This window comes from Magnolia sinica, chromosome 7, assembly GCF_029962835.1.
Source record: "Magnolia sinica isolate HGM2019 chromosome 7, MsV1, whole genome shotgun sequence".
In the NCBI taxonomy this organism is placed as follows: Eukaryota; Viridiplantae; Streptophyta; class Magnoliopsida; order Magnoliales; family Magnoliaceae; genus Magnolia; species Magnolia sinica.
In genome coordinates this window covers 96,133,310-96,277,488 of record NC_080579.1, presented here as the reverse complement: position 1 = coordinate 96,277,488, position 144,179 = coordinate 96,133,310, and the positions used below count along the sequence as shown (strand labels likewise).

Genomic DNA, 144,179 nt, shown 5'->3' with positions numbered 1-144,179 from the left:
TAGTGAATTGCTTTACAAATTGACGAATGTAGAGGTGTAGATCGAAGAAGAAAATTAAGCTCTGATCTTGTTGAATTATCTTTTAGCGTCTTACGATAATCTCGTGAACATTATGTGTCATAATAGGGAGACTATAGACGTCGAAACTGTCATCTCAACCCTTCATGTGAAGCAATTGAGAGATAAGGATAACCGTGATGGCTCTTCTATTAATGTATTAATCGCTGGGGGGAGGGATTCTTATCGGGAAAATGAAAATTCGCAATCGAGATCCGAGTCAAGGGGTAAAGGCAAGATAAAGTGTTGCAACTATGGCATGACTAGAAACATGAAGAATTATTGTTGAAATCCAAAGTTTATAAGGGAGAGAAATCAATAATACGCCATAAGAGGACAACATAGCGGAATCCAGTGAGGAAGTTGACGATGGTGATGTTCTTACTGCATATAAATCCGAGTATCTTAACAACAGGTGAGTTTTGGATATAGGAGCCTCATATCACATGACTTTTTTGCGAGATTGGTTCACTAGCTACAATGAGCGCGGTGGTGGACAAATGTTTATAAACAATGACATTGCTTATAAGATTGTTGGTGTTAGATCGGTGCACATCAAGATGTTTGATGGTGTAGAGCATATCCTGACGAATGTAAGACATGTTCTTGACTTAAGAAAAAAAATCTAATATCTCTGGGTGCACTCGAGGCACTTGGATGCAAGTTCATTAGTTTTGATCGGATCTTAAAAGTTTTGAAGGGACACTCATTATCATGAAAGCGAAGCAGAGCAGTAATCTATATAAGTTGATCATGAATACTATACTAGGTGAAGCTGGAACATATGTAGAAAAGTCCACATCGACACGTTTGTTGCATGCGCGTCTATGTCACATGAGCGAGCACGACATGAAGTAACTCTCTGATCGTTCCTTGATTCCTTTATTTTAAAGCATTGATTTAAACGTATGTGAGCACCGCATATAGGCTAAATAGTCCAAATTGGAATTGGTCGTGTGCTTATATCTTGTTTAGGCTGGCTTGGGTGCATCCAGGCTAGTTGTGTTGCACTCATACTGGCTTGGGTGCAGTCATGTAACGCTTTGAAAATCGGGGGTCGAGCAGGTACCCAACTCCCAAGTTCCAACGCATCACTTATGCAACAAATATAATGATGATTTGATGTTGTCCATATTAGTGCATAAAACATGAATGAGATTAAGCTAAATCAGCGAATCATATTTCAGGGACAGTTGAATTTACGCAAGCGGAAGACTGTGATAAGGGGATACCATATATATACCATTACAGGTCCCCAAAGTATGAACACATTGTCAGGTTAAATAGTTACAAGTACTGTTTCAAAATACAAAATGTCAAAAGAGTGGTAGTCCTCTACAAGCATGAACCCTGAAGCCCCGTCGATTCAGAACGGGCTACGTAAACCCGCCTGAATACTGCATGTATGAGAATGCCTCCTCATCATCCTCAAAGTGTAGCTTCACCTCGCAGGCTGCGTCATCACCTAAAACTACAACAGGGTCTAGTTGGTGTGTACAACACCGTCCCGTAACGTGGGAGTGAGTGATCAACTCAGTGGAATAATAAACCAAAGATTAACATGTTATCAATTCAGTCAAGCAGTAATGATAAAGCAGCACAATCAAACATCCCTAAATACTCTGATTAATGCAAGAACGATATGAAATAATGATACATGCCCTCGCCTACTCTCCCTTAGCGGCTTCATCTCACGATCACTACATGCAACCCTTTCTCAGTGCTTAACCTGCTACGCCAAACACACACATAATGCGGTGCATGAACATGATTCCCGAGTTTCTTATTAGACCCTTTTCATATAGCAGGATTGGGAAGCTAAGGTAACTCCCTTATATCAATTCCCAAACGATGATCTATTCTAGGGTCATCAGTCCTAGAAAATCTCATACGATGTTACGGTTCTAGGTCAATGCAAAGGGCTCGTCACCTTATCAGTGCAGACCCAGTATATACTCTTATTTCTACGTAAAGGCCCGTCGCCTCTACGCAGTCTTAGAGTACGCTCAAGGTCACTACAAAGGGCTCGTCACCTTATCAGTGTAGGCTGACAGCTCGAATACAGTGTCACATACCACCGTATTCGGCTCACGAGGCTATGTTACTCACTGGACACTACAGGGAGGCTCGTCACCCTAGTGTAGGCCGACAGCTCGACCACGGTGTCCCATACCACCATGCCCGGCTCATGAGTCTTAGCGGATTGAGGTACCACGGTTAAATGAGTTTTCACTGGTGAGTATGGTATCTTAGATTCAAGCAGTAGCGTCCATACATTGGGTCAATCGGGTTACTTGACGAGCTCGACTAGTACGAGCGCACGTAGACTTAATCGACATGGAGTGCATAAGCATTCCGCGTGGCCCAGCCACTATCGTCAAGTGACGCACTACTCAGATTTGTCGAACGCATCTGTCGTGGCTAAAACCGTTCAGCCACTGGTCGTAAATCATTACCGATTGCCTGGACTACTACGTAGCCCCAAACACACTTCAGATCAATAGTATTCAAATGTAATAGCTAAGACAACATGTAACAACACAATTAAATATAGATCTCATATCTGCATCTTAACGAACACATAGAATACATGTTAACATACATGAGAATTTAATTCACAAATCACATAGTAGTAAAATAGACTACATGAAGGACACTGTAACCCTAGATAAGGGGATTGAGAATCCTATCTCAACACCCTCATTAAGCACATTACATTAAGCATTTTCTCACTCAGGCATTTTATCGAACACTTAGACTACACATATTACATACATGTAATAAGTTAGTTAAAACGCACATCGTAGCAAATCCTTCCACATAGGAGTTTCCACACGTACAACCATCATATATCCTCACACATAAATCATGGCAAACGCAAATCATGAATCCATATTCATTCAGTCATTTCAACAAACACTTAGAATGCATTAAAATCAACATAATTTACATCTATGTGTAATATACGGGAAACATCATGTCTAAGCATATGAGATAGCAATCAAGTCAGTCATAAATCATTACTGACATTGAAAGCCTTGAAAACCATAACCTAAACATTTATAGTCCGCACTTTACGCCAGTAAACGCGTATCGAACTCAATTTGTCTACCGAATCTATGTCTACGGCATCACAACAACCTATATCAGGGAATAGGTTAGTTATTTCATCTATTACAATAGTTGAAAACCCTAAAACAGGTTACGGTTAGGATTCCTTACCCAAGTACGGAATCAAAATCGTCCATATAGCAATACAGATAAGGTGGCTAAGTACGTGGAGCAATGGGATCAAATCCCAAGATGAATCTCCAACTCTCTCTCTCTCTCTCTCTCTCTCTCTCTCTCTCTCTCCTTTCCTTTTCCTCTCCTTCTTAGGGTTTAAAATTCGTATGGAATATAAGAGAGAGGGTTTAAGGCCCTTATATAGGCCCAGGTCTGATGGAAATGGCCCCAGGGCCAAGGTATACTTAGGTTATATCTAAAGGGCGTCTGTTTCAGCCCAACGGAGTACTTCTGGTGGCCCCTTTTCCACGTGCGGTTGGACTTAAGCTCCCTGACCATGGATCTAGGTCAGGCTGAGTTTTTGCTCTGATCGAGTTTACAGATCGACAGTGGCGAACCAGTTTCAGTTCAACGGTCACCGTCACTCGATCAGGGCCACAAGTACATTGACATGTATGGGAAATTTTTCCTGATCCGAGGGTGTATTTGGGTCAGATTTTGATGGTTTGAATCCTTATATTTGGCTCGCAAGTGACACGGCTCAATTTACTTAAATTCGAATTTTATTTCTAAAGATATTCACGTTTCTCACACACTTTGTTCCGGGCTCAAGTTGTGCATTTCTAGACACAATTAAGACTTAATTTCTGAGGGGGTTGTCAAGTCCAGTAATGCTAGCTGTATAGTTTTGAGGTTATCGGACTTTCGACGTGCGGTTCAAGTCCGATACGGAGTTTCGGTGTGCTCCCGAGAGCAACCGGGTTTAGGGATGAATTCTAGATCTCAGGGTAATGTAATGTCAATGACTCTGCACGGTTTGGGTCTTGTAGATCATATTTAAAGTGATTAGTGTTAATTTCATAAGTACTCGACTTTAGCACTTACTAATATTAACCTAATTTCTAAAGGTTTCGGTCCTGGGTGATTTCTGTCTGAGGTGGTACTCGGGTCCTTGTACGGATTTTTTCGAGACGTTACAATCTACCCCCCTTAAAGAAAATTTTCATCCTCGAAATTAGTACCTTTTCATACTCCTCAAGAATCTGAGGGTAGTTCTTTCAGACCTCGGCTTCTGTTTCCCAAGTAGCCTCTTCTTCGGTGTGGTGCGTCCACAGCACTTTCACAAGTGGGATAACCTTGCTACGCAACACCTGTTCCTTCCTGTCTAGGATATGCGTCAGTCGCAGTATATATGTAGCATCCTCGCTCAACTGTACCTGCTCCCATCTGATAATGTGGGAAGGATCGAGAACATATTTCTTCAGCATGGATACATGAAATACGCCATGCACGCCTGCGAGTGGTGTGGGCAAAGCATGACCGTATGCTACCGCTCCCACTCGATCAAGTATCTGGAATGGGCCAATGAATTTAGGCGTGAGCTTCCCCTTCTTCCCAAACTGGAGGACTCCCTTCATTGGGAAAACCTTCGAAAATACATGGTCCCCAACCTCGAACTCTAACGGTCGCCGTCTCGTATCGGCATAGCTCTTCTGTCTGCTCTGTGCTGCCAAAAATCGGCGCTTGATAATGTCGACTTTCTCTGAAGTCGCCTGAACTAACTCTGGCCCAATTAGGCTCTTCTCGCCAACCTCTGCCCAGCAATGTGGTGCTCTACACGGACGCCCATACAGTGCCTCATAAGGAGTCATGTCAATACTCGCCTAGAAGTTGTTGTTATAGGCGAACTCTGCATAAGGAAAACAGTCATCCCAACTGTCTTTGAAATCCAGCACACAGGCTCGCAACATATCTTCCAAAATCTGATTCATCCGTTCTGTCTGCCCGTCAGTCTGCGGGTGGAACGTAGTGCTGAATTTCAGTTTCACACCCATTGCTTCCTGGATACGAGTTCAGAGGATAGATGTGAATCGCGTGTCTCGGTCCAACACGATCTCCAACGGAACTCCATGCAGACGCACAATCTCCTTGATGTACAACCTGGCCAACTTGTCTACAGAGTTCGAAACTCTAATAGGGAGGAAATGAGCCAATTTCGTCAACTGGTCCACGATCACCCATATGGAGTCATACCCCTTTCTCGTCTTCGGTAGCCCTGAGATGAAGTCCATAGAGATAAAATCTCACTTCCATTCAGCTATGGGCACGGGCTGAAGAAGTCCAGGAGGTCGGCGATGCTCTGCCTTGACCTACTGATATGTGAGACAACGAGACACGTAATCTGCTATGTGGGCCTTCATGTTGTCCCACCGGTACGATCTTTTCACGTCGCGATACATCTTTGTACTGTCAGGGTGCATTTTCATCCTTGAATTGTGAACAGCCTCGAGAACTTCCTTCCTCAAGTCAAGAAGGTTCGGGATGCATAGGCGACCCTGGTAATGTAAGCCCCCATCCGTACCAACTCTCCATTCGGTGTCCTCATCACTGCTAGCCTGTTCTCTCATCTTCGCTAATAGCTCATCGTCTTTCTGAGTCGCGATGATCCTATCATCAATAAGGGGTCGTACCCGAATATGCGCGATGCCCTCATACGGCTCCTCCACCGTGAGTTTCTGCTCAAAGTCTCGCACAAACTCTACCATGTCCCACTCTACTATCATCAGCGAAGGCGCAAATGTCAATGCCTTCTTGCAGCTCAACACGTCTGCCACAAGGTTGGCCTTACCAGGATGGTAAGAGACTTCGAACTTGAAGTCTTTCAGGGTCTCCATCCATCGTCGCTGCCTCATATTCAAATCCCTCTACGTGAATATGTACCTAAGGCTCTTGTGGTCGCAAAAGAGAGCAAACTCTTCTCCGTAGAATATCTTCAAAGCTTCAATGCAAAGATGACAGCTGCCAACTCTAGGTCGTGTGTAGGGTAGTTCTTCTCGTGTTTTCTCAACTGTCTTGAGCCGTAAGCAATCACCCTGTCCTTCTGCATAAGGACACAACTCAGACCAACGCGAGACGCATCGATGTACATAGTATACTTAACCCCTTACTCTGGCAATACTAGCATAGGGGCGGACGTTAGCTTGTCCTTTAGCTCTTGAAAAGCTGTTTTCGCTTTCTTATTCCAGGCGAATTTCATATCATTCCGTGTCAACTGAGATAGAGGTCTAGCAATCTTGGAGAAGTCCCTAATAAATCTACGGTAGTACCCTGCCAGACTAAGAAAGCTCTTTCACCTCATTAACTGAACCAGGCTGTTCCCAGTCTTGAACCGCGGCTACCTTAGTGAGGTCAACTGCTATCCCTTTTCTTAGACACCACATGTCCCAGGAACTTGACTTCTTCCTTCCAGAAGTCGCACTTCTTGTACTGTGCAAATAATTGGTTCTTCCTGAGCGTATCAAAGACTCCCGCAGGTGCTCCTCGTGATCTTTCCGACTCTTGGAATATATCAGAATGTCATCTATAAACATGATAATGAATCAGAACAGAAACGGCTGAAACACCCTGTTCATCAGGTCCATGAACACGGCCGGTGCGTTCGTAAGGCCAAACAACATGATGAGAAACTCATAATGCCCAAAACTGGTCCTGAAGGTCGTCTTCTGCACGTCTTCATTCCTGACGCGCAACTGGTGATACCCTGATTGTAAATCGATCTTCGTGAAGTATTGCGCCCCCTTCAACTGATCAAACAGATCGTCTATCTTAGGCAAATGATACTTGTTCTTCACCTCACCAGGTTCAAACTGCGATAATCAATACACAATCGCAGCAACCCATCTTTCTTCTTTACAAACAACACGGGTGCTCCCCAAGGAGACACACTCGGCTGTATGAAGCCAGTATCGAACAGATCGTCAATCTGTTTCCTCAGTTCCTCCATCTCACACGGAGGCATGCAATACGTCGGCAACGAAATAGGTGTCGTACCAGGCACAAGGTCGATAGTGAAGTCGATCTCGCACCGAGGAGGTAGTCCAGGTATCTTACTGAACACGTCCTCAAACTCTCGAACCACTAGTGTGTTTTCAAGTATCAGGCCGTCAACATTCTTCAGTAAGGAAGCATAACAAAGAACTTGAAAAGAGCAACTGACCTGCACCACAAATGTAAAGGGCGTGCCCGCAAGCTGTCACTAGTCAGGTCTCGCAGTCAATCTCGGCCCTCACTTCAGTTAGCCAATCCATACCAAGGATGACATTGAAATGGTATATCGTGGTGACAATCAGGTCAATTCATATCGTCCTACTCCCTAGATCTATCAAGCAACCCTCACACATTTTGGTGGCATCAGTAAAAGTCTCTAGTGCTGCGATAACTCGTACTTCAACCATCGGGGTCGTATTCAGCCCTAAGTGCTGGACTGCAGAACATGATATCACGGATATAGTAGATCCTGTATCCACGAACAAAAATATAGGGGTACCTTCGATGTGGACGGTGAGCTCGAAGGCCAAAGGTACGGTAGCTATAGAATCAGGCGCTTTCGCTGTGAGTGCATGGACATGCGCCTGCTGAGATCAGTTGGGTTGAGGAGCCATAGGTTGCTGAGGCAGCCTAGATCGAGGTGTGGGTGGCCAGAACGATGGATGAGTTGGTGCTGACCGTAGGGGTGGTGCTGATATAACTTGGGGATGCTGGCAATTGATCCTTTGAGGTGGTGAGAAGCCGTTATCTCTCATCCTGGTGAAGCAGTTCACCTCCGTGTGGCCAGGCCTCTTGCAGTAGGCACACCACATATCAGGTCACCTCACTGGGGCAAGTGGGGCTATCAGCCTCGGCGGTGAGTCTGCGCGCGGCCTCTTACAAAGGAACGGTCTATTTGGAAGATCAAGTCGCGGCCTGAGAGCCATAGGTGCTCGCATACGGGACTGCCTGTCCCCGTCCTGCTCAGCCCGCATAGACATGCTCACTGACTCAGCATAGCTGGGTATGCTAACGCAGCATATCTTCCAGCGGATCTCGGGTCGCAGGCCCTTAGAAAATCACCGCAACCACATCGGCTCATCCGCCAGAATCAACGGGGCATACCTGCCCAACTCCGTAAATCTGTTCTCATACTCTGCCACTGATATCCCTCCATGTCGGAGGCAAAGGAACTCACTCTCCTTCTCGTGGTGATAGGTGATGAGATTGTATTTCTCATGGAAGCGGATCTCGAAGGCTGCCCACGTCTATATGTGTCCGACCGCAACAGTACGGAGGACGCTGTCCTACCATAAGATGACTTCCTTCTCGAACATGAAGGTGACCAACTCCACCTGCTCAGGCTTTGTGCAGTGTAGCGGCTTTAGCATCTTAGAGATGCGGTCAAGCTAATACTCGACCTCCTCGGGTCTGTGAGTACCCATAAAGGTAGGGGGCCGCAAGTGCTAAAATCGCTCAAAAAGACCGCTAGCACCCACATTCCTAGCAGGGGGCACATGTGACGTAGGTGGAGCCACACCCATGCCCTAGGCAAAAATCTCTGCCATGGTGGTCAAAAACTGTTGTTGCTGTTGTGCCTGCTGCTGCTGCTGATGTACCTGTTGCTGCTGTATCAACAACATTATCTGCTCCAACCTATCAGTAGGGGGAACTGACTGAGGTCCAAATGGCGTTGAAGAGGACGCATGGTTCTGCTCTGGAACCAGTGGTACAACAGGTGTAGGCCCATTGGTAGGGCCAGTGGCCGGCTGAGGATCCGGTATGGTGTTAGAGGGAGACGGGCCCGAACTGGGGTCCGTATGGCTATCGCTTAGGAGAAGTGCCCCGTCAAACGACTCGCCAATAGTGAGACGTGTCGTACTCCGTGCGACCTTAGGTGGCATTCCCTATATACAACATAGGGTGTAACCCAGGTCAGATTCAGCATGCCCATTAACTATATACAACATACAGTTTAAAGAAACTTTATGCATTTCATGTACCAAAATTGTCACAATTGCATGAGATACGACATTACATGAATCATGACAGGAAATGCATATGAGCTATTACTAGCAAAGCTGCAAACATTAAAACAAACTAATAACCACAAACACACTTTCTACCCACAACACTACGAAGCCCATAAACATTGAAACACAGACATCCCTAAACAGCAACAAAATAAACTACAAAGCAACGACATAGATGACTAGACATCCGAGTCTGGCGACAGAGGAGGAGCGCCCTTATCCTGCAGGCAGCACAGGATAGCTTTCAAGGTACAAGTCACATTCTTAAACTTGTGCTTCACGAGGGCCCAGGTATCAATGATCTCCTGTCGCAAGGCAACCTGGCCCTCCTCAAGTCGAACTAAACGGGCTTCCCTAGTAGCCCGATCAGTGTCATGCTCTGTTGCCGTATGAGGGGAGCTCTCATCCGTGTCCTGAGCCTCCACTTCTTCTTCCTATTTTTCCTCTATCTTTTCTCTTCTTTCCTCCTCGCTTCCATACTCCTCACTAGCCGTCTCGTCCTCACTCTCATCGAGTCGGGCTTGCCACTGTCGTGGCCCAATTTTCATCTGATTGAGAGTAGTTTCGTTGATGTAATGGGTCGGCACCGGCATTTTCACCCCGAGTCTATAGCCAAACTCACGTGTAATCTTACATATGAGTCGGCCGAATGGGAGCGAATCAGAAGCTCTAGTGGAGCGTGCGGTAAGAACTATCTGTTGCAGAACATGCGTAGGCATGCAAAACTTCTCTCCCTACCCCACTTGGTATAGGAAATCTACCATCAGATGGGTGCACTCGCTGTGGTTGCTCCACCTGGGGTACACATTGTACGTGAAGATGTGGTGGAGCAGGCGAAAGTTGTCAGTCATATTGGTTGCTAGGAGGTTGTTGTTTGGATTCCAGTGGGCCAGTTGTCTACAAAGGAATCGCGTACGGCGATCCCTTTCATGTGCACTCTTCAAATTCTTCTCGCTTGTATGGGTCTCGCCAAGCGGTATTCTCATGAGTCGGGCTATCAAGCCAGCATCAATTGTGGCCTCCCGATCTCTACCACTGGGATCTTAAACTGCAAAGGCTCCAGCTAGGCTCTCGAATGTGGGCGTAGAAGGCTCGGATTGTGCCCACATTTGCGCGGTACTCACCCTCGAATACAAAACCCCACCCGGCCTCGACCAGGCAATCCATCACCAGATATTACTCAAAGAGCCTCTCATCCACATGAGTTTCAAAAAGGACCCTGCGACCATGAAATCTCCCATAAGACAAATCCGCTAGTAGGGCCCTTTCGAGGGGAGCCTGGGGATCGAGATCCCGCTTTGTCCTTATCTCACGATCGACGCTTGCACTTGTGGTGGCGCCTCTCGGTCTCCTTGCATGAGTAGGGCGACTAGGCCCGGCTTCATCCACAGGAGCCATTTTCTTTCCCATGATAGACAGAATGGTGAAAATTGAGAAAAAGGCCATCACAAGCTCTAATAGAGCCATTGGAGTGGAATGATATGTGGGGAATAGGATAAGTTGTTGAACTTGGAGGTATTTGAGACACAAATGAGAGATTTGTGCACTCAAATCGAAGGAAAAGAGAGATAGGAGAGGTTTTTGATGAAAAATGATGGAGGGGTGTGTGTATTGAAGGAAAATGGGGAAATGGGTGGATGGAGGAGAGATTTGAGAGAGAAATAAGAATTTTTGAAGAAAAAGGAGAGCTTGGAGGGGTATGTTATGAAGAAGGGAAGCATTGGGAGGGGTTTAAACCATCCCAAAGTGCATCAACGGGCCACACAACGCCCTAGAGGCGTCGGCCCGAACCAGCCCGCCCGGCCAGGCCCGCTAGGCGGTGAGGCCTCGTGGAACCGGTGAGGCCCTCGCCGACCTCTGGACAAACCAGCGATGGCTCGCCGGTGGGGCGAGGTCCTCCTGTCCCCTTGTAATGTCTCGAAAAAATCCGTACAAGGAGCCGAGTACCACCTCATACAAAAATCACCCAGGACCAAAACCTTTAGAAATTAGGTTAATATTAGCAAGTGCTAAACTAGAGTGCTTGTGAAATTAGCACTAATCACTTTAAATATGATTTGCAAGACCCAAACCATGCAGTATCAACGACGCTACATTACCCTAAAATCTAGAATCCATCCCTAAACCCGGTTGCTCTCGGGAGCACACTGAAACTCTGTATCGGACCTGGACCGTACGTCGAAAGTCTGATTACCCCGAAACTATACGGATATGACCGCATTACTGGACTTGACAACCTCCTCGAAAATCAAGTCCTAATTGTGTCTAGAAATGCACAACTTGAGCCTGGAGCAAAGTGTGTGAGAAACGTGAAAATATTTAGAAATAAAATTCGAATTTAAGTAATCTGAGTCGTGTCGCTTACGGACCAAATATAAGGATTCAGACCGTCAGAATCTAACCCAAATACACTATCAGATCAGGAGAAATGTCCCACACATGTCGATGTACTTGTGGCCCTGATCGAGTGCCGGTGACCGTTAAACTGAAACTGGTCGGTCACGACTGATCTGTAAATCCGATCGGAACGAAAACTTAGCCTGACCTAGATCCATGGTCAGGGAGCTTAAGTCTGACCGCACGTGAAAAAGGGGCCACCAAAAGTGCTCCGTTGGACCAGAACAGTCCATATTTGGATATAACCTAAGTATACCTTGGCCCTGGGGCCATTTCCATCAATCCTGGGCCTATATAAGTACCTTAAACCCTCTCTCTCTCTCATCCCATACGAATTTGAGAAACCCTAGGGGAGAGAGGAGAGAAAAGAGAAGGGAAAAGAGAAAGTGAGAGTGAGAGTTGGAGATTCTTCCTGGGATTCGATTCCGCTACTCCACGCACTCAACTACCATTCTTGTATCGCTATACAGGCAATTTTGAATCCGTACTTAGGTAAGGAATCCTAACCATAACCTGTTTTAGGGTTTTCAACTATTGTAATAGATGAAATAGCTGACTTATTTCCTGATATAGGTTATTGTGGTGCCGTAGACAAAGACTTAGCTTTAAAACTGAGTTCGTTACGAGTCTACCGGCGAAAGGTGCGGACTATAAACGTATAGGTTATGGTTTTCAAGGCTTTCAATGTTGGTTAATGGTTTATTACTGATGTGGGTGCTATTTCACATGCCAAATGCGATGTCTGTTTCGCTTTACGTATAAATATGAACTATGTTAGGTATATAGTAATCCGTGTGTTTGTAAAAATGATCGTATATGTTTGGAATTTGAAATTGTGTTTGCCATGATTAATTGTCGTGTATATATGCAAGATATATGTGTAACAACTCCTTGATGAAAGGATTTGCCCAAATATATGTTATCCCAACATACGTCGCGTATGTTATAAAGTGTAGTCTAGGTGTTTGTGAAAATGTCTGAATGAGTGGAGGATTTGTATTCATGCTCGCCATGACAATTGTTGTGGGTATATGGTTGTTGTGTAGGCGGCAACCCCTTGGCGAAAGTTTTTGCCCTAAAACACATTATAATCAACATACGTTGTGTATGTTAAAAAAAGGTATAGTCTAAGTGTTCGTAAAGATGTCTGAATGAGCAAGTACTTGGCATCAGGTACTTTATTTGGGTGTTGAGATAAGATTCTCAACTACCTTGACTATGTATATGATTTCCTCCATGCAATTTATATTATATTGTCTGTTTTACTTATCAAATGCGCATGTGTGAATTCCTGTGTATGTTGTACTTCATAACATGCTCAAATGGTTGTAGGATTGGAATTATATGTTTATTACTGCTTTGACTATTTCATACGAATACTTGTTATAATCGAATGTGTTTAGGACTGCGATATAATCCAGGCAATCGGTAACAGGCCCTGATTTGGTGGCTGAGGTTGTTTTCACCCCATAGGACGTGTTCGATGAATCCGAGCCGTACTTCAGTTGTCGATAGTGGTTAGGCCACATGGAGTGCTCGTGCACTTCATGTCGATCAATTCGATGTGCGCTCGTGCCAGTTGAGCTCGTCAAGTAACCCGATTAACCCGTTGTATGTTCACCATGTATGAATGTTACTGCTTGAATCTAAGGTACCAAACTCACCAGTGAAAATTCCTTTAACCTTTGTACCTCGATCTGCTAAAACTCCTGAGTCGGGCATGGTGGTATGGGACACCGTGGTCGAGCTGTCGGCTTACGCTGGGGTGACGAGCCTCCCCGTAGTGTCCAGTGAGCAACACAATCTCGTGAGCTGAATACGGTGGTATGGGACACTGTATTCGAGTTGTCGGCCTACACTGATAAGGTGACGAGCCCTTTGTAGTAACCTCGAGCATACTCTAAGACTGCGTAGAGGCGACGAGCCCTTACTTGGTAACAAGAGGCCTGCACTGATAAGGTGATGAGCCCTTTGCAATGACCTAGAACCGTATCTTCGTATGAGATTTACTAGGACTGACGACCCTAGAATGGATCATCGTTTGAAAATTGATACAAGGGAGGTACCTTAGCTTCTCAATCCTACTGTATGAAAAGGACTAATAAGAACTTGGTAATCACGCTCATGCACCACATTGCATGTGCCGTTTGGCGATGTGTAGAGAGCACGAGGAAGTGACTGACATGCGCGACCGTTAGATGAAGATCGCTGAGGGAATGCAGGCAAGGGCATTCATCATTTATTCATACCATCCTGCATTAATCAGAGTACTTAGGGATGTTCGATTGTATTGCTTTATCATTACTGCTTGACTGAATTAATAACTTATTGTTCCACTGAGTTAATCACTCACTCCCACGTTACGGGACAGTGTCTTGAACACCAACCAAACCCTGTTGTAGGTTTAGATGATGGCGTAGCCTGTGAGGCGGAGCCAGACTTTGAGGATGATGAGGAGGCATTCTCATAAATGCAGTATTCAGGCGGGTTCTCGTATACCGTTCTGAATCGACGGGACTTCAGGGTTATACTTGTAGTAGACTATTACATTTTTGACATTTTGTATTTTGAAACAATACATGTAATTATTGACCTGGCAATGCATACATACTTTGAGGACCTAAACTAGTTTATCAAGTTATACATATTTGTTTTAGTCTTCCGCTTACGTATTACAACTATCCTTGGATTTTGTTTTGTTGATTTCGCTTAATTTTATTCATATTTTATGCATTAATACAGACAACATTTAATCATCATTAAATATGTTGCATAAGTGATGCGCTGAAACTCGGGAGTTGGACTTTTACTCGACCTCCGATTTTTAGGATATTACAAGTTGGTATCAGAGCATGATTTGGATTAAACCAGACCTGGGTTATGGTCACATGACGTACGCTGACGCATTTAGACCTAGGTGGGTGTGAGATAAATGTAGAAACAAGCTTCCAGTTTCGCAAATTGGTGAAATTTACAAAAAATGATTGTTGAGATCAGGTCTGTACACATCCGTGATCGCTTGAGTTGACCCCAGATCACCACTTTTAGACCGTCAATTGACGGGTTTAGACCATGATTTACCCAATCCTAGCCTTCAACAATCGAGAAAATACGAGGTTACATCAGAAATTTCTTAAAATGACCTAAAACGACTCAAAACGGAGTTAGGGGCCAAATGAACATTACCGGAGGACCTCGCTCCACTTGCGAGGCATCGCCGGACTGTCCAGAGACCGGCGAGGACCTCTCCGGTTCCTCGAGGCCTCGCCGGCTGACGGGCCTGGCCGGGCGGGCCGGTTCGGGCCGACGCCCCTAGGGTGCTGTGTGGCCCATTGATACATGTTGGGTTAATTTTAAACCCTCCTAACACACCTTCCCTTCATAACCTACCCCTCCAAGCTTTCCTTTTCCTTCAAAAACTTTTGTATCACTCTCAAATCTCTCCTCCATCCACCCATTTCATCATTTTCCTTCAACACACATACCCATCCACCCTTTACATCGAAACCCACCTTCCATCTTCTTATTTTTCCCATTCGTTGAGCTTATAAATCCTCCTTGTAGCTCAACATTCCAAAGCCTAACAATCCCTCTCCTATTTTCTTCATTCCTTCTCATTTTGAACACACAAATACCATTGTGTGCTTCAACAAGCAGTGGGAACCCATTCAACCATCCCATTTCCCTAATTCCTTCTTTTTCCCATGGCCTTATTCGAGCTTGTGACGGCCATCTTCTCGATTTTCACGCTTCTTTCTCTCATGGGGAAGAAGAGGACTCCTACGGATGAGGCCGGGCCTAGTCGCCCTACTCGTGCAAGGAGGCTTAAAGGCGCCGCTACTAGTGCTAATGTCGATCGGGAGATACGGACCCAGTGGGAGCTTGATCCCCAGGCTCCCCTTGAAAGAATCCTCCTGATGGATATGTCTCATGGGAGATTTCAAGGTAGTAGGGTCCTCTTTGAAGCTCATGTGGATGAGAAACTCTTTGGGCAATATCTGATGATGACCCGCCTGGTTGAGGCCGGGTGGGGTCCTGTGTTTGAGGGTGAGTACCGCGCAAATGTGGGCACGGTCTGAGCCTTCTACGCCCACATTCGAGAGGCTACGTTGGAGCCCTTGCAGTTCAAGATCCCCATTGGTAGAGATCGAGTGGCCACAATTGATGCTGGGTTGATAGCTCGGCTTATGAAGATGCCGCTTGGCGAAGTGCATGCAAGCGAGAAAATTTTGAAGAGTGCACATGAAAGGGATCGCTACACGCGATTCCTTCGTGGACAACTGGCTCACTGGAATCCGAACAACAGTCTCCTAGCAACTAATATGATTGATGACTTCCGCCTACTCCACCACATCTTCACGTACAACGTGTACCCTAGGTGGAGCAACCGTAGAGAGTGCACCCGTCTGATGGTAGATTTCCTGTACCAATTGGGGTAGGGAGAGAAGTTGTGCGTGCTTACGCACGTTCTGTGACAGATAGTTCTTACCGCATGCTCCACTAGAGCGTCTGATTCACTTCCATTTGGTCAACTCATATGCAAGATTGCACGTGAGTTTGGCTATAGACTTGGGGCGAAAGTGCCGGTGTCGACCCGTTACATCAACGAAACTACTCTCAACCAGATGGAAATTGAGCCACGACAGGGACAAGCCCGCCTCGATGAAAGTGAGGACGAGACGGCTAGTGATGAGTATAAAAGCGAGGGGGAAAGCAGAGAGAAGATAGAAGAAGAACATGAGGAAGAAGTGGAGGCTCAGGACCCAGATGAGAGCTCCCCTCCAACGGCAGCGGGGCATGACCCTGATCGGGTTGCTAGGGAAGCCCGTTTAGTTTGACTTGAGGAGGGCCAGGCTGCCCTGCGATAGGAGATCATTAATACCCGGGCCCTTGTGAACCACAAGTTTAAGAAGGTGACCCGCACCTTGAAAGCGATCCTATGTTGCCTGCAGGATAAGGGTACCCCTCCTCCGTCGCCAGACTTGGATGTCTAATCATCCATGCCATTGTCCAGTAGTTTATTTTGTTGCTGTCTTAGGATGTTTGTGATTTAATGTTTAAGAACTTAGTAGTATCGTAGGTAAATAGTGTGGTTGTGTTTGTTAGTTGTCTTAATGTTTGCAGCTTTATTTGCAATAGCTCATATGCTTTTCCTGTCATGATCCATGTAATGTCATATTTTATGTATTGTGACAATTTTAGTAAATGAAATGCATGAAGTTTCTTTAAACTGTGTGTAAATGTTGTGTGGTTGAGGTTGCGAGCATGCTGAATCTGACCTGGGTTGCACCCTATGTTGTATATAGGGAATACCACCTAAGGCCACACGGAGTACGGCACGCCTCACTCTTGGCGATTCGTTTGACGGGGCACCTCCCCTAAGTGATAGCCATACGGACCCCAGTTCGGGCCCGTCTCCCACTGACACTATACCGGACTCTCAGCCGGCCACTGGCCCTACCAATGGGCCTACACCTGTTGTGTCACCGGTTCCAGAGCAGAACCGTGCGTCCTCCTCGATGTCATCCGTGCCTCAGTCGGCTCTCCCTACTGATAGGTTGGAGCAGATGATGTTGTTGATGCAACAGTAGCAGGTACAACAACAGCAGCAGTAGGTACAACAGCAGCAGGCACAGCAGCAGCAACAGTTTTTGGCCACCATGGCTGAAATTTTCACCCAGAACATGGGTGTGGCTTCGCCTGCTCCATTTACACCCCCTGCTGGAAATGCAGGTGCCAGTGGCCACTTTGAGCGATTTCAGCGCTTATGGCCCCCTACCTTTGCGGGTACTCACAGACCTAAGGAGGCCGAGTATTGGCTTGACCGCATCTCGAAGATGCTAAAGCCGCTGCACTCACAGAGCTCGAGCAGGTGGAGTTGGTCACCTTCATGTTCGAGAAGGAGGCTAGCTTATGGTGGGATAGTGTCCTCCGTACTATTGCGGTTGGACATGTATGGACATGGGCAGATTTTGAGACCCGCTTCCACGAGAAATACTATCCGATCACCTATCGCCACGAGAAGGAGAGTGAGTTCCTTCGCCTCCGACAGAGATGGATGACAGTGGCTGAGTATGAGAACAGGTTCACGGTGTTGGGCAGATACGCCCCATTGATTCTGACCGATGAGCCGATGCGTATGCGGCATTTTTCTGAGGGCTTGCGACCAGATATTCGCTCGAAGATGTGCTGCGCTAGCATACCTAGCTATTCTGAGCTAGTGAGCATGTTCATGAGGGCTGAGCAGGACGGGGATAGGCAGTCCCTTATGCGAGCACCAATGGCCCCTAGACCGCGACCAGAAATTCCAAGCAGACCATTCCTCGAGAAGAGGCCGCGGGCAGAATCAACGGGGCGTACCCCTGTAAGGCGACCTGATGTATGGTGTGCCTACTGCAAGAGGCCAGGCCACACGAAGGTGACTTGCTTCACCAGGATGAGGGATAGCGGCTTCTCACCGCCCCAAAGGATCAACCTCCAGCTTCCCCACATTATATCACCATCATCTCTGCGCTCGGCACCAACTCATCCATCCTTCCGGCCACCCGTACCTCGATCTAGGCCGCCCCAGCGACTTATGGCTCCTCAGCCCAACCGGTCTCAGCAGGCGCGTGTCCATGCACTTACAGCGGAGGCGCCTGATTCTACATCTACCGTACCTTTGGCCTTCGTGCTCATTGCCCACATTAAAGGTACCCCTATATTTCTATTGGTGGATACAGGATCCACTATATCCGTGATATCATGTTCTACAGTCCAGCGCTTAGGGCTGAAGACGACTCCGATGGTTGGGGTGCGAGTTATCGCAGCACCAGGGACTTTTACAGATGCCACAAAAATGTGTGAGGGTTGCTTGATAGATCTAGGGAGCAAGACGATATGTATTGACTTGATTGTCACCACGATATACCATTTTGGATTGGCTGACTGAAGTGAGGGCCGAGATTGACTGCGAGACCCGATTGGTGACAGCTCACAGGCTTGAGGGCACGCCCTTAACGTTCCCCATGCAGGTCAGTTGCCCTTTTCAAGTCCTTTGTTATGCTTCCTTACTGAAGAATGTTGACGCCCGGTACTTGAAGACACACTAGTGGTTCGAGAGTTTGAGAACGTGTTCAATAAAATACTTGGACTACCTCCTCAGCGCGAGATCGACTTCACGATCGACCTTGTGCCTGGTGCGACACTTATTTCATTACCGACCTATCGCATGGCTCCGTGTGATATGGAGGAGCTGAGAAAACAGATCGACAATCTGTTAGATGTTAACTTTATACGGCCGAGTATGTCTCCTTGGGGAGCACTTGTGTTGTTTGTGAAGAAGAAGGACGGTTCACTGCGATTGTGTATTGATTATCGCAGGTTAAACCAAGTGACAGTGAAGAACAAGTATCCCTTGCCCAAGATAGATGATCTGATTGATCAGTTGAAAGGGACGCAATATTTTTTGAAGATCGATCTACAGTCAAGGTATCATCAGTTGCGCGTCAGGAATGAGGACGTGCAGAAGACGACTTTCAGGACCAGTTTTGGGCACTACAAGTTTCTCGTAATGTCGTTCGGCCTTACGAACGCTCCGGCTGTGTTCATGGACTTGATGAACAGGGTGTCGTTCCTTTACCGATTCATTATTGTGTTTATTGATGACATCCTGATATACTCCAAGAGTCAGGAAGAGCACGAGGAACACCTGTGAGTAGTCTTGGATACTCTGAGGAAGAACCAGTTATTTGCATAGTACAAGAAGTACGACTTCTGAAAAGAATAAGTCAAGTTCCTAGGACATGTGGTGTCCAAGGAAGGGATAGCTGTGGACCTTGCTAATGTAGCCGCAGTTCAGGACTGGGAGCAGCCCGGTTCGGTTACCGAGGTGAGGAGTTTTCTTGCTCTGGCAGGTTACTATCGACGATTCATTCAAAATTTCTCAAAGATAGCCAGACCTTTGTCTCAGTTGACACGGAAAGATCTGAAGTTCACCTAAAATGAAAAGGCAGAAGCAGCTTTTCAGGAGCTGAAGGACAGGTTGACGTCCGCCCCTGTGCTAGTATTACCAGAGCAAGGGGTCAAGTATGTTATATATACAGACGCGTCTCGTGTCGGTTTGGGTTGTGTCCTTATGCAGAAGGACAGGGTGATTGCATATGCCTCGAGACAGTTGAGGAAACACGAGGAGAATTACCCGACGCACGACCTGGAGTTAGCAGCCGTCATCTTCGCACTGAAGCTCTGGAGACATTACCTCTACGGAGAGGAGTTTGAGCTCTTTTGAGACCACAAGAGCCTCAGATACATATTCACTCAGTGGGACCTGAATATGAGGCAGCGACGATGGATGGAAACCTTGAAGGACTTCAAGTTCAAGGTCTCTTACCATCCCGGTAAGGTCAACCTTGTGGCAGATGCACTAAGCCGCAAGAAGGCATTAGCATTTGCAGCTCCGTTGAAGGTAGCAGAGTAGGACATAATAGAATTCGTGTGAGACTTTAAGTAGAAACTCATAGTGGAGGAGCCGTATGAGGGTATCGCACATATTCGAGTACAATCCCTCATTGATGGCAGGAGTATCGTAGCTCAGGCAGGCGATGAGCTATTGGCGAAGATGAGAGAGCGGGCTAGCAGCGACGAGGACGCCGAATGGAGTGTTGGTACGGATGGAGGCTTACGTTACCGTGGCCGCCTATGCATCCCGAACCTCCTTGACTTGAGGAAAGAAGTTCTTGAGGCTGCTCACGATTCTCAGATGGCTATGCATCCAAGCAGTACGAAGATGTATCATGACATTAAGAGGTCGTACTGGTGGGACAATATGAAGGCTCACATAGCAGATTACGTGTCCCGTTGTCTCACGTGCCAACAGGTCAAGGCAGAGCATCGCCGACCTCCTGGTTTGCTTCAGCCTATGCCCATAGCTGAATGGAAGTGGGACTTCATCTCTATGGATTTTATCTCAGGGCTGCTGAAGACGAAGAAGGGTTATGACTCCATTTGGGTGATCATGGACCGGTTGACGAAATCGGCTCATTTCCTCCCTATAAGAGTTTTGAACTCTGCAGACGAGTTAGCTAGGTTGTACATCAAGGAGATTGTACGTCTGCATGGAGTTCCCTTGGAGATCATGTCTAACCGAGACACACGATTCACATCCATTTTCTGGACGCGCATCCAGGAAGCGATGGGTGTGAAGTTGAAGTTCAGTACCGCGTTCCACCCACAGACTGATGGGCAGACGGAAAGGGTGAATCAGATTCTGGAAGATATGTTGCGGGCTTGTGTGTTAGATTTCAAGGACAGTTGGGATGACTGTCTTCCTTATGTAGAGTTCGCCTATAACAATAGCTTTCAGGCAAGTATTGGCATGGCTCCTTACGAGGCACTGTATGGGCGTCCGTGTAGGGCACCGCATTGCTGGGCAGAGGTTGGCGAAAAGAGCTTGATTGACCCGGAGTTAGTTCATGCGACTTCAGAGAAAGTCAACATTATCAGGCGCCGACTTCTGACAGCACAGAGCAGACAGAAGAGCTACGCCGATACGAGGCAGCGACCACTAGAGTTCGAGGTCAGAGACCATGTGTTCCTCAGAATTTTTCCTATGAAAGGAGTTCTTCGGTTTGGCAAGAAGGGGAAGCTTACGCCTCGATTCATTGGCCCATTCCAGATACTTAATTGAGTGGGGGCGGTAGCGTACCGCCTTGATTTGCCGACACTACTTGCGGGCGTGCATAACGTATTTCATTTATCTATGCTGAAGAAATACGTTCCCGATCCTTCCCACATTATCAAATGGGAGCAGGTACAGTTGAGCGAGGATGCTACATATATACTGCGACCGACGGGTATCCTAGACAGGAAGGAGCAGGTGTTCGCAGCAAAGTTATCCCACTTGTGAAAGTGCTGTGAACGCACCACACGGAGGAGGATGCTACTTGGGAAACAGAAGCCGAGGTTCGAAAGAACTACCCTCAGATTCTCAAGGAGTACGAAAAGGTACTAATTTCGAGGATGAAATTTTTCTTTAAGGGAGTAGATTGTAACGTCTCAGAAAAATCCATACAAGGACCTGAGTACCACCTCAGACAGAAATCACCTAGGACCAAAACCTTTAGAAATTAGGTTAATATTAGCAAGTGCTAAACTAGAGTACTTGTAAAATTAGCACTAATCACTTTAAATATGATCTGCAAGACCCAAACCGTGCAGTATCATCGACGCTACATTACCTTGAAATCTAGAATCCATCCCTAAACCCGGTTGCTCTCGGGAGCACATCGAAACTCCGTATCGGACCTAAATAGCACGTCGAAAGTCCGATTACCCTGAAACTATACGGATATGACTGCATTACTGGACTTGACAACCCCCTCAGAAATCAAGTCATAATTGTGTCTAGAAATGCACAACTTGAGCCTAGAGGTAAGTGTGTGAGAAACGTGAAAATATTTAGAAATAAAATCCGAATTTAAGTAATCTGAGTTGTATCGCTTACGGGCCAAATATAAAGATTCAGACCGTCAGAATCTAACCCAAATGCACCCATCGGATCAGGAGAAATGTCTCACACATGTCGGTATACTTGTGGCCCTGATCGAGTGCCGGTGACCGTTAAACTGAAACTGGTCCGCCACGGCTGATCTGTAAATCCGATCGGAACGAAAACTCAGCCTGAACTAGATCCATGGTCAGAGAGCTTAAGTCTGACCGCACGTGAAAAAGGGGCCACCAGAAGTGCTCCGTTGGATAGGAATAGTCCGTATTTGGATATAACCTAAGTATACCCTGGCCCTGGGGCAATTTTCATCAATCCTGGGCCTATATAAGGACCTTAAACCCTCTCTCTCTCACCCCATACGAATTTGAGAAACCCTAGGGGAGAGAGGAGAGAAAAGAGAAGGGAAAAGAGAGAAAGTGAGAGTAAGAGTTGGAGATTCTTCCTGGGATTCGATCCTGCTACTCCACGCACTCAACTGTCATTCCTGTATCGCTATACAGGCGATTCCGACTCTGTACTTAGGTAAGGAATCCTAACCATAACCTGTTTTAGGGTTTCCAACCATTGTAATAGATGAAATAGCTGACATATTCCCTGATATAGGTTATTGTGGTATCGTAGACAGACTTAGCTTTAAAATTGAGTTCATTACGAGTCTACCGGCGAAAGGTGTGAACTATAAACATATAGGTTATGGTTTTCAAGGCTTTCAATGTCGGTTAATGGTTTATTACTGATGTGGGTATTATTTCACATGCCAAATGCGATGTCTGTTTCGCTTTACGTATATATATGAACTATGTTGGGTATATTGTAATCCGTGTGTTTGTAGAAATGATCGTATATGTTTGGAATTTGAAATTATGTTTGCCATGATTAATTGTCGTGTATATATGTAAGATATATATGTAACAACTCCTTGATGAAAGGATTTGTCCAAATACATGTTATCCCAACATACGTCACGTATGTTATAAAGTGTAGCCTAGGTGTTTGTGAAAATGTCTGAATGAGTGGAGGATTTGTATTCGTGCTCGCCATGATAATTGTTGTGGGTATATGGTTGTTGTGTAAGTAGCAACCCCTTGGCGAAAGTTTTTTCCCTAATACACATTATAATCAACATATGTTGTGTATGTTAAAAAAATGTATAGTCTAAGTGTTCGTAAAGATGTCTGAATGAGCAAGTACTTGGCATCAGGTACTTTATTTGGGTGTTGAGATAAGATTCTCAACTACCTTGACTATGTGTATGATTTCCTCCATACAATTTATATTATATTGTCTGTTTTACTTATCAAATGCGCATGTGTGAATTCCTGTGTATGTTGTACTTCATAACATGCTCAAATGGTTATAGGATTGGAATTATATGTTTATTACTGCTTTGACTATTTCATACGAATACTTGTTATAATCGAATGTGTTTGGGATTGCGATATAGTCCAGGCAATCAGTAACAGGCCCTGATTTGGTGGCTGAGGTTGTTTTCGCCCCACAGGACGTGTTCGATGAATCCGAGCCATACTTCAGTTGTCGACAGTGGTTAGGCCACACGAAGTACTCGTGCACTTCATGTCAATCAATTCGATGTGCGCTCGTGCCAGTCGAGCTCGTCAAGTAACCCAATTGACCCAATGTATGTTCACCATGTATGGACGCTACTACTTGAATCTAAGGTACCAAACTCACCAGTGAAAATCCCTTTAACCTTGGTACCTCGATCCGCTAAGACTCATGAGCCGGGCATGGTGGTATGGGACACCGTGGTCAAGCTGTCAGCCTACGCTGGGGTGACAAGCCTCCCTATAGTGATCAGTGAGCACCGACAGCCTCCGTAGAACCTCATTCTCGGCTCCCGGCACCCATTTACCAGGTTCCGATCCTGGGATACTACAATGAGGATTTATAATCATCAGTCTGATTCATAATGAGCATAACCAAAAGCATAACCCACGAACAATAACCACAAGAACACCATTACAAAATCCACTATGATTAAAAACTTTTTGATACAGTGTGTATGAAAGGGAAATACAATATGACGAAAGCAACAAAACTCTAGAAGCTCGTCTGCACGCTCCTGCTGCTACTATGCTACGGCTGCGTCCTAGCGTCACCTGCACACATCGATCGTGCATAAGCTTATAGAAAGCTTAGAGAGTGGTGTAAGTGTGTACGCAATATAAGCCTGCTCAAAATGCAAGGTCAGAGTAAGGTGGAATCATGGTGATGAGTACATGAATGCAATCAGCCGTACCAAGGCTATGCAGTGCAAGATATGAATGCTCTCGGCCATAACATGGCCATGCATGCGTGATGCAACTCAAGCATGCCAATCCTCATCATATATCAGTACAGTTCTCATTCTGGATAATCACCGGGGTTTAGTACACTCCAAGAGGCACTGCCGCTCTCTAAGCCGCACAGTCCAAGTGAGCGTAAGAAACCTCACTATCCGCCTGGCCAATAGTTTGTTAATACTTATCCGGCATGTCGATAGCGGACCCATTCACGAGTTGGTCAAACTCAGCCTAGTATTGCCCCCTACCCTCGGGCGAGTAAGGCCACACCCCTTTCCAACCGACCACGACACAGTGGGAGACGCGGCCTCCTGGTATTCGGCCCTCGTGCGCTCATATATCCACTCGGTCTCGACGTTGGAATCATCCTTTGGTACCATCGGGTTTAGGAATTTTCACCCAGGGACATCTATGGTGCCCGTATGCTAGAACCAAATATTTTCGGTATCCAATCCAGCCACCCACGATGTGTCTATGAAGGCTTTGGCCCTGATGTCGCTAGGGCATACAATAATCATAATCACACAAATGTAAGTGCATGAATCACCCTACCAAACTGCAACAATCCTGCGCGCGCCATGCGCTTATGTAGGGCAACTTCGCCTATCAGGGAGCCCATAAACAATCCGCCCGAAGGCATATGCTATGATCGGTCATTCATCATATCAAACATACATATGATGCGTATGATCATGAATCATGAATTTATACTAAACATGTCATGTGGTGATGGGCTCTGATCAAAACGAAGATGGGCCTAGATGGCCTATATGTTACGGGTATGGGCATATTAATGGGCCTTAGGAAGAGTGACAATGCGGACATTTAACCAACATTGTACTTGCAATGTGGACGTCAAACCATCATTGCCCCCAAGGCACGATCTGCCATGATTCACACATTGCAATGGGCTTTATATAGATCTTGTTGGGCCTCGACTCAAGGGCCCAAATACATCAAATGGACCTCAAACCATGGACTCATATATCTCAAGTGGGCCTTAGTGGGCGGCCATAAATACATTAAGATGGGCCTAATCACATGGTCTTAAAAAAATTTCCAAATGATTGGACGGGTTGGATGAAACACATGCATCATGGTGGGGCCCACACTAATGGAGGATGTGGTTTACAATACATATATAAGTGGGTCCCATGTGGGGCCTACCATAATGTTTATTTTCCATCCAACCCATTGATAAGGTCACTCAAACCTGGGGCCCACAGTAATGTTTATTTGCTACACAACCTGGGCCCACTGTAATATTTATTTTCCATCCAACCCTTTGATAAGGTCACTCAGACCTGGGCCCACAGTAATGTTTATTTGCCACACAATCTGTTCAAAGGGGTCACATGGACCAGGGTAGGGCCTACAGTAATGTTCATGCCATCCAAACTATTCATAAAATCACGTGGACCAGGGTAGGGCCCATTGTAATATTTATTTGTCATTCATCCTGTTTATAAGGTCACGTGGACCTGGGGTAGGGCCCACTGGACTGGGGCCCACTGGAATGTTTATTTTCCACCCAAACTGTTTATAAGGTCACACGGTCAGGGGGAGGGCCCACCGTAATATTTATTTATATATATATATATATTTATTATTATTATTATTATTTTTATCACGTGGACAGGGAGTCCACCCTGATGTGGTTCACAATCCAGCCCACCCATTATGTGTGTCCCACTTGGCTGAGGGTTCAGACCAAGTTTCAGCGGCATCTAAATTTCAGGTAGGCCCCACCAAGTGATTTTATATGTTTTGGCATGTCTTCACATGATTTTAAATGGTGTGGCCCACCTTAGTGCCGTATACAGTTGATTTTTGAGGGTGGCCCTCGGCCCTAAGGGACCCACCAAATGGACGGTGTGGATCATAGACATACATCATGGTGGGGCCCACGACTGGGCGTTCTGACAGCAGCAGTGTAAGCTGCTGCACCTTATTATTATTATTTTTTTAATTTTATTTTCCTGTGGTTTTTCACATGTGGGGCACACATCAGACGAATCTGCTCCAACCATTGGATCATACGACTCAAGACCGACCAAAAGAGTTTAATATGCGGCCTGTTTTTGGCGAGAAAAAGGATTCAGGTGGTTTTCAACGGTAAACACCACTATTTCCTATGGTATGGCCCGCTCGAGAATCTGATTGGTCCCAAAATTTGGCTCAACGCCTAAAACGATCTAAGGAGAAGGATGGACGGCTTGGATTGTATACTTACATCAAGGTGGGGCCTACATGAGCGGCCCACCCTAAAAGCAACTTTTCCTTTTTTATTGGTAGCTTGAAGTACACACCCTACCAGTGCACATACTCCACGCTAACCTCGCCTGGACGCTGGACGGCATGGATAAATATGCATCATGGTGGGTCCCACATGCACATGGCCCACTTACATATATATATATATATATATATACATATATATATACATATAATATATATCTTATATTATATATATACAATACATATTATATTATATATATTATATATATTATATAAAATATAATATATAGAAAGAATGATGTATTGGATCCATCTAAACAGTGGATGGTGTGGATCATCACCCGCAATAGGGTGGGCCACACCGTCTGATATAGATGGACGGGGTAGATATAACACATATTGGTGGGATCCATACCATCACAAAGAAAGAGAGAGAGAGAAAAAAAAATATACGGTGAGATAGAGGGACCCTGCCACTATGGGCCCCTCTTGATTAAATCACATACATCAAAATGGGTCCCACCAACAAGTGGGCCCTAAAATTGAAAATAACGGTAAATCACCCACCTTCCTAGCCTCTTTCTTGGTCACTTAGCCTCCTTAGCTCCAATGCTCAACGTTTAACGGTGGATGATGGAACTTTGATGGTGGGGATGAGAGATGAGAGGGTGGGCCACACTTGGCTTTGGGGAAGAGTTGGAGAGGCTTGGACGTGTGAGGCTTTGAGTTGCTTGGGAGATTTGAAAAATGAGAGAGAGTGTGAGATGATGGGAGTGATATGGATAGGTGAGGTGTGATGGGTGATGGGTTTGGTTGAAATCTTGTAAAAGATGTATGGTTGTGGTTGAAATTTGGAAAAAGAGGAATGGTGAGGTGGAGAGAGAGTGGACTTTTGAAAAAAGTAGGGATGGGTTGTTGTACTTGGGGTAAGGCTTGTACTTGACATTAATTGATGAGACATATCGTAGAGATTTCCTTGATAATCGCAACGCGCGGCGTTTCTTCGGAATGAACGCAGGTCCACATCTCCTGACCTGAGTATCGGTTCAGTGCGCAAGTCGCGGTGTTGGAACTGTGGCGACGGTGCGGTCGCTATGATACAAGTTCCAGTTCAAGCCGACTTCGGTATGCGAGACCTGGCTTAGGATCGCGCGCAAACATCGGATACGGTGCGAAGGTTGCCGAAATTAGACTGGAAGGACCGCGAAAGCCAACGAAATGGTACGGACTAGGACACGGGTCTTACATACGCTAGGGTGACGAGCCTCCCCGTAGTGTCTAGTGAGCAACATAGTCTCATGAGTCAAATACGGTGGTATGTGACACTGTATTCGAGCTATCGGCCTACACTGATAAGGTGACGAGCCCTTTGTAGTAACCTCGAGTGTACTCTAAGACTGAGTAGAGGCGACGAGCCCTTACTTAGCAACAAGAGTACACTAGGCCTGCACTGATAAGGTGACGAGCCCTTTGCAGTGACCTAGAACCGTATCTTCGTATGAGATTTACTAGGACTGACGACCCTAGAATGGATCATCGTTTGGGAATTGATACAAAGGAGGTACCTTAGCTTTTCAATCCTGCTGTATGAAAAGGACTAATAAGATCTTGGTAATCACGGTCATGCACCACATTACATGTGCCGTTTGGCGATGTATAGAGAGCACGAGGAAGTGACTGACATGCGCGACCGTTAGATGAAGATCGCTGAGAGAGTCCAGGCGAGGGCATGCATCATTTATTCATACCATCCTACATTAATCAGAGTACTTAGAGATGTTCGATTGTATTGTTTTATCATTACTGCTTGACTGAATTGATAACATGTTAACCTTTGCTTTATTGTTCCACTGAGTCGATCACTCACTCCCACGTTACGGGACGGTGTTTTAAACACCAACCAGACCCTGTTGTAGGTTCAGATAATGACGTGGCCTACGAAGCGGAGCTGGACTTTGAGGATGATGAGGAGGCATTCTCATACATGCAGTATTCAGGCGGGTTCTCGTACACCGTTCTGAATCGACGGGGCTTCAGGGTTATACTTGTAGTGGACCATTACATTTTTAACATTTTGTATTTTAAAACAATACATGCAATTATTGACCTGATAATACATACATACTTTAGGGATCTAAACTAGTTTATCAAGTTATACATATTTGTTTTAGTCTTCCGCTTGCGTATTACAACTATCCCTGGATTATGTTTTGCTGATTTGGCTTAATCTTATTCATGTTTTATGCACTAATACAGACAACATTTAATCATCATTAAATATGTTGCATAAGTGATGCGTTGGAACTCGGGAGTTGGACTTTTACTCGACTCCCGATTTTCAGGGCGTTACACCCCTGGACCCTAAAAATGTGTGGGTCTCATCCTGGGTCCCCTTGGATGTGTCCCATTTGGCCCCCGACTCCCTCTTGAGTCATTTCGGGTTATTTCGAGTACTTTTTGATGTACATTCGCATTTATCGTTTGTTGAAGACTGGGATGGGATAAATCGTGGTCTAAACCCGTCGACTGACGGTCTAGGAGTGATCCGGGATCATTTCACGTGATCATGAATGTGTACGGGCCCGATCTCGATGGTCGATTTCGATGAATTTCGCCAGTTGGCGAAACTGGGAATCTTATGCTTGTTTCTACATTTTCTCGCACCCTCCTAGGTCAAAGTACGTCAGTGTGCATCGTGTGACCATAATCCAGGTCCAGTTTAATCCAAATCATGCTCTGATACCAACTTGTAAGCCCTGAAAATCGAGAGTTGAGCAGGTACCCAACTCCCGAGTTCCAACGCATCACTTATGCAACAAATATAATGATGATTTGATGTTGTCCATGTGCATAAAACATGAATGAGATTAAGCTAAATCAGCGAATCATACTCCAGGGACAGTTGAATTTACGCAAGCGGAAGACTGTGATAAGGGGATATCATATATATACCATTACAGGTCCCCAAAGTATGAACTCATTGCCAAGTTAAATAGTTATAAGTACTGTTTCAAAATACAAAATGTCAAAAGAGTGATAGTCCTCTACAAGCATGAACCCTGAAGCCCCGTCGATTCAGAACGGGCTACGTAAACCCACCTGAATAATACATGTATGAGAATGCCTCCTCATCATCCTCAAAGTCTAGCTCCGCCTCGCAGGCTGCGTCATCACCTGAAACTACAATAGGGTCTAGTTGGTGTGTACAACACCATCCTATAACGTGGGAGTGAGTGATCAACTCAGTGGAACAATAAAGCAAACGTTAACATGTTATCAATTTAGTCAAGTAGTAATGATAAAGAAGCACAATCAAATATCCCTAAATACTCTGATTAATGCAAGAATGATATGAAATAATGATGCATGCCCTCGCTTACTCTCCCTCGACGACTTCATCTCACGATTGCGGCATGCAACCCTTCCTCGGTGCTTGACCTGCTACGCCAAACGCACACGTAATGCGATGCATGAACATGATTACTGAGTTTCTTATTAGACCCTTTTCAAACAGCAGGATTGGGAAGCTAAGGTACCTCCCTTATATCAATTCTCAAACGATGATCCATTCTAGGGTCGTCAGTCCTAGAAAATCTCATACGATGTTACAGTTCCAGGTCACTGCAAAGGGCTCATCACCTTATCAGTGCAGGCCTAGTATGTACTCTTGTTGCTACGTAAAGGCTCGTCGCCTCTACGCGGTCTTAGAGTACGCTCGAGGTCACTATAAATGGCTCGTTACCTTATCAGTGTAGGTCGACAGCTCGAATACAGTGTCTCATACCACCGTATTCAGTTCACGAAGCTGTGTAGCTCACTGGACACTACGGGGAGGCTCGTCACCCCAATGTAGGCCGACAGCTCGACCACGGTATCCCATACCACCATGCCTGGCTTATGAGTCTTGGCGAATCGAGGTACCACGGTTAAAGGGGTTTTCACTGGTGAGTTTGGTACCTCGGATTCAAGCAGTAGCGTTCATACATAGTGAACATACATTGGGTCAATCGGGTTACTTGATGAGCTCAACTAGTACGAGCGCACTTAAAATTAATCGACATGGAGTGCATAAACATTCCGCGTGGCCCAGCCACTGTTGTCAAGTGACGCACGACTCGGATTCGTCGAACGCATCTGTCGTAAATCATTACCGATTGTCTGGACTACTACATAGCCCCAAACACACTCCAGATCAATAACATTTAAATGTAATAGCCAAGACAACATGCAACAACACAATTAAATATAGATCCCATATTCGCATCTCAACGAACACATAAAATACATGTTAACATACATGAGTATTTAATTCACAAATCACATAGTAGTAAAATAAACTACATGAAGGAAAATGTACCCCTAGATAAGGGGATTAAGAATCCTAACTCAACACCCTCATTAAGCACATTACATTAAGCATTTTCTCACTCAGCCATTTTATCAAACACTTAGACTACACATATTACGTACATGTAATAAGTTAGTTAAAACGCACATCGTAGCAAATCCTTCCACATAGGAGTTGCCACATGTACAACCATCATATATCCTCACACATAAATCATGGCAAGCACAAATTATGAATCCATATTCATTCAGTTATTTCAACAAACACTTAGAATGCATTAAAATCAACATAGTTTATATCTATATGTAATATACGGGAAACATCGTGTCTAAGCATATGAGATAGCAATTAAGTCAGTCATAAATCATTATTGACATTGAAAGCCTTGAAAACCATAACCTAAACGTTTATAGTCCGCACCTTATGCCGGTAAACCCGTATCGAACTCGGTTTGTATACCAAGTCTGTGTCTACGGCACCACAACAGCCTATATTAGGGAATAAGTTAGCTATTTCATCTATTACAATAGTTGAAAACTCTAAAACAGGTTAGGGTTAGGATTCCTTACCCAAGTATGAAATCGGAATCGCTCGTATAGCGATACAGATAGGGTGGCTAAGTACGTGGAGCAACGGGATCAAATCCCAGGATGAATATCCAACTCTCTCTCTCTCTCTTTCTCTCTCTTTCCTTTCCTTTTCCTTTTCCTCTCCTTCTTAGGGTTTAAAATTCGTATGAAATATAAGAGAGAGGGTTAAAAGCCCTTATATAGGCTCAGGTCTGATGGAAATGGCCTCAGGGCCAAGGTATACTTAGGTTATATCCAAAGGGCGTCTGTTTCAGCCCAACGGAGCACTTCTGGTGGCCCCTTTTCCAAGTGCGGTCGGACTTAAGCTTCCTGACCATGGATCTAGGTCAGGCTGAGTTTTCGCTCTGATCGGGTTTACAGATCGACCGTGGCGGACCAGTTTCAGTTCAATGGTCACCATCACTCGATCAGGTCCACAATTACATTGCCATGTATGGGAAAATTTTCCTGATCCGAGGGTATATTTGGGTCAGATTCTGACGGTCTGAATCCTTATATTTGGCCCGCAAGTGACACGGCTCAATTTACTTAAATTCAAATTTTATTTCTAAAGATATTCACATTTCTCACACACTTTGCTCCGGGCTTAAGTTGTGCATTTCTAGACACAATTAAGACTTGATTTTCGAGGGGGTTGTCAAGTCTAGTAATGCGGTCATAGCTGTATAGTTTTGCAGTTATCGGACTTTCGACGTGCGGTCTAGGTCCGATACGGAGTTTCGATGTGCTCCTGAGAGTAACCAGGTTTAGGGATAGATTCTATATCTTAGGGTAATGTAGCGTCAATGACTCTGCACGGTTTAGGTCTTGCAGATCATATTTTAAAGTGATTAGTGTTAATTTCATAAGCACTCGAGTTTAACACTTGCTGATATTAACCTAATTTCTAAAGGTTTCGGTCCTGGGTGATTTCTGTCTGAGGTGGTACTCGGGTCCTTGTACGGATTTTTCCGAGACGTTACAAGTCATGCTGGCTGTGGTGCATCTAGGCTGGCTCGAGTGCACCTCGAGTAGCTCGGACTGAGCCATTTCTAAAACCTAAACCCTAAACTCCAACCATAGGCCCCAAACCCTAAACATAATCTCTAAATCATAAGCCTAAACCTATAACTTAAAGCCTAAACCTAAACCCCATTTCCTAAACCTAAAACCTAAACCATAAACGTAAACCCTAAACCCTAAACCCAAACCCTAATCCCTAAACCTTAAATCCTAAACTTAATCCCTAAACCACTAAACCAAAATTTAAACTCTTATTCTCTTAACCCCTTATTACGAGCTTATTATTGTTGTGCATTAGACAATTAGCCTAATGTGGTTTTTTTTTTTTTTGCCCATTTGAGGATTTCTATATAACTAGGCATGGATATAGTATTTTTTGTGGTATAGAAATCACTCATATTGTCCCATTTTGGACATCTCAATGTCAGCTAGATAGTATAATTTTTTTTTTATAACCTATTTAAATGCTCATGCTTGTTCTACGCTCAATCTCTCCATTTCTCACTAAATATATTTCTTCCTTTTTTATTTCTCATATTAAATATCTTCACATTATTTAGATATATTGACATCTGAATAAAATAAAAGATCAACTTATCTGGAGAGACACGAGGAGATGTTGTCGGAATTTCGGCGTGAACTTTTAAATGATAATATGAAAGTATTACAATCTATCTAACTTCGGATGGATGACTAATTTAGAGTTTAGCATATACTTTTAAGACATTACAGTACTAGTCTAATTTAGTATCTTTCAATTAGTTAATGACTAGTGAGGAAATTCCCAATACCTTCGATAGATCAATTTGTCGATAATCTTGGATGAATGATTAAGTTTGTAAGGTGAAGAGGTGCTCATTGAGATCACTACCTCACAGAGTTCAGTAAAAGAGAAACAAGATCGGTAACTTGGGAATATATTAAAAAAGTAATTATAAAGAACGACATGACGAAGATACAATGCAATTACTACAAAGCTCAATATGCTAAATAAGTAGATGGGTCGACATAACTTTGACGAAACACCTATTGAAGTGTCATAAAAAAGCGAGAAGCCGTATTTCAGGCCAACTGATACTTTCATTTACCCAAACTGTTGTGGATCTGTCGCAAGGTACCTTGTCCACGTGTAAGTATAATAGGGACCATGCAAATGAGATGATGACCATATTTAATATTACAAATGAAAAACCATTTCATATGATAGAGAGTTCATCTTTTGTAGAATTAGCTAGATGCCTTAATATCATATACGAGAAGGTTTCCCATATAACTATAAAAATAGTATGCATGAAGATGTATGCAAGCGAGAAGGTCAGGTTGAAAGAAAAATCGGCACTGGTGTTTCGAATAAGCCTGAATCAGATTTATGGACGACATCCAATCAACGAAAGTGGTATATGTCACTAAATGCCCACTACGTTGATACCGAATGGAGGCTCTGTAAAAGAGTTATAAACTCACGTTATTTTATACCTCCTCACATTAGTTTGATGATTTTAGACTGCATTTACAAATGTCTTGTGGAGTGCAGCATTGAGAATAAAATCTCTTCAATAACTTAAAACAATGCCTCTGCAAATGATAGTGTGATAAGATTTTATGGAACCAGTTTAAGGCCACCAGTGACTTGTATTTCGGTGAAAAAATATTTCATGTTAGGTGTTCTGCCCATATCTTAAACTTGATTGTAAAAGACAGGCTTAAAATAATCGAGTCAACAATCAAGAACATAAGAGAGAGTATGAAGTACATACGGGTGTCACATTCACGATTAAATATATAAAATAAGATCGTTAAATGGTTAAATTGGTCATGTCAAAGAAAAATAAAGTTGGATGTCATTACACGTTGGAATTCAACTTATGAAATGTTAGATTCAACGATAGCTTTCAGAGATAAACTCTCTCGTAATATGAAGCGCGATAATGCGTATCAGTGGTTGCGTTCTAATGATGATTAGATAAGAGTTGAAATAGTTTACACGTTTCTTTCAATTTCATGACACAACAAATATCTTTTCAGGAAGCAAGTATCTAATAACAAATATATTTATGCCAGGACTTTTAAGAGTATATGATGTTCTGCACATAAGCTGTAATGGACCAGACTTTCTATAAATAATGACTATGGGTATGCAGTTAAAGTTTGATAAATATTAGTCTGAGTGCAGTTTAGTAATGGTTGTTGCAGTTGCTTTTGTTCCTCGATACAAGATGTTCATGGTTAGGTTCATTTTTAAAAAGTTACATGGTGAGAAGAATGCCACTAAGGTCAATAAGATTCGTGATGCGGTCATAGATCTGTATAATTTGTATATAAAAACTTTGGAAGCCATAAAAGACAATATCGCATATCGGACTCCTCAGTGTGGGTTCTAATTGTAGTGTTGCTACATAAAAAAATACACTCAACGATTTCATATCTTTCATAGTACAAGTTGAGATCTAAACACAGATAACCCAAACAAAACTTGAATTTTATCCCAATGGGTCGCTTGTAAAGTACAAAAAGGCGAAGAAATTTGTGTCTTAAACTGGTGGGAGTCGAAATTTCATGAATCACAGTACCCCGTGCTCTTGTCAACGGCATGAGACATTGTCAATTTCAATTTCAACTATGACATCAGAATCTGTTTTTAGAAACAGGAGTAAGGTCGTGGACAAGTATCGAAACTCACTTACACTGGAATCAGTTGAAGCACTTATCTAAATATAGGATTGGCTGCATCCGATCCGAGAAAAAGTTAATTCTGTTAATGAGGAGTTCGAGGAATATGAGAATGAGATGCAAAACGAGACAATACATGCAACAATTGCATGAAGTAGGACGAGACAATGCCTTATATTTTCTAATATTTGCTTACAATGATTTATTAATTATTATTTATTGACTTGAATTGTAATATTTGATAGGTGGATGAATATTTTATATATTTATCAAGCTTATGTATTTTAATATATATATTTTTAATATTTATCCTCTTTTAGTGTATACTTTTAAATGACTTAATGTTCCTTAAATCTCATATGTTTGGCTATATTTGTTTATCTTCATTCCTTAATTGTTATCTTAACCTAACCAAATATTATTTATTTTAAAATTCACACTTATAAATATGTCATCGAAAGATGATACATCGATAGATATTTTGAAATATAGACTTAAAGTCCACTTCCATGACGGGAAGATAAAGTTGCAATGCAGCTTGTAAACAAAACAAATGGATTAAAATTATATTTAACTTGTCGGGGAGGATATGCTGCCCTATGTAGCAAAGATCCTCCAAAAGTTTGAGATTTATTTTAAACCATTCCCGACTCAAATACAAAAGCTTCCACCCTTTCACCTACAACCAATATAACAAGTCATTGAAGATACAAAAGTAGGCATATTATAAATAAATAATGGTCAAGGAGAGAGAGCCCACACACTTAATAAAGAAAAAAAAGATAAACTATTAAGAGAACAAGAAGAACAATATTATAAAGAAGTCGTAAAATAAAGTTTGGAACTGACATCCATGACTATAAAGCATCAACTCCTTCTAAGACAACATGATGCCAAAGAAGGTATGAGTATGAAACACAAGCCTGACGATAAATCATCAAAGTTTCTTAAAAGTCTCGCTACATTATATGAGCGGTTGGGAAAAATCGTACAAATTGGATCATAAAAAGAGGTTGAAAAAACTTATTAAATCTATGAACATGGATGATGAAAAAGCATCTCCACCATCTGAATCAGGAAGAGGTAAACAATCATCCTATCATCCTCTAGACATTTCCAGCTTGGACTCAACCCAATGTTCTTCTGTAGTTCAAGGTGTAAAAAGAGAAGAAAATGATGATTTTGGTGACGAAGGTAAAGTAGGGGGTTATTATTATGAATAAGGTTACTCGGGTTATACATCATAAAGGCATTCATTACACAAATAATATTGAATAATGAATGATTTATTAGTTTGTATGTGGAATTCCATTTTAGATTTTAAATATAATTTTAAGTTTTAACAATATTTATTTAATTTCTTTATTTTTATTTTTGTTGCAAATTACTTTTAACAATGTTTATTCTGAACAACTCAACTCAAGTACACATTAAATTATGATACAAACATGAAAAAAAAGTCAACTTGACCTCACTCCGTCCTTATGACTAGGTTGGACTCTGTCCGAGTTAGTCCAAGCTAGACCTGAAATTGGACTGGTGGCATGCCAGACTCACTACCAACTTGTGTCGAGTTCGGTAAGGTCAATTTCAAAACTGGGTTGCCCTAAGTCGGTCCGATTTGATGCCCAACCCTACTTGCATTGTATGAAAAACGGGCAGACCCCGTTGGAGCAGCGGTTGGTCCGGTAATTTTGGACCGCCCACTCAACGGCAAGTCGTACGGTCCGGTTTTTAGAACACGTCACAGAAATAGGATCTGTTCTCGCCGGAAGCGGATTGGCTGGTGTACCATGCTCGTGTGTTGACGTCACCAAGTTATGTGGGTCCCATAATGAGCTATGGGTTATATCCAAACCGTCCGTCCACTTGGTGAGCTCGTCGTAAGGTTTAATGCAAAAAATAAGACAGATCCAAAAGTCAAGTGGACCACACTGTAAAAAGAAGTAGGGGATTGAACGCTTGCCCTTGAAACCCTTTTATGTCACAGAGAAATTTTGGATTAACATGATATATATTTTTTTCTCTCCATCCAGGTATTGTAATCCTATGAGCAGATTGGATGGATAGTAAACGTTACCGTGGGCCCTATGAATGCTTTAACGGTGAGAATATTAGTGATGTGGTCCAATTGAGTCTTTTAAATTACTCGATTTTCGAAGAAATATTTAGAATGATCTTTCCAAATGGATGAACGGTGTAGATATGATAAATACATCATTTATGGGCCCATGTAACTTTGATCTCATTCGAACCTTTGGTACAACTCGGAGCGGGAGGAAATCGGATTGCGTACTGAGTTACTCAGTACGCTTTTATCGTATTGAGTAAACTCAGTTGGGCCTACTGTTAATGTACGTGGTTTATCCACACCGTCTATCCATTTTTAATGCTAATTTTAGGGGTTGATCCCAAAATTGAAGTAAATCCAAATGTCAAGTGGACCATTACAAAGGAAACAGTGTGGAATAATGATTTCCACCGTTGAAACCTTCATAGGGTCCAAAGTAATTTTTATTTGTCATCCAACCTGTTCATAAGATCACAAAGACATGTATGAAGAGAAACCACAGACATCGGCTTGATCCAAAACTTCTTTGGCCTCCAAAAAATTTTCAATGGTAGAGGTTCAATCAAACTGTTTCCTGTAGTGTGGTCCACATAAAATTTTAATTTGCTTTATTTTTGAGATTAAGATTTAAAATTATCTGTTAACATGGATTAACGGAGCGGAGAAAATAAATAAGTAACAGTGGATCCCACACAGTTTACTCAGTACGCTAAGGGCCCGTTTGGCCGGTCGGATTGGAAGGTATTGGAGGGTATTGGAAGGGATTGGAAGTTAAATCCCAGGATTGGCCAAGCGTGCCAAACAGAGTCGGTGATCTGATCCCAATCCCATGGGTCTTGAGACAATCCACTTACGACAGCATCATTACCTTTAAATCCCATCCAATCCACCTTAATCCATACAAATTTGTCTGAGACGCGTTTGGTTCGAGGGATTCAACGGGATGAGAAGGTTTAATCCCGGGATTGGCCGGGCGTGCCAAATAGACTAGATATAGCAATCCACGGCAGTAGCAATTAAGGATAAATGCCGACTCTTCCTAGAAGAAAGCTTCCATTCAATCCTTTCAATCACAAGGTAAATGCCTAACCGGCTTTCATATGCACAAGGGTAGCTTGAGGTACGAAGACGGAAAAGATCCCACCCCACACCTAAACAAGTCTACAAATTGGCCTACCTTCTCCCCCAACATATGCAACTAAGCATTTTGCATTTCAAATCATTCACCTTTACACCCGACACTACTTCAAAATATGAAAGGATTAGGGTGGATTGGATGGGATTTAAATGTAATGATGGTGTTGACAGCGGATTGTCTTGAGATACATGGGATTGGGATCAGATCACCGACTCTGTTTGGCACGCCAGGCCAATCCCGGGATTTGACTTCCAATCCCTTCCAGTCCGACCGGCCAAACGGGCCCTAAGGGTACTGAGTTACTCAGTACGCAATCCGCTTCCGAGCTGGAGGAGTGTCAGCGATCGTGCTTGTACGACACGTACCCACAGCAGCTACATTGGTGGTGTGTGATACACCAGCCAATCCGCTTCCGTTCTCGCACACCCTCCCTCCCTCTCTTTCTCTCATAGCCTACAAGCTCCTCCATTTCCAGCGACTTTCTTCTGTTAAATCTATTCCCCTCATCTTTACGCAGCTAACGCCCATCAGGTACGTACGCATGCCTCTTCCCTCTCTCCCTCCCGTCCTCCCTCTCTCTCTCTCTATCTATCTGTCTATCTATCTATCCCATTACAAATACCAATCCCTGCGGTCACTCGTCTCCCCATGTAAATAAAACACTCATTCTCTTTCCAAAGCCCTAAAATATTGCCAACCATATAAAAATCACCGGATCTCTTCAACAGATCTGAAATCACGTTGTATCTGCAGAAAATAAACAGATCATCACAAGTAAAGATTCCGTGCAAACAGATCATAGTATCTTTTACTTGATTTGAATTGCTTACCCTTTTCTCAAGAAGAATTTAGCCTGATCTGACCTTTTTTTTTTTTTATTCCCTCATTTCTTTTCTTTTATTAATTAATTTCCCCACATCTTCCGAGATTTGCATCTTATGTTTTGCTTGTTAATGTGACTGGTTGACAGGGAGCAAGTAGCTTATGTGAGGAGAGGGATCTCGCAATCCGATGGCTGGGGCAGCAGGAGGTTTTGTTTCTCGCTCCTTCGAGTCCATGCTCAAGGAGTGCTCTGGAAAGAAGTACGGGGCACTTCAGAAAGCTATTCAGACCTATTTAGGTGAGACCCTGATCCTCCCTCCCACTTGCCAAAACTTTCTCCTTCCTTCCTCATCATCTGCAACAGCACTGACAACTGAATTACACTGATTTAAGGTCACTTCTGCAAGGACTGCTATCATCCGTAATTCTGTGATTGTTTATTGTTTGTTACTTGCAAAGGTGCCTGTTGCATGCCCCTCCAATTATACAATGATGTTCAATCAGATAGGCTTCTTCCTTTAGTTGCTTACGTTTGCTTCTCTTGATGGATTGAGGAGGTCAAGAAAATGAAGGGGGTCATTTGGTAGCCTAAGCTCAACCCGATGCCAGATACACATTATAATAGCACGGCACCATTTTTTCAGCAACATCCAACAACATTTCATAACACAAAAGAAGAAGAAGAAGAAAAGAAAGACAACAAAAAAAAAAAAAACAAAACAAAGAAAAACTCCTTATCTCTTGTCGATAACGTGTGAAGCTTCCATCATGTTACCATCTTTTGCTAACACATCCACCGCTGAATTTTCTTCACGATGGACATGGGAAAATTCACCTCATTGATAGCACATAGTGCTTCCTTGATGAGGCTAGCTATCTTCCAGTGGCAATGCCCCAGGTATTGCTGGAATCACCTCCGACGATGATTGGACTAAAGTATTGCTGACAACCAGTTTAACTCCCTGAAGAAAAGAACCTGCTATGGCATAGTTAGAGCTTAGAATTGCGAACACTCCGAGGCCCATAAAAATCTAGCATAATAGTTTCCTGATGATTTCTAATGATTGCACTGGTGCTTGCTGACCTGCATTTCCTAAGGAACTACCTCTGAAGTTCAGCTTGTAACATCCTTCACGAAGACTGCATCATCTCTCTTTAACTTTGTTAACCTCCTAACCTCAATATAATACCTCTGCCCAATTTTGTCTGATAAGATGATGAGTGATTTCTTTCATCATATAATTCACGCTGCCCTAATCTATTATCAGCCCCCTAATCTTTTTTTTTTTTGGAAAGATGACAAAATTTTATTAGAAAAACAAAGGAAAAAGAAACAAATACAAAGGAGGACACCGAGAAGGCGGCCCTAAGCTACCAAAGGAAAGCCATATTACAATCCTTCAAGTTTGGAACACAAGAGGCCCATTTGATAACCATCTTCCTACCTTAGGGATATGCTTTCTACTAGCTTACTCAAATCGTTGAAACACCTTGCGTTCCTATCTTCCCAAATCGCCCACCATATAGCAAGTAACGCTGTTCTCCATAGCCTGGTTCTAACTTTCCCTAGGCCTACCCTTGTCCAAGAGGTTACAAGATGGCCTACTGAATCAAGTGCGACCCACATCACCTGGAAGCGACCTAAAATCTCAACCCAGATTGCCCTTAAGAAAGGACAATGCACAAAAAGATCGTCCACAGTCTCCTCATCCCACATGCATATAATGCAAATATTTGGGATCACCATAGCTCTCTTCCGAAGGTTGTCAATGGTTAGAACTTTCTTTCTCCCCACTAGCCACCTGTAAGCCGCTATTTTTGGAGGCGACATTAAAGTGCCAAACAAGCCTTGAGCTTGCCGCCTCATTGTGATGTCCTACTCCTTTGGTGAGGTAGTAAAAAGAGTTAACCAAGAAGATGCCCGATTTATCAGCCATCCACACCATCTTATCTGACTCGTAGGGGATCAGGGCGTAGAGATAAATACGCTCAAGAAGGGCTGCAAACTCACTCACCATGTCGTCTCACAAGAAGCATCTGCAAGGAGGTTCCCAAACGGCCGCTCCCCCAATTCTAGAGTAGTTGTATGCTACCTTGACAACATGATTTGGGGTCAATTGATAAATAGCAGGGAAGTCGTCTTTCAAATAGGAATAACCCACCTAAACATCTTCCTAGAATCAAACCTTTTCACCATTGCCAACCAAGAGGCCCACGCCTTCCAAGAAAGCTGACTTAATAGATTGAACCCCTTTCCAAAGAGCCTAGGTTCAATATATGGTCGACCCTCTAGTCCACTAATCCCCGCTAGAGGAGCCGTATTTGCTTTTAACCACCCTCTTCCAAAGAGCCCCCTCTTCTTCTCCAAATCTCCAAGGCCACTTACCAAGTAACGCTATATTCATGGGCCTTGAGGTCTTTTATCTCTACGCTACCCTCGTATGTTTTGTAAACTTCATCCCAACTCACTAAATGAATCTTCTTTTTCTCTTCCGCAACTTACTACGAGAAGTCGCGCCTCAACTTTTCAAGTCTTGAGAGCATTGGGGCCGGACAAGAGGGGAATATTTGATAGGACCGCTTTGATAAGAGTGATGCGACCGCCTAGTGAAAGATATTGGGTTTTCCACGTTGCAAGACACCTCTCGAATCTTTCCACCACCTTATCTGAAAGGGCTTTGGCCAACTTGCCCACACAAAAGGGCAATCCCACGAATGTGGCTGGAAGAGAAACAATGCTTATCCTACATGATTTTCCTCTAAAATCCCAACTATAAGCAACAAACAGTGGCCTGGGTTGTAATATTCCATAGAATCTGACCAGCTGTGCCAACTGCAGCATTCCGCTGGCCAGAAAATAGGCATTTCATGGATTCTGGAATTACCCACTCAATGCCAAAAACTCTCAAAACTGGAGGACATTCCAAGCAAAATTGTAGTGAAGGAGACTATAACTCTTCCACACATAGCATATATGACATCTATAAAGATTCTATCAATAGCTGCCATCCAATAAAATGCGTGCGCTTTGAGGGGAACTGTTGAGACTCGAGAACCAAAATTTGGAGTAGCCAAAGCATCTGTGGATTCTGTTAATGCATGGTAGAAAATAGCCCATGGAAAAGATCCGTTTAGAATCCAATTCTCACATCCTTTTTTTTTTTTTTTTTGATGAGGACAGGGTGTCCCCACCCCGTTTAAGGTGAGACTATTCCCTGTGGATGCACACAATCACCCACCAACAACATGCATCGGGTAATCCACTTGCCTCGGGTAATCCATGGGTAATTCCCACATCCTTTTGTCTTCTATTGATAGTGGAATGCATGCTCCTTCCGGCTGTGCGAGCATGCATGTCAGCAAAGTGATCTCTTCCTTCCATAGATTGTGCCTGAAAACAGGCCCAGATATGATTTCCCCTACATTTTGTTGGAAAAACATTTGGGATCACCACTCCTTTTTTGACAGCAATGGCATATAGAGTGTCGAATTTCCTGCACAAAGGCATGTCACCGCCTCCACCAATCTTCCCAAAATTGAATCTTGTCACCAGATCCCATTCTATATGGTGTTTTTCGAGATAATTCAACTCTCCAAATGGCACATTTCAATATTTGGTTCTTGCTGTTTTTGTCTCACCCATTCTTCGATACCCCTTATTTGGCAGATAGGATGCTTTTCAGCAAAGATCCATCTCTTGATCCAAGTCTCCACCAATACTATCACCACTGGTTTAACAGCATATGATTCATCTATCTAACTGATCTTATGCCCAGGCTCCCTTTTTATTGGTTGACATACATTTTTCTAAGCCACTAGATGGTATTTGTTGCACTTGTCTCTGTCCTTCCAAATAACTTCTCTTGAATAGGTCCAAGCTTCTCTGCATATTTTGATGGATACTTGAATAGACATAACATGTATAGTGGTATGTCTTGTTTCTTTGCATACTATATGTGGGCAATTTTTGTCTCATTATTATCTGTTCCCATTTTACCCATATCAAGCCTTCCATTGCTACTATAGTGAGAAGTTTGTTTGAGCGAATTTCTGATGATTATGAACAAAAATGGAGACAGTGGGTCACCTTGATGGATTCCACGACTGTTTTTTGAAGAACCCCTTCATGAGTGTCACCTATTTGGAAGGATCATGCAACTAGGAGTCCATGGGCTCTCTAATCAAAGATTAGGACATTAAATAGTATATCTGGCCAGATTAGACCCATCCGAGGGTTTTGATCTATGATTTGTCCATCCAACCATCTAGATTGAATATTTGCACCACTTTCACGGTCCAAATTTATTTGGTGGAATATTAATGTTCATAATGTGCATCATGGGCCATATAAGTAGTGATCAAGTTAGGTGTAAGTTGGAGTTCGTTGAACCAGTTTTCCATTAGTATTTTCACTACTTTTTTTTGTTGTTCCATATTTGGATATCAAAGGATGTTGGAATGAGATGAAATCGGTCCATTTGGAACGCTATTGAGTCACCTCTCAAACAAGCTTAAGATCATGCAATTCCTATACAATTTGAGTGAGTTAGGCGAATTTATAGAAACTTATATGTTTGTGTCTATGGCGAGGCCCTTAGTATGATGCTTTGGAAATGCAAGGAGAAGATGCTCTTTAGAGGGTTTAAGGGTGCAGGTGGTGGGGGTCAAATCAGTCATCTTTAGTATGAGGATGATACGTTGCTCTTCTGCAAGGCGGAGGCGGAGTTGGGTGGACAATCTCAGGAAAATTTTAGGTTATTTCGAAACGGCTTCGGGGTTGAAGATCAATGTGGCTAAATTTGAAATGTTGGTAGTGCACATTGAGGCAGATGATCTTATATGTTTCGCAAGTACTTTTGGATGCAAGTCCGGGACTTTTACGTCAACATAGATAGGGCTACCTCTTTGTATCAGAAAACCGGCCAAGCACCTTTGGGACAGGGTTATTGAGATGATGTAATGGAAATTGGCTTCTTGGAAGTGTTGTTATCTCTCTTTGGAAGGGCATTTGACTCTCATTAAGGCGGCGTTATGCCTATGTATTTCATGTGTTTGTTCAAATGCCCTTCTTTGGTGTTGAATAGTCTCGAAAAGTAAAGAAGAGACTTTCTATGGAAAGGTGCTGGTGACATAAGGAAATTTAATTTCTTTGAGTGGGATGAGGCATGCAAGCTGATTTTATTTTTTTATTTTTTTATTATTATTTTAAAAAAATTATTATTAGTATTATTATTATTATTTTGGTTTATTATTATTATTATTATTATTTAAAAAAAATTATTATTGGTATCATTATTATTATTTGGGGGGGGGGGGTTGCTTAAGCTTTTTTCAGTTATGAATACGATTCTTTTGGGTAAATGGATTGGAGATCTAGTTCAGAAGAGGGCAAGTTGTGGAGGGAGCTAATTGCTCTCGAGTATAGCACGTAGAGGGGGGTTCGTTTGTGAGGAATTCTTCTCTGTACAGAGTTTCTGGAGTTTGGAAAGCAGTAGCGACCATTGGGCATCTAGTTCGCATGGGTATTTCCTTTATGCTTAGCAACAGGTATCATATTCGATTCTGGGTGGATGTGTGGTGCGGAGACCGATTGTATTAGGATCTATTTCCCAGAGGTGTCCGCCTGGCTCCTGATCACTTTGTTCTTGCGGCAGCTTGTTTCTCTTTTGATGGGGAGACAGTAGTGTGGTCTCCTCCCTGCCAGAGGAATCTAATGGATGATGAGATAGTTGAGGTCGCTGGGCTGTTGGACTTTCTAAAGAATGCCAAGCCTCTTCTTCAAGAAGAAGGTTAGATGTTCTGGTCGAGGCATTGTCCTAGAAAGTTCTCCATCGGTTCTTTATGTAGTATCATCTTTTGAGTCGTCTCGCGATCCTGGCACATCTCACCCGTTTCATCATTGGTTCTATGGAGCTCCTCAGGTGGTGGTTTTTGTTGGCTTGTAAGTTAAAAGAGAATCCTAATAGTTGACCATCTGTAAATAAGATCACTACTCCTCTCCAATATTTGTTTGATGTTTATGGAGAATGAGGAGTCGATTGTTCACCTCTTCATTTATTGCCCGCTTGTTGCTATAGTATAGGATCATTTCCTTTGCCTATTTCACACCATCTGGCTGATGCTAGAGTCATTTGAGGATTTGCTTTGGGCTTGGCAGGGGGGAGGAGTCTGCAAAGCCGGTAAAGCTACGTGCAGATTGTTAATTATGGCTGCCCTTCAGGTTATTTGGGGCTCTATAAATAGGCGCTATTTTCAGAACGAGTGCTAGGGTGTGAATGAGGTCATTAGCAAAGTCAAAGGCCTTATTTCGGATTGGGCTTTGTATGTTAAGGCAGCTTCGGCTGGTTCTCTTTTTGCGTCTTCTTGATTTTGCTTTTGGGCTGTATTAAAAAAAGATAACCGGACTGCAAAAACCGACGAAGAGTATGCCCACAAGAATATTGGAATGGAGAGGGATAAACAACTTTATTGAAATTGAAACTTCTTTATTTCTTATAATTTATAAAGACCTAGATAAACCTCATAAAACTCAAAAAATGCAGTGCCTCTACTTCCTAAACAACCTTCCTTTATAGACCCTAAAAGACACCTTAAAATCCTTGTCAATCTTTAATTAAGATTTTTCAACTATTAGATTGATTTTTTTTTTTTTTTTCATGAAAGGTGATTCGAACAAATGAATGTAAAAGAAAAAAGGGTAGCTAAACAGTGTGCATTCAGGGAATATAGCAATAAAGGTAAATTCAACTATTTGATTGATTTAATCAATTTAATCTATCTAATATAGCAATAAATCTACCTACAAAGATTTGGCGAAATTGTAATGGCCTAAAAATAGTAAAGGTAAATCCAAAGATTCATACCCAAAATCTTTAGGGAAACTTCAAAATCAACAATAATACCTTCAAAATCAGCATTCCTAGCTTCCAAAAATAGTAAATGGTATTCTCTGAAATTTAGCCACCAAAACTAGTAGCCAATAGCCAAAAATCCAGCACATGATTGGGCCTACATTTATAGAAAGTGCATATGGTTGTAATGGAATTTAGTGATATTTTGGTCATTTTTAATATTTCATTTAAATAGATGGTTAGGGTTAGAAGCGATGGAAGGTTAGGTAATGCGGGGGCATTTTCACACTAGGCTCGAGTGGGGTGGCCTGTGGGATGCAGGGGCACACTCGGGGTGGGTGGCCCATGTAACCCATGGATTTGAGACCCGTGTGAGGTGGAACCCATGGATTCGGGGCCTGGACTATGAGATAAAGGGATTGATTCACCATGCTCTATTAGTTCGAGCTTTTAGAGCAAGTGGTTAATTGTCCTGCATCATTAAGATGATAGAAATTTTTCTTTTGCTTTAAGCAAGGGTGCACAAACACTAGTAGATATGGGACGTGGAAAGAGGAAGTGGTTTGCAGGATGTGAGAGAGAGAGGGGAGGAGGGCAATTGTAAAACATGGGTCTTTTTGGTGGAGAGCTTCGCTTAGCACATTGTTTCATCTTGTAAATTTAATGACTATCAGACGAGGGTTAAACATGAATTTGTTTACAATCCAAACTCAATGAAAAAAATTTGAAATGCTTAGGAGCTTTGGTAGATGTGATTTTTAGCTAGCTCAATTCAAAGGGCCACGGTTTGAATGCTCCAATTCTCTTCCAATTTTATGTTCTCCACTGTACTGTTGTACATTGTACTATAGTTTGTTGTAGAGGATGCTGGTCCTTTACTAGTAAAGGTCCTACAATGGACTATCAATTGCGAGCTATTAAAAAACAGTTACATGACGGCTGTAATGGCCATATGAAAAAAAGATCTGAAACAGCGCTGTAATGTCTGTAACGGTCCATTATGGGGCCAAAATATATTTATTTATTTTTATTTTATTTTTAAAGGAAAGTCCTGTATCATAACTGTAATAGTGGTGGGCATTATGGCTACCATTACTGTTATGGAATACCTTGGTCAATCGTGTGAGGCCACCCTTGATGACCCATCCCAATCAAGTTATTTTGATCGAATGGATCCTAACCATCGTTCAAGAAATGGTTCTTTCTTATGAATGTTTACCAAACTTGTTTAATTGAGAATCAATTTTGCATAAGGAATTCTCAATAAACAATTCGAAAGAATTATTTACCAGGAATCATTTTTTCTGGAATCATTTTTTCTGTGGTAGAACTCGTGATGGATGAGAAAATGAAGTGGCAGTGGTTGTAGATTGTTCTATTTGCTTTGGATTCCTGTGTGAAGGAAAGAAATCAATTACAAAGAGGTATGCATTGAAATCAGCTCCAAGAATTTTGGGCCCAAGCAAAAACGTAATTCATGGATGAAAGAGAGAAAATTCTATCTGCACATTTATAACAACCACACCCAGCATGCAGGCACAAGTATTGAAAATGTGGTTGAGGTCATAATTAAATCAGGGGTAGATTCCTAAATAAGTTGGCTTTGGTTGCATATAATCTTGTATCATCAAACTCAGTGTGTCACCGTGTCATGTATCTCGAAAACTTGAAATTGCTTTGGACATTTCTTCTATCGTAAAGATTTTTGACATTTCTGTATGGTAAAGATTTGTCTGGCATTGCTTCACAAGGATTCTCCTACTTTTTGATACATATTTTCCCAATTTCAATTTTAGCTGTTCATCGAGATGTGATTCAGCATTTCTGTTGCCCCTTTTGCCTGCAGATAATTCAAAAGAGACCAATCAGCAATCGGTTCCAAGTGAGAAAAATGAAGCAGCAACTGCGGCTGGAGATGATAGGTTTTTTCCAAATATGATTTTTCATAATCATGTACTTGTTATTAATTACTTTGTGGTTCTCAAGGGTTTCTCGCTACAAGCTTCTGAAATAATGCTTTATAAGTTGTAATATTTTGGAAAATATAATGGGAGTTTTCTTATGGTTTCTTGTTTTGAGTTGCATTCCTTAGAATTCCTTTTTGCTCATCCCTGGGCTTTCTGTACTTAAATTTGTCATTCAGGTTTTTTATTCATTAATCATTAGTGATGTCTTCATTAATCATATTTTATACCGCTGATTCTGTAAGGACTGAAGTTATTTGTGAAATATCTTTTCTGCTCCTTTCAATTGACAATGACTTCCTGAAGCCGTTTTCTTTGTTGTTTACATCCAAAAAGCATCAACAATGACGGGGCTGAAGCAGTCAAAGACGGAGCCACTTCAGATGGTTCACACCCTGTTGCCACTACTACAGATGGAGCAAACAGTATGGATAAATCAGTAGGCATGACTGGATCCCTCGCAGCAGCCTTAGCAAGTGCGGGGAACACCGTAGAAGGGTCTGAGGCAGAGGTGGTTTTACAGCCTCTCCGACTTGCCTTCGAGACAAAGAATTTAAAGCTTGTAGAGCCTGCTCTTGACTGTCTCCATGTATGTGTTCTCTTCCATTTGATTAAAAACTCATTGTAGGAAAAAAAAAACACTCATCTCTCCTGTTCATGTTACACAAATTCCTAATAACAAACTTTAAGTGATTGATGTGAATGTAGATTGGGGTGCTCAATCGCATTTGTATTACACTCAATCTGTTTGCTTTTTAAATAAAAATAAGCAAAAGGACCGACTCATGATGGCAGTAATTGGTCTGTATTAACCTATTCTGAAACAAATGCTATGAAACAGAAACTCATTGCATATGACCATTTAGAAGGCGATCCTGGTCTTGATGGTGGCAAAAGTGCTCCGCTATTTACTGACATTCTCAACATGGTCTGTGGCTGCGTTGATAATTCATCATCGGACAGGTATGTTCTAGTTCTTTTGGTCATTATTCTCACATATAACTAGCTTGTATATCCTTGTAATTTTGGGGATTACACATGTGGAATATGCAGTACTATTTTGCAAGTGCTGAAGGTGCTTCTTACTGCTGTAGCATCGACAAAGTTCAGGGGTAAGTTGGACTGATCTATGGAAACAAATGCAGTGTACTATATGCTCCTTGTTTATTTTCTTGGTCAACTAAGCTTGCTACTGCTAAACCTTTGCTGAGGAATTCCCAGTAGTTAACAGAACTAACTTGCATTTGTTTTCTGCTGTATATAACAGTTCACTATAAGCTGTACAATATAAAGGAGTGATATGGTCAGAAATTTCTGACCATCAGTAGCAGCATCTTGTCCTCTGTATGGAGGCCCATGGAACCATATTATTTCTCAGAAGTCAGAACCTTAAATCATGCTTCTCATGTACCCACATTTACTTTTCCATCCAAAAATGTACACGCGCATGCACATGTACACACATAGAGTTCATTAATGAAACTACCTATTAGTTCAATTTGGTCTGGACCTTTTTTGGTCAGTTCTCAGTTAATGATCAGAACCCTATAATTTTCACTTAAATTATTAGGAAGTTAAGCACGTTGTAGACAGGCTCTGAAGAATTCTTTCCATATGACATATCAAATTTGTACTGCACCTGGACACAAGTACAGCTAATAAGTTTTGAACCTCTTGGTTTTAAAAAAAGGAGATAAAAATACCAAATATTTTCACTCCATAGCCAGCGCAAGAGCAAGGGTCAACAAAATTAGCAGTATATTGGTAGATGGTGTGCAGCAAGAAGAGCAAGATTTAATTTCAAAAGAAGTTGTGCATCACTTCAGTAATCTATTCAAAGGGGAAACATGGAAAAGGCCTTCACTGGACCATCTGCACTTTGAATCTTTGTCTGCGGTAGAAGCAATTGCTTTAGAATCCCCTTTTTCCATGATCGAAGTGAAAGGAGCGGTGGAGGAGTTAGGAGGGGACAAGGCGCCGGGCCCAGACGGATTCCCAATCGTTTTCTTTCAAACCTTTTGGGAGTTGTTAAAAGAGGACCTTATGTCCTTTGTGAATGAATTTCATGACAGAGGTCGGATCTCAAAAGATATAGGGGCTTCTTTCATAGCTCTCATCCCAAAAATTCCGGGGCCAAACTTGTTAAAAGACTTCCAGCCGCTCAGTTTACTCGGGGGCCCATACAAAATTCTAGCCAAAATCCTAGCCTCTCGTTTAAAAGGAGTGATGAGCGTGCTCATTTCTGACAACCAAAGCGCCTTTATCCTGGGGCGTTAGATTGTGGATAGTGCTCTAATAGCTCTGGAATGTTTGGACTCAACCCATAAATCCAATGCCAAAGACATTATTTGCAAGTTGGACATTGAAAAGGCGTACGATCATGTTGATTGGGGTTTTCTTTAATATATGCTTAGGCGTATGGGCTTTCCTGATAAGTGGCACAAATGGATAGTGAATGTGTGAGCTCGGCGGTTTTTTCGGTCCTTATTAACAGTTCCCCAAATGGTTTTTCAGAAGTTCCAGAGGCCTTCGTCAAGGAGATCCCCTCTCCCCTTTTCTCTTCCTCATTGTTGGGGAAGCCCTCTCCAGGATGTTAAGCAAGGGGCAGCTAGAAGGAATATTCAGTGGGTTGAGAGTGGAAGGAATGACTACCCAGATATCGCATGTTCAGTTCGCGGATGATACTCTTTTATTCTGTGAAGGCGATCAAACCAAAGTGAGCAATTTGAGGACTATCATTAGGTGTTTCGAAGCAGTTTCAGGTTTAAAAATTAATATGGCCAAATCTAAGTTATTTGGAGTGAACATGAAAGAGGAAGAAATAACACTCTACGCGGATTTTCTTCGATGTGCGGCAGGTCGGATCCCTTCCTTTTTCGTCGGGCTCCCATTGTGCATTGGTTCTCCTCCAAAGTCCTTATGGGAGAAGGTAATTAATAGATTTGGGACTTACCTCTCTAGATGGAAATGTAGATACCTTTCTTTGGGTGGCCGCTTGACACTCATAAAGGTAGCATTGACAAACCTCCCCCTCTATTTCATGTCCCTATTTAGATGCCCGTAGTCGGTATTGGAGACTCTAGATAGGCTAAGAAGGGATTTTCTGTGGCATGGCAAGGAAGAAAAGAAAAAATTCCATTTGGTTAATTGGAATGAGGTTTGTAATCATATTGATCAGGGAGGAACAAGTATTAAAGACCTGAGAATCATGAACAGGGCCCTTTTAGGCAAGTGGACGTGGCGGCTCGGCAATGAAAGTGACTCCCTTTGGAGCAAAATCATTAAAAGCAAGTATGGCCACTCGGGGGGGATGGTGGCCTAAGGCCTCTTCTATCTACAAAGCTTCAGCCGTTTGGAAAGGTATTCTAGCTATGAAAGAGGAAGCCTTAAAAGATATTCGTTTTGCGATTGGTAATGGTAGTCGAACTCGTTTTTGGGAAGACATTTGGGTAGGAGAGGTAGCCCTTAGAGAGGCTTTTCCGCATATATATAACATCGCCTACAAGGACTCCACAGTCGAGGAATGCTACTCAGTCATAGGGGGAGAAGTGGTTTGGAATCCAAAGTGCAGGCGGTACCTTCGAGATTGGGAGATTAATGAATTCGTAGCTCTCCTTAATTGTATTCAAAACAGCAATCTGGACCCCACCAGCTTTGACAGTCTTTTCTGGAAGGCAGAAAAATCTGGTTTGTTTTCAGTAAAATCTTTCTACAGCATTCTCTCAAAGAAGCCACAAGCAGAGATTGATGAAGCCTTCCCCCACGTTTGGAAATCACACGCCCCACCAAAGATAGCAGCTTTGGGATGGTTGGTGGGGAAATACAGGGTGCTTACTGTGGACAACTTGAGAAAAAGGGGAATGTGTATCACAAACATCTGTTTATGCTGTATGGCAGACACTGAAATGGTAAACCATCTATTCATTCACTGCCCTTTTATATATCAGATTTGGTCTCATTTCCTAGGTCGATTTCATATTTCCTGGGTCTTCCCAGATTCAGCCCGTAGCCTTCTTCAAGCTTGGAACGGTGCAAGGTGTGGTAAGCAGAGATCTAAAATCTTGAAAATCGCTATTCTGGCAGTTTGGTGGGCCGTTTGGGAAGAAAGGAATGGAAGATGTTTTAACGGTATATCCAATTTGGTTGCTTGTATTGTGCAAAAGGCAATCTATCTCATAGCGGAATGGACTTCCTTCGTGGATAAGTTTCAGAATTGTAGTCTTTTCTTTTTGGGGTCCTAGCTTTTCCGCTACCTCAGCGGTCAAGCGGATCTGTTTCGAGTCTGTATGTTTTTTCCTTTTTCTAATAAAATTAAAGTTGCCTTTAAAAAAAAAAAAGAAGTTTTGAACCTCTCGACCGTTGTGTGTAAGATTAATATGAACTCAACTGGTATAAGCTCATCATGCTCATTGAGCTTCATGACATGCTTGTTTCTGGTCAATTTTGATCGATAGAAATAATAGTATCTAACTGAATAATTGTCTGTATGGATGAAAGGATAATATTCATGGCTGCTGATAATGATGATGCCCGTTGTCATAGTCTGCCAGGTGGTGGTACTGGTTGCCGCCATATTTGTGGCAGTACCAGTCATGGTTCTTATTTTACCCCATCTTACCAGTTTTAAGTACACTGAAATCATGGTGCATCCACCCGATGATTCTATAACCATGGTTGTTATTGCCATCAGTATCAACGTTGTTGTCATCTTCTTCATTGTTTCCGGTCTTGCAACTGCAGTTAATCTTTTTCTTCATCCCCAAGTTACAATATGTGAAAACAACCCCACCCTTTCTTTAGCTACACATTAGGTTCTTTGGAAGAGGGTGCTTATCCCTACATCCATCGGCTGATGGCAAGGGCCTCCTACAATTTGTTGTCCCTCAATTGCCTATGGGTATCTAAATTTTACTGTTCTTTTTAACTCTCGTTAGCTTGTTTGCCTGAGCATGTACAGAAACAGTGAACAGCATACCGTGTTTTTCAGTTTTGAGCACTACTCTTGTGACACTAGTTTCTAATGCAGTACATGGCGAACCATTGCTTGGAGTGATTAGGATATGCTACAACATTGCACTTAACAGGTATCCGATTCTTTTCTTTCAAAGGGTTGTTGCCCGCATACATGGATTTACTGAATTGGAACTTCTGATTTTATATTTTGGCTGTTATAGCAAGAGCCCTGTAAATCAGGCAACATCAAAGGCAATGTTGACCCAAATGATCAGCATCATATTTAGACGAATGGAGTCTGACCAGGTATGGCATCCGAAGTGTTTGATTTGTGACCGGTTATTTTTCTCTGTGACTGGCTTTGAAAGATGGTAGAGACCCTACTTAGGCAATTTCACTTTTTTTTGTGAACCTCAATAATGTCTCACAGGTCATTCAGACTTCTGTTCCATCTTCTTGTAGCCCTGCACAAATGGATATCCCTTCAGGGGAACACTTAAACTCAAAAGATGGTGAAATTTCATTGGATGACTCAGAAGAGAAGAAAATTACACTAGGAGATGCACTGTCCATGAACCGGGGGAAGGATACATCTCTTGCATCTGTTGAGGAACTCCAGAATCTGGCAGGAGGTGCAGATATCAAGGTGCTTTTATTTTCAAATTGTGTTCAAATACATCCAGGGACAGCATTTGCTATTTTGCTCTTTTTTTCCCGTCTTTTTTAGTTGCCAGTTTTCCTGGCATGGGATGTTCGAGCCATTCAGTGTCAGTTCTATAATATTATGATTTATTTATTTATTATTTTTTTTTTTCAGGGCTTAGAAGCTGTTCTTGACAAGGCCGTGCATCTCGAGGATGGAAAGAAGATATCAAGGTGTGGAGAGATTCTAAATTCGTACTTGATTACTTCTAAGCTTTTGTGAATAGCCTGGGTGAATTTTTGTTGGTGCTTGATGGATACTTGGAGCTATAAAAATCTCTTTGCAGAGGGCTTGATCTTGAGAGCATGAGTATAGGTCAACGTGATGCTTTGCTGCTATTCCGCACCCTCTGCAAGGTTTGGTTTTCTACAGTAATTTCATTGTATTTTATTTCAAGTACTATTTTTGGAGCTTCAATAATTGTGTAAATGCATAATATTTTCAGATGGGTATGAAGGAAGAAAACGATGAGGTTACCACCAAGACGAGACTTTTATCTCTTGAACTTTTACAGGTTAATCCTTTGGCTTCTTATGTGTTTTGTAGGATTATATGGTTCTGGTTGATATACAACAGATCTTCTAAAAGCCTAGCAAAGGATGGGAGGCTCAGAGGCTGATGTGCAAAAGGCTCAACCAAATATAGCCTTCATTTACAACATGTTGTCTCCATAATATTCGAGGGCTTGTTGCTTCATTCTTTTTGAGTGCTATACATGTCCTGATGTATTTGCATTTGCAGGGTTTGTTGGAAGGTGTGAGCCACTCCTTTACCAAGAACTTCCATTTTATTGATTCAGTGAAAGCCTATCTTTCTTATGCTTTGTTGCGGGCATCAGTATCTTCATCGCCAGCTGTTTTTCAGGTTGTTATTCTAAGCCTTTTCTGACAATGCCTTTTTGTCTCCATATGGAGGTTGCTTTTCGACATGGCTGCCTAATTTACTCTTCGTCAGCATTTTGAGTCCACGTAACTGCTATTCATGAGTTCTTTTTCTTTCCTTTTGACAGTATGCAACTGGAATCTTTACAGTTCTTTTACTGCGATTTAGGGAGTGTCTTAAGGTACATGGACTTTGGTTTGGACTTCTCTCTGTACAGAATATTTAAACATTGCGGACCTGCATTTGCTTCTTAATGCTTTATTTGCAGGGTGAAATTGGAGTCTTCTTCCCCTTGATAATTTTACGATCCTTGGATAGCTCCGATAGTCCCCTTAACCAAAGAACAAGCGTTCTCCGGTAATACATTCTTTTCTGATGAATGGGACTGGAATTTGTTTTCTCTGTTGTATGCATGTGAAATTGGTTCAAGTCCCTACTTTTTTAATTAACACAGTGGGTGTGCTATTTAGCTGGGTATGATTTCATGTAAGATCACTTCTCCATGGTCTATCTTCCCACACAATGTTCTGATTGGTTTTCCTGGCAGGATGCTTGAGAAAGTGTGCAAGGACCCCCAAATGCTTGTGGACATATTTGTTAACTATGATTGTGATCTTGAGGCACCAAACCTGTTTGAACGCATGGTATAACTGATCAGATTGTTGGAAATGAATTGTGTATATATGTTGCTGTTAAGAGACTCGAGCATTCCTCTCAACTCATGTACTTATTGTTTGCTGGCCTAAAACAAAGGTTAATGCTCTCTCAAGGATCGCACAAGGGACTTTAAGTGCAGATCCAAACTCAGCTGCTTTCTCCCAAACTACATCCATTAAAGGTTCATCTCTTCAGGTAATTCACTCAGCCCTCCTTGATGTCCAACAGCTGGTACTTGGATTCTGTCTTATTTGCTGTCTCTGGCTTGGGTATTTCAGTTTGTTTTCTGATTCCATTTCTGTTCATGTGCTTTCAGTGTCTTGTTAGTGTGTTAAAATCACTGGCTGATTGGGAGAAATCTTGGAGAGAATCTGAAAAGCAGAGTAGCAGCAGTCAGTCCCTGGAGGTGGAAGTTTCAGAAAGGGAATCTATTGCCTTCGATGAGTCTAAAGGCAAGCAGGACATGCCTAGTCAGTTTGAGAAGGCTAAGGCTCACAAGTCTACAATGGAAGCTGCCATATCTGAGGTTAGCGATGTAGGATTTCAGGGTGCATTTTTTTGCTATCCATTGGTCCTTGCTCCCTTTGCCCCTTTTGCGTCTTCTTTTGCCTTCCAATGATGATGTCACTTATCAGGAAAAACGGTTTTTTTTTTATAATTATTATAAATTATTTATTATCATTATTATAATAAAAATTTAAAAAAACTTCTTTTGCCCTTTCAACGATGTTGGTAATTAACAGGAAAAAAGTGGAGGGGCGGGGGCTTTTTGATGTCCCTTTTTTATCATCTCTTCCCTTTTCAATGACGCTGTTAATTATCAGGAAAAAAAATGTGGATGGAGGGAGAGCGAGGGAGGTGGGGCGAAGGCAGGGCTAATTGAAGCTTGGATTAGTAGGCCTTTTAGATCTCGAGGTAAAATGCTATGGAGGATGCTTACTCATGCAATTTTATGGGGAATATGGAAGGAAAGGAACACAAGAATCTTTCAAGAAAGGGTTTCATCCTTGGCAAAGATGATAACAAACATTAAGTTGATGCTAGCAAATTTTGGGAAAGTGTCAATAGAATGACTATCGGCAACCGTCCATTGAGTTATATCATCGGTAGCTACCTCCATTGGGCTTTTGGAAATTGCAACCTTGGAAGTTCAGCCATATCTGGGGTTTTAACAGATGGGCATGTGCAATCAAACTTACATTCTTTTGGAAATTGCAACCTTGGAAGTTCAGGCATATCTGGGGTTTTAACAGATGGATATGTGCAATCAAACTCACATTCTTTGGGCCAGCAGGTTTCAGGCATTTAAACAGAGGAGAATTATGGCGATTAAGACTGAAGTGGATTATTATTTTATTATTATTATTATTATTTTATAATAGGGTAGGCACTCGAATAATTGAAGTGGACTCTTTCATCTTCAAGTGCTTGGGCTGCGGGAAATCTCCTCGGAAATTTGGCATTCATCTTAAACAAGGTAAAGATGTGATTAAAGTATGTGGTTACTAAGTTTAATCACATCCATAGAATGGCTAGTTGTAGTGTTGATTCAGTTGCAAGAGAAGGGATCCTCAAGGGTTGTCTTTGTAGAGGGAACTCTTATCCATTACCTTCATGGATTTGCGGATGAGGGAGGGAGGGATTGTTTGTGAGGATTTTTTGATTTCTCAAAAAAATAAAAATAAAAATAAAAAATAGAAATCTTTATGACGATTTTTTGACTAATAAAAAAATCATGCCTATCCAATCATTAGGTGGACCAAGCTTGGAGGGTTCGGGCCAGTGCTTCAGTGGTAGATCGAGTGTGTTTCAACGTTGATATCTTGGGTTTAAAGCCTATGCTACCTTTTAAAAAAAAGGAAAAAAATCAAGTGGACCAAACCATCGAAAAAAAATGTAAAATTGCCTAAAAACCTTCAAAATCATGTTGCCAGGCTCCACCTGATGATTGGAGTAGCTTGATTTGTTGGGCGTTCCATTTCATGGTAAAGTAGACTTGTTGGGTGGGTTAGATGCTATACACATTCCAGATGGGCCCACCACTTGATTTGGAAGTTTTTTTTAGTGTTCTTACATTTGTGTTCCTTGGTGTGGCCCACCCTATGATTAGATTGAGCGAGGTGCACATTGTGTCTCTATTGAAACATTCTCCATGGGTGCATGCACGCAGTTGTGTGCGCGTCTATGGAATGGAAATGTCCTGCAATTTTTTGGTGACACCTGACATTTCTAATCATTGATCCTGGCCGTTCATTCATTGGTATCACTGAATGCAAGCCATGGTTAAAAAGTCATGCTGAATTGGTGGGGACGTCACGCGCACACGCGCAGTCACGCCACCCCCCGTACGCACGTACGCCAGAAGGAGGGCCCCACCGTCGATCTGAATCGTTGACGATGTCCAGGGAGGGCCTCCAGCCTAGAAGATGAAGTTTTGATTCAAAAGAGTGGGTCCGTTAGTCAAGAAAAGCCCATTATGAGATCTCATGATCGTGGCCCACTAGTCAGATTGATTTCATATTTTAGGTTTTGCTTATGAAAGGTCTATCCAGTGCAAGCATACTTCCTACACTGAAAAGAAGTTTTAAGGATGGGATCATGGCAGCACAAGCAAGATAACATGAAAATCCAAATTCAATTAAGAGCCTACCTGATAAGATTCGCAAGGAGAACCTGCTCTCCCCACAAGAGAAACTTTAACTTGACACCATCATTATCAACAAGTTGTAAAGCCTAATTGGGTGCGAAGCCCTCCTTCCATCGAAGGGTTAACTACTGTGGTGCGAAGTCACATCTATCCCGATTCACCGCCATCCATCGCCATCTCTACTACCCATCTTCTACCATCCCTTCTTCTCATCTCACCCCATCATCTACACTTCGAATCAATCATTTATTGCAGTAATTCTCCTCGCCACAGCAGAATTTCAGAATTTGCCCCTATAGGAGGGCTGAAACTTCGGTGGAGCACCACGCACAAACTGTACATCGGATCGAGCTGAGATTTGGGGGTTTTGGAGTCTATCCCTAATCGACCAGGGCCAAGGTGGCCTTTTTCTGAATAGTGGGCCCCACACAGGTGCGGCCGAGATCACACGCATGTGCGCCTGGGCCATTGTTATTGTCCGCGCGTGTGGTACTTCTCTGGTTCGTCTCTCTCCTCTCTTTCACTCCCCTTTCACCCAAAATCCCTAAACCTAACCCTAAATTACTCAAATCTCCAATTTTATGCCCCTTTTTCTTACCCTAAGGTTCCTTGATTTGAAATTGGTGAATCCCTTAGATTAGGGACTGATTACTATGCATGTGTGAATGATTATTTCTTATCTTTGAGTATTGTTTAGTTCATAATTTTTATTGATCCAGCCCCATCATGTGTAGGCCTGGACCCGCATAGATTCCCCTTAATTGAATGTTTGGACTTTTATGTGGGATATGGAATTTGTGTAATTGTTTCTAAATTAATGTGATCTTAAGCCTGAAATCTCGCATATCATATTTAATTTTCATGTCCTGCATCAAATTTGGTATCAAAACCTCGGGTTCTTGTAGGGGAATTCATTACATGTTTAGGGTTTGGTTGTTTATGTCCATTACGCATCAATTCTCATCATATATGGCTGTTTAGAGGTCCATAAACCCTAACATAAGCTGCTGAAATTTTTTGTTATCCCCTTATTTGAATTATTTTAGAAATTAACTTAGTTTTCTATTTCTAGGTTTAGAAACTTTCTTTTTCTGTTTTTTAGAAATTAATTTTTTAGAAACTTTCTTAATCCGTTTTTAGAAACTAATTTCCTTTCCTTTTTCTTTTTTAGAAACTAGTTTACTTTCCTTTTTCTTTTTTAGAAACTAACTTAATTTCTATTTTTAGAAACTTTCCTTTTTCTTTTTCTTTAGAAACTAGGTTGTTTTTTTTAAAGAGACTTTTTAATTTGTTTTTTTTTTTTAAGCTTTCCTAATTTGTTTCTTTAGAAACTTTCCTAATTTGTTTTTAGAAACTTTCCTTTTTCGTTTTTAGAAACTAGGTTACTTTTCTTTAGAAACTTTCCTAATTTGTTTTTTTTTAAAAAGAAACTTTCCTAATTTGTGTTTTTTTATAGAAACTTTCCTAATTTGTTTTTTTTTTAAAAAGAAACTTTCCTAATTTGTTTTTTTATAGAAGCTTTCCTAATTTGTTTTTCTTAGAAACTTTCCTTTTTCGTTTTTAGAAACTAGGTTGTTTCTTTTAAATTTTTTTTTTTTAAAAATCTTATATTTTGACAACTATATTGCTGAATTTTGGTTGACACCCTACACTAAACATGAAACAATTGCAAGAGTCACTAAACAAGCTGTCCCAAAAGTTGGAGTTTATAATTAAGCACTTGGAAATAGACCAATACTTAGAACAATTTGATGTGCGCATTACCCTACTAAAGACCATCGCCAGGACAAACCCCACCATTAGGGTAGATGTCCCATCTCAGGCAGGTGGCCTGGTGGATAGACCAATGAATGAAGTTGGTGAAGAAATCAATTATGGGTGTGCACCCGTGCACCCACCCCATGAGAGATATTAAGACCACTATTTTGAGGGGTACGACATGTGCGACCTTGTGGTTGGAGAGAGTGCACCAGATGTTAGTGTAGAGTTACCCACTGAGGCCATTCCGATAATGGATGAGTTACGTAATGTCTTTCCTGATGATCTACCGGATGAGTCTCCCCCTAGGAGGAATTAGAGCACATCAGAACATGGGACACCGTAATACCTACAGCCGAGTTTGCGTTTAATAGTTCTGTCGATAGGTCCACAGGTCTCAGTCCTTATGAAGTCGTTATTGTTTATAAACCTGGGAAACGTATTGATCTTGTCCCTATGTCACTGTCCCATAGGTGTTCAGAGCCTGCGGAGTCTTTTGCGCATCACATTCATTCATGACATCAAGAAATTAGGCAGAAGATCACTACTAGTAATGAACATTACAAATTTTCTGCAAACCAATATAAACGTTTCAAAGAATTCAATATTGGGGACTCTGTGATAGTCCGCATCTGGCCCAAACGATACCCTCCGGGGGCCGTTCGTAAGTTACACGCGCGTAGCGCTGGACCTTTCAAAATTATAAAACGGAACGGTCTCAATGTGTATGAGTTAGATCTTCCACCTTTTATGGGAATTAGTTCCACATTCAACGTGGATGATCTAGTTACTTTTCAGGGGACCACTAATACTTTGTCCGACCTTTCGCCTACCCGTCCTCATTCCCTATATTTATCCCTTGAACCATGCCCCTTCCCGACCCATTTTTCCAGCCTCTACCTCCCATACCCACTCTTCCTAACCTTTCTTCCCAGCCTCTGCCTCGCATATCTATCCTTTCCGACTCATTTTCCCAGCCTCTGTCTCATAACTACCTGTCCCAACCCATTTTCTTAGCCTCTACCTCTCATATCTATCCTTTCCGACTCATTTTCCCAGCCTCTGTCTCATAACTACCTGTCCCAACCCATTTTCTTAGCCTCTACCTCCCATACTTACCCGTCTCTAACTACCCATACCGACCCATTTTCTCAGCCTCTACGTCTCATACCTACCCTTTCCAACCCATTTTTCCAGCCTCTACCTCCCATACCTACCCGTCCCGACCCATCTTCCCAGCCTCTCCCTCCCATACCTATCCTTCTCGACCCATTTTCCCATCCTCTACCTCCCATACCTAACCTTCACACACCTAAAAAGGAAATAGAGAATATCCTGGATCATCAGATTGTTTCAATGTCGGACGGCGGGTTTCAGAAGAAAACATAACTTGATATTTTTAGCTACATTGGCAATTTACTAATGGTTTTTATTGATATTTAATCTATTCAATGTGTTAGGTACACACCCCATACTTATTGATGGAGACATCCCGTGCACGCCGTCCACATGTGCACGCACACCACCCCCTACGCTCGTACACCAGAAGAAAAAGGGCCCCACCGTCGATCTGGATCAATGGCGACGTCCAGGGAGGGCATCCTAGCTAGAAGACGAAGTTTTGATTCAAAAGAGTGGGCCTGTTGGTCAAAAAAAGCCCATCATGGGATCTCATGATCGTGGCCCACTAGTCAAATTGATTTCATATTTTAGGTTTTGCTTATTAATGTTATTTAAAACATCATGGGCGCTTTAAATTTCTTTGATTAATTTTTATTTTGGTTTACTTCATTGCCAAGTAATAGGTTGCGCACATGGCGCGAGTTTTGGGGTATAGGGTTTTCTTATAAATAGGCACCTCCTGTAGATTTTTTTTTAAATTATTTTGAAGATTAATAAAAATTCTGCATTTTCCTATTCTCTAAGTTGTGAAGCCTAATTAGGTGCGAAGCCCTCCCTTCATCGAAGGGTTAACTACCATGGTGTGAAGCCACATCTATCCCGATTCACCTCCATTCATTGCCATCTCTACTACTCATCTTTTACCATCCCTTCTTCTCATCTCACCCCATCATCTACACTTCGAATCAATCATCTATTGCAGCAATTCTCCTCCCCACAGCAGAATTTCAGAATCTGGCTCTATAAGAGGGCTGAAACTTCGGTGGAGCACCATGTACAAACCGTACATCGGATCAAGCTGAGATTTGAGGGTTTTGGAGTCCATCTCTGGTTGACCAGGGCCAAGGTGACTTTTTTCTTAATAGTGGGCCCCACACACGTGCGGCCAAGATCACACACATGTGCGTCTGGGCCATTGTTGTTGTTCATGCGTGCGGTACTTCTCTGGTTCGTCTCTTTCCTCCCGTTCACTCCGCTTTCACCCAAAATCCCTAAACCTAACCCTAAATGACTCAAATCTCCAATTTTATGCCCCTTTTCTTACCCTAAGGTTCTTTGATTTGAAATTGGTGAATCCCTTGGATTAGGGACTGATTACTATGCATGTGTGGATGATTATTTCTTATCTTTGAGTATCGTTTGGTTCATAATTTTTATTGATCCAGCCCTATCATGTGTAGGTCTAGACCCGCATAGATTCCCCTTAATTGAATGTTTGGACTTTCATGTGGGATATGGAATTTGTGTAATTGTTTCTGAATCTTAAGCCTGAAATCTCTCATATCATATTTAATTTTCATGTACTGCATCATGAATGGATGATCATAATCATCTAATCAATGGCATGAAAAATGGGTGGTCAATATTAAACATGGATACAAAATAGTTCCAATCATCATGTTGAAGTGGGTAGTCAATATTGAAAAGAAAAACAAAATTGGTCCAATCACTATGTTGAAACATCCATGTAATAGGTCCCACATGGTTAAGGTTTGTTTTATTTTATTGTTTTAATTTAATTATATTCTATTGTTATTGTTATATGTACAATAGATATGGTCAATGATATCACAAATACTAGGGAATGTGTTTTTTTTTTTTTGGTTGAAATGTAATGGAATTTATAAGGAAAGCCACAAGGCCAACAAGGACAAAAGCAAATTGAAGCAAAAAATATAGACTGCCACATTGGGCACCCACTCCATGTTACATAATTTAGCCTAACTAATAACCCCCAAAATAGAGCCGCTTCTATTATGAAAAATCAGTTATTCCACTCGCCCCACATAATCCAAAGAACGGTCAGTGAAGCGACCCTCCACCTAGACCTTCCATTCCTCCCAACACTGCCAATGTTCCAAGACTAGAACAACCCCTTGATAAAGCTCGTCATCAACTAGGGGACATTAAAAGAAGCTAGAATACTAGACTAGACACCCCTAGCAAAGGGGCAATGTATGAACATATGTTCTACCATCTCCTCATCTTTAAAGCAAAGAAGACATGTTCAGAAGCACCATAACCCTCCTGCAAAGCCATCAATGGTAAAGACCCTATTCCTGCCTACACATGTAGAACCAGATAGGACCAATGTGGCGATAGCTGATACAATTCTCAGACTGGGAAATGAGAACATAGGAGGACGGCACCGAGAACTCAATGAATTTTTCACACATGGAGAAGGCTAGGACCCTTGCTGGCCTGAAAGGAGCCGCACCATTTCTTCGGTCTCTGCATACGACGGGTGACGCCTATGAAGGACCCACACACCCCATCCCCCGATATCGATAAACACCAAGTGACGGAGACATTGACAACAAAATAGAGCCTGGCTAGACTAGGGAATTCCGAATGAACTGAGGACTTCCCATTTCATTTGTCTTCCCATAATTTGATTCAAGCTCCATCCCCAACGACGAATCCCACACCCTCGAACGCTCTACTTGCTAACAGATCAATTGCCTAGCAAAGGTTCAATGCATGGTGTCGAGACAAATCCTTGGTTCACCAACCCATGGTGGAGGGGCCATATTTACTAACAACGATGATTCTCCATAGGCTATTTTTCTCCACCAAAATTCTCCAAACCCACTTCCCTAGTAAGGTCGAGCTCACATTGTCCAAGTGATCATAAGCCTTTCTATATCAATATTGCAAATGATTCCTTACCTGTCAATCCGGTGGCACGAGTTGGGACATTCGTGAGCGATAACAGCACTATCGAGGATTTGTCTATTAGAGATGAACACACTCTAGAAAGGAGAAGTAACCTTAGGAATCACGTCTTCAATCTTTGCCTTAGAATCTTAGGAATGATTTCATAACGACAACCAATGAGGTTGATGGGCCTAAAATCTTTCAGACGCTCAACACCTTTGAGTTTGGAATGAGGGCTATGAAGGAACTTCCCATCTTAGGCGGACGATGGTCTATCTTGATCAACTCCCAGAAAATATGGAAGAAGGCTAAGGGAAACCCATTAACCCTCAGAGTTTTATCCCTACCAAGAGCCATGACCGCAACTTTGATTTCCTCCTGATTTGTCTTTTCAAGATAATCAACCTCCTCAAAAGAGATTCTATTGGAGAATAGATTATCAAGACTCGATCATATCCGATTCTCTCCCGAAAGTAGGTTCAAGTAGAACTTGACGATGGTTTCACAAATTAGGCTTTCATCGATAATTCTCTTACCGTCCACTGGGAGTGAGGAGATGCAATTAGCCTAAGCTCTAACACTAGTAGTCCCGCGGAAGAACTTCGTATTCTTGTCTTCTTAAGCTAGGTGGCCTGAGAGTGTTGATGCTATTGTAGGTATTTCCGAAAAAAAATAAAAAAATACCCAATTATTGTAAACTTGTGTTGTTGGTTTGATTTTCCAAGGGCAATACCTTTGTCCCATATCGGATAGGAAATGGGAGAAAAATGTGTTTATAAAGTATTATCCTCATAAGGCTCTTGTATGACTATGCACAAGCCCGTATGGGCGCGCAGGGGGGTGCAATCGGTGGGATTCCTGGCTTGGAAACCTTTAACCGGATTTGCGTATACTCATTTGGGGGGGGGGGGGGGGGGGGTGTCCTTTGTTAAGAGTCTTAATTGGCAAGGTTTTGCTAAAATTTACAATAAATTTTTTTTTTTTTTTAATCACAATTGTTAAATGTGGCCCAGTCAAAATCGGGAGCCTCTGCACCAGTCAAAATCGTCCAAGGGGTACAAACTATCTCAAAGAGAGTGATGTCGTCCGCACCTCGTCCCAACGACATATTATTTTGCTTATTAACAGTAGATCAACGATTAGGTGTGGGGTTCTAATTCGATTGTCGTTCATTTATTTTCTGCTTTTGTTTACTGGAATTCGGCAATAGACGCCACTTGATCTCCTCTTTTAGCCTGATGTTGTACTTGGCAGAGAGCTTATCCGTGATAGCTTTTTCAACTTCCGACAGTGCGTTACGTTCCTCTTTGACGTCTAATGCTTAGATCTCATGTAGAATAAGGTTCATCTCTTGCTCCTGTTGCCCAAACACTTCTTTTTCCACACCTTGAGCTTGACTTTCATCAACTTTAGCTTCTAGAAGAGCTTGAAATCAACATGGCCTTCAATCGCAAAAGATGACCTCCAGCCTGGAACCAAGTCCTGTAAACCCTCCACTTTGAGCCAAGCCAACTCGAATCGAAAGGGAATATTACACTGCGTAAGGGAAACATTTTGAAAATGGAGTTTTCCAGTGGAACTTCAGGAGATGTTGAAAGACAAAAAAAGGCAGAGGATCTTGCTAGGCTATTGGCGTGTCTTCACAATATTTATCTTTCCCTTGGTTCCTTGGACAATATTGTTTGGAATGCTTTTCCCCTTGAGGAATATTTTCAGTCAAATCCTTTACTTGAAGATCCGGGATTTGAAGGAAGCAGGAACTGGTGGATTATTTCATGCATTTTGGTTTTATGGCACCTCTCCTAAGGTGGCATCCTTCTCTTGGTTGGTGGGAAGGAAGCGTATCCTTTCCATAGACAACCTGCAGAAGAGAGCAATGGTTCTCCCCAGTATATGTTTTCTTTGCATGGATGATGTTGAGTCAATCAATCACATATTTATCCATTGCCCCTTTGTTTGGCAAGTGTGGTCTCATCTCCTCAACATCTTTGGTATAGTTTGGGTGATGCTCTTCTCTGTTGACCAACTATTTCAGATGCAGCATGCTGTTCAACTAGCCAAAAACAGCCGGGTACTTTGGTGGTTGTGTTTGCTAGCAGTCCTTTGGAACATATGGGGGAACGTAACATACGATGCTTCTGCAACAATTGGGGGCCTTGGGAAAAAACTCTATGATAAGCAAAGAGGGATGTTCTAGATTGGGCAGCTGGATCATGCCTAGTAGATATTAATGTGGCACAATCTGTTTTGGGGATGTAATAGTGGCTCTGTTTTGTAATTTCAAACAGCTTTTTAATAAATAAAATGCTTTACCCTTCAAAAAAAAAAGAAAAAAAGACACATGAATACACAACTTGGACTCAAAATCTTACAAAAAAAACTATAATTGGTTTCCATTGTATGTGGGGCCCAAACTATACGTTGTCGGACAAAAATATTTGATTAATAAATATGATTTTAATGAACTAATCTTTAAGGAATAATGCAATAATTCAGCACATATAATGAACTAATCTAAAACACAATTCGGACTCAAAATCTTACAAAAAACAAAGTGTAATAGGTTTCCATTGTATGTGGGCCTAAACTATATGTTGTCGGACAAAAATATTTGATAATAAATATGATTTTAATGAACTAATCTTTCAGGAATAATGCAATAATTTAGCACATATAAAGAACTAATCTAAAACTTGGCAAGAAACCTCTCCAAAATTTTTCAAAAAAATTGGTTTTTTGCTCCTTTTTTTTTCCCCTGGAAATTCACAGGTATTAATGCTAGTAACATTGATATTATCAATAATATCAGTGATATCATCGCATGTATCAACAATACAGTGTATTTATTTCAAAAGGTTGTTGTTAGATACCATCACAAGATAGCAGCGATATTATTAGTAATATTGGCAATAACTGGTAAACTATGTTGTTACCCTCAATATTTGTATCGCTGAGGCGCGATACAGATTATATCGCTTGATATGTTGATTATTGACGATATTTTGAACACTGCACCTTTTTCTAATGCGGGTTCATTTTCACATAGGGCTCGAGTGGGGTTGCCTGTGGGATGCAAGGGCACGCTCAGGGTGGGCGGCCCGTGTGAGGCGGGTGGCTCGTGAAAGGCAGGCCCCACCTGTGTAATTCAGGTGACTCGTGTGAGGCGGTAACCATGTGATTTGGGGCCCACGAGGGGGGTTCAGTCGAGGTCCTAACCCATGAGATGTGGGGCCTGTGCTATGAGATAAAGGAATTGGTTTGTCATGCTCTAACAATTCGAGCTTGTAGAGCAAGTGGTTAATTGTCCTGCATCAAGTTGGTCTCAGAGCGGGAGGTCCCGTGTTCGAGACTCCTCACCAGGGGTGATTAATGCGGGGGCATTTTCACACCGAGCTCAAGTGGGGTTGCCTATGGGATGTAGGGGCACACTCGGGGTGGGCGGCCCGTGTGAGGCGGGTGGCTCGTGTGAGGCGGGCCCCACCCGTGTGAGGTGGGTGGCTCGTGTGAGGCGGTACCCATGTGATTTGGGGCCCACGAGCCGCGTTCGGCCGAGGTCCTAACCCATGAGATGTGGGGCCTGGGCTATGAGATAAAGGGATTGATTCGCCAAAGCTCTAACAGTTTGAGCTTTTAGAGCAAGTGGTTACTTGTCCTGCATCATTTTCCTTATGATTCCAAAGAAAAATGGACGGTTGTTACAAAATGGCCCACATTCAAAAGGTTATGGAACACCAAATCGGCATGATTTTTCTCGCCTTGCTTGGCCTCCAATGGTACGAATGGATGGATAGTCCAGATCGATGATTGGATTTGCCACGTGCTACTAAAAACAATTGTGGACATCAGCATTCACCTACATACACATGTTATATGCTTCTATTTATTTTTAGTAATCAAATAGTAATTCTTTGGGAATATTCTGACACTTTGTTTTATGTTTATATTTTAAATATCGAGGGGTTTATATGGTTTCATTTTTTGTGCAGTTCAACAGGAAGCCAGGAAAGGGTATAGAGTACTTGATATCAAATAAGTTAGTTGAAAACACCCCTGCTTCAGTGGCCCAGTTCCTGGGGAATACTCCTAGTTTGGATAAGGTGGGAGTTTCCTATTATAATTCTATTTTTTATATTGAAAGACAGACTTGCGTAACTCCCCCCCTCCCTATTTTGCAGGCTATGATTGGTGACTACTTGGGTCAACATGAGGAGTTTCCTCTTGCCATCATGCATGCTTATGTTGATTCCATGAAGTTTTCAGGATTGAAGTTTGATGCTGCCATTCGTGAATTCCTGAAAGGCTTTCGGCTCCCAGGAGAAGCACAAAAGATAGACCGGATCATGGAAAAGTTTGCCGAGCGGTATAATGCATTTTAAATATTAAGGGCGTCATATTTCTTTTGTGAACACTTCAATTGCATTCGATCTTGATCATCTTGCTAATCATTTATCCATGTATCTATGTTTGGCAATTTTTTATTTTGCAAGCTAGCATTTTCTGTTAGTATGTGGCAATTGAGTCTTGACTGTGGTGAATTTCTTGCAGCTATTGTGCTAACAACCCAGGACTTTTCAAGAATGCAGATACCGCATATGTTCTTGCATATGCAGTTATCATGTTGAATACTGATGCACACAATCCGATGGTGTGGCCTAAAATGTCGAAGTCTGATTTCATACGCATGAACACTGTGAGTGACGCAGAGGAATGTGCTCCGAAGGAGCTCCTGGAGGAGATTTATGATTCTATTGTTAAGGAAGAGATAAAGATGAAGAATGATTTAGCCACTGCAGGTAAAAGCAGCAGACAGAGGGTAGAAACTGAAGAAGGGGGTCGTCTTGTCAGTATTCTTAATTTGGCCCTTCCAAGAAGAAAGTCAGCTATTGATACAAAGAAAGAGAGTGAAGATATTGTTAAGCAGACTCAGGCCTTTTTTAGAAGTCAAGGGGGCAAGAGGGGTGTATTTTATACAGCTAGGCAGATTGAGCTTGTGAGGCCTATGCTTGAAGCTGTTGGATGGCCATTACTTGCAGCATTCTCTGTTACCATGGAGGAAGGTGATAATAAACCAAGGATTCTTCTTTGTATGGAGGGATTTAGATCTGGTATACATATTACACGTGTTCTAGGAATGGACACCATGCGTTATGCCTTTTTGACATCTTTAGTTCGGTCAGTATTTCACTTTCTATCAGATTCTTTAATGCTGCAATTCCAATTAATTGTTTGATTTGTTACATGACAGATAGGAATAATATATTCTTTACCATAACAATACTTTTTGAAATTTAAATGCAGGTTTACATTTTTGCATGCTCCAAAGGAGATGCGCAGTAAAAATGTAGAGGCACTGAGAACTCTGCTTATTCTATGTGATTCAGAGACAGACTCCCTACAAGATACTTGGAATGCCGTCTTAGAATGCGTGTCTAGGCTAGAATACATCACCTCTACACCAGCTATTGCTGCAACAGTGATGCATGGATCAAATCAAATATCGAGGGATTCTGTTCTTCAATCTCTCAGGGAGTTGTCTGGAAAACCAGCTGAACAAGTATTTGTAAACAGTGTGAAATTGCCTAGTGATTCAGTTGTGGAGTTCTTCACAGCTCTCTGCGGTGTATCTGCTGAAGAACTGAAGCAAACACCTGCACGTGTTTTCAGCTTGCAGAAACTGGTTGAGATCAGTTACTACAATATGGCTCGAATCCGTATGGTAACTCAATATACTTTCATTCTCGATACAACGTAAACAAATACTTGCAGTCTGTACTCATATGCACGTAGCATTAGATGGTGCATTCATGCAAGTGCACGGATGCATATGCTGGCATCAAATATGTCTAGGTATGTGGAAATGCACACGCAGTAGGAATTACTCCCTATATTTGTCGATGTTCTCTGTTGGTAAGTACTTGCATGTGCAGGCCCACACGTGCACATAGACATGTCAAAGTCCCTGTGCATATGTGAAAATTGTTTGTATTCACATTGACAACCATCCTATTACTAGCCAAGACATATGATAAAAGAATTACTCTTTTTGTTGCATAGTTTGTTAAGCAGTCATCTGCAAAATTGAGTCAGTAGACATGCATTTGACAGGACTGGAGTAATACATGGATGCTGATACTAATCATCTTGGTTTATTTGTTCTCATAATATTTGTATGGTTTCAACTTTCAGGTCTGGGCCAGAATATGGTCTGTCTTGTCCAACCATTTTATTTCTGCTGGGAGTCACCATGATGAAAAAATTGCTATGTATGCCATTGACTCGTTAAGGCAACTAGGTATGAAGTATCTGGAGCGTGCTGAGCTCACCAACTTCACTTTCCAGAATGACATTTTGAAACCATTTGTTATTCTTATGCGGAATAGTCGAAGTGAATCTATACGAGGCCTAATTGTTGACTGCATCGTTCAGGTATGTGTAGGTTGGCTGACTTTCCTCATGACTACAAGTGCAACTCATTATGCCAGTTGGCTGAAAATCCCTCTATTCAAATATATCAATTATGACTATTAGAATATGTTTTTTTTTTTTTCAGATGATAAAATCAAAGGTTGGAAGCATAAAATCGGGCTGGCGAAGTGTGTTTATGATCTTTACGGCAGCTGCTGATGATGAATTGGAATCAATTGTTGAAAGTGCATTTGAAAATGTAGAACAAGGTAGGAACCCACCCTTCTTTTCCCTTGTATAGTTATTGATGGGAATCATGTATAAATCTTTTTGCAATTTCCTTACTGCACTTAAAAATTACAATCTTTACTGTTTAAGTTTCCAATATTGTTCACTGGAGCTAATTCAAGATGTATTGCAGTTATCTTGGAGCACTTTGATCAGGTTGTTGGAGACTGTTTTATGGATTGTGTCAACTGTCTTATTGGTTTCGCCAATAATAAAAGCTCTCCCCGGATAAGTTTGAAAGCTATTGCCCTCCTGCGTATATGTGAAGATCGTCTTGCAGAGGTTTGCCATTATAACTTTTTTCCCATGGTTAACTTTTATTCACATCGATTGTGTAAGGAATACCATATACAAAGCAATTCAGTCCTGTAGTTTCTTTCTTTCTTGTTTCTCTTTTCTCGTTTTTCTTTTTTATTAATGGTGGAATTTTATTAAGGGATTGAAACCAAACCCCTCACTTGAGCTTTCTAGACCAACCACCTTATTTTTTTGGTTCCAAACCACTCCTTGTGTTTTAGTGATCGTTCCTCATGTTGGAGAAAATGGCAGCAAGACATTAATTTATTTTTTTCCAAATTCCAGCTCTACCCCTCTTCATGAGCCAATTTATTTGATAATTAACCATTTTAAAAGTGATGGTGACTTGTCAACCATGCACATGGGATCTATACATCAATCTTTATTTTTTATTTTATTATTATTATTATTATTATTTTTTTATAGAAGTAACGATTTTATTAAAAACCAGGCTGAAGCAGCCAGAAAAGATTACAACTAATTACAAACCCAACAAAGCAACAAGAACAGGGGTGTCAATATGACTGAATCCTAAAGCACGCTCTACCACCAAAGCCTTCGCCCTGCGAATAACCCAATCTTCTGAATTCATCTTTTTGTTTTGAAGCATCACTTATTTCTTTCCCCCTAGATGGCCCAAAGAGGTGCCATAACTGCCAATCGCCAAACCACTTTACCATCTTTACTGAGCCCGCCTCACTGTCAAGATGCCAAGAAAGATGAGAAGGGAAATGGAGTAGCCCAACTCACATTGATAGAGAAGAGAAAAGCACCCCATCTCTTCCTCGAATATGGGCAGTGGAGGACTAAATGGTCCACTTACTCAGCTTCATGTATGCATAATAGGCAAATATTTGGCAGCACCGTACCTCTTTTTTTGCAAATTATCTATGGTGAGAATCGTATTTCTATTCACCAACCAAACAAAGACAACCACCTTCATCGGAGCACCATATCTCCAAAAACTGAAATTGTGGCAAGAGGAATCCAAGGGTGAGGAGATCAGCCTGTAGAAGGATCGAACTGAGAAACTTTACAGACTGGGCCCTCTCCTGACCACCAAGTCTGTCTCGCGATCATCTAGCTTAATACCTTTCAATCTATCTAGAAGGGCAACGGATGACTCTACCTCCTCATCTATTAATCCTCTATGGCAGGGAGGCGCCCTCCTCTCCACATCTAGATAAACAGCTAGCCACCAAGGGATTGTTGTCTGTAGCAAAAAACGTTAGGTTTGGAAAGGTTTCCTTGAACAGGATGTCCTTGATCCATAAATCCTCCCAAAAACAAATACTAGTGCCATTCCTCACTTGAAATGAGATAGCTTCTTTGAATTTCGAAGCCATTGGGATGATTGCTTTCCATATACCTTACAATTTGTAACGTGAAAAATCCTTGATCCACCATCCCTCTAGACCGTACTGTATTTGCTAGCCAAAGCCTGTCTTCAAAGTCTGTTTTCTTACGTGTCGAAGCACCACAACCACTTACAAAGCACTGTTCATGTACTCTAGGATTTGCAACCCACCTCCCCCTTCCAACCACGACTTGCATGCGTCATCCCAAATAAGTTAATGTAGGGGCATTTTCACACTGAGCTCGAGTGGGGTAGCCCGTGGGATGCAGGGACACACTCGGGGTGGGTGACCCATGTGATTTGGGGCCCACGGGGAAGGTCTTGTGTTCGAGACTCCTCACCGGGGGTGATTAATGCAGGGACATTTCACACCGGGCACGAGTGGGGTAGCCCGTGGGATGCGGGGGGCGGCCCATATGTTTTCGGGCCCACGAGCCCACGAGGGGGGTTCGGCCGAGGTCCTAACCCATGAGACGTGAGGCCTGAGCTATGAGATAAAGGGATTAATTCGCCATACTCTAACAGTTCGAGCTTTTAAGAGCAAGTGGTTAATCGTCCTGCATCATAAGTAGGTGAAACTTTTTCCCAGATTCTTTCCCGCACCAAAGAAAGTCGTGTCTTGACTTTTCAAGCTTAGCCAACACTGACTTAAATAATGACATAAAATATAAAGGCATAATAGAGAAGGCCGATTTGATCAAGGTTAAATGACCTCCCAAGGACGGATGGTGGCTCTTCCAAGTAGATAGTTTCTTCTCTATTCGTTCAATCACTGGGCCCCAAAGGTGTTTTGGCGGTTTCCCAATGCACAAAGGCAGCGCAAGGTACAAAGCAGGTAAAGAACCAACTCCACATCCAAAAAGATCTGCGTGCTGGTGCACCTCTTCTTCCGATAAATGAACACCAAGCATTTCACATTTCGAGGTATTAACCTTTAAGCCCAAGACGATTTCAAAACATTTAATGATTTCCGTCGAGTTATCGACCATATCTTCCTTGACCTCAATCTAGATTGTTAAATGATTAAATTGTGTATAGAGCATGACTCAAAAATCACGCCAGGAATATGCTGATGTGGTGTCTTGATAGGAAGGGTCTCTTTTTTGTCTCGTCCCTTTATTCGAGTGTGGGAAAAAAGTCGGCGTGTGTGGTTGATGCTATGATAGGAAGGGTGTGGAAGTACAAAGTTCCTCCGAAGATCTCGGTGTTTGGGTGGCTAGTTGGCAGAAAGAAAGTCCTAACGGTGGACAACCTTAGGAAGAGAGGAATGATTCTCCCCAATATCCATCTCTGTTGCATGGCTAATGAAGAAATGGTTGACCATCTTTTCATACATTGCTTGTTCTTTCAGAAGGTTTGGTCAGCCTTATTGTCTTCCTTTCAGATGATGTGGTCTTCTCCGGGTTCCTCGAATCAGATGCTGGCGGCCTGGCACGGTGTGGCTTTGGGTAAGGAAATTACTGTGGTTTGGAGAATGTCTCTTCTCGCTGTTTGGTGGGCTATCTGGGAGGAAAGGAACAAGGGATGTTTCCGTGATATCTCGAATCCAGTGGAGGTTGTGGTTAGAAGGGTTCATCATCTTATTTACGAGTGGGCTTCTAACGTTGTAAATCTTTCCCCTTGTAATTTTTCCTCTTTTTGCTAAGGTGTGAGGCCGGCTATCTCAGCAGGCCCTCTCCTTTGTCTTTTGTTTTCTGTTCTCTTTTGCTCGTTTGAGCCTTATGAATACTGCAGTTATCTCTCAAAAAAAATAAAAATAAAATCACACCAGGAATATGATAGTAACTTTTTATTTTCCCGTAGGAGTTTATTGACCACTCACTATTTTACTTTTAACAATAAACTTGACGTACATGAAATGAATGGTGAAGATTGCTATAGTTAAAGAGATATGTTCCATTCATAGCTGTATGAGTGCAACACATGAGAAGGACGAGTCATAGATCACCACAAGTCATGATGTGGTTGCCTTATTGCAAACTCACCGACTAAAGACAATCGTCTTCCTCTTATTTTTTTGAATGCTGGTGTGACTTCCATAGGCAAATGGTGGAATGACATTCGCTGACGTAGACGAAATGACTTCATTTGGATGAGATCCACAGTCCACACAGTGCATCAGCTGTGTCATCATGTGTTTGGACCGGGGCCCAAAAATTAAGTTCATTCAACACTCAGCTGGGCTACACCATAGCAAAAGATGAAATGGGGAGTCCATTAAAATCATCCAAATTGTGTGGGTGTGTATATGCCATCCAATCCGCTCATCTGATGCACCACACAAAGATGAATAGATTTACTGAAAATCATGACATTCCAAACTCATGTGAGCTACACAGAATTTTGAGGTATTATGCATGATTTTATGCCGTTGCCTGTGGAATGGCCCACCTAAGTCTCGGATTGGACTGGTTTTTAGGTCCGTGGTGACAATGTGGTGATGCACTTGATGGACGGGTGGATCTGATGCAAGTTTGTCTCATGTAGTGCTCAGTTAGCGCAAGTCAGGCCCTCCACCTGCCTATGCAAGTCAGGCAAGTGCAATCCTTTTATCAGCCCAAACTCATATGTTAGTTCTGCACTTAGGAAATGGTGATGACTCATCCTTACATATGGCACTGATGTATGTACAATTATCCAAACCATCAAAATTGTGGGCTCATCTGTGGATGGAACACACCTCTACAATTAAATTGATCAGCAAGTCCTAGCCACCTAATTAATGGCTGTCAAATGGATGGTTAAAAGTTACATAATGAGTGGTCCAATTAGAAGGGAAAAATTAGATGGTTCATACTAACATAGTTTAGTGATTGGATGGTCTGGATTGCTTTCCAATTATGCCATCTGTATGTTTGAAGAGTCACCACTATTTTCTAAATGGTGCAAAACTAACTGATAAGTCTAGCCATCTTCTAAGGTGTATGCAAGTGTTTGTAAAGTCCATTGTGAGCGCACTCAAGAGCCCATATGCCAAACTAGAACATCCAAGCCACTCACCCAGTGGGACTCATCGTGACCATGCATAGGAGTAAAAATCAAGTTGGTCACTCATCTCCTAAGCCATGCAAGTACATTGGTGTGTTTGTCAATTCCTTTTAACTGCTCATTTCTTTTCTGCATATGTTGGCCACTAATTGCAAATATTAGCTCAATTTTCTGCCCATGAGAACCATATTGTGTGGTCTACCTGATGAGCGGCTTGGATCTTGCATTTTGATATATGGAGGTGTGGTTGCATGAGAAGGAGATGAAGAGATGACAAGGGAGTCAAAAGGGTATATTGGGAATAATAGAAAATTAATTGGTGCCAGTTTTTTGGCTTCACTTGCAGCGACTAGTAAGGATGGATTTCGTGAGTAGTTTTATTTTATTTTATTTTATTTTAAATCTTAAAAAGAAAAAAACTAGTTTCTTTCTTTTTTTATCCCCCAATTGAATCTCTGAAGTAGGGGGTTTGCTGCAATACAAATATAAAGATGGGGGGGGGGGGTGGGTGTAGTATTTGTCATTTTCCCTTTCATTTATTAAAAAAAGAAAACAGAGAAAAAAAATACAAAATCAACACAAATAATAAAGATTTATTGCTCATGGTGGCAATGACTTAATGGGTGCAACAATGCACACCCTATAATATGGTTGAATGGCTATGCTGCATGCCACCTCAAGCCCAACCTCAGCACGCTGCACGCCACCACTAGAGATTTGAAGATCTGCCTCCCAAGACCAGAACCACATTCCAACTTGAAAGGAATTGGTTCCTTTGGAAACCTCCTAACCAGATGTCCGAAATGCTCCATTCCACAATCGACTGAAATATTTTGCTGAACACGTCTCCTGCTGAACTTTTTTTTTTTTTGTTTAAATCTTTTGATGAAGAAACAAAATTTTATCCAAACATGGGAGCAAAAACAATGCAATCCATCCAGGCAATTGATAAGAGTCCTCAATACAAAGATTAGGCCTTTGGACTCCTTTTTTTGGAAGAGCATCAGTAATGCTATTGGTTTTCTCTATGAACTTGAATGAAGGTTGTAGATGAGAATCAATAGCCTATTCTAATGTCATTTGTGAGGCTAAGGCCTTCCCCGAGGTCCATGCGAGTGCCAAAGAGTAGTCACCTTCCACACTAGGCAGAACCTGAAATCGGTATGCAAATAATTCTATTCTAACTTTAATTACCATGGATTCAGCTCTGTTAGAATTGGCGCTTCCACAAAGCCCGGGAAATAAAGGACAATCGTTCCACCATCATCTCTGGCTCTCATACCTGATTTCGTGGGAGTTGTAATTTCATCTCCGCCTGTTTCAATCCTTATATCCTTCATGAGTTTTTGGGACCCATGGTTGACTTGTTTTGCTAGTTGGCTGGAATTTGGTGGTCTGAGATAGGATATGCCAGTATCAGTCAATTCTTATATGTGCACCCAGAAAGTGTGTTCAAACAGAAAATGAATTGGTGATCCGTGCTTCTTCTTCTTCTTCTTCTTCTTCTTCTTTTTTTCCCGTGAGTGCTAGAACTATTTTTTAACATTTGGGATATAGATAAATTTAGAAGTAATTTGTCCCAGAGTCGTGTAAGATGATAACGTTGTCAGGGAATTGTATGGTACAATCAGTTCTCAAAGACGTTGCCTGCAAGTTGTCTTCCATTGATTGCAAATTGCATGTTTAGAAAATGACATGGAGTCTTTTCTGACCAACAACTTCTTTTACCTTGTTAAAACTTACAGCAATTGTTCCATTAAATGCACTTAAATTTATGAATTAGCCATATCATCTGCCTTACCAGTAAGCTGAACACAGCAAGATTGTCCAAAATCTTGTTGAACACTTCAGAACCAAAGAACATTGGTCCCTTGATTGTCGAGGGAGAGGAACTGATGGCACGGGGTCTTCCATTTTGTATGCAAGATTCTTGATACATAAATAAATCATTCTGAACAGTGTTTTAAAAATGATCATTAATGTTTAAGATCTCACAATTTGGATCAAATCCCACATAAGACGATTCAAGGCAACGTGATTCCTACATGACAATAGTTATACATAAATTGTATACTTTCTTAAAAAAGCAATGGCTTGGAGGTTCCACAATTGCTAGGATATTTAGATTTAGCATAGAGATTAAGGTACTAAACAGTTAATTTTTTTATTTTTATTTTTTTAAGTACTAAACAGTTATATGTTAAGATTGGCTCCCTTCCAATGTCTAATTTCACTGGATGCTCTTTATGGTTTGTCACTACATCGAACTTGCGTGGAGTGCTATAGATGAGCTAAAATTTTAACTTGATGTCTATTGTTTGGACATGGTTGATTTAGCCATATTCTGTTTTCCATATTTTAATTTTACTTTGTTAATATCCAATCTCCCAGTCTATTATATATCGTTGTTGAAGTGCCCGAAGTTAGTTTTGGAAAGACTGGATAAACTCAGGCGGGACTTTCTGTGGAGCAGAGGGGGTGATGGTCATAAGTTTCACTTGTTGAAATGGGATGAGGTATGTAAACCAAGGGATTAGGGGGGAGTGGGATATAGGAAATTGGAGGAGATGAATATAGCTTCATTAGGAAAATGGGTTTGGAGATTTGGGGTAGAGGTGGGTTCCCAATGGCGAGAGGTTTTAGTTAGAAAATATGGGCTGGAAGAAAGGGGGTGGTGGATTAAGTCGTCATCGTTATACAGGGTATCTCATATATGGAAATTTGGCGCAACTGGCTGATGGGAAGGATCCACCCAAACGTAGGCACCTTTAATCTTAAACCCAAGAACACAAACAAATAGAAGAGAACAACTCAAAGAGATTTGTCTCCATTTTCAAATGTCTTCATATTTCTCATCTCAGGCCCTTATATAGGCTTTTGAGACGTACATACGTGGAAAAACATAATGTCATTGACAACCAATGATTTATCACAAATATGGAAAAGAGATTAAAGAGATAAGAATGCATTAAAAATGTTTGACTACTAGATTATTCTTAGCTAGCTGATTGATTTCTCTAACTACCTAAATAGGAGGCTTGGGCCTCCTTATTGACGGGCCAACTATTGGGCTTGGATTTAATGGGCCTGGGCCTGACCCATGGATTGTGGCCCAGATCAACCTGCATCAAAATTGGTGGCCTTAGTAAAACATGAAGTATGAGAAGGGGTGGGTTTGTTATTGGGGAATGGGAAGAATATTTGATTTTGGGAGGACCAATGGGTGGGAAATCATAGGCTAATTGAGCTTTTTCCATAATTGGCGGGGATCTCTGTCGAGGAGGGGTTGAGGGTAGCTAGTTGCTTTTTAGTAGTTGGAGAGGAGGTAGTATGGGCACAGCCATGTGGGCAGAATTTGGGCAGTGAAGAGGTGGTAGAGCTCATTCATCTATTGTGGTTGTTATCAAAGATATCTTCAGTTTCTTCTAAACTGGATTCTACGAAATGGCTTAAGGATAAGTCTAGCGTATTCTTAGTAAAATAGTTCTATAAGTCTCTAACGGGGGTCGTTTCTAGGGATGGGGTTTGTTCGACTCAGTTCATTGGGCGATATGGTGCCCCACTAAAGGTGACAGCTTTTGCGTGGCTTGTTGGGAGGAAGAATGTGCTTACAATAGGTAATCTCTGAAAATGAAGCCCTATCTTTCCGAATGTTTGTCTAATGTGTATGCAAGCCGAGGAATTAGTGGTTCTATTCCTTCATTGTGCTTTTGCAAGATTGTTGGGGCATGTTTGACAATTGTGCGTGTTAGCAGACATTTGGGTTTTATGGTTGGAAAGAAATGACCATTGCTCCAGGAATGACAATAGACAGGTTTCTCAGGTCTTCGGTAAAGCTAAATCGCTTGTTATAGAATGGACTTTTTATTTAAAGATTGTAGGCTTGTAGCTTCTTTTCCAGCATCTTGGGGGGGGATCCATAGCCCAATAGGGTTTGTATAGTTGTTTACTATGAGCTTTGGCTTTTGTTTATAATATTATCATTGTTTCCCAAAAAAAAAAAAAAAAAATCTAAAAATTTGGTTGAGTCCAGATTTTGTAATGTAATATGATTTTCAGAAGAATTCCAAGGTTTTGAACATTGAAATGGAAAATCTGGAAATTAAGAACTATGATACTTGTACGGTTGTACTTAATCATCACCACACAACACCTTCCAGAAAAACACAACAGCGGAAAGATTGCAAGTTCTAACATGTCTAGGAATGTACTAGAGTCAGAGAAAATGGGTAATTTGGTGAGAAATGTTATTTATAAACTACAAAATCTAAGTGACGATGATTATTTGAGAATGCTCACGAGTATTGGCCAACACCGTAAAGTGTGCCCATACCGATGCAACCGACGCTAGCGAGATTGATGTTGCAACCGACGCTTCGCGATCGTGATCGCGATGGGGCCGGGAGTCAAGAAGCAGACGACTGGACACAGGTGAGAAGGAAAATATTGTATCGAAAATCAAACAATTCCAAATATGATTCCCTTCCAACACTTTTCGTGAAAGGATACCCGTCTGGATGGGTACCCCTGAATCTGGAAAGAGTTCTCGGGAGGGTTGGGGCTGTTATGGATGTGATTATACCAAGATTCAAAAGCAATGGCCATTACAGGGGCTTCGCACTCATCAGGATGAGTTCTGAAGAAGAACTTTCAAGAGCTATTGCAATGTTACATGGCCAAAGTTTCGGGGGGGACAAGATATGGGCCAGAGAGAAATCGAAAGAGATCGATCCCGGAATCCCGTCCTCATTGCAAGACTGGCACTGCCGATCCCTCCAAAGCTTTTTTTCATTCTACTACTTACCGAGACGTACTGGTAAGTTCTCTCCGTGCCAATCGCCAACCAGGGCATACACCTTCTCCAAGCGACGTGGGGGTAGGTAAGAAGACCTATTTTCCCGAAGAAGGTTTTCACACCACCCCCCCCACATTCCATCCGTATCAATTTCGATGACATTTTCAAGGCTAAGGACGCGCTGAAGGATTCTGTGGTGGTCCTTGCTCGTGAGGACGCCACCATCTCTCAAATCTACGATTGGATTGATGAATGTACATCCATTTGTGCCAGATCGATTAGCTTGCGCCCCATTGGTTACAACGAAATCTGGGTCAAAGCCGATCCGGGAGTTGAGCTGGATGCACTGATTGTTGTGGGAGCAATCCACTGGGAAGGTCCCGTTACAGACATTATATCTTGGGATCAGTTTTCTGCCTTCAATGATGAGGACAAATGTGTCCTCATTTGGGGGGTTCCACTCGAATTATGGAACGAAGAATTTTTTCGTGCAGCTGCCTCCTGCCTAGGTTCCTTCGTGAAGTTGGATATGAAAACAAGGCGAGGGGTGGAGATGGGTGTCATAAGAGTACGAGTCAGCAGAAGAAAGGGATCGCCCCTTCCATCATCTATTGCTGTCCTGGTGGACGATAGATCGATCGATCTCCCGATCCAAAGGGAAGGATTCAATTCCCCACTGCCTCGTTGGGGTGACTTATGGCGGAGCAAATTGCAGCCGCCTCCGCTGACTTTGAGTGTCGACCATGGTAGGGAAGACGATGTTACCCACCCTCCATGCTCACGCGGAGCACCAAAAGATTGTTGCGCGGTAGGTGGAAATCTTAATTGCGCTGCCTCATTGTCGCCTGATCACTCGCCACGTGCCTCATCGCCGCCTGACTGCTCGCCACATGTCAATAAGTCTTTCGCGCCAGGTCCTCGAGTCCCTCTCCCCCTCATTTCGCCCGCATCGAGATCTAAACGTGGCGATAAGTCCGCGATGGCCTCACCTTGTCTCACACGCCAGGCCAGTTCTCCTCCCGCGAGAGTGTCACGTGGCGTGACTGATGTCCTCGCCCGATATCCCGAAGCTTCTCCGTATAAGAAGATGTCGACACATCCCCCTTGCCTTGCGCTGGAGATCTCACGTGCCGACACCCCCGTGAATGCCTCCCTTCTTTGCTTCGGTCCTGAGCCTATCCTTTCAGCAGGTCTTGACTCTAGCTCGGTGGGTGTCTCGGGGATCAGATCTCGTTTGGATAATGAGGCTCCTGCTTCGGATCTCGATCCATGTTGATCCTGATCCTATCCATTTGGATCTCAACCGCTCACCTGGCATTGGCCGTAAATATCGCAATTCTCGGGCTCCTTTTATATCTTCGCACGTTCGAGTTTCCATTGCTGAGTTCGACTCGAGCCTCAATACCGCCTGCAAGGAAGACATGAATATACACTTGCAGCTGATTCCCTTCGACATTCCTTCTGAAGACCCGCTCCGGGATGAAGATACGTCCTCCTACTCACATCTTCCATCATCCCCTGATTCTTCCAAGTCTGACATTTTGTCTCAATCCCTCGAGGATTCTGAGTGCAATCTCCTTTCTCTTTTTCAAGAGGCCCCTGCTGAAGTGGTTATCATTGCGGAACCCCTTCAGATCCGAGATGGCAATTCTGAAGCTAGATTGATTGAGGAAGAATTAAGGGTATCTCTGTGTAAGAAAATCCAGAGGAAGAAATGGATCCGTGATGCTATGGGTCATATTGGGAGACTATTCGGTCTCTCTTTCGACGATTGTCCAGAGGATTTCCTCGCTCTTTTCCAATGCGTAGAGAACAGCGGCAGACCGTTGGACCCTAACAGAACTCCCCTCAAGCGGTCCCCAAGGAGAGGAAGATATAGGAACCTGAAGTGAAAAGTTTTTCCTTCACCAGATGCAGCTTAGCTTACGAACGAAGCTGGAGCCAAGGGTATTCGGGGAAGTGTTGTTTCCCCATGAAGATTATATCCTGGAATGTTTGGGGGATGGGGTCTAAGCAAAAAAGAAGTCTCATTAAGAATTGTTGTACCAGATACAATCCCCACATTATTTGTCTATAGGAAACCAAAGTGCATTCGTTCGATGATCGCCTTATGAGCTCGCTTTGGAAGGCCTCAGGTGTTCAATGGGTGGCAAAAGAAGCTTCGGGTTCCTCCGGGGGTATTCTTATCGCCTGGAAGTCAGCTTCCTATTCTCTTCGGAATAGTTCTGTGGGCAACTTCTCTATTATGGCTACCCTGAGAAGTAATGCTCTTGCTTCGGATATTCTCATTTGACAGGTTATGGGCCGACCAACAACGATTTATGTGATGAATTCTGGAAAGAGATATCAGTGGTTTGTCAGAGTTTTCGCGGGCCAATGTGTTTTGCTGGAGATTTCAATTCCATCCAGTTCTCAGGAGAAAAATCTACGGGGAGCAATTTGAAACCTCATATGATGGCTTTCTCCAAATGGATCGACAGTAACTATCTCATCGATCTCCCTTTATCTGGTTCTCGTTTCACCTGAACGGATGGGCGCCTTCAGCCAATTTTGTCCAGGTTGGATCGTTTCATTGTCTCCTCGGAATGGCTTGCCCTCCTCTCTTCCTCCTCTCAGTCCATCCTTCCTAGGACTACTTCTGACCATTGGCCCATTCTCTTGTCTGCTGAGGAGGTAGACTGGGGCCCCAAGCCTTTTCGTTTTGATATGTCTTGGCTTCATGGTGCAGGTTTTAAATCTATGGTGTCTAATTGGTGGAAGGATTCCCAATCCCATGGATTTGCGGGCCACGTCCTTTGCTCCAAGGTAAAGAGCCTGAAACAAAAACCGCAATAGTGGTCAAAGGAGGAATGTCGAAGACTGAAAGGGGAGACAAATTCCATTCTATTAGAAATTCAGAAGATCAACGCTCTCGCCGAATCTTCCTCAATGTCCAAAGAGACTTTGGCAAAACGAATTCAGCTCATTCACTCCCTCTCAGAAAAAATCCTTCAAGACGAAATCTCGTGGAAGCAAAAATCCTAGGCTAAATGGCTAAAGGAAGGAGATAGGAACACCAGGTATTTTCACTGCCTAGCCAGCATGCATGCGAAGGCCAATCGCATAAGCAGCATTACCATTAACGGAAATCGGATCGAAGACAAAGAGGCGATCAGCAGCGAGGCAATATCCTATTTCCAAAGGCTTCTTCGAAATGAAGGATGGACCAGGCCCCGGTTGGACAATCTTTCATTCCATCGTATCAGCGATGAAGCTGCTGCTTCTCTCGAGCTGCATTTCTCCCTGGACAAAGTTAAGAAGGCAGTGATGGCTCAACAGGGAGACAAGGCTCCCGGCCCAGATGGATTTCCAATTCTCTTCTTTCAAGTATTTTGGGATCTGCTTCAGGATGAGGTGATGGCTTTCTTCAACGAATTCTATGACAGAGGAAGACTTTCCAAAAATATTGGGGCGACTTTCATATCGTTGATCCCCAAGTTCCCGGGAGCTTCTGAGTTTAAGGAATTCAGACCCATTAGTCTTATTGGCAGCCTGTATAAGATCTTGGCTAATGTTCTTACTAACAGGCTTTAGTTAGTAATCGGCTCTAATATCAATCCCAATCAATGTGCTTTCATTTCGGGGAGACAGATCATCGACGGAGCCCTCATTGCAAATGAATGTCTCGATACAGGCCATCGATCGAAGAAGAAATTTATCTTTTGCAATTTGGACATGGAGAAGGCCTACGATCACATCGATTGGGACTTTCTCTTGTATCTGATGAGGCGTATGGGGTTTGGGGAGAAACGGAGGACATGGATTCGGGAATGCATAAGTTCTGCTCACTTCTCAATTCTTTTGAATGGATCACCGAAAGGATTCTTCAAAAGCTCTCGTGGCCTAAGACAAGGCGATCCTCTATCTCCCCTGCTTTTTCTCATTATCGGCGAGGCTTTATCAGCGATGATCCAGAAGGGACAAATGGAAGGCATCCTCCGTGGAATCCCTATGAAAGGAATGCCCGATCCAATCTCTCATGTGCAATTTGCGGACAATATTCTTATCTTTTCGGAGGCAAAGCATGAAACTGTTGCTAATTTGCAAACTGCTATCTGGTGCTTTGAAGCAGTTGCAGGGCTGAAGGTGAATATGGTCAAGTCCAGAATATACGGAATCAACTTGGATAGCCAGGAGGTTAGGGAGCTCGCTGATTTAATGGGGTGTAGCTCCGCATCTCTCCCATCTTCTTTCCTTGGTCTTCCTTTAAGTGTTGGTGTGCCCAAATCCCATCACTGGGATAAGGTTATTCAGAGATTCCATAACCATCTATCTGGGTGGAAAAGCCGGTATCTTTCCATTGGTGGTCGCCTCACTCTGATAAATGCAATGCTATCTAATCTCCCCACTTATTTCATGTCACTGTTCCGCTGCCCCGCTAAAGTTCTCAAGGTTATCGATTCCCTCAAACGTAACTTTCTATGGCAGGGTAACGATGATAAAAAGAAATTCAACCTCATGTAGTGGTCACAGGTCTGCAAGAACATTAAAGATGGAGGAGCTAGCATAAAAGATTTAAAAGCGATGAATCAAGCCCTTTCAGGGAAAGGGATTTGGCATTTAGGTACCGAGAAAGATTGCCTGTGGAACAAGATTATCAAAGGTAAATATGGGACTTCAGAAGGGGGGTGGTGGATCGGCAAATCATCCTTGTACAGGGCTTCTGCTTTATGGAAAGGAATATCGCGCATGCATAGCGAGATGTTCAAAAGAATTGGGTTCGAAGTGGGCAAGGGAGACTGCATCAGATTCTGGATGGATACCTGGGTAGGCAATATTCCTCTGAAAGACAAATTTCCCAACATTTATCGGTTGGCGAGTAACAAAAATAGTTCCATTGAGGAAAACTACTCTACTCAAGCAGGCAAAGTAGTTTGGAATATCCAATGCAGGAGAAATCTCGAACACTGGGAAATTAACGAATTCGTGGATCTAATGGACTGCATCCGTCACGTCCTCCCTTCTCACGCCTGTAAGGACAACATCATCTGGAGAGTAGACAAAACGTCTGTCTTCTCCGTCAGATCTTCCTTCAAGCAGCTATCGGCTTCTATCAATGATCCCCCTACGCAGCATCCTCATTTCATCTGGAAGTATGCCGTCCCCCCTAAACTTCATGTTTTTGGATGGCTGGTTGGAAAGAGTCGAATCCTCACCGTTGATAACCTCAAGAAAAAAGGAATGATCCTCCCTAACATGTGCTTATGCTGCATCTCCGATGAAGAAATTGTGAGCCACCTCATGATCCACTGCTCTTTTGTCAGCTCAATCTGGGTAGCCATTCTTGCTTGCTTCAGATTAAACTGGTGCTTCCTTGGGGATGTGGATACGCTACTCAAGGCCTGGCATGGGGTTCGATTAGGCAAACCTCTTATCTCGTTTATGGCGTATGGCGATTTTGGCAACCTGGTGGGCTGTGTGGATCGAAAGGAACAATCGGTGTTTTCGGAACGAATCCAAGACCCCTCTCCTAGTGTGCTCTTTTGTTAAGTGCTTCATTGCTGAATGGGCCTCCCATATGGATGGGATTAATGTTGATCTAGCGTTTCTTCACGATTCCTAGGATCTGCTATCTCAACAGTTTCCTTGTCTCTGTTTTTTTCCTTCTTTTTCCTCTTAATACAAGTTATCTTTCAAAAAAAAAAATCTTCTATTTCAGTCATGAGAGGAGATTCTTCTATTCCTTGCAGTCCTCCAGCATACTCTTTAGATGGAACCATCTACTCACCACTCGGTTCCACTAACCCAATGCTTACAGCCGTTATAAAATTTGAATTTGTTGCAATGTGCATGGAAATCCCCATACATGGGCATCGAGTGAGTGCTTCACTGCAGTTGTTAGGAAATAGTGTAGGCAGTTTCTATGGTGGATATGCTAGGGGATCAAACCGTGGTGATGGATAGAAAACCTTGGAATAACTCTACAAGGATCTGGTGGAAGTGCCCTCCAAGTGGTTGCAGATCCTCCTCTGATGATCGTAGCAAATGTGGTATAACCGTATAGGTGGGGTTCTTAGAGACACAGACGAGTCCGTCTTATTGTCCTCGTGAGCCATGAGTTGGGGAAATGCTATGGTGGAGAAAGCTCGGACCTTAAGAGAGTCTTGGAGGATTTTCACCTTTAAGTTCTCTGGTCCGGTTATCGGGGTAGGGGACTCCAGTATTGTTTTCTGCTGGGGTTCTTTGCCTCATTTGGATCCCTGGAAACTGAATTTCATTTTCAATGAGATTCACCACATTGCCTCTGAGCTAAACATTTTGTTTGCATGTTGGGTAGAGACATGAATTCTGTCATAGACTTGTGAACTGAAGATGGTGTCAGCTGCGAAGCCCTTTTGTTTTGGGAGTTTGCTCCCTCAGTTTTTGTTTTACGTGTTCTTTTTCTTTTTCTTTTTTGAGAAATAATGAACTTCATTATCCTTCAGAAAAAAGTGAGTACTTTACAGCCACAATGGATCCGTACTATGGGGTATTTGTTGAACTTTACTGCTATAGCAGAATTGCATGTCCGCAAGCTTTTTTACTTGTTTCGTTTCTGAATCTACTGATTGACTTTATCTGTATCCACTGCTGAATCAATTTTCTAAAAGTTGTTCTCTTGTTTTTGTTCCTTTTCAGGGCCTCATACCAGGTGGTGCTCTAAAACCTGTTGATGCAGGAACAAATTTTGATGTTACCGAGCATTATTGGTTTCCAATGCTTGCGGGCTTGTCGGATCTAACGTCAGATCCCAGATTGGAGGTCAGAAACTGTGCACTTGAGGTGCTATTCGATTTATTGAATGAGAGAGGTCACAAATTCTCATCAGCATTTTGGGAGAGCATTTTTCATCGTGTTCTTTTTCCTATTTTTGATCATGTAAGACATGCTGGTAAGGAAGGATTTGTTTCTTCTGGTGATGAGTGGCTTCGGGAAACAAGCATTCATTCACTTCAGTTGCTGTGCAACCTTTTCAACACTTTCTATAAGGTATCCATGCACTTTAGGTCGATTTGCTCAACTATGTCCTTTAAAAGACTGTTTTCTCACATATGAAATTGGACAAGCTTTAATCTCGATCTTCGTTTTTCTTCTGTCTACTAATGTGTCCTGTAGGATGGATTTGTAAATCTGTGGAGTTCATATGAAAACTAAAATATTCTTCGCATTCAAAATTTTTGTCCATGGAGTGGACCGCTGAACTTATTCATTTTGTTCAGGATTTCATTTCTTTCTTATTTGCAGGAGGTCTCATTTATGCTGCCTCCACTACTTGGGTTGCTGTTGGACTGTGCCAAGAAGACAGACCAATCTGTGGTCTCAATTTCTCTGGGTGCTTTGGTACATCTCATAGAAGTTGGAGGCCACCAATTCAGTGACAGTGACTGGGATACTCTACTGAAAAGCATACGGTATTTGCTTCTAATTCTAAATCCTTGGTCCATACTTTATTGTTGTTGTTGTTGTTTTTTTTTTTTTTTTTTTCTCAATGACTACATTTATTGAAAGCAAAAGAGAAGAACATGAGGACAAGGGAAAGGATGCCACATACAGACTCCTCAATTAGATTATATGCCAACTCTTCTATTTCAAAGCTTTCCATTTTACTCTTTTCTTTTGTTTGATGATGATTTCAGGGATGCGTCATACACAACTCAACCCCTTGAGCTACTCAATTCTTTGGGTTTTGATAATGCAAAGAGCCACGTAGTGCTAAACAAACATTCAGCTGTCAACAGTGGTGACAGCCCTTCCATGAAGTCTGGTGACAGTGGGAGGTTGGACAACCGTCGAGTTGACTATGAGAATGGAAAATCCTCTGATCGGGCATCCGTAAGTATTGAGAGTGAAAGCACTGGAAAAAATATCAGCGCGTCAATCTTGCAGGTTGATGATCAAGAGGCTGGGTCCCAAACAAACCTAGAAGAATCTGAAGGTTTGCTGATACTGGCATGACTCTTTTTTTTTTTTTTTATGGAAGATACCAATTATGTACTTTCTGCAACCATTATAAACGCTAAAGAGTGGACTCACTACTAAAATATAAAGCTAATTTCTTTCTTTGTAGGTTTGTCATCACCATCTGGAAGAGCTCAGACGTCTCCTGGTGCTGAAAGCTTACAGCGAAGTCAAACATTTGGTCAAAGGATTATGGGCAATATGATGGACAACCTCTTGCTAAGAAATTTCACTTCTAAATCTAGGAGCCGCCCAGTAGATGCTCTGGTACCATCTTCCCCAACAAAGGTATTGTAACAATTGATAGCCTCTTATTTCTTGGCATGCCAACATTACCTTAAGATCATTATCTTTCTCTTCCATCGAACTGAAAAGCTGTAGGTTATGCAGAACTGTGCGTCCATTTTTCCTGCCCTGCAATATTGTTAGCGATCAGCTATTGTTGTAAATTTTAAGTTCCTTAATAGATTGGATGATACCATGTAAATGCAAAAGAACAAAGAATGAAGTGGAAAGAGAGAACGAGGGAAAAGTATGTGGAAAACTTTATTAATAAAATCAAGGGACATAAATGCCTTTAAACAGTTAAGAACAACTAAACACCAGCATACACCACCTGTATGGTCACACAAACACATGCAGATGTACACACAAACATGAATGTGTGCTACACTGCAACCCCACTAGTAGATTACAGGTTCCCTTAGAATTCGTGAGGTGAATTTCTCATCATTGACTGGAGTTCTGGAAAAAGACGTCTGCATAATCTTATTGTATAAAAAAAACTGAAATAAACATTATCTGCTTATCCTTTCAAAAAAAAAAAAAAAAACGGAAATTAGGAGGTTTCAATAAATCTCAAATCAATTATGGTTCTCTTAATTTTGACTGGCTCCTAAGATTGGGCCCAAAGTTCCATCTTAATGATTTTGTAATCATATGTTACCTCAGTTCATTTCCTTCCTTTTCTTTTCTTTTTTCCTTGTTCATGTTCTTTTTCTTTCTTTTTTTCGGGATTGGTAGCTCAAGTTCCTGAATTCATCACACTCAGTGTTGTCATGTGTGACCGCATATGCGCATATCCATATGCGATCATGGCATATGCAATCATGGCACATATGCGAAAATATGCGATCGCATATGCGATGTATGCGATCGCATATGGGCCATGGCGCATTGATTTATTTTTATTTTTTTGCAAAAAAAACAACAATTTGCCTATAAAAAGGCTTCCAAATCTCCTCCATTTGCAATATTCTCACTCCAAAACTCTCTTACTCTATTTTTCTCTTACATTTCTTAATTACAAGTAGTCTCTCTCTCTCTCTCTCTCTCTCTTGCATTTCCTACTTCCAAGTGATCTTAATCTCTCTCTCCTACATTCCCTCTCTTGGAAGTTGGAAGATCAAGATTCAAGCACTTTCAAGTTTCAAGGAAGATAGCTTGTTGATTTTCTACAATAATAAATAAATAGCTTGTTGATTTTGTTGTTACTTCTTGTTAACTATGTTGTTAAATGTCGATGAATAGATGTTTAATTGATTTGATCTCTCTCAAATGTTTTTTAAATATGTAAAATTAGTTATCTATTAACTTAGAAAAGTACTCCTTAGTTTCTTATATTTTTTACATTTTTCCCTATTATATATACATATATATTTTAATTTTTCAAAAAAAAAAAGTGATCGCATACGCGATTGTGTGATCACATATGCGCATAGGCATATGCGATCGCACATGATCGCATATGCAATTCCACAACATTGATCACACTCTTTTATCATTTTTACAAAGCTATACTGAGACAGGTCTGAACATCACATGACATCGTATCCAACTTGAATTTGGAAGGATTTAATCGATTTCTTTCTTGGCTTGCTTAAGAAACTCTCAAGGGTCTTACCCTATCAACCAATTCTGGCATGGTCAATCATTTCAGGTTAGGACTTGATCTGCATAAGGTTTGATGATGCCATCTTTAGAAACAAGCGGACACCCACAAGTGCTGTTTCCATATGAAACACTTGGATATTATTTTGTTCTGGTTCTGAGTTGAATAGTCATGCTCTCAGTCCAAAAGTCTGATCTCCAAAATTGTTGATTCCATCCCTCACTATTGCTCAGTCTATCCTGGTTTATAAAATTGAGTATAAGTTTTTTATTGCTTGTCATTGAAGCTGTTCCTGGCTTCAGCTATTTGATGTTGATTGTTTCACCTTTGAATGTCTTTGTAGATTCCTGATGCCGTCCAGCCTGATCCCAAGGAGGACGAAGAGAATCCATTATTGGGCACAATTAGGGCCAAATGTATCACCCAACTGTTGCTGCTAGGTGCCATTGATAGTATTCAGGTAAGCCGTAAGCATCCATTTCTTATGTATTTCAAGATTGTTAGACCAATTCTGTTTGTTGTTATCTATTTAAAGATTTCATGTCTGATAGACATCCAACTTGATTATTTATTTTGTAATAAATTTGCAAGGCAGATTGCTCCATAGGCTGTGGTACTTCGTGTGCCATTTAGCTGTTCTTTCTGAATTCTCTTGTTGGTGAAGCTGGAACCTGTTAGTCTTGTAATCTTTTTTGTTTAGAACAACTACTAGTAGAATCAGGTCACTAAAATCTGAGACACTCTCCAATTTCTTTTAGAAAATTGATTTCATTACATCCTTGAAACTTGCAGAAGAAATACTGGAGTAAATTGAAGGCTCCACAGAAGATTGCTATTATGGACATTTTACTTTCTGTTCTAGAGTTTGCTGCTTCATATAATTCTTATTCCAACCTCAGAATGCGTATGCATCATATACCTCCAGAAAGGTAACAGTTCTCTTCCCAAGTTCCCCTTCCACCCAAAATGCCGAGGATTTTAGATGTTCAGCAGCACTAACTCATGGTTCCACAGGCCACCTCTGAATCTTCTTCGTCAGGAAATAGCAGGAACTTCCATTTATTTAGATATCTTACAGAAGACAACTTCCAGATATAGCACTGATAGCAAGGGATCCACAGATATTAATGGTTCCCATTCTGTTGATGCATCTTTTATCAATGATCCAAGCAGTACTGAAATTGCTGGTGCAGAAGAGAAGCTTAAGGGAATGGCAGAAGAGAAATTGATATCTTTCTGTGGGCAGATATTGAAGGAGGCATCTGACCTCCAACCTAGCACTGGCGATGCTGCCAGTGTGGACATTCATCGAGTTTTTGAGCTGCGATCTCCAATTATTGTTAAGGTACAGGATATATCTGGGCCTCTATAACTTGTTGACATTCATTGAGTTTTTGAGCTTTGATCTCCAGCTGTGGTCTCCAATTACTCAGATATGCATTCTGCAACAGGCAACAGCTACATACATTTCAAAATTTGAGCCATGTGCAAATTTTGTTCTTGTTGTTGTATCCATCATCAACTTATTTACTAAAGATTCGAACAGATATTGCATTCTTATGTAACTGAGGTTGCTTTTAGGTTTTTTAACCTTTTAACTTTAACCTTGTGGTTGCTACTAGATACTCATACTCCTTGGTAAGTCTTTGAAAAACTGTGACCTACACCTCAATCAGTAACATCTAAACCCAGTTTGTCAATTCTATAGTCATTTCTGTCATTTAAAAGCCCCTACATAGCCTCAATATCTTCATAGGACTTTATTGTTGGTTTCATAGCTGATGTTTTTCAATGGTTTGAAGAAAATATTCCTGCTTGTATCATGAATATTATCTAAATTGACATGCCCGTGCCAATTTCTTCCTGATGTTGCAAATTCATTGAGAAAATTGTATCCCTTATATCAAAACCTACTTCCCGCCAATTCAAATAAATTGTGTGAGTGTTCTAGTAGGACTGGGTTGAAACTAGAGCTGAAGAGTGCTACCACGCCACTTCTCAGTGTATGAAATATCTTATATCATTTCCATAGTTTCAATGGGATTAGAATAGCTTGTGCATGTTGCCATTGTCTCTGGAGTAAAACTCTGAAAATTGAATCATTAAATTTTAAGGAGGCTGAATTGAATCACATCTCTCTCTACAAAAATTAAGCAAACTTACAAAATTGAGAATTCAAAATTTGAAAAATAAGCTCCCAACTCACCCAACATTCTAGCATACCATGTCACATTTTAGGGATCCACTAAGTGCACCCACCCCTATTGCCATACGCATCCACCCCCTCTACATTTGGTAATGGTACTAGTGTATTGCCAAAAACAGAAAGGAAAAGGTATGAAATTACCAGTAACAACGGGTGTAGATTTAATTTTCCATATTTATGTTATAGTTATATAAATTCTATTTGCAAGGTGTTTAGGAAGGCCATGCTAGATGTTGTGGCTTGGGCTTCTGATGCAGGATAGATGACCTAACCTAGAATGATGCAATGAGATCATAAACGGATTATCTAGAACAATTTAAAGCACAAAATAATGCTATTATATCACAAACTTCAAAAAGTCAAGTATTTAACTATGCTTATGTTCAAGACTAAATCACAATCCTGCAGTTAGATCTTATAAAACATGATTAGATAAGACCTATGGAAGGTAGAACTTCCATCTAGCATAGGGATTGATCTAATTCGAAAGGGAATCTCTTGGTTTTGTTGAAGGGTTTAAGAACTAGAGTTTTAGGATTTGGGGATTTGGGAATTAGGGTTTGGAATTAGGGCTAGGTGGAATTAGGATTTTGAGAACTAGGATTTGAGACTTAGGGTTTTGGGAAATTAGGGTGGGGATGTGGGGTTTTAGAGATTAGGGTTTAGGATTGGAGTTTTGAGAAATCTGGGTTTTGGGTTGGAATCGAGGGTTTTAGGCTTAGGGTTATGGATTTTAAAGAGGAAGGAACAAGGAAGAAAGAGGGAAAAAGAGAGGAGATAGGTTGGTCGTACGGACGGTTGCACAGTCTTGTTTGTACGATCGTACAATCATGTGTGGAGGTCTGCGTGGTGGTACGGTGTAGGGATGGGTTTGGTTAAAGCTTGATGATGATGATGATGGATGAGGGTTGAAGAAAGAAGAATAATGGAGAAAATAAAACAAAGAAATAAGAGAATGGTGTAGGGATGGAGAAGAAGAAATACCTTGAAGAGGAGAGAAAAGTAAAAAAGATAACTAGGGAATCGCTCCCCGTGGTTTCGCACCACCAATCCAATCATAGGATAATTTTTTAATTTTTAATTTTTAATTTTTTGGCTCAATCTCAAAGCAAAACGGGAGAAATCTCTTTCATTCATAACATGCATAATGGCTAGGGTGGCGAGTCCAACCCTTTATAGTCTCAGAAAAGACCTTTTACAAAAAGACACTCTCGTATAAGACTTTCAACATAAAGATACTTAATGAATTAAAAATGTTCCTAACTCCCTGATCTCAACACAATTATAAGCTATACAAAAAATAACAATACACGTAAACAAACTAAACAACTAAACTATTTCGTGGCCCATGAGATGCACGATCAAGATGTTTGATAATGATCCAAGCATCATCATGGTCCACGATCAAAATCCAACGGTCCAATTGTGTCTATCAAGCTCCCATATGCAGCCCACATGCATCTTCCTAGTGTAGGATCCTTAAAGATGCAGGAACATGTACGTGGAGTCTTCAATGTGGCTAGGAATGTGAATTGGGCTAAGTGGGCCCCATGTAATGGTCGTCTAGCCATAAGGAAACTAGCTCAGCCCTCCTTTGGTATAGTGCTCGGATATTCTCATTAGCTTTGGTGCTACAGCCTTCTACTAGTTGCCCTTTAGATTTTTTGTCTAGTCTTGTTTGTTGGATGTTTGTGCTCTGGAAAGCCAATATGATCTTGTTAATTGGAACTTGGTCATTAGTGATCCCTTATGGTGATGGATTAAAGTTTTGTTTTATTTTCTTTGCATTTGGGCAGTTGTGCTTGGATGAAAAGAAAAGGAAAAGGATTAAAGTCATCAGTGATCTATTTTTGTCAGTTGTGTGGAACCTTGGACTTATACATGTTTTTGGGTTAAAATGGATTCTTTCATGGGATCTCTCTAGTAGGCCCTTGGGGAAAGAATCAAGTGGATATAACAGCCATAATGGCTGAGGGAGAGCTTTGATACCACAGCTTTTGAGTACCCTAAATTCTATTACTACTCCATCGGGTTTGGACTACTCAACATTAGTGTATGGTTATCCTGTGTGAAGAGAACCAAAGAGTTGGGATGGCTTGATCTCTGCCATTGGGTGCCTAGTTGCTTCTGCCCTTCACCACTTGGGAGTGCTAATCCCATCCACATTGGATGGATTACAGCAAATTGCCTACCATGAGGTCTGTCATGCTTTGTATGGTTGATTTGATCGTGCACCTGGTCGGACTTATCCTTAGACTTGAGGCTACAGAGGGACTTTGTAGTCTTAGTGTAGTTGACCCACGTGATTGGGTACATGCATTAAGATCCGGTTGAAGCCCGATGTACTCCAACAAGGGACCAACCAATCACATTGTTTGTGGCTAGATCTTGCTTGCTTATTAGACACTCCATCAAGCTATAAATAGTTCTCTAGCATCTCGAAATTTTTTGAAAAGGTTTTACAATCATATTGAACTCTTAAATCTTTTGATTTTACAGAAGTTGATGGAAATGTAATGGTCGGATCTTTTTGTGGTCAAGTGTGTATGCCATTGATAGTGGAAGGATTTGGATCCATTTGGGTGCATGTGATAGATAGTATTATAGACCTTTGATGTTATCGGGTATATACCCAAGTCCATAGGGGTTCGGAGCACCATACTTTTCCTAATTATACTCCTAGGACAACTGTAGTCTCCTATATAAGATGTTGGGAATATGCAAGAGAGTCAAAACGCAAAACAAACACCCCCACCCATCATCCATGCGGTCAACCTTTCAACGGTTCTCAATCTCTACTCTTCTTCGATACTCCTATAATGTGGAAAGAAGAGGACTCTGAGCTTGTTCCTTCATTGGAGAGAGATCAAGAAGATACCTTCATTGGAGAAGGAACGACATTATCTCATGGACAAACAATGGTATGATCTCAATCATCTGTTTTAGATTCTTGTAGAAACTTGATAACATACACATCGGGATAAGATACAAGGGTTAAAATCTGGATTTTACTAGTTTTCCCTTCTGCCTTTTGAAAATCCACCAAAGTTGGTCTTCTGTGTTGTAGCTCTACGAGGTGGCATTTTGGTCTTGTTTCACAATAAATTGCGTTGCTTTTCAAAGAAAAAAAAAAAAAAACTTTCTACCTCAGTTAAGCCAGTAAAGTAGTTGGTATGTTCTCTTTGCTGCTAACTTTTCTTGTCTGAATAGCCACATCTTGTTCGGTATAGCATCATTGACAGTTGTGTTCTGCTCCCATTCCTCTACGCTTCTATGGTTGTAATAGCTGGTTTTGCCTAAAAATGAAAAATAATTATACAGCTGTACTCTTTCAGGTGCTTAAAGGGATGTGCCTTATGAATGGCCAGATATTCAGAAGGCATCTTAGAGAGTTCTATCCATTGATCACGAAACTTGTGTGCTGTGATCAGGTAATCCTTCATAATTCTCCCAGGCACCTACTTTTATTTGCGAGACCAAAATTTCCAATTGTTCTCTACCATAAACTGGATTGAATGTGTGGGTCTTATGTCGTGATCCACTTATTATTTTGCATGGAATATAAAATGACCTGCACTGGATTGTGAGCAAGAACACGAAGCTGAGATATCGAGTGCTACTGTGGAGAAGGGCATCATTAAAGCTAGTCCTGTCTCTGGGTTGGCAATGGAACCGGCAGGTTGATATAAGACCTATGAATGTGATCTGAAACATATAAACTGACTTGTGAAGTCAGAGATCTCATCTAATAACACGGCTGTCCTAGGCGTGTGGACGGGCCCATTCAACACCCACAAGTGAAAACACACCAACTGTTTAAACATGACTTATACCATTGTAATGCCTTTTTGTTTCTTTTCTTTCTTTTTCTTTTTTTTCTTTTTTTTTTTTTTGGCATTTCAGATGGATGTCCGTGGTGCTCTGGGGGATCTCTTCAGCACGCAGCTGACTGCTCTATTGCCTTAGGCGCTATTCTTGCATGCACCATTGTTCAATTTTCTGCAGGAAAGTGGTATTCCTGCATTTGCCCAGATCGACAATTCTTAGCAGATCTAGACCATAGCCATTTTAAATGTGCGGCATGTGAGATGTTTTCCCATTAATTCCTGGTTAGTTTGAGGGGATTTGTTCCACAAGAGAATCTCACGGGAAGATAGTCGTCAAAAAGTGTGCTGATTGGAAATTTGTTGATGTTATGCATGCACCCCTAATATGTTCGTTTGTTATTTTACTGAGTCGAAAGAAATTTCTCAAGAGCATATCAGCAGGATCTTTAATGATGACACCGTTGAAGTAGCGAGTGGTGCACTTTATCACCACTAACTGAGAACAATTAGTGTGAAGGATTTGAACTGCCATTGATTGGTTTCTGATGGTCCTAGCAAATTCACAGAATGAATCTTCAGTTTTGAGCATACCCACCAGCAATATTGTTGCATGCATGCATATGGGCAAGTTCACTAACGCAGCAGTAAACTGGAGTGTATTGTATGGGCTTCATCCCACAAGTTGATGCTACGTTGTCCTAGGTTTTGAAATAAAGCAAGCTGGTGAATGCCATGTAATGAATAGCCTTTCTTCCAATACCATCTCTGTTTTTGTCAAAGTGATACTATCATACAAGATGCCCAGGACGTAAGTTTTCTGTTGGTGCTTTCTGTTTCTACAAGCTTCTTATTTTTTTGAGCAAAGAGCACGTAGAGTGACCATTCCTAAAACATGTAAAGACACAGATTGGGTTGCCAGCAAGTAGTTTCTTGTTCTGTGGAGCAATGCTGAAGGGAAGTGGATTGTGCTCATATTCCTATGATTTTGGTGGCTTGTTTTCCTACTTTCTGCTGCTGCTGCTTCTACTTCTTCTTCTTCTTCTTCTTTTCAACTTTAATCACTCCAATATCTAAACGAAATTCTCTCACAAACCACTACAAGTGGTAATTGAACCAAATGGGCTTCCCTATTTTTCTCCTTTTAGAGTTTGATTTGGGTCGTACATATACCCACCATAATTCAGGCATATCTAAAACACGACCTATTGTATTTTCTATGTTCATCTTGATGACTCGTGGAGAGAGACTAGCTGCTGCATGTGTGTGTGTGTGAGAGAGAGAGAGAGATGCTCACGGCCAACCAGTTGGATGTGTAATATGCTGCCAGATAACATCTATGGTTTCAAGTTTGCATGACATACCTGTTCAAATTGTTCAACCCACCATCATGAACAGCATTTTGTACCGATCAGGTGAGTCACACCTTTATTCATTATATGTGTGGCCCACCTAATAAGTTGATCAGGCTTATTTTTAAACTAGGTGATACTGCTGATGGGACCAACCCATTGAATTGGTGGCATATCGCACAAAAATGACAAATCAGAACTTACATGGACATGAGGACATGAGAATCTTGCTCGTCGTGCCCCCCCCCGGCTCCTGATTGCGTGTGCCTTACTAAATCACCTTGTTTGGCTCATGCTAACCATGTGATCAATGGCCAGGAAAATGAAAATCAAAGTTCAACCGCTGAACATCTATCACAATCAGAGGGTAATCATGGATTTGGATCACCTATCATGTGGGCCGCACTTTTGGTGGCGTGCTCCTTGCAAGAATCACTTTGATAAGATCATCCTAACAATCCCCAGCATAGTCATGAAAGTGAATGACCCAGTGATTGTAGGATAAGCGATATAATCATGAATATGGAAATCCATCATCTGGACTTGCGATCAAATCATCCTGACCAAAAGTGGCAGAGGAAACAAATGGACTATAGATTGATTATAGGTTTTAAAAAAAAAAAAGTGTTTGATCATGTGATGATGACTTGTAATAGTATAAATCTCTAAACCATCAGTCGAAATGATTATTCTAACAATTTGATTGATTTCAACCAAAATGAATGATCCAAACCCAATAGTCTCACAGGCTCGCTCAAGCTTCATTTGTCGATGGTTCTTTCTTGTCCGAGCCAAAATCTTGAGCCTTGTTTCTAGAGGGAGATGTATCCAAGTCGGCTTGAGTTTGGATAGACAAAAACATGGAGTAGAATACCACCATCAGCAATTGAACATGAACAGAAATAAGATGTTGTGTCGGGATAAGGTCTAGTACCCAACATAAGTCAGTGAGAGTAAGATCTTGTGCAGAAACATCTCAGCACTGTGCATCAGACTGAGAATTAGCCTTCCAATCATCCTCTGGGTTCCCAGTTTGAGTGAACTCTTACAAAAAAAATTGTGATTCTCATCACATATAAAAACACTGGAAGGTTGCTCTTGAGAACGAGATCCGTAGCAGTTTCCTGTATCATATCATCATGTGAATCAAGAAATGTAAGGGTTGACTAATAGGTGGTGGTCTTAATGTTGCATCCAAATTCATCACCTTTCCATCAGGGGCATTCATGCATGTGGGCCCTGTTTGAATGTTTTTAGATTGAAAGCAGTCGTGAAAATGAACAGATGTAGAAGACACTCCGAAGGACAGTGACTGAAGTTCCAGATTGGAGAACCAACAATATCTTGAAAGAAATACTAGTGAGTCAGCACAATGTTAAATGGCTAATGGCTATTTTAGGTACAGTATATAACCATTTGGGTTATACCCACACATACATCAACTGGGCCCCACAAGAGCTTGGCTACATGGGAATGACAATGGAATTGACTCCATGCAATCATTCCCCTATAGCATGTGTGTGTGTGGTCCAAATGGAGGATCCAGAACAATGGTTGGTCGTCCCATGCATAGGTCAATTAATTAGATTTGGGGACAGCTAACATTCCCATGGAGTATATAAATATATAACCAATGTAAGCTTGCAGTGGAGCCGAGCGGGTAGCCGTTGGATCTTAATAGACCCTCTTCAAGTTTAGGTACTCAGAGATGAAATGGTAAGGGGCTAGCAAGTGGTAATTTGGCTATTAGAATACCCACGTTCATAATCAGGATCATTTAGCCCGATGGCACATTTTCAACCCGATTCTCGCCTCCATCTATTTCGGTTTGTTGCAATTGATGGACCAGTTGGATTTATAACAAACAACAGTGGACCCCAAAGCACGACTCTACTGTAAGCTATGTAGAGTTGACAGCATGTGAAACCAATATTGACCGACCTAGTAGGGCCATTGAAGGCAAGGAGGCAACCACATAGATGAAAGGTCATACTCGAATCATTGGTGGTACGTATTAAATAGCAAGGGAACAAGATAAATCACATGACTCCCATCCCAAACCCCACGCATCACCTTAGTACAACTATTTGGTATTCATGAGTGGAATTTGCCAACAATTGATTTCTAGAGCATGCAAGTGTAAACAAGGCCGTGCTAGCATGGTTTGTGATTGAGAAGGGGCAAAAAAAAAAAAAAAAACTGATCTCTGGAACCATTCTGGTTTTATAGTTCAAATTAATTTATATTCCACATTTTCTTTCTTGATCCTGAATTATTGTCAACGATTGAAAGGTTGGGATTTTCCCAGGATATCTTTTATTGCCACGGGACATTCACAGCGGTGCCATAATATCAATGGTTTGGAGCACTGAACTTTGGCCCCAGTTGGACGAACTAAAAACCCGAAACTACTGAACAAACTCAGGTATTTCTAAAATATCATTCTATTAAAAAAATCCAGTGTTTTAGGATAGGAAAAATAAAACAAATGATCTTGGATGCAAACACCCACACCCACAATCAACCATGGAAGTCGTCCACTGTCCTATCATTCGCAAAAAAAATGGAACCTAACCTTCAGATGCAAGACCACATCTTCTAACTTCTGTAACCTGCAGCCATTCCAGTTACTCCAGGAAGTGTGCCCCTGCATTTTTTCACTGTTGCACCAAAATGAGAAGGCACAAATAATGCAAGCCCCCAACAAAATTGATCTGGGTACATGTGACTGTCCAACTACTGGTCAATCCAGTCCTTAAACAGCAACATCATATAAAGAGGGACGTTCACAGCAGCAATGACTGTAAGCAAACGAAGCATCCGTATAAGTCGTTGAATCACAATCCTTGCCTTTGATTTATGAACCCGTGGTACTTTTCCAGTGTCATCTGGCTTCACCTCTGTGTTCATATCTACAGCATAAGATGCCTCCAATTCTTGAGCAGCATGCTTCTTTGCCGTCGGACGCACCACAGCATTACCCCTGTGATGAAATAGTAATAATCACAAACTGATGTTGAACTCTGAAGTACCATTGGACACAGAATGCACATACATGCATGACATCATGCCTGTGTTAGCACCATCTAGCATGAATGCTTACAAACAGTGAGAGAGCCTGCATGCATGAAATCACACACATGAAAACACACCTTCCGGTCAGTCCACAGTCACTTGAACTTGCAACTGGGGCCTTCTTTAACTCTTTCTTTACCAGATGTGCCGTTCCCTCTGCATCCCAAATCATCTCATACTCGCAGCTATCATCTTCATCCTTCTCTTTAGATCCAGCCTTGAAGGTGCTTCTTATCGCTCTTCCAATGAACTCCATGACATGATTATAGTGATGCCAACAGCCCAAGCCGCTTGTGGGCCAAAGGAGGAGCAAAAGAAGGGTCACCACAAATAGGGATAGATACCTGATTATTTTGATTCCAGAAGCACAAAACCTGAGTGTCACTAAATGGTGGCAGCCAGTCATGGACTGGGACACATTCATATGTCTGATGGAAAGCAATCACTAGAATTCATAACCACGTTAGTACCATATGTAAATGTGTGTTTGCATTGGAAGGAAACATAGATGAACTGTTACTGCATCTTCTGAATCACTTGTGTTTGAAGATCCCACAGCAGTGGCAGAAAGTAACATGAATGATGGGTACAAGTTTCCCTGTTGCCAACTCAAGGTCCCTACCGTGTGCTGCATTGCATAAAGTGTATGATTAGATTTACTCCCTTGGCAAAAACCAGAATCAGCTGTTATGAGCTTACCTCTGTAACTGGCCCAGCATGTGTTGTGTGGATCACAGTACATTGATCATGATCGTGACCTGACAAGACAAGTATCTGCAGCCAATCCCCAATATAGTAAATTGTACTGATTAATTTAATAAAATGAGCTTCTATTTTCCCCTATTTTTTTCTGCACTGGTGCAAAAAGCATGAACAAGAAGAGATCTTACAGGTCTGATCATGTCCAGTAAATGGCCAGATGTTTCCTCACTGAGATAATTCTGATACCTATATCGGCAAAATATTGGACCATCACACAATGCAAAAGTTTCCAAGGCATAAGTTTGAGAACCATCATCAATGTGATTCTCATAATTGCTTCGCAAACATTTGAGAACCGGCTGCCCAATTGACATTTGACACCAATCCTCCTTTTACCCATGTTTGGGACCAGATGGCATTTCATATCTTATGCATATATGAAGCAAATTTGCATAACAATAAATTGCTAACATTATTATATATCTCCACAGGCATGTGGGTTTGTTCAGGGTCACCGTGTCAGTAACTGTCCGAGTTGTATAGATTTCTAGCAATAATCAAGCATATGGCATTGACTGGGATAGCTACATCTGTACAAACATAAAAGATCTAAAAGCATCGAATATCATTGAATCCACCATTCCGCTCTATCAAGGGTCATACCTTTAGTTAGACCATAGGTCATCAAGTCTTTTCTTACCACCTCCATCCACCATTCCGAGATTCTTGCCTTTCTTGTGTTTCACTTTTCTTATCACCTCCATCCACGTCCTTCTGAATGCAGAGGAATTGGTACAAGTTGAAGGCTCTAAAAGGGCAAGGGGAAGGCCCAAAAGGACGTGGATGGAGGTGGTAAGAAAAGACTCGATGACCTATGGTGGATGGAGGCAAAGGCAACAGGGATGTGGAAAGTGAAACACAAGAAAGGCAAGAAATCTGTCTAACAATGAATGAGATCCTCTGCATTCAGCGCCTCTGGGGTGGAAGTTGCCAGAATCTCGGAATCTTCCTTCCTCATCTCCTTCCGATCTAGAGTCGATGCGGTAGCCTTCGAGCAAAACTCGATTCTCCACGAGTCGATTGGTCTCTGCTCCATGTCCCCCTGGGTGCCTTCTGCAGTCTCCACCAACAAAGGTATCTGGATCCGAATTCAGGGAATCCCCATCCACGCTTGGAGCAGACCAACTATCGAACAGGTAGCAGGGCTTTTTGGATCCATTGTGGACATAGATCCCATTTATCTCTCAGGGGCTTTTTTGATGTTTGCCAGAGTAAAGATCATTCCCTTTCCTGGAGTGGCCTTATCTACTTCACTGGATCTGGAGGTTGAGCAACTATCCTTCCCAATCATCACGTCCATCGAACCAGCATCCCTTCAGCAGGCACGGGCTCATCGCTCAGTCCAACCTTTGGCCCCTGATTATACACAACCTTTGCCTGGCCCCAATGTGCTTAATCCAGCCACTCAGCATAACCAGACGAACAGGGAAGCTCTTCAAGACCATTATAGCCGCAAGGTAACAATGGACAACCAATGCACTTCCCCTGCTCGACAATATGCCTCACCTGATTCCACCAATCAGATTGCACCCCCCAACATTCCATCTGGAGCCGAGGACCAAACCATTCCCATAGACCAACCTCAGGTCTACCCATCCCACAGTCCCAGGCCTCATCACACTCAACCTTCCGCCATTGCCAACCCAGTTGTGAACCATCCAACCTCCCCTCATCAGGCCCTTCCACCCAGCATTGCCAGCCCGGCTATGAACCACTCGACCTCCTCCCTTCAGGCCCTATCCCATATGCCTATCCAAGTCCCTCATCCCGATCAAAACCATAATCCTCCCCGACCTCCCCTATGCTCCGATCCAATAAACACTATCCCCAGACCATGCTCCACTCATATGGATCAGTCCTATCCCCCTGCTACTCATTCCAACCCTCTCAATTCAGACCCATGCCACCTTCCCTCCGATTATTCTCAGCAGGCTCCACAGCTAGGCCCTCTTACCAACACCAACCCTAATCACCTAACATCCCACCAACCTCAACTACAGTTCACTCCAGCTGCTCATCATTCTACACCCCTCCAATCTCAACCAATTCCAACCCCCGCTCAGCAAGCCCTCCAGATAATCCTCACAACCAGCTTCAACCCTCATCACCCTTCGTCACACCAACCTCAACCAAATGTCATTCCAGCTAGTCTAGCTCATCACACTGACAAGGTCTCTGCTCAAATATTTCAAACCATTGACAACTGATTTGTCAGCTGTGAGAGGTGGAATTGGATTGAGGAAGATCCTACCTGCCTAGGTAGGATTTGCTTAACTGATGAGGAAGATACTCTATCCCCCGTCTACTCAGATTCTCAATCTGATAACCCAGGACCTTCAGAGCTACCATCCACTTCGGTAGAAGATCTTCGTTTGTGGGTTGATATCAGGGGTCAACAGGACCCAACCTCCAACATCACCCAACCTCTATCCCCATCATCCATGCCAACATTTCACCTCTGCTCAAAAAGCGCCCGCATCATCAGAAAGTCTTAGTCCAGGAAGGCTCGTAGTCTGGCATTGAGGAATAGGGCCGTGATTGAAGGATGGGTATCCGATGCCTAGCATCCTTTCTTGGAACGTGCGCGGCGTTGGTAACAGACCAACCATCAGGTACCTGAAACGGCTGATAAGAACAAAGAAAATTGATATCCTTCTTTTGCAAGAGCCCATGCTTCACTCATCCAAGAGAAATTTAGTGGCTGCCTCCTTGGGATTTCAACAGACAATAGAGGAAGATTCAGCAGAAGGCAAGATCTGGATCCTGTACAACCCACCTTTCAATGTCCTGCCAGTTTCAGCATCCAAGCAATGTATCACAGTTCTTGCTACCTCCACAGACAACAATTCATCATTCCTGATCTCATCAGTTTATGCTGCATGCAACAGATGTGCAAGAGAATCCCTATGGAAGAGATCCTCTTGATATCCAGATCCAGGCCTGAACCTTGGCTGGGTTGTGGGGATTTCAACACAACTATTAGCCCTGAAGAAAGAATTGGGAGCTCCTCTTCCAACTCAAGGAGTATGGAAGACTTTAAGTTAGCCATCGGCAATGCAGGCCTCCTGGATGCAGGTAATGTGGGCTCAAGATTCACCTGGTGCAATAATAGATCTGGCCTGAGCAGACGTTGGGCCAGGCTGGACAGGATGATGTTCAATTCGGCATGGTTGCAGGTGGCTTCCACCTTATTAAAAAAAAAAAAAAAAAAACTAACTTGTACCAATTTACTTGTAACAAGTTTGGTTCTTGGTCTCTGTTGCACATGACTAAACCATCTAAGTTTACTTTCCCGAGCAAAAACAAAAGATGCCAAACTTCCAGGTATATCCAGCCACAATTTGAAGGATGTGATAAATTGTCTTCATGGGTTATGAACCAGAAAAGCTCTCATTCATTATTAGACAGATTTCTTGCCTTTCTTGTGTTTCACTTTCCATCATCTCTGTTGCCTTTGCTTTTATTCCTGTACTTTATTGTTTTCTTCTTAATTAGTCCTTGTTACATGGAATGTAAATGGATTGAAAAAGATTAAATCGTTGCAATTCCATTGTTTGAGTAGAATAGTATATTTGATAGTTTTTGCAGACATAGCAATTAAGGCAGCCTTTCATGAAGAATCCAATATGGTTATTAAAAAAAATAATAATAATAAAATTAAAAAAATTAAAAAATCCTTGTTTTCTGGATGCTAAGCTCATCAACCTTTAACTAGGATCCAGATAATTATCTTTTTTTTAAAAAAAGAAAAAAAGAAAAAAAGAAAAAAGAAACAAGATCCAGCTAATTATCGATCTGGTTCCATCTTTAATTCCAAATTTTTTATTTACAGACTCCTTTAAGCATCTCCTTTGCCGATTCTTACCCTGAGTCACACAAGGGGATTTCAGAATAGATATTCAAGGGATGACTCGACTCCCTCTGTAACTAGCATCCTGTTCATCTAATAGAAATAAATGGCCAAAGCACACCTTTACTGGACATTGAAAAGTCAATAACCGCTAATAGGTAGGGCTTTGATGTTCCAAAGAGGTCACCATTTCCCTTCAACCTCAGTTCTCACACATTTCTACCTTTTCCTGGTATTCCATGTAAAAGCAAAAAAGAAAACAAAATAAAATTGTGGGACATTCAACAGACATTCAACAGAAAACAATACCAAAACAAATAAACTCTAATTGAACAAGTTCTAGGACATGAGATTTCTTAAACAGGGATTTGAATACAAGAGACTTACGTTATTCCTTGATCAGGATGAGCACGAGAAACCCTCTGGAGGTTAATGAATAAACATATTAGAAACATTTCATTACTGCCAGTAAATACATTTAACTTCAGAATCCATGGTAAAACATTAATTAAAGAATACAAGAATGCTTCTATTACCAAAAAGACCTTCAACCATACAAAAAAGCTACCAAGATCTAAGTTAATCAATTCAATGAAGTTGATCAATTTTTCTAATTAAAGTGGGGTCAATGCTAAATTGGACATGTTAGATGCACTAGATGGAAGGTGGAGATGATGAATGAAGCATTGGATAATCTCACAAAGGTTTTGATGGATAGCCTCACCCTCAAATATGAGAAACTCATTCTCCATAACATTTATATAATCTCGAGAAAACTGTAAAGATTAAAAAAAAAAAAAAAAAATTTCCGAAGGCAAAACTACACAAGTCGCTACAAGCACCCTTTATATGGGGGGTGTTCCACGAACAATAAAGCTACTAACTTGACCAAATAGTAATTGTTAACTAGCTAATCAGGTAACTAATGGCCTGCCCGTTTTATCAGGAGAGCCGGTGCCCACCATCTGCTCGACGAAATGCAGCTCCCATTCCAGCTACTCTCCATACACCTCCAACCCTGCCCACCCCCTCAATCAACCCGCCCAGCCTTCCGGCCGACCCCACACCCTACCATACCAACCATTCTATCCCAGTCTTACCCCCTTCAGCCCCACCAGCTCTACCAACTCTCAAACCCACAAGCCCACATGCTTGTTGCCAAGCCTACCCGAGCATGCATAGCTCCCACGCAGCCAACCCCAATTACCAAACCTCCACCTCCCAAAACCTGGCTACCCTCACCCCACAGATCCCAACAACCTTCCCGGTCATCCCTCCCATCATTAGCAACCTGTGCATTTCCAGCGACCCCTCACACCTAACATTTCCCGCAACAAGCCCCTCCAACCCGTCCCACACAATCTGCAGCCCTACTCCACCCACAGATCCATGTAGTCCAGCTCTTCCTCACTTCCATGGCCAAGATATGGAGGTAGCAGCTCAAATTTTCCAAACAAAAGATAACAGGCTGGAAAACCCAGGTAGATGGAGCTGGCCCGGCGCATCCATCACAGGTAGCTGGGACCCGCTTCCTTCTGTCAGGCCTTCAGACTCAGACGGAGGCTACACATCTTCAGAACATGTTTCAGACTCGCTCTCAGACCCCCCCTGAGGCCCCCTGTTTGCACTACGGAGAGAGAGATGGAGCTTTGGGTGGATTTTAGGGGCCAATCAGATTTGATGCATCATGAATCTGCCCCCTCCCCAGCGGTTATCGAGACAAATCCGAGCAGGATCAGACAGAAGAAAAAAGCTTCGAATAGGAAGAATTCCCGGCTAGCGGGGCTGAGGAAATGGGCCGTTGAGATTGGATGGGAATCCGATGCCTAGCATCCTCTCCTGGAACGTGCGTGGAGTAGGCAATGCTCCATCCCTGAGACATTTGAAATAGCTGGTTCGCATCCACAACATAGCTATTCTTCTCCTCCAAGAGCCTATGGTTGGACCATCCAGGAGAAACCTGATTGCTTCCAGACTGGGCTTCCAGCTTTATTGCTGAAGAGCAGGCGGAAGGGAAGATATGGATACTTTTCAACCCTCCTTATCAGCTCCAAACAGTAGCTTCCTCCAGGCAGTGCATCACGATCCAAGTCACAACTAAGAGTAATGATCAGCCCATTCTTATCTCAGTGGTCTACGCGACCTGCAACAGAGCTGACAGAGTTCACCTGTGGGAAGCCATCACTTCCATGTCCAGAATTGCCAGCGGTCCGTGGTTAGTTTGCAGGGACTCTAACACCACTATCAGTCCAGACGAAAAGATCAGTAGCAACCAATCTGACACCAGAAGCATGGACGACTTCAGATCAGCCATTGGAGATGCAGGGCTGATGGATGCGGGGTTCTCTGGATCTAAGTTTACCTGGTGCAACAATAGAGCGGGGCAAAGTCGGCGATGGGCCAGATTAAATGTTATTCAATACTGATTGGATGCAGGTGTTCCCTCGAAGCAAAGTCCAACACCTAGCTCGGGTATTCTCTGACCACTCCCCCATTTTACTTTCCATTGAAGATCCTAGAGACAGTGGCCCCAGGGCCTTTAGATTTCAAAACATGTGGACGCACCATGAGGACTTTCATAGGCTGGTTAATGATTCCTGGCAGCGAGATGTTCAGGTCACCCCGCTGACCAAGCTGCTTCAAAAAATGAGCAGGCTGAAATCAACCCTGAAATCTTGGAATTTCAAGAGTTTTCGGTAATGTGTTCCGGCAAGTCAAGGCAGCAAAAGATGGCGTGATTGCTGCAGAAGCCAAGCTGCTCCACTCCAGATCCGATGGGGACAGAATCGGCCTTCACCAGGCCCAGGCGGCTCTTAAGAAAGCCCTGCTGCTGGAAGAGATTTTCTGGAAGCAGCGTTCCCGCATTTCCTGGCTGAAAGCAGGAGACCACAACACCAAATTCTTCCATGCATCCATCCTGGAAAAGAGAAGAAGAGCCACCATCAAATCCATTCAATCCCCATCTGGGCCTTCCATTACCTCTGCCAGAGAGATTGGCGAGGCTACGGTCAGCTATTATGCCAACCTGTTTTCGTCCACGGCCACCCAGAGTCCAGCCTCCCTCCTGCAATGTATTCCTACCATGGTTTCAGACCAGATGAATGTCCATCTCCTCAGTCCCCCTTCCATGGAGGAGGTTAAGGCAGCCGTTTTCTCCATCCCCGCTGACAGTGCGCCAGGCCCAGATGGCTTTTCAGGCAGGTTCTTCACCTCCTGCTGGGGCACCATTCAAGGTGACTTACTTGATGCGGCTATCGATCTCTTCAAGGGAGGCATAATCCCGAGAGCATTTCGATGCTCATCCATCTTCCTCATTCCCAAGAAGAAAAACGCAGCGACTTTTGCTGATTATCAACCTATCAGCCTATGCAACTGCATACATAAGATTTTCTCCAAGATAATTGCCTCCAGGCTGTCCCACATCCTCCCGTTCATCATTTCTGAAGAGCAAAGCGCCTTTGTCAAGGACCACTCTATTGTTGAAAGCATTTCCATCGCTTCTGAGATGGCTAGTGACATAGACCGGAGAGCTCATCGGAGCAATATCATCATTAAGCTTGACATGGAGAAGGCCTATGACAGGATGGAATGGCCGTTCATCAACGCTGTCCTTCTCAAATTCGGCTTTCACCCAAATTGGATCCAGTTAGCAGATCAATGCTGGAAAGGGTGCTGGTTCTCCATCCTCATCAATGGGAACTCGTATGGGTTCTTTCAGTCCTCCAAAGGCCTCCGCCAAGGGGATCCCCTATCTCCTGTCATATTCATCATTGCGGCTGAGGTTCTTAGTAGAGGCCTGGAAGAGCTATTTCTTGGCAGGAAATGCCTCCCATTCAATCTTCCTACGAGCTGCCCCATCATCTCCTATCTCTTATTCGCTGATGACACTATTATCTTTTTAAATAGCAGGACCTCCTCGATCCGCTCTCTCCTATCCTTCATCCAGTCATATGAGGAGACATCTGGGCAGAAGGTCAACCCATCCAAAAGCTGCTTCATTCTCCCAAAGAGAGCAGGGCTAGCAAGAGCAAGGCAGATCACAGACATGTCGGGTTTCCAATCGGCGTCGCTCCCCATCCTATATCTTGGCGTCCCTCTCCTCAAAGGGAGGATCCGATATCTCCACCTGCTCCCTCTTATCAAAATGATAGAACATAGGATCGCCGGATAGAAAGGAAAGCTCTTGAACCAAGCAGCCAAGCTAGTCCTCATCAAACATGTTCTTTCTAGTATTCCAATGCACATCCTCTCAGCAGTCAATATCCCGAAGAAAGCCATCCAGCACATTGAAAAACCGGTTGCATCCTTCTTTTGGGGTGCAACGGAAGGCTCCAAGAAGCACCACTGGGTTAGTTGGGCCGAGGCATGCCATCCGGTTATTGAGGGGGGCCTAGGGATCCGTCGTTTAGGTGAAGTTATGCAGGCCTTTCACTGCAAGATGGCTTGGCGCCTCATTCAAGGGAAATCCCTATGGGCCCAATTATTTTCAACTAAATATCTGCATAGGCATCTTTACCCGTGCAGGCTTGGTAGGAACTTCAGTTCGAGTATCTGGAAAGACATCAGAGGCAACCTTTCATTCACCATCCTCAACTCCAGGTGGTTAGTGGGAGAAGGCAACGTCAAGTTTTGGCTCCATAATTGGACGGGGAACAGCCTTCTGATAGGTGCGGCTACCTCCCCCAAAAGCCCCAAGACAAAGATAAGCTTCGATCTGATTTTTAAGACTCTTCTGGCAACTGGGATCTAGCCCAAGTTCAAGACATCCTCCCTGCCGAAGCCATCCATGCCATCCTTCTCAGCAGCGTTTGTAAATCTAGCTGAAGAGACATGCCTAGCTAGAACCTCTCTTCGAATGGGAAATTCACAACCAAATCAACCTAGAACGCAATTCAGGCTGCCAGACCCAATCGGAGATGGGCCCAGTGGGCCTGGAACAAGTTTCTCCCTCCCAAAATGGCAGTCTTCGCCTGAAAGGTGATTCATAATGATGTCCAGGTGGACACCGCAATCCAGCGCATTGGCATCAGTCTAGCCTCCGCCTGCGTCTGTTGCGGGCCCCTGCTAGCGGCCCCTCATCTCCGCCCACCGACGTCCCTCCATCCCACCCTTCAGCCCCCCCGTCCCACATTGTTCTTCCCTGATGCTCAGCAGCTCCCAGCAGGCTTCCAGCTGCCCAACCAGTCCAAGCAGGCCTCCCAGTTCCTCTTCTCCCCCTCCATCAAAACTTGCGGCCCAGGATCATTGTCGGTAACATGCCTCCGCCAGTCCCCCCAGCCCCTGCAACTGCTTCAGCCTCCCTAGTAACATTTCCTCCCACTCCCTAGGTGGAAGACTTAGACTATCTTCTTTGCAACGGCTGGGTTGCCCTTCAGGTTTGGAATCACTTTGCCCGCCTCTTCCAGACCCCTATCATCCCCCACCAAACCATTCAAGCCCGGATAGAGCAGTGGACCGCTATAGCTTCTAGATCCTCCCCTCAGAAAGTCCTCAAAGGATTGGCCCCATTCTTCATAATCTGGGAGATGTGGCTTGGTAGGAATGGAGCCAAATACGAGAACATCCAGTTTGCAGCCGGCCCCATTATCAAAAGAGCCTCCAACTGGTTACTGGAGATTGGAACTCAGCTCCCCTGTTCTAGTAGGTCGACCCGGATGAGGAGAGCTCTCCAAGGCTTCTCCACGGCCCCGCCTCCTCCCCTCTTTCCATCTGTCAACACCAGGATAGTCACATGGACGCAACCAGCCGAGAACTGCAGCAAGTTGAATGTCGACGGTTCGGCTCGAGGAAATCCCGAGGCTGGCGGTGGAGGAGGAATTTGTAGAGATCATGCAGGGAATCTCATCTTCGCCTTCCACAACAGCTATGGTCAGGTTTCTAATATGGTGGCGGAAGCCAGAGCGATGGTAGACGGCATTAAGCTTTGCAAGGGGCTGGGGCTTTCCTCTGTCATAGTCAAAACTGACTCGCGTACTCTCTTCGTAGCTGTCTCTAACCACTCTAGCTCTTGCGGTTGAAAACTCTGGTGCCACCTAGAGACCATTCACCAGCTCTCTCTTCAACTCAACCTCAAATTCAATCACACTTTCAGGGAAGGTAACTCAGTGGCGGATGGTCCCGCCAACATCGCTAGCAGCGGCGCCCCCGACAAGTTCTTCCTCAACCACGAAGAGCTTCCTAGGCCCATTAGAGGTTCCATGGTTTTAGACAAATCGAGGGTAGGTCAAATCAGACAGAGGCGAAGAAAAAAAGGAATTGGCTAATCATTCCCAGCCTGGCTCGGCCTTCGCTGTGCTGGTCGCTTCTGCACCCCCCCCCTCCCCCCCCCCCCCCCTTTCTGCCTCTCCTGCTTTGGCCATGCTGCAGCTGATCTCCTCTTCTGCTAGCTCCAGTCCCCTCTTTTCTTGTCCATCCATTTTGTTTTTTCTCATCATACGATAGGCAGGGCCTATTTTCCTTTTTGCATCCGGGCCTGCCCGAATGCCTGTACACTCTGTTCCATTAATACAAAGGCAAAAAAAAAAAAAGAAGGTAACTAAGTAAAACTCAAGAAATAAAGACCAAAATAACATGATTGTGGACATAGGTCCAGTCATGCATTCCATTGGACTAAACCATATATGGCTTGATTTGGAGAACCATACAACTTGGTCCTAGTGGCCCATAGAGCCTCAAACCATGGGCCCACATGATTTGGTGTATGATCAATCTCCTTGATTTTGGGCTCCACTCTTATTTTTATCTCATACTGTTAAACTGGATGGCCACTTGCATCAATTTTCCCCAGGTTGAAAACATTGAGCTCCAGTTGCATTCCATTGACTAGACCATATGGCTTGTTTTGGAGGATCATACAACTTAGTCCTAGTGACCCATAGAGCTTCGAACCATGGGCCCACATGATTTGGCATTTGATCAATCCCCTTTATTGATTGAAGTTTCTCTCGTACTGTTGGACTGGATGGCCACTTGCATCAATTTCCCCCAGGTTGAAAACATTCAGCTCTAGCGAATGAATTGAAAAGTATCACTTGTAAAAGGTCTGTGTTCAAGTCTTCTTCAGTAATCCAAGTGCAACGCGACAAAGAATGGCGTTTCCACTTCGTTAAGGAGTTCAGGTACACTAACACAAGACATTTTGGAGTTGATCATCAAGAACATCTACAATCTCATCTTCTACATCATTTGGTGCTTGTGGAATCTGCATAACCTGCTCTCCTGCATGCTCATCCTCATGATGCTCAATATAAGCCATAAGATCTTCAATGGTCTAACTTGAGGTGCAAGATCAACTAAGCAAGTACCATCGCCAATCTTCTTGGCAATGGGGTAAGGACCCATTTTTCAAGAATGCAGCCTGTGATACACAGTAAAGAAATTGTTCCAGTTTCAATTTAACCATGTCTTGTCGCCTTCTTTGAGTTCTGCAAATCGTTGGCGTGCATCAGCTTACCCTTGTAAGTCTTATAACTGAAAGCAATTTTTTCTGTAACTTATGAATGGATAACATGCACATGCTGACATGCATATTCTGCGAGAAGCCCTCCGCTTCTACACTTTGTTGAACAACAATCGATAATCAACCAGTTGTCCTGGCATAATCTCATAAGCTGAATCTGATTGGCAGCAACCCATTAGATCTATTTATGGAACTGTTCTAAGCTAATCCTAGATGTGGAAGCATTACATTTCACAGAGATATTGTCACCAACCAAACAATAAAGCAAATTTCTATGTTCTTATATGAATACAAGAGTATTCACTGTTCATTCACCATGGACATCTGGTGGAGCATCTTGAGAATGGCAGGGTTATCCTGGGCCATGCCTAATGATATTGCTGATCTTTTCTGCCTTTCGCACAATGATCATCGTGGAGTGCTAGGGAGGAGGAAGTGGATAATTATCTTTCTTGCAGTCTTTTGGGCTGTGTGGGTGGAGAGACAATCTCTGTTTCATAAATCAATCCTCTTCAGTCTCAGGGGTGCTCTCCAAAGTTCTATCTTTATTTAGGGACTGGGCTCAGTCTTGTCTATGTAGTTTTTTCTTCCTTGGGATGCTGGGCTTTTCTTTTTCTCTCAGACTTGGGGCTGTGATTGTATTTTTGTTTTTTCTAGTTTACTGTTTTTGTGGTTTGTTGTTTGTTGCTCTTCTTTTTCGTAAGAAATTTCTCGTCTTTCAAAAAAAAGAAAAAAAGAATACAAGAGTAGATAAAGATACAAGTTACCCCATACCCAAGGTTGGCTGACTCAGCAATTTTATGCCTCACAGAGTCAAAATGATGCAGACACAGTGGGAGTGAAAAAACTATCTGAATTAGGTGAGTTTTCTTGCGACTCGAAGGCTCATAAGAGTCATTTCCTCTTCTTCTTTTTCTTCTTTCTTCCTTGATTCTTCTACTTAATCTCCTCCTTTCAGTGTGGCTGCTGCTGCCGCGGTTCCCATTCAACCCTAAAACTAAAAGGAGAGAAACTTTGAAACTCCAGTAAGTGTGATAGTTGATATACATGCACTATGAAATTGTACACATGGCACAAAAGAAACTCATAATTAAATTGTCCACACTGAGTTCCAATTTAGATGGACTGGATACAAAAATTTACACCAATTTAATTTCATAGCTTGCTGATAAGTGGATATTTGGTAACAGTTGAATGAAAATTAGATGGTCCGAATTCAAAATACATATGTCCATTAATCCCAGGGTATGATCCTTCAATCAATATGGTTTCGTGATGATGAACTATCTACCGGGGATCTACAGCCTTGTATACAATTTCTGAGTACATGAATGTCAGCCACCAAACTCTCCCTGATGTGTAGACTCCAGTGACAGTTCACCGCCCGCCATTATGAAAATGGTGGTGAGTGGTGACTCATCCTCAACTGTGCACTCATGCATGCCTATCTAAAAACCATCCAAATAGTCGGGTGTATTGTGGATGGAGGAGTGACTCTAGGATAACACTAAACAAGCAATCTTAACCATTGACTTGATGGTTATCAATTAGATGGTTAAATGTAAAACAGTGAGCGGTCCAAATTCCAGGAGCAAAATCAGATGGTTGCCATCCAAGGTGTTCCATATCCGTTACGATACGCCCATAAAGGCCAACACGTATAGATAATGGCCATGGCCGTTATGCAATATGGGGGGCGAAACAGGGCAGTTGGTTTTTTGGGACCATATCGCTCGTTACGGTGGCCGTGAAGGCCGTTACAGGACATAACAACCGTTACCCCCATAACAGTCAAAAAACGACCACTTTTTTTCTATTTAAATCAACTTTTCTCATTCCAAAAACTCTCATAGACCATTTTATAATAGATTTCGACCACTCTTACTATAGTTTTTAAGAATAAAACCATAGATTGAAGTGATTTGAGCAAATAGAAGCTCCGATGGCTTCTTTTTTTTTATTATTAAATGGAAAAATAGTATTTGTGCCTCTTTTTTTTTTTAAATTTCTAGTTCTCATGCTTGATTGTGATGTGTAAACATTAGATACATATAATCATGTACACAAATTCACTAGGCAAGCCAATACAACACTCTCACCAAAGAGTGGACCATTACACTACCGTAAACATGTTCAAAACAAAAAATGAATACATATTTGGAATATTTACAATATTCTGGATTTTCTAAATATTTTTTCATTTTTTTTCCGGTAGAAGAAAATTTTTAACCATTACGGGGGTCATTATGCCCTTGTATCGGCTGTTTCGGCCGATACCCGTAATGGTGGTGACCGTTACGGCCACCATTACTGATACGGAGTACCTTGTTGCTATCATAAGCTCCATGTAATTTTGGGTCATAAGCTACATATGGAGCAGCGATTTTGATGGTTTGGTTTGTAATGCAACTATGTCATGTGTAGGGTGGAAGAGTCACCACCATTTGATGGTGAACTATCATAAGGGAACCCACTCCTGAAAATGGGGGCTTAATTTGCTACTCTTCACAAGGTATGATGGCTGGCACATGAGCACTTATAAATTGTGTATTTGGCACACATTAACTCAAAACACACGATCCAAATTGCGGGTCCCATTGAAGCTAAGCCATTGTTTCAAAATTAGATTCATTAAACTTTTGACCTCTAATTAATGGAGATTTGTTAGCTACATTTGGGTGAGTGTCCATAAATCAGCCAGTTAAAAAATCAGATTGGTGTAAATTTAAATTGTGATCAATCTAACACAACGTCTAGGTTACTTATATACCATGAGTACAACTCCTTCACACTACATATCAAGAACCAGATTCCCAAAGGATCAAAGTGTTTCTCAAAAGAGGCCAATATACTGATATTTCAACATACGGGCCGTTTGGATAGGAGTAAATGGAGGTAAATAGGTGTAATTGGGAGTAAATGAAGGTAAATGGTAATTGAGGTGTGTTTGGAAGGGAGTAAATGCATGTAAATGGAATGAAATGGGAGTAAATGTGCATGTAAATGAAATCCTCTGTACAAGAGAGGATTTGGAAGTAAATGGGGTGAAATGCCTTTTTGAGCTCCCTTGGAGAGTCGCATGTGTAAACAAAGGTGCCGCTACGCACATGTCCGCCACACATGTCATGCTAATGATACTTTGAAATAATCCAATGATCAGCTGCATTACTAAAATCACACCAAAAGAATGATCCAAACCGTCCAAATGATGACCATATAAATAGATGGTTAAAAAAGTTGGCAAGTTGCTTGTTTATGATCCTTACATTTGTGGCTTCCTCGAGGCTCGAAATTTCCTCATTTTTTGCTAAAATATATATTTCAGTGGGCTTATTACAATCATTCTATTAAATATCGCATATGTACACTAAGTTGGGATATTAAAGCTGATTTGGGATATCGCATATATTCCTGCGAATATATCGAAAAATTCAAATGCATTCCAATTCCTCCCATTTACTCCCATCCAAATGGAATATTTGGATTTCAAATGCATTTCGCTTACTCCCATTCAAACACAACTATGTAAGCCATTTACTCCCAATTCATTTACCTCCAATTTCATTTCCCAATTAGCTCTAATTACGAGCTCCCAAACAAGCCCATAGGGTATTTGTAACTAGGCCATCATGAGGACCTGTCATATCAATAGTATGGATGACACCAAACATCATATCAATGGAAATGGATCACTGGACTAGGACTTCTTTCTTTTTTTAGATTGACAATATTATTGATAAAAGGCCGAGGCCATAATTTACAAATATACAAAAACAAAATTTACAACTCTCTTCAACGATCCAGGAAATGAGCAAAGACATTCGTTGCGATCACCCATTCTTTCGTAACATTTAGCCCTCCTATACACCTCTAGAACTTTCCCCTTACGATTTTTGAAACAACGTTCATTCCTTTCTAACCATAAGGCCCAGATTCCCGCTAAGAAGCTTAATCACCAAAAAATTCTCCCCGTTTTCCCTATACCCCCGCCATGCCATGATAAGAAGGCATTGATTGTTCCCCGCATCACCCATGTCACTCCAAATAATTGGATTAAATTACCCCACACTTTTTTTGCGAACGCACAATGAATAAAGAGATGATCCACGGATTCCGCGTCTTGAATACAAAGCAAGCAATCATTCGGGAGGATCATCTTCCTTTTACACAAGTTGTCCAAAGTTAGCACCTTGTTGCTCCCACTAGCCAAGCGAGCACCGCCACCTTCAACAGAGGACCATAACACCACACATATGACGTCAGAGAGAACCCATCACTAACATCATTACCACTTAGCACTCGATAGAAGGATTTCATTGAAAACTTTTTTGATTTATCCTTTAACCATCTTAGCAAGTCGGAGGTTGAAGAAGCCGGAAGCACCTTAGTTAGCAACACAAAGCCCAATAAATTCTTCAACTCCATCTTCCTCCAGGTTCCTTGTGCACGGCAGAGCCCATACTGCTTCCTCTCCGCTCATAGAGAAACAAGAAGCCACTCTCAAGTTTGCCTCCCTAGATACCACCAACCTTGGAAATATTTCACTCAATCTTTACTTCCCTATCCATAGGGCTGTACACAAACCGGGCTAGCCCGATTAGCTTGCTCGATTCGGCTCGAAAAAGCTCGACCCGGCCCGACCCGAAACTGAGTTTAGGTCGGGACGAGCCATTTTCTTCGGCCCGAAACTGAGTTCGGGCCAAGTTCGGATAGGTTCCAGTTCGGCCCGACTCGGCCCGAAACCCGACTCAGCCCGACCAGGCCTATATATATATATATATTCTAAATTCTTACCCAGTTACCCAAACCATTTACAGTAATCCAGGCCGTCCAAATTGTGGGTCCCTTTGTAGATAGAGCAAAGTCCCAAAAATCTATGACAAAAGCCCTTCCCAAAAATCAAGGCCATTCAAGTTACCTGCCAAAGCTCTTCCCATGGAGTAGATGGAGCAGAGTCAAAAAATCAAGGCCGTCCAAATCGTGGGTCCGAAACTGGCCCGAACTCGCCCGATTGCTGACCGGGCCGGGTTCGGGCTGGACATGTTGGCCCAGTGACCGGGCCGGGCCGGGTTCGGGCTGCTTTGGCTGGTGAGCGGGCCAGGCCGGGTTGAGCCCAGTTCGACTCGGTTCGGCCCGATGTACACCCCTACCTATCCATATCCTCCCAAAACCTAATATTTTCCCCATCCACCAAATTAAAGCCTATCCCTTCCCAAGCTTTTTGTTTTAATGACGCCACATATTTCCATATATGAGATGATTAAAACAACGAACGAAGCCTTGGTCCACCACCCCCTTTCATCTACTTTGTATTTTCTACCTATTAATTCTCTCCAATGGTACTCCGCTTCTACCCCAAACCGCCATACCCATTTCCCTAATACTGTTAGATTCGACTCCTCTAACTACCTAAGCCCAACCCCCCCTTGATCCCAAGGTTTGCATGCCTAGTCCCATTTAATGAGATGAATTTTATGTTTTTCTTCTGCACCCTTCCATATAAAATCCCTCCTAAGTTTCTCCACATTTCCGACACCGATTTTGAACATTTAAATAATGATATATAATATAATAAATTGGGAGATTAGACCTCGTCGCTTTGATCAAAGTAATTCTCCCACCCATAGAAAGGTTGTCAAGTCTTCTATTTAGACAATTTCCTCTCGAACCGCTCAATCACTTTCACTTTATCCCATAGATGTTTTGTTGGCCTTCCAATACACAATGGAAGCCCAAGGTAAGAAGAAGGGAAGGAGCCCTCCCTATAGATAAATAATGAAGCAAAACTCCCCAACTCCTCTTTAGTTATACCAACCCCCAATATCTCACTCTTTTACTTAAATTGACTTTCAAGCCCGAGACCTCCTCAAAGCTAAAGATAATCAAACAAAGATTTTTGCACTTTTCGATAATCTGCCTCACAAAATAACAACGTATAATCTACATACTACAAGTAACCTAAAAATCCAACCTATCAACCCAGGATCTTGTCACCAAACCCATATTTGCCCCTCTTTATATCATTTTACTAAAGGCCTCCATGACTACCATAAAAAGATATGGAGAGAGAGGACCTCATTGACGAATTACTCTAGAAGCTGAAAAGAAACCATTCCGTGAGCCATTCACTAGAATAGAAAAATTTTCCAATCTCACACAATTTCGAATCCAGGATCGCCATTTTCCACCACAACCCATTCAATCCAACATGTGATCCAGGAAGGACCAATCCACATGGTCATATGCCTTTTCAATGTCAAGTTCGCATATGACGTCTCTCTCCTCTTCTATTACAAGAATTTATGCATTCATTCGCCACTAGAGAGCTATATACTATTTGTCTTCCTTCCACAAATGCCCCTTGCAAAGCCGAAATAATGTGTCACAATTCTGCAAAATATTACTAGCTCGCGTCATCACATCAACCCGAGTCAACTTTTATTGGCAGACCAAGTCCAGCCCGAGTCCTGAGTTTGCCAACCTTGCTTAGTAGGCAATGGTGGAAGGGTTTGTTTCTGGGAAGATCTGTGGATAGGTGACGTTTCACTGGCTAATACTTTCACAAGACTATATACCATATATGTTCAAAAAATGCTCATCAAAGATGTTTATGAGGTGGTGAATGACAATGTGATCTAGTCAGTGCAATTTTGTAGGAACCTGTGGGACTTCAAAACTGAGATGTTGTTAAACTTGTTAGAATCATTGAACAAGGAGATCCTCTTTCTTTCTTTCTTTCTTTCTTTTTTTTAGCAAGCAATAAAAAGCAATTATATTAAGAGAATCACAGGGGGCAGAAGTCCCAACAAAGGGTTGAACTGCTGACACCTTCAGATGCTAGGGCCACTGCCATCTCATTTGAACCTTGTCCTCTTCCATATGTTGAAGACGAGAAACTGTGGGCACCATCATTGAAGGGATTATTTTTATTTTTTATCAAGGCCCTTCTTGAAAGAATGTGTTCCACATGAGTGGATAGCCCACTTGGGCGAGAGTGTGGGGTTCCTTGGCCCCTCCCTGCATTGGTGCTTTTTGTTGGGCAGCCAAAGGCAACAAAATTCTAGCACTAAATCTCCGAAAGCAAAAAATAAATAAATAAATAAATAAAAGAATTGATCATAAGCAAACATGTGCATTATCTGCTGAAAGCGTGAAATATTCGGTAGACCACCTCTTTATCCACTGTGATGTGGCTCACAAAGTTCTGACAGATTTTTCAATCTATTTAAAGTTGAATGGTTATCCCAAGCACATAGGGGGAATTGATAAATGGGGGAGGTGCGGGTCCTTTCAGACCTAGAGCCACTGAAAGGAGCTTCCTCTAGCAACAATTTAGGAGGTATGGAATGAAAGGAATATAAGAAGCTTTGAAGATTCATTTTCTAGGTTTCCTTGAAAGGTATTTGCTAAGCCCAGTGGCAAAGTCATCTCTTGCACTAGGAGGCTGAATTTGTGTAAGAGGGAGGACCTCATGGGCAATTGGAATTCAGTGATGTAATTTACGGGGTGGCTGTAGTTGAGAGGATGGCTTCCCACCATCACTCCCTCACTCTTTTCAGTTGTATTCCTTTTTCTTGAGTTTAATGATAATCTTTTTTACCTTTAAAAAAATGATCATTGTAAAGACATGGACATTATATTGGATGCGTAGAAATACTAGGAAGGATAGAAGTAAAAATGGGGTTATCGAAGCAATCTGGGAGCAGTCCCAATTAGAGATAAATAATGGAAAGCCAACTGAGGATGTTCGGGAAAAAAAAAAAAAAAAAAACTGAGATGGTTCAGTGATGCTTAAAACACAAAGATGGTTCCTATAACGAGGGGAACTTTGATTAGGGGTGAAGGACCTGAAAGGAGGATGGAAAACCTAAAAGGACTAGAATCTAGGCTGAGAAGGGCTAAAAAGGCTTTTCACTTGCCAAAATAGGGCTTTAGGAATTTTTGCAGAAACGTGGTTCGTAAAGTTGACATAAATAGCTGGGACAAGGCTATGAGGATGACAGTGATGACGATGGCGGATATGATGATGAAAGTAATGGAAGACAATGTAATTTTTATGAAAGAGGAGAGTTAACTGCTACAAAGAAGATATAAACAAGAAGAATACCTGGTTGATAATGGGGGAAGAACGGTATGGACCACAGGGAGTTCCATCAGGCCGATATAGTGGAATATGTGTCAACAAAACCCGTGGACCTGATGTAACATCTAAATGGAAGAGAATAGACTGATGAGAATTGTGTGGGAAACAGTCAACTAGCATATCAATAATGACCAACATCACATACCCATCGATACATTTTTTATGAAATGCCAGGTTGTGGAAGTCAGATCACTCTCTGTAGTTCCTGCAGAGTCCAGACTCAATTCCTTCAATTCATTTGATCAGGCAAAGTACCAAGAAGTACCTCTCAGAAAAAAGAAAAGAAAAGGAAAAAAGCAAAAAAGAAAAAGAGAGAGTGTGAAGTGCAAGGTAGCGCACGTAAAAGCATCCAATCCCATATAAGCATTATTGAAACAAAAGATATGGCTAAGCACCTACAGCCTTATAAAGTTTCAATTCCTTAACGGGGGGCTGCTGCTTTCATATGTTTACAATGAATCCCAGGCATGCTAAATCAGAACATGTTCAACACATGAGACGTGCATTATCGAAAGACTAATTATTTAGGTCCTTGTAGTAATTCTTTAGGTTCTCCCTCTTTTTTTCTGAATGCTGTATTTTTGTGTACATTTGTAGATATTAATATGCTTTTTAAGATTTTTAATTACCAATTATCTTTCTAGAACAAATATAATACCATTCTAACATTCTGATTATTTGCATTCATATTCTAAGGTCACAAAATCAGCATACATGGATGAAAAGAATTATAAAACAGTTTCCATCGTCGAGATATTATGGAGATGTCAAGTATAAAATAAGTCTCTTCCAAGTACAATCACCACTCTATCTCCCTGCACAATTCGGACTGTCTGTACAGGGATCTGACCCTCCATCTACAGGGCTCCACCATGGAAGGGGCATGATCTGAACATTTTATTAACCATGGCCCTAGTAGTCCATCTAGCAGAACATCTCCTCAAATATGGACCGTTGCTCCACTCATATCTATTTTAACTGAATATTTGCAGGTGATCAGGAATATAATCAGGATTATCAAAAGCTGCAAGTTTTGGTCCATGACCCATCCACCATGGTTCGACAAGGAACAGGTGGTCTGGATCAGATGCATGCTTCAATATATATAGAGAGATGAAGCACACGTACTACATGGATAGAAAATGACCATAAAAGAAAACAAAAAAGCCACCAGAAGCCTAAGTAGTTGGTATCATTGTTCCTCACATAAGAAACCAAGTTCCTGATAAGGTTTATCTACAAACCCTACAATAATATAATGAAGAAAATACAATAGAAACTGGGCAAACAACCATGTCCTTGAAAGAATGATTCAGTAGATAAGGTAGTATATATGGCTGATAGGATGTCATGTGGATCACGAACTATGTCCTTATTAAAGGCCAGTTTGGATGCACTCTCAGTTGATTTACAATTATAAATTAAATACAGAGGGTCAAGGGGTTTGGGTTTCAGATTTCTTGTGCATTTGTGGTCCATCTAAATAGTGCATCAGTGTGAATTTGGGGAAATGGAATCGCAATGGCAGGACCCATGTAAAGAATGGTTCAGATCAGATCTCTGTCTATGTCACATTAGCATGTGTAACCTGATGCAAAATGTCCAGTGACCAAAATGGTTTTCTTCCCCAAAGCAGTGGGGTTTTCAGTATTTCTCAGGCATTTTTCCTTAATCCAGCAACACAATCATGACACTAATGTCCTGAGTGTACAGAAGGAGTTGCTGCAAGACGGTTCTAAAATGCCGTGTGAATGGGCCCTTAGAGTGCCTCTTTTCTGGTAGGTAATCTGAGATTGAAGAAATGACCTCAAGATTGTGATATTGGCAAGAATTTTGGAATTTAATTTATGATCGATCCAGACCTTTATTGGTGCTTAGCCGATATTTTCTTGTTTTGATTGTTCAAACTTGTTCAACCTTAAGGTCGTGATATCCATGGTGTATGTTGTTTGCAGATGACATAGTTTTGATTGACAAGACAAGGGAAGGGGAAAACACAAAACTAGATTAATGAAGGGATGCTTTAGAATCTAAAGGATTTAAAATTAGTCAGACCAACACAGAGTATACGGAGTGCAATTTTAGTAAAAATAGGAGCAAAAATGAGGAATTAGAAAAGATTGCCAGCCAAGAAGTTTCCCAAAATGACCACTTTCGATACCTTGGGTCAATAATTCATGACTGGAGAGACTGAGAAGGATGTTACCCATATAATTCAAGCTAAGTGGAAGAAATGGATATGTGCCTCTAGAGTTTTATGTGATCGTCGTGTACCACTTAAACTAAAAGGAAATTTTATAGGAACACTATAAACCAGCCATGCTTTATGGGACAAAATGTTGTGCAGTTAAGATAGTGTAGCTGCAATGAGGATGTTGAGATGTATGAGTGGCTAGACAAGGAAGGATAGAATTAGAAATTAACGCATTCAAGTGAACCTAGTAGTAGTACCAGTAGGTAATAAGATAAGGGAACATAGACTTAGATGATTTGGTCATTTGCAACGGAGAACAAGAACCACACCAGTAAGGAGAAGTGAGTTGGTACAAGTTGAAGGCCTAAGGGCAAGGTGGAGGCCCAAAAGGACGTGGATGGAGGTTGTAAGAAAAGACTTGATGGGTTATGGTCCAACTAAAGTTATGGCCCTTGATAGAGTGAAATGGTGTGACATGATTCATGTAGCCAACCCCAAATTAATCGGGGAGATTTACCACCAAATCCTTCAACCTCATCTATGGATCCTCATCAAATCAAGGAATGGTGTTCCCTTCCTTCCTCTGGGTCTATAAAGCTCCCCCTAAGGTTGCTACATTCGTTTGGCTTCTAGCTCACGGGCACACCTTAATGGCCGACAACCTTCAGCATCGTGGTTTAATCCTTCTGAACATGTGCCTTCTATGCCTTGGCAATGCGGAATCCATCCCCATTTATTCCTTCATTGCCCTTTTGCCTCAAAAGTTTGGTCAGCCATCTCGAAGATTCTGCATCCATTGGGTGATGCCTATCTTGATTCCCAGCCTTTCATAAACATGATCTCTGTCTCGAGAAAGATTCCAAGGCTATTTGGAGTTTGCCAGTTATGACTTCTCTTTGGGCTCTCTAGCAAGAAAGGAACAATCAATGTTTTCGGGATATCTCCACCTCTTCACCTGCGGTGTCAATCAGATTATCCGGGACCTCAAGGAATGGTCGATCGTCTAAACCTCATAGATAAATCCATTATTCCTCTAATTATGGGATAGTGTGGTTGCCTCCCTGGTGTCTTTGGCCTTGAGTTGTATATTTTTTTAGTTTTCTTGTTGGTTTTTGTTTGTTTGCTTTGTTTTGTTGTTCCGTCTTGGAGCATTGCTCCTTTATTATTATATTCATTTTCAATCTTCAAAAAAAGATGATGTTTTTTTTTAAAAAAATAAAAAATTTGAAAAGTAATGATGATGAAACTCCAAACTTGTTTGATTCAGGTCCATCTTCTCTTTGACAAAGAACAATAGCATATAATACTTCCACATTGATAAAAGGAAAAAAAGAATTTGTATGCATCTAGTTGTATGTGAACTGTTAATACGAATCATCACCATCATCATCATGTAATCCTTATCCCAATTAATTGGGGTCGACCAAATGAATCTTGTTCCACCATTCCATTATGTTAAGAACCGTATCCTCAGCTAAACCATAGGTCATCAAGTCTTTTCTTTTCTTTTTTCTTTTTTTCTTTTTTTGAAAGATGACAATTTATTAATGGGGTGGCAAAGCCAAAAGAATACAAAGAAAACATAAAAGAAACGAAAAGAAAAGAAACCCTGAGCAAACAACCCACACCACAACCTGCTCAAACAATAGGCTTCAATTGTATGCGCAGCCATTGCCCATTCCAACACTAAAGATTTTGCTCTTTTTTTTCAAAGGCACCTCTTAGACTGCCACACAAATTCCGAAAGCACCTGTTATTTCGCTTCCCCCCATAGCCCTCAAAGCCTGGGTAGGAGAGATCCACACCTAGAAACCACCCTTACCATGACCACCTATATGCCACTGCCTGAAGAAATCAGCAATCAATCTTGGCATAACCCACAAAACACCGAAGAGCCCGAAAAATCTAACCTAAGCTTCCCTATAGAATGGGCAGTGCATAAAAAGATGATTCATCAACTCCTCATCTTGCCAACACAATGGGCAAGCACTAATGATGACAAGACCCCCTTTCTCAAGCTATTAATCATTAACACCCTATTCCATCACACAAGCCATATGAAGGCCGCCACCTTAGATGGAGCCCCATAGGTCCAAAGGAAGAACGTGTGTGCTTTAGCACCACCACTAGAACCAGCTGGCACAAAGAGGAGGAATTTCACTGAAAAATTCCCCAACTTCACCTCCAACAATCTAACCGAGTCAACTCCTCCCAAAAGAGAAACCCCCGACAATTGATTCAAAAGAGACCAACTCTTAAAGCTCATTCTTGAGAAGATCCCTGCATCATAAAGGAACCCAAACCACTTCACCTTCTTGAGATGAAAAAACAACAACTAACAGAACTATCAGGGCAAGGGGTTTGGGAACATAGGAATCACACCAATCATGCAAGATTCTTTTTTCAGGTAACAGATTCCTCTGTCAACCAGTCTTATCAAGGTACTTTATGGAATGAACAGCAAAATATAATTATAGAGTAACCAAGCAAGCAAACAAGTGGCAGTAACCATATTAAGGAACTGATTAAAAAAAAAGAAATATATTAAATTGGCATCCAAACAGGCCCCAAAATTCATGGAGAGGACTTGATTACGTCACACAGCACTGGCAGCAAACATCACAGGCAAACAAGTATGGGTTGCTTCATTTACCATCAAGGGTTTGGGCATCAACAACAATGAACTCGACCCCTGCAATAGTGAAGCGATAGTTTCTTTCCCCAAATTCCTTTTCATAGCGGCTGATCACCTGTATAACAGAAAGTCCAAATCAATAAACTCGAAACAGTGAACAATATCACAGAACAAAATCCCATAGAAGTTAGGCCAAAACATTTTGCTGAATACTCGTGACATTGAAGACTGGAATAAGATTCAATTAGACCAAAATTCTTCAGATAGAGATGCTAAAGGGGTATCATGAACTCAACAACAAATGCTCCACACAACTATTGACCAGTGATGAAAGGAATCTGTTTAGCGAAATTTTCGGAAATAGCATTCTGCAACGAATAAATAAGAGACTAGCGAGAAACCTCTGCGGAAAGTTGTACGAAAACAAAATTTGGAATTGTCCAGTGAAGCATATTGAAATACCTGTGGATGAAGAGAATGAAAACCTGCATAGCCAATATCATGGTTTCCAGATAGATACTGCACTTTGACGTCTGCAATACTTCCTTGATTCAGATTAAAGATGTGTCTAAAGCGCCTCAAGGATTCCTGCCACCTATTAAAATAATGAACGCAAAGAATTCAAAAACTTACACAGAACTGATACACCAACTTTCGTGAAATTCTAGAAACAAGAAGGGAAAATCAATGATGCATGAATTTCTTTTGATTTTCATGATATTTGTGATGAATATAATGACGATTGTGTTTTTTTGTTAAATATCTTAATTCGGGTATTTCATCTCACACATTACTTAGTTCATGCATCGGTCCTGCATCATACTGGACCCTATCATTTGCATGAATAGCATCACCTCCAGTACCCAAAACGCCAATGGACATCACCATACTTAAACCCACGTGATCTCCAACCCCAAAGAAGACCAGTTCAACCCTTTGTTGAACCGTGCCATCTCCTATGAACTTATTTGTATATAAAACTCTTATAATGTCATAATTTGGATTGAGTGAGATCCACACAGAGTTGTTGATCTCCCTCAGTACCAAGTCTTGCTCCACCAATCCCCCTTTTACTTGGAAGTCATTCTTGCACCTTCGATAGTAGCGTTCCCATCCAGGGATCTCCCATAGTTGTACACAACTTCTGGTGCCACTTTAACAATCGCCTACTCTCCTATTCTGCAATACCCTTGAGACGCCATTTGCTCTCCATTTCCCATGGCTCCGTTAATATTTTCCCCTAGTTTCTCCCCTTGGATGACTTTGTAGAAAGTCTTCTTGCCCTGTTCTTGATTTACCCCACGTACTTACCTCAGCCAGATCCAAAGGTTCCAATGTCCCTCCCTTTCTGTTGACCTTCAGCTTCTGGAACACCTGCTTCCATGTTCTGCTCCAGTATTGAAGCTGTGGATATCCTTCTTCCCGATATCAGAGCTCCGTCCATCTAGCTTGTTGCTTCCTCAGCTTTGCTGGACTCAACTCAGACACACAAAACTTAAACAAGTGTGAGTTCGATTAGAAGGGCTGAAAAGCTCAATAATCGTCGGAGTTCATAGTCCATAATCCACTTGTCTCTTACTCTTTTTTTTGAAAGGTAATCACATATTATTAAGAAAAGCCCAAAGGAACTATACAAAGAGCTCAAACTCAAATGAAAAGGAAAACAACCCCCTACACCAAAACACCCAACAAAACCCGCCCTTCTTGAGACCTCCAAAGCTGACTCACAAACATTCCGAAAGCATCAGCTATTCCATCTCCACTTTTTTGCTCCTCCTCCCAGACCTCCCTCGTGCCACACAAGGAACAAAGCCTCGATGGTCCCTGGAAAAACCCAAGAGACTTTGAAGAGTGCGAAGAAGCCCTCAAGCACTACTCAAGCAAACGGGCAAGGGATGAATAAATGATTGACTGATTCAGCTTCTTGCAATCATAAGCTACAAGCGTTGATAATAATCATTGACCTCTTTCAAAGATTGTCAATTGTGATCACCCTATTCCTTGCCACCAGCCAGGTGAAGGCACAACCTTGGAAGGAGATCCGTAGAGCCACATAAAGGCAGTATGGTGGCACCGCGCTTCCCCCTAGGGGTGAGAGAGCAGGCCATAGAAGGATAGGACAGAGAATTTTTCAGAATTGTCTTTGCACCGCACCTGCTCATCCTTAATACCAATATAGGGACAAATTCCTTGAAGCCAAGATAGACATTGGATGAAGTCGTCCAACTCATCCGTCAAGTTCTTTTTGCATGGTGGAGCCCACACATGGTGTGCCATAAAGGCCGTTACGGGGCCATAAAGGCCGTTACGTAAAGGTAACGGTGGCAACCATTACACATTACATGGTCGTGACCAGTGTTTAAATTATCGGCGATATTATCGAATTATCGCCGATAATTTCGGTATCGCTGGAGTTCCGACACCGAAACTCCCTTTTTCATTTCTCTTCCAAATATCACCGATTTTTCAGCGATTTTATTGATTTTTTGCGAAAAGTCCAGTTGTCAGCGAGAAATCGCAGGATAACCGTAGCGAACAACCCATTTTCAGCGATAAAAAGGACCGATAACATCGAAGCGTTGCGTAAATACGAAAAATATCCCCAAAAAAAGGAAAAAAATGGGGAAACTTGCGGATTTCCGTACCTGTAGAAGAGGAGGGCCAATCGTAGAAGATGATGGGTGAACGGAAATTGCGGTGGGCCAATTGATTGATCAGTGTGCCGCAAGTGCCATCCAATCTCTACTTTCCACTTTTTTTCTTCGAATACTCAAAAATTCCAAACCTAAAGATGATTTCGGTGAAGAATCTGTTGAAGATTAGTGATTCGGAGAGACTTTCTTTCGAAATTTTAGGGTTTCGAAGGTTCTCTTCCGAAACCCTCTTTCGTTTCGAAAATAGCGCGATGGGTTTTTATGGGCGCGGATCGGCTATTGACAAGTTGAGTAGCAAGACTGCTACTGAAGTGACGTCACCAAGTTATGTGGGCCCAACCATGATGTATGTTTTGCATCCACGCCGTCCATCCATCTGGAGAGATCATTTTAGCATACGATCCAGAGAATGAGTTACATCCAAAGCTCCAGTGGACCCCACGACAGAAAACAGTGGGGAGAGTGACACCTCCATTAAAAACATCTAAAGGCCACAAAAGTTTTCGATCAAGCTAATATTTGTGTTTTCCCTTCTTTAATGTTTTTGTTAACTTTTGAACAGGTTAGATTTCGATAAAACATCATGGGGGGCCTTGGGGAGGTTTCAACGGTGTACATCAATCTTCCCGCTGTTTACTTTGGTGGGGTCCACTAAAGCTTTGGATTTGCCTCGTTCTCTGAGTAATGCCTTAAAATAATATCTCCAAATGAATGGACGTTGTGGATACAACACGTACATCATAGTGGGGTCCACAAAACTTGGTGACATGTAGGAGTCTCACTACTCAACCGGTCAGTATCTAATCCGCATCCGGGAAATCAGATTGCGTACTGGTTACTCAGCACGCTCTTACCGTACTGAGTAAACTCTATTAGGCCCACCGTCAATGTATTTGGTCTATCCACGCCGTCCATCCATTTTTCCATCTTATTTTAGGGGTTGAGACCAAAATTTAAGCATACCCAAAGATCAAGTGGACCATACCATTGGAAACAGTTGGAATAATAACATCCACCGTTGAAACATTTCTTGGGCCCACAATGATGTTTATTTCTCATCCAACCTGTTCATAAGATAACACAGACATGGATGAAGAGAAAACACAAATACAAGCTTAATCCAAAACTTCTGTGGCCCCCAAGAAATTTTCAACGGTAGATGTTCAATTCACACTGTTTCCCATTGTGTGTTCCACTTGAGGTTTGGACATACTTCATTTTTAGGCTCAAGCCCAAAAATTATCTATTAAAATGGATGGACGGAGTGGATAAAATACATAAATCACGGTGGACCCCACAGAGTTTACTCAGTATGCTTAGCCTATGAGTTACTCGGTAGCTTCCTTTTAGCCTCGTGTGCGAGTGCCAGCGTTTAGATGTCACCAAGTTCTGTGGACCCCACCACGATGTATGTGTTATATCCACATCATCCATCCAATTAGGGAGATCATTTTAGGTAGTGAACCCAAAAATGAGGCAGATCCAAAGTTAGGGTGGACCACACCGCCAAGGCAGTGGGGACAATGATTCCTACCGTTGAAACCTTCCTAGGCGCTATGGCCCACAGTGGTGTTTATTTGTCATCGAAGTTGTTCATAAGATCACATGGAGATGGATGAAGGTAAAATACAAAAATGACATGGATCCAAAACTTTTGTGGCCCCTAATGATTTTTCAATGGTAGGCATGTTCAATTCACATTGTTTCATGTGGTGTGGTCCATTTGAGCATTAGATATGCTTCATCTTTGGGATTAAGTCTTAAAATTATCTTGTAAAATGGATGGATGGGGCGGATAAAATACATAAATCACAATGAGCCCCACACAGTTGACTTAGTACGATAAGCGTACTGATTTATACAGCACCACATGTCACTTATTTGTATCCATGGATTGATGGGTCGATGTTATGTGGGGCCATCATAATGATAAATATTTTATCAATGTCGTCCATTTATTTTAATAGATAATTTTAAGACATGAGTCCAAAATGAGACAGATCTGCATGACTGCATCTAAGGTGGATCACATTAAGGGAAACAATGGTGATTAAATGTCCACCATTAAAAACTTCATAGGGCCATTGTAATGGGTTTTTTTTTTTTTTTTGTCATCCAACCTCTTGATTAGGTTACATAGATCTTGATGAAGCAAAAACACGGTTTAGATTATATTAGAATTTGCCACATGTACCATTTTCAAATGCTAGGTATCAAGTGTCATACGTAGCCAGAGTATCAAATACCACACTGATTGAATAATCTAATCCATCTTGATTTGACATCTTTGAGTTCATTTTCTTTTACATGTCTTAATTACTGTATGCCAGTTGCATTTGTATTATATAAACTCATTTTGGTTACTATTTGAGTGATATCTTACGAGAACGAATGCCTTTTGGCCCCCATTAAATGGGAACTTCTAATTTAATGCATTCTTTTTGTAATTTTTTTCATTCCTGAATATGTAAATATGTGTATTTAGGCATGTCCTAAAGTTTCACTAAAAAAATCCACCATTTTCTCCATGTTTCCCCCCTTTTCCCTGCATTTCCGGTTAGCGGCGATATTAGCGGCGATAACGATATTATATCTTTATCTCCAGCCAGCGAAACTTGTAACGATACCGACAATTCGAACACTGGTCGTGACAGCCGTAACAACCATTATGGAAAAAAATGACCCGTAATTGCTGGTAACAGCAAGTTACGTCCCCTATAAAGGCCATAACAACCCCGTAATTGTTTGTTATGGGGAATATACAAGTTTTTCATACTTTTTAATCAATATTACGAGGCAAATATAGGTTTTCAAGATTTTTTTTCCAATAGAGAGAGAGAGAGACCGTAATGGCTGTTACGGGACCGTAATGGCTATTACGGGGACCATAACAGCCGTTACGACCCGTATCGTAAAGGTAATGGTAGTAGCCGTTACGGCCACCATTACCGTTACAGACCACCCTTGAGCCCACACGCCGTCCGCACCGGAAGAGAAAAAGCAACGGGCAACAAAGATGTATGCCTACAGGGATAGCCTAGCTATCCAAGGGAACACCACATGAAGCAGGGTCTCTCCTATCCAAACATCATCCCAAAAGCACACTATCTCCCTCTTGTGTTTCCCTTGTTTTTCCTTCTACTGATTTTTACTACATTTTCTATCAAAAAGAAGAAGAAGAAGAAGAAAACCCACACTGATGTGGTTTATTAAGGGTCGATATGCCCTGTATTGTGCTGATTTGGACTGGCCAATACGCCATCTGGTACCAATATTTGGAACCTTATTTCCATCATCATCACAGATTTGTCCCAGTCATTTGGAATCAGCTTTACACATCATGTTTTGCCAATCATTCCTAAGGCCCTATCAAACAAACCTCCATATCCCTCTCACCACCTTTGATCCAAGTCCTACCAGTTCAGTAGTAATGTCCAGCTCAAAACAACTAGGAGTTCTCCAAATCTTGAAGTAAATCAACCTACCTAACCGTTTTTGTTTTTTTTTTTTGAAAGATAACAACAAGCTTCATTAAAAAGCGTTGAGGAAGCGCCAAAGACTACATAAACAAAGAAAGAAAACAAGCAAACAGACAAAGGGAAAACAAAATGGAGGAAAGGTTACAACTGCCCCATCCAACCCTTGCTCATTGCCCACTCAACAGTAGAGAGCAACACATTAGTAGCGACCCACTCCACCCCCTTACATTACGAAAGCATCTATCATTCCACTCACGTCAAATCGACCACGTGCCAGCGTGAAGACTAAGCCTCTACACAACTTGAGACTTTTTATGGAGAGCAACATCATGCCAAGCCATTAGGAGATCTCCCACATCGGAAAGCATGGTCCAAACCATATGAAACTTATTGAGAATAGAGGCCCATATAATGCTGGCAAAGGGGCAATGAATGAAAAGATGGTTCACCATCTTGGCATCGGCTTTGCACATAGGACATGTTTAGGATAACCATGGAACGCTTTTGAAGGTTACGATGACAAGATGGGGTCCAAACAACCAAACCACCTCTAAAATTGTAGCATCTATTAACCATAATTATGCGATCCGGAGCAAGGCTAGCAATACGCACAAAGGTGATGTGAAGAGGCAAATCACCCCTCCACACATCTTCCCAAAACTAAATCCTCTCCCCATTCCCAAAAGAGAGGGTGATACCTTCCTTGACTTTAGCCTTCAAGCTAGAGATGTCTTTCCAAACCACCGACGCTCTGTAGTTAAAAGACTCCCTTGCCCACCATCCCCCCACTAAGCAACCATATTTGCTTTGAACAACTTGTCTCCAAAGAGTATTCCTTTCCTCCCCAAACCGCTGCCACCACTTGCCCAAGAGGGCTTGATTCATCGGGTCCAAGCTACAGATGTTGGCTCGTCAAAGAGTTTACACACCTTGCCTCAATCAAGCAAATGAATTTTTTTTTTTTTCCACCGAGTCACCCAAAGGAAGTTGCACCTAAGCTTCTCAAGATGGCCAATAACTGCTTTCAGACATCTAAAAAGCAACATAAAGTAGACAGGCAGGATGGATAGCACCACCTTAATGAGGGTGATACACCCACCAAGAGACATGCAACGGCCCTTCCAGCCAGCCAAATTCTTCTCAAATCTTTCCACACTTTGTCCCAAAGGTGCTCCACCAGCTATCCAATGCAAAGAGGGAACCCCGAATAGGAAGGTGGGAAAGAGCCCACCTTACACCCAAAGGGAGCCCCCCTTCTAGAACTAATAAATCAAATCTACTCTTCCTAAGCAATTTTCAAAGACTTTTGAAAGACGATCAGTTGATCACATCCACATGAATAAATGCAAAATATAATATTCGATGGTGCATTTTCCATATCTCTTGGACAACTAAATTCATCCATGCAGATGAAGAAAGAAACATAGGGAATGGGAATTTTTGTCATTGTGACACTAGAGTAAAGCAAAAGAAATTTACAATCTGAAAAAAGAAAAAAATCAAAGTCAAACTTAATCAGTGACAAATTATATTTTACATATTTGAATCCTAGAGTCCAGAGCTAAAAAGATGAGAAATTTTGACTAATATGTAGAACTCCGTAATAGAAAGGACACTTCTGCAATAGAGATAGACTGAATATCCAAAATTATCTATAACAGGGAACAAAACCCTTACAAATTCTTTTTAAAGAATTGACTATTGCATAAAGAGTATAGCTAAAAGTAAAATTCAACTTTTTCATGCCTTACTCTTCATCTGACAAGAAAGGCCCCCCATCAAAATGGTCGCCCAAGAAAAGAACCAAATCAGGTTTGAAAGACAATACTGATGCATGGAAGGATCTTCTCATGTACAGATCTGTATAAAACTGTATGGTCTCTAGAGCAAGTGATTTTGGAGTCAATGCAAGGGAAGTCCTGTCCATAAGCTGTTGCAAATGAGAATTAGTTTTAGAATAAAGAGCAGGAATGAAATCAAAACGAGGGGTCTCCAGTGAAATGCAAGGAAATTTCATACAAATAAGTTTAATTGTAGGAAATTGATACTTAAATAGAAAGGCATATGGATTGTTCATGCAGTAAATGGCAACTTCTAGGTTCCATGCCAAAACTTTCCATGATTGTGATATAGAGGTTCAAGCATCCGCTTGTTCTTCGGAATGAAATACTTCCCCCAAGAAGAGTCAATTGGTCGCATTTTCATCCATTGCCCTTTTGTGAGCCGTGTGTGGTCTTCCTTTTCGGTGTCTTTTGGCATCGAACGGGTCATGCCTCGAATGTTTGTGGACTTATCTTGGGCTTGGCATGGCAATCCCATTCCTAAAAGGCAGCAAGCAGCATGGCAGCTTGCTTTACTAGCTATCCTATGGGATATTTGACGGGAATGGAATCGTCGATGTTTCCTCATCAAGCGAGGTCCGTGGGAAGAAGTTATGTGGCAATGTAAGAGATATGCTTTAGATTGGGTATCTGGAAGTAACAATGTTGTCATTGATGAAATCTTAGTTATATTTGGGTTGTAATTTTCGGTTGTTGTTGGGGGCGTTATCCTTGGGATGTATTTTTTGTTGCTTTGATATTTGTCTTAGCAGCTTCTCAATAAAGGTTACCCATTAATCTTCAAAAAAAAAAAAAAAAAAAAGGGAAGAAGAAGAAGAGAGAGAGAGATTTCTCCCAAGCATCACTGAGAAAACAGCATTGTACTCTTTCATGCTCCGCACAAGAATCTTGAAACAAATTTGATGTGAGTTTGCGAAATAGGAGCTCGTGGAGATAGCTAAATAGCAGGTAGCATGTTATTGCAATGGACTGCGATTGGACATCAAGAGAGAGTTGGTGATTGTCAAGTTTAAGAAAGTGTGGATGAAGCGTATCAAATAGCATGGAAAGTGCAGTAGTGGAACAAAAATAAAAAGATAGCTAGGAGTTTCTCGCATACTGACTTGACAAAGTCGAAAGGGGGTGCCTCCACCCCTTGCACTGTTATGCTACATGCAGACAATCAAAGAGCGCATCCTGCCATGATTGCCAATGGTTATACCTACAGGACCACCCTCCAGGTCCTAAGGCAACTCATGAAGCAAGAGGGACATCCAAGAGAGACTGTAGAAGTTACTTTCTTTTACAAATGTGGGTGAAAAAGGGCATCTTGCAGCTGCATGCTCGTTGAAGAACCTTAACATGCTTGAAATGAGAGCCAAGGATGAAGCATCAAAAGAAGGAGCAAAGATGGACGCAAACAAGTTAGGATCTCTTGAATTAGAAGGCCGATAGGTGGAGAATAGCTTTAGTCATTGGTGCAGCTAATCTTGACCGCTGAGAATTACCAACATCTTCAATGCATGGATTACCAAGGAAAAACCATCTCAGTGATTATTGACAGGGGCAGCACTATAAACCTCTTCTCCAAGAGGTTGGTAGAGCAGTTGATGATCAAAATAGAGAAAAAACCGCACCTTACTAGGTTGTTGGGTTAAACGATGAGACTTTGCTAGTGACCCATCCTTGTCTGGTGGACTACTTATGATGGCAACATTACACTGAATCAGTGCAGTGTAATTTTGTCCCAACTAGCACTTGCCACCTCCTAGTTGGTTGTCTGGATGTGATTGACATGTTTGGTATTGTTGGTTCACTAACACCTATAGCCTCATGCATGACAAGAAGAAGATCACCCTCGAACCAATGAAGGATGATTCTCCATGAAACGATAGACAAGATGGAGACCATTGATGTGACAAATGACATTGTAGGCAATGGCAAGAAGACATGGAACCTGCTGGCAGGTGTGATGGACAAAAAGAAGGCAACTACATATTATCCAGGAACGTTGAGCAGAATAGAAGGTGCTTCCGCTGGTAAGAAGAGAAACTGCCAAAGGTGATTTGTGCACAAGGGTGCAAGAGGAAGATGGATTAGCTTACGTTTTCACTCAGCAGGACATGAGCTGAGAAAGATAGAGCCTTAAAACTTTCTTCTTCCCTAAAGATAGATACCAAAGCATGAAAAAAATTTGAGAGCATCCAAGTCATCCACAGTAAAGGGTCAGTTTGCAAGTGCCCAGAAAAAAAGAAGTCAAGAGGACAGCTGGTTGCCACCCAATTCTTAAATGGAATGACCTTAGCACTTAGGTCCAGTCATCAAATTTTTAAATTGAGGCAGAAAATGGGGGAGGAACAGCGGGACAGATTATTTTGGGAACTTAGTTTAAATAGATAAATAAAAACTCGTGTTAGTTCACTCCTCAAGAGAGGATTACAAAAGGTAAAACCGCGCAATATTCGAGCTGCCTGCTTGTGTTCTCTTTCCATCTTTTGCTGGTTATTTTTCTTTCTTTTATAAAGTTGGGGCTACTTACAAATAATAATAATAATTTTTATTTTTTATTTTTTTACGGGCCTTTTGGGTGCCTGTAAGTTCTTTTAAGTTGTAAGTGACTTACTTACAGGTGAAAGTTACTTACAGGTAACCTGTTTGGATGTAAGTTGTAAGTCACTTACAGGTAAGTTACTTTTTCTGTTTGGATAACCTGTAAGTTACTTACAGGTAGAAAGCTGTATATTCACATCGAGCATAGTTTAGATTGGGGAATCATTCTAAAATGTTATAATCATATAAAAAAACATGGGATCAAATATGTTATTTTGTTAAGCCCATCAAGATGAATATTTGAGATAATTATTAAGCTAAACCAATCATCAAGTGGGTTATAAAAGTGGGCCCACGAATTCAAAAAATCTATAATATGGAGTAATAACTTAATTTAAGCATCGAGAATAAACTTAAAAACATTAATAGAAAATCTAATAATTAAATTACTTGCATTCCAACTATGCAATCTGATGTAATTTCCGAGGGCCAACGCATCATCAATCCCACTCTATCATCAAATTTTTTCTCATTCTCCAATGAGGAGTTTGATGCTCAGGATCTAAGAGATTCACCAACACTAATGTAGATCGTTAAATTACTTGCATTCTAACTGTGCAATCTAAGAGATTCACCAACACTGCGAGTACATCACAGGATCACCAACCACAGGCCACAGTGAGACCAACCAAATAAACGATCTACAGGATCACCAACCACAGGCCACAATCCCTGACAGTTTCATGGAATGCTGCATCACATGGTCTGTTCGGATTAGAGGCCCATAACACGTGTGAAAAAATACGCAGGTGCGTATAAGTGACTGTTTGGATGCCAGCGTGCCTTATAGAGTAACGTCAAACCACTCCCGTTTTCAAAGGAGAAAAAAAGGGTAGATGAAACCCTACCGTTTTAGGAGGAGAAGAGACGGAAGGCAGTAACTGCAGCGAGAGATTGCAGAGACGGAGAGAGAGATTTGGTGGGTTGGTGCGTTTCTCCCTCTTCCCCTCTTTTTAAAAATCTGACCGTTGAGCCTGTAAGGGCCTGTTTGGATGCCTGTAAGTTCTTTTAAGTTGTAAGTGACTTACCTGTAAGTGACTTACAGGTGAAAGTTACTTATAGGTAACCTGTTTGGATGTAAGTTGTAAGTCACTTACAGGTAAGTTACTTTTTCTGTTTAGATAACCTGTAAGTTACTTACAGGTAGAAAGCTGTATATTCACATCAAGCATAGCTTAGAGTGGGGAATTGTTCTAAAATGTTATAATCATATTCAAAAACATGGGATCAAATATGTTATTTTGCTAAGCCCATCAAGATGAATATTTGAGATAATTATTAAGCTAAACCAATCATCAAGTGCGCTATAAAAGTGGGCCCACTAATTCAAAAAATCTATAATATGGAGTAATAACTCAATTTAAGCATTGAGAATAAATTTAAAAACATTAAGAGAAAATCTAATAATTAAATTACTTGCATTCCAACTGTGCAATCTGATGTAATTTCCAAGGGCCAGCGCATCATCAATCCCACTCTATCATCAAAGTTTTTCTCATTCTCTAATGAGGAGTTTGATGCTCAGGATCTAAGAGATTCACCAACACTGATGTAGAACGTTAAATTACTTGCATTCTAACTGTGCAATCTAAGAGATTCACCAAAACTGCGAGTACATCACAGGATCACCAACCACAGGCCACAGTGAGACCAACCAGATAAACGATCTACAGGATCACCAAACACAGGCCACAGTCCCTGACGGTTTCATGGGATGCTGCATCACATGGTTTGTTCGGATTAGAGGCCCATGACACGTGTGAAAAAATACGCAGGTGCGTATAAGTGACTGTTTGGATGCCAGCGTGCCTTATAGAGTAACGTCAAATCACTCCCGTTTTCAAAGGAGGAAAAAAGGGTAGATGAAACCCTACCGTTTTAGGAGGAGAAGAGACGGAAGGCAGTAACTGCAGCGAGAGATTGCAGAGACGGAGAGAGATTTGATGGGTTGGTGCGTTTCTCCCTCTTCCCCTCTTTTTAAAAATCTGACCGTTGAGCCTATAAGTGACTAACAGGGAAGTGACTTCCCACCCCCATCCCCCTGCAGTTTTTTGTTAGATTTGCCTGTAAGTGACTTACAGGTTGTAAGTTACTTACAGGTGATTTTTCTCCCCCAAACACCACCTGTAAGTGACTTCCCTGTAAGTCACTTCCCACTTACCCAACTTACAGGCATCCAAACAGGCCCTAAGTGACTTATAGGGAAGTGACTTCCCACCCCCATCCCCCTGCAGTTTTTTGGTAGATTTGCCTGTAAGTGACTTACAGGTTGTAAGATACTTACAGGTGATTTTTCTCTCCCAAACACTACCTGTAAGTAACTTCCCACTTACCCAACTTACAGGCATCCAAACAGGCCCTAAGAAGCAGGGCGGACTGGTCTGTCTACATATCATGGCCGGACTGAAAAGTCCAGTGCTGCAACTCAAGCAGGGATGAAGCATGAATGCTCAACTCAATGATTAGGGATGCATCCAAACAAACGCACTGAAAACATTAACAGAAAAAAGAAGCCGAAAAGGGCCGTGACCTGTGGATCAGCAAGAACAGCAACCTTCCCTCGATTGCCAGGATTTAGTTCGCCACCGCTCGTCTGCACAAGCAAGCAAAGAGATGTCAGTGGCGAATAAATACCCACTGAATCTAAAATAAGAAGAATTGAAATAGACCATCATGGGAGAAAGATCCATAATCGAGTAAGCCATTGCAATGGAAAACAACTAATGTAAATGGAATATGATATAATCAGCAGAAGAAAAAAATGTATAATTTGGATAGAAAAGAAGGGGCATTTGAAACTATAGAGAGAGAGAGAGAGAGAGAGAGAGAGAGAGAGAGAGAGAGAGAGTTGAATTACCGAAGAGGAGGGATTAGGCCAAGAGCATGACCAGAGCGGGATCCAAAAGGCAATCATCTCACCGTAAAGGAGGCTGATGGTCCATACGCAGCAGAGGAAGATGGTCAGCTTCCACAGGCTCTGCATCTTCTCCTTTTTCCCGGTTTCAAAATCGGCGGTCCCTCTTATTCACCACCGTCGACGCAGTGCTTTGACGGTAGATGTATGGATGCGGACAGTCGAAGATACACACAGACGCGCGATGAGCAATGACGGACACTCTCCCGTCTTTTTAGGATGCATCGCTCATTCCGACGCGGATTGGGTATTACCACGGCCGTCCCGGTAGCGGATTAGCTGTTTACCCGGGTAACAGCTAAGTGGGTGTTACCCCTACCGTTTGGGGCCGACCTTGATTAATTTTTTTCATATCCACGCAGCCCATCCATTTTTTTTCAGCGGAAGTTAATCCAAAACCTATTCTTGTCCAAATCTCTGGTGGACCACACCACTGGAAAAAGTGATAAATTACAATTAAAAGCTTTTTTTTTTGCCACTAAAGTTTTTATCAGTCTAATATTTATATTTTACCTTCTCCCAGTTCTGTTTGACCTTATTAACAGATTGAATGATAAATAAACATTACGGATCTGCTTATAGTGGAGCTTGGAAAGTTTTCAATGGTGAGCATTCAATCATCATTCTTGTGGTGTGGTTCACCCGAGATTTGGATGTGTTTGTTTTTTGGAAACGAGTCCTAAAATGGACTGGAAAAATGAATGGACGGAATAGATATACAGCATATCATCAAGGTGGGCCATGTGGTAAGGTTAACGCTCACAATGTTGTTAATTGGGTAAAACCTGCTCCCTGCCAACTGAGAGCCGGGCATTTAGTCGAGTCGGACCGAGTTAGGGCTAACCCACCTCAATTTGATTTTGAAATAGGCCTGACCCGAACTCAGCTCAATTCGACTCGACTCGACTCGGTACCGAGTCCAGGATGCATGTACAGATCTGAATCCAGGTCTGGCTTGGACTAATCAGAATCGAGTCCGACCCGGTAAAATGTACCGAGTCGGCTCGATTTGGTACCGATTCAAATCGAGAGATGAGGGTGGGAGGGAGTGGAGAGGAGAGAGAATAGGACGGTGGTGAATCCGGTGATGGCGGTGGGTGGAAGAGGAGGGTGGGAGGGAGTGGACAGGAGAGAGAGAGAGAGAGAGAGAGAGAGAGAGAGAGGAGGAGGAGTGTGGTGATGGTAGTGGGTGGTTGTCGGGCTTGGAAGAGGAGGATGAGGGAGGAAGAAAGAGTTCGGGATCGGGTCAAGGTGGGGTTGGGTGTGGGGTATAAGGTTAGGGATACTTAAAAACTAGGGTTTTTTATTATATATATACCCAAATTCGAGTCGAGTCGGTTTCAGATCGAGTCGAGTCTGATCAAATCGAATTTCAGGTCGAGTTACTAGATAACTCGTACTCGACTTGGTTTGAGTTCGGATTAGGCGAAGCCTACTCGGTTCGGACCAACTCACCAATTTGATTTGGGTCGAGTTGGGTCCGAACAAGTCGGACGAGTCGAGTCGGTTCATGCCTAGTTCAGTCGCCCATCCAGAGCTAGGCATGTACATAGGCTACAAGGTGTCACCGTGACGTATGGGTTTTATTCATAACGTATATCCATTTTTCATATCATCTAAGTGCATATTTGGATTAGCTCACGTCATAGCAAATACTGAAAATTTCATCCATTTTACCTCAAGAGCCCACCTTGTGTTATATGAGCTATCCATCTGTTGATGTAGGCCCCACGTGTTGATTACCTCTCTTTACCAGATGCATTTAATCAAATCGGTAATAAGTTTTGCAATTTAAATCTTTACTCAAGCACATGCCTTATTTGTTGCGGAAAAATGTTTGCACATGATCAACGCAGATGTGGCTAAATAGAAAATTCTAAAATTAAATCAAAAGTCAAAATGGCCAAACTAAAACAAGAGACAAAATTTAAAGATTTGTGTTTTGACAATATGCTCATTCATAGAGCAGTAATACATGACTTTTTTCCTCACTATAAATAAGAGAAACAGAAATACATGCCCTATGTCTCTCCCATCATTGCAAGAAATCTCACAGTAAGGAATACCCTATAAGACAAATACAATAAATTCAAAATACATCTTTCTAACTATGACCCTCCTTTTATAGACTACATGAGAGTGCATGAGCCAAAGTACCAGGAGAAATAGTATTTGGCGTATTGCATCTATGTACTGATGTAAGTATGAGAAAGATACTTGTGTAATGGGGGTGGGAGACATCTTTTTGTATGAGACGTTATCTACTATGATAACATTCTTCCACTTGAAGACTAGATTCTTTATTAATGCGAAAAACACTTCCCGATAACAGTTGCCCAAACATCACCAAACACTAGGTAACAACAAGTGCAAGAAAAGCCCTGCACCAAACAAACCTCTCATTGCGATAGGCTTCACTAGCATGTCTATTACACTATCGTCGGTGTGAATCTTTTGCAATGAATTTGATCATCTTCTATCATATCACAAAAAAAAAAAAGTAATACTGAATTGATATGCTTGATTCGAGCATGAAATACTGGATTCTTCACCAAGTTTAATGCGTTTTGACTATCATAGCGAATCACCACCACTTTTTACTTAAATTTCAATTATTCTAGCAACATTTACAGCCAAATAGCTTCTTTGCATGCTTATATAGCTAATATATACTATTCTTTTATAATAAATAAGGTCAGTACTGACTACAATATCGACATCCAACAAATTGCACTGTTGGCAAAAGAAAAAACATAAACCATTGTAGATCTTCTTTTTTTAACTTTTTTTACAGCATATGGTGTCCCCGCCCCTTTTGAAGCAATACTATTCCCTACGGATACACACAATCACTCGCAATCACGTGTATTGGGTAATACCGAGGAGGCAAGTCGAACTCACACCTGTATGGAGCAAATTGAAATTGTGTGTATAGTCTATTGCGACACCATATGCTATGCTTAAAAGTTTGGCAGAGCTTAAGGTTACAACTAAGTCCTATAAGGGGGTGAATAGAAACCACTTAAAAAATCATTGATTAATTAAAACAATTTATAAATTCAAACTAATAAGGTAAATAATACCTAGGCTTTCAAGCCAGGTGGCTTCAATCACATGGATTACAAATATATGTAATAATAAACAATTAGTCTATGAGAATATAGTAATATTGCATATGAGATGTACAAATGTAACGCCCTGAAAATCAGGGGTCGAGCAGGTACCCAACTCCCGAGTTCCAACGTATCACTTATGCAACAAATATAATGATAATTTGATGTTGTCCATGTTAGTGCATAAAACATGAATGAGATTAAGCTAAATCAATGAATCATACTCAAGGGACAGTTGAATTCTCACAAGCGGAAGACTGTGATAAGGGGAGACCATATATATATATATATACACCATTGTAAGTCCCCAAAGTATGAACTCATTGTCAGGTTAAATAGTTACAAGTACTGATTCAAAGTACAAAATGTCAAAAGAGTGGTAGTCCTCTACAAGCATAAACCCTGAAGCCCCGATGATTCAGAACGGTCTACGAGAACCCGCCTGAATACTGCATGTATGGGAATGCCTCCTCATCATCCTCAAAGTCCGGCTCCGCCTCGCAGGCTACGCCATCATCTGAACCTACAACAGGGTCTGGTTGATGTGTACAACACCGTCCCGTAACGTGGGAGTGAGTGATCAACTCAGTGGAACAATAAAGCAAAGGTTAACATGTTATCAAACCAATCAAGCAGTAATGATAAAGCAGCACAATCAGACATCCCTAAATACTTTGATTAATGCAAGAATGATATGAAATAATAATGCATGCCCTCGCCTGCGCTCCCTCAGCGACTTCATCTCACGATCGCGCATGAAACACTTCCTCAGTGCTTGACCTGCTACGCCAAACGCACACGTAATGCGGTGCATGAGCGTGATTACCAAGTTCTTATTAGTCCTTTTCATACAGCAGGATTGGGAAGCTAAGGTACCTCCCTTATATCATTTCTCAAACAGTGATCCATTCTAGGGTCGTCAGTCCTAGTAAATCTCATACGATGTTACGGTTCTAGGTCACTGCAAAGGGCTCGTCACCTTATCAATGTAGGCCTAGTATGTACTCTGGTTACTACGTAAAGGTTCGTCGCCTCTACGCGGTCTTAGAGTATGCTCGAGGTCACTACAAAGGGCTCGTCACCTTATCTGTGTAAGCCGACAGCTCGAATACAGTGTCTCATACCACCATATTCGACTCACGAGTTTGGGTTGCTCACTGGTCACTACGAGGAGGCTCGTCACCCCAGCGTAGGCTAACAGCTCGACCACAGTGTCCCATACCACCATGTCCGGCTCATGAGTCTTAGCGGATCGAGGTACCGAGGTTAAAGGGGTTGCCACTGGTGAGTTTGGTACCTTAGATTTAAGTAGTAGCGTCCATACATGATGAACATACATTGGGTCAATCGAGTTACTTGACAAGCTCGACTGGTACGAGTGCACCTCGAATTGATCGACATGAAGTGCACGAGCACTCCGTGTGGCCTAACCACTGTCGACAACCGAAGTACGGCTCGGACTCATCGAACACGTCCTGCGTGGCGAAACAACCTTAACCACCAAAACAGGGCCTGTTACCGATTGCTTGGACTATACTATAGTCTCAAACATATTCAGATATGAGAAATATGTATACATGACAATCATACAGCATTTAACAATCAATGTAAACATAGAAAGCATTTGAATGTATAATGAAACACATATAACATGCCATTCTACATATACGTATTGTACACAAACCATGCTATTTAGATTACAACAACTTGAAGGAATTTATGCATATAACTACGGTAGTTGGGAATCCTATCCCAACAACCCTATTAAGTACAATTCATCTAACTACTTCACATACAGTCATTGTGTCACACACTTATACTACACATATCAACATACACTACATATGTTGATTATAACATATATGTGGACAAATCCTCACAACAAAGAGTTATCATGCACATAACAATTCATGTATTTACATTCCATAGAATGACTGACACAAATCATAAATTCATGTCCATTCAGACATTTCAACAAACACATACACTTTAACATACACGTATTAGACTAGTTATAACATATATCCTGGTAAGCAATTTTACAAAGGAGTTGCCATATACACAACGAGCACATATTTGTGGTTAATAATCATGACAAGCATAGATCTAAATTCCATATTCATTCAATCATATCAACAAACACATGGAATACACTATATTCAACATATTTCATATATATGTGTAAAGCACGGGAAATGTCGTATTTAAGCATGTGATAGCAATCAAGTCAGTCATAAATCATTAACTGACATTGAAAGCCTTGAAAACCATAACCTAAACATTTATAGTCTGCAGCTTACGCCAGCAAACACGTAACAGATTCGTTTTAGACACCTAACCCTTGTCAACGGCGGATTGGCAACCTACAGTATGAAATAGGTTAGCTATTACATTACTTACAATGTTTGAGGTTAGGTTTTCTTACCTAAA

The 144,179-nt window shown here is 42.0% G+C and overlaps 2 protein-coding genes and 1 long non-coding RNA gene across 3 annotated transcripts; 1 reads left to right on the top strand and 2 right to left on the bottom strand.

Annotated features, from left to right (window-relative positions):
* Positions 1-38,758: 38,758 nt before the first annotated feature.
* LOC131251844 (brefeldin A-inhibited guanine nucleotide-exchange protein 5) lies at positions 38,759-96,675 on the top strand. Its single transcript, XM_058252832.1, has 34 exons — positions 38,759-38,896; positions 39,336-39,485; positions 47,885-47,960; positions 48,339-48,591; positions 48,844-48,965; positions 49,056-49,114; positions 53,029-53,086; positions 53,177-53,261; positions 53,386-53,601; positions 53,773-53,831; positions 53,945-54,014; positions 54,104-54,172; positions 54,400-54,522; positions 54,668-54,721; positions 54,809-54,897; positions 55,088-55,184; positions 55,294-55,392; positions 55,514-55,723; positions 67,648-67,758; positions 67,837-68,021; positions 68,207-68,833; positions 68,960-69,377; positions 69,848-70,087; positions 70,212-70,335; positions 70,488-70,636; positions 86,449-86,799; positions 87,055-87,221; positions 87,447-87,745; positions 87,878-88,056; positions 90,003-90,119; positions 90,452-90,588; positions 90,674-91,004; positions 95,201-95,296; positions 95,769-96,675. The coding sequence occupies exons 2-34, from the start codon at positions 39,377-39,379 to the stop codon at positions 95,829-95,831; spliced, it is 5,442 nt and encodes a 1,813-aa protein (XP_058108815.1). The 5' UTR covers positions 38,759-38,896; positions 39,336-39,376; the 3' UTR covers positions 95,832-96,675.
* Positions 96,676-99,467: 2,792 nt separating this feature from the next.
* Positions 99,468-139,009, bottom strand: LOC131251842 (uncharacterized protein C630.12). The gene is made up of 13 exons (XM_058252831.1): positions 138,580-139,009; positions 138,253-138,315; positions 133,044-133,222; positions 125,622-125,754; positions 125,178-125,274; positions 120,476-120,535; positions 120,295-120,395; positions 105,116-105,150; positions 101,007-101,064; positions 100,816-100,890; positions 100,587-100,744; positions 100,194-100,460; positions 99,468-100,024 (listed from the first exon to the last, which is right to left on the bottom strand). Exons 1-13 carry the CDS (start codon positions 138,703-138,705, stop codon positions 99,778-99,780), a joined length of 1,599 nt encoding a protein of 532 aa, XP_058108814.1. The 5' UTR covers positions 138,706-139,009; the 3' UTR covers positions 99,468-99,777.
* Positions 105,534-112,480, bottom strand: LOC131251843 (uncharacterized). The gene is made up of 2 exons (XR_009174040.1): positions 111,265-112,480; positions 105,534-105,650 (listed from the first exon to the last, which is right to left on the bottom strand). It is a non-coding gene; the product is annotated as an uncharacterized LOC131251843 (long non-coding RNA).
* Positions 139,010-144,179: the final 5,170 nt, after the last annotated feature.

Bases quoted from the DNA above. Each gene is read 5' to 3' on its own strand.
- LOC131251844 (XM_058252832.1), top strand. From the start codon at position 39,377: ATGGCTGGGGCAGCAGGAGGTTTTGTTTCTCGCTCCTTCGAGTCCATG. The intron at 53,602-53,772 runs GTGCTTTTATTT...TTTTTTTTTCAG, and splicing joins CAGGAGGTGCAGATATCAAG to GGCTTAGAAGCTGTTCTTGA. The intron at 69,378-69,847 runs GTAACTCAATAT...TTCAACTTTCAG, and splicing joins ATATGGCTCGAATCCGTATG to GTCTGGGCCAGAATATGGTC.
- LOC131251842 (XM_058252831.1), bottom strand. From the start codon at position 138,705: ATGCAGAGCCTGTGGAAGCTGACCATCTTCCTCTGCTGCGTATGGACC. The intron at 125,755-133,043 runs GTAAGGCATGAA...TTATTTTAATAG, and splicing joins CCTTTCTTGTCAGATGAAGA to GTGGCAGGAATCCTTGAGGC. The intron at 100,745-100,815 runs GTAAGCTCATAA...TATGCAATGCAG, and splicing joins ATGCTGGGCCAGTTACAGAG to CACACGGTAGGGACCTTGAG.